Source organism: Brachyistius frenatus, unplaced genomic scaffold, assembly GCF_029030835.1.
Source record: "Brachyistius frenatus isolate BFR_SWC_R1_liver_20210118 unplaced genomic scaffold, ASM2903083v1 Contig_124, whole genome shotgun sequence".
NCBI classification, from domain to species: domain Eukaryota; kingdom Metazoa; phylum Chordata; class Actinopteri; family Embiotocidae; genus Brachyistius; species Brachyistius frenatus.
In genome coordinates this window covers 128,745-237,943 of record NW_027210723.1, presented here as the reverse complement: position 1 = coordinate 237,943, position 109,199 = coordinate 128,745, and the positions used below count along the sequence as shown (strand labels likewise).

The following is a 109,199-nucleotide window of genomic DNA, read 5'->3' as shown; positions in this document are numbered from 1 at the left end:
CTGCTGTTGCTGACTTTATTTAGAGTCATGACTTCTACTTTGGTGCATTCAATGTTACAAGTTGCAACATCCTGCTCTATCCCAGCATCCTGCTGCTTGAGTATGTATTGAATACTTTACCTGATTAGGTTCGTTGAAGCTGCAGTTTAGAAAAAAAAATGTATTGTCATTGATGGCAGTTTGGTTTCAGTGAGGGCAATGGTGGAACGCTGCAGCGAGACAACCCAGACAAAACTGTGCAAACCAGAATCAAGGTCAAAATGGATTAAATCACACATTTGAAAGGAGCGTGATGTTTTTCAGCCACACTTTAAGGTATATTTTGTTGTGCTGATGTAGACACAGTGGTACTGCAGCAATGGTTGTTGTACCTCTACAGCTCCATCATATGAGCTCATCATATTCTCAATGTGTTCTTTAACTGAAACAAGATTATATTCCACATTTTTAATTGGAAATTAGGAGTAGAAATGGTAGCAGTAATGTAGTGGAAATTCAGTGTTGAGTCTGTGATCAGGCTTTTTTTAATTGTTTTTATTTCACTTTATTAATCCCCGAGGGGAAATTTCTTTGCTACAGTGTGGGAGACAGAAGTCAGTTAAGCAGCATGACTTGTTTGTTTATTTAGATTGAACATTTATTTAAAAAGATTACTATTTTTGTTCCAGTCATCATTGTTGACCATTAGACCACCCACACACACACATATGAAGATCATCAGTATCTTTATTAATGACACTCCATTAGTCTTTTCTTTTTGTCAAAGATAATTTAGATTTCACTCATACAAGAAAGATCTCTCAGATGTTCTCTTCATCCATCCATTCCTCAGCAATACTCTCTTATCCTCGACACTTCTTTGCTTTTTTGCCAGGAAGTATATAAAGCTTGGAGCTTCTTTCATGACTGTGCACTTAAGATAAAGTTACATATTGAAAAATATTCAAGTAGAATTTGTTCAATAATGAGTTTTAAAGGTGCTGGTAGGAATGTTCCCTGTCTTAATGCTAAGCTAAGCTAACTGTCTGCTACCATAGGAAAATATGAGGGTGGTATCAGTCGTCTTAATTCTATCTCAATAAGAATGTATTAATATATGATTGTGATCCTGCTGATACCTGTTCCTCGAATCCAATTCATACTCACAACAAAGACGCAGCACTCATTATTTTAGGAAACACCCCTCCGGCAAAACGAAATTTGCAGACACATTATTAAAGTTCCTTCCAGAGAACTCGCACAAATACTGGAGGCAAAACGACCACAAATTGTTTTGCAATTAAATATTAGAAGATTATCTGAAAGCATGATTGACGTCCGAAACTTTGAAATCGTGATTCTATTTAATTATTATTGTATCATGTAAAATGACTGAGGTGCTGACAAGGTGTTTGGACAAACCAGTCTTTTTTTTTTTTTTTCTGGCTGAGAAGACCAGTTCTAATACTTTGTTGATATCGATCTTTTCATCTTGGTTTTCATCTTCATTTGGACACCTGACAAGATTGAGCTGTTTTCCAAAATGTTACCATCAACACTGTTTATTTTGGGTCATTCCTTTTCTGTCTATCACGAAACAAATTCTTCATTCTTTGTGGTTGTTCATCATTCGTTATATATTTGTGTCAAACTTGCCAAATGATGATGATAGAGAGCTCAGAAAAGCACTAATTGTTGCTTTTCTCACATAAGCTCCCCATGTTTCTTTTCTTTTTTTACACTTGTAACATGCCACAATTTTCAGTAGAAACAATAATATAATGAAATACTTTGGAACAAACTACCAATTTTCCCAGTTTATCTGCTGCAGAATATCTTTAATCTTCTTAAAATCCAGCTAATTAATTTCCTGCTTGGCTTTCTGGGGATTTTCTGGGGCTCAACAGATAATGAATATCTGTGATTGAAGCTCGGTCACAAAACTCATAAAACCCCAAATCTATACTTATTTAACATTCTCTATGTGTTCACTATTGATTCCCAGCTCTGCCAAAGTATGTCATGACATTGACGAGAACAAACAAATGATTCAGCTTTGAGTTTAAAGTCTAGTGGTCTGCCTTTGGGACTCTTTCTCTGATAGTCAAACGAAGTCCAGCATTAAAATAGAATCGCAAATAAGTAACAATTTATTCTAATCTTTAGTTAATGATGCCTTCAGGCTTTAAATACAACCTCAATAGGTTTTAGTAAAACTCACAATGAACAGTACAGTAATCCACCAAAGCCTCTTTAATTGAAACTGAAGTCATTGATTTTACACTTGGGATGCTTTTTGTTTTTTTTTTACATTTAATTAATCTAGTATGGAAAAAAAAACATCAAAAACATTTTAACCAAAAAAAATATCTGGGGGAAATGACAGGAAATGGCTTTTGTAGCTTCTTCAACAGTATAAGAAAAAACAATAATCAGACACTCATGCTGCAGGTATTGTCAGTGAAACCTCAACAGCATTCCCCACAGTGTTTGCTTTCTTTTGTTTCGCACAGTTTGCATATATTTGCTTTTTATACGTGAATGTAAATATTATATTCATTCATTCAAATGTTTTCTGCCATATACACTTCACTTTAGAAATGAAACTAATCTGTCCTGTACAACTCTAAGCTCTTTTGAATATTACTTTGGTTTTAGCATGATCTGTGACGCAGCTCATTGTAGTGCAAATTGTATGTATCTTCCTGATCTTTGACCGAGCTTAAAGAAATGCCTGCAGGCCTTAAATTCCCTTTTCTTAGTGTTTGAGTTACTGATTTCCATTTCACATTAGCTGGCTTGCTCTTATTATTAAAAACAGCATGTTACATAATCGGTGCTGATACACTAACTTTGTGTAATGTTGCAGTTTAAACTAAGATACACAGACCACATTCTCATTCAGAATAAACATACTGTAACACAATCATCAAGGGAAATTAACATTTTCAGTTTCAACGTTTTTGGCAGCTCATTTTTACAGACACAGATAGCTTTAATGCCCAGTTCAAAAGTATTGAACAAAGGTACATCCAGCCCAGAAAGTAATTGTTCAGTCACATGCACATACACATTGGTCAGGAGTCACTGTGGAAACTCCGTTATCTGATGCGTTTGGCTGTCTTACAGCAATCTAATACATGTACAGCGCTTCCCGCTGTAATCCAAAATGCAATATGTGTTGTTGATAAGATTTGATATTTCTCATACTGCATGTTTATGTTTATTCACTTTTTTTTCAAATTTACTGTCATGTTTAGGTGTCTCTGAACAGCCTTGATTCAGGCAGTTGTAATAGTGTGTTGAAGGTGTTAGCGAGTGAACTAGTTAGCACCAGTAGGTGGAGCTGTGGAGCCCAGTGGGTTGACACTGTTTGAACTTCAACTCTCACTCTAAAAATAAAAAAATAAATAAAAAAAATTAAAAAAATATATATATATATATATATATGGCTATTTTTCCAGCTTCTTTTCTGTGTGGCTATAAACATTTTGTGAAAACCTGCAAATGTTTTGCCTCCAAAAAATGATGCATGCAAAATGTCAAAGACTGGATCCACTTTGTGTGAGAAAGTAAGACTGTGTAGTTTCAGGAGCATATCAGAAACTGATTAAATTGCTGCAAGATATGTATGTTAATTGGGGAAATCTGAAGAATACGCTAAATGATTTCAAGGTATCTTTATTTGACTTCACTTCACTTAAGACTTAAAACATGTCTTTCTCTCATGGTGATTCTGCCTCTCATCTTATCTTTAAATGGTTCCATCGGTCACTATTCATTTTCGTACGCTTATCTGCAGTCATGAAAAAAGGCACTTTCTATTTTTTGTCCTAAATACTTATCTCCCCTGCAGACGTAGTCCCCTGCTAATCTTATATAGTAACATCCTTCCTTCTCTTTTCATATGCAGGGGCAACAGTAATGGAAATCAGGTCATATCTCTTCATCCTTGTGGCAAATTCTCCAAATTAAAGCGAACTGCATTTCAATGAGGCTCACTGGCTTACCAGCAGCATAGGGCTGAGGTGGGTGGTTTGCTTTTAAGGTATTCAAAAGGTCTGCTCAAGATTGCGATCAGAGAGAATATCTGTAGTAAACAGGGTGGAGGAGGAGGTGAAGGATGTTGTATGATTGAACTGCATATCATATTGTTGGAGAATGTATTGCTTCCACATGTCTTCTTGTACTAAGCTGTAGAGAGAACGGGGTACAATAGAGGGATATTTTTAAACAAGATCACATTGTACAATGTAATATTGCTTGAGCTACATTTACTCGAGAGCAGCAAGCTTCTGCATCTGAAAATTAATTGCTGTAGCAATTCACTGTATGTAATATTGTCCTATTTATTGTGACTTGCCAGCAGCAAATATGTCACTCATTCATTTGCTGCTGTAAACTGATGTTGATAGAAACGTAACCCATCCCATAGTGCTGATGTTAGTGGTGAAGGGCTTAGTTAGATTTTGGTTAATCTTCCCAATCTTACTTCTGTGCTTTCTGCGAGAAGTTAGTTTGCAAGGCAGAAGTACTTTAATATCTCTGAGATAATATCTCTGAGATAATAAGCGACTTCTGCCTTGCAAACCAGCTTCTTGCAAAAACCACAGAAATAATATCTAAGTATAATACACGAACTATAACTATATATTAGTATGTATAGCTTTCAATCATTTTGCATTTTAATAGTTCTAATGATAGTTTTACATACTTTTCAGAAAATAATTTTAAAACATTCTAATGGACGTACTAATCCTGTAGTGGGTACAACGTAAATTTGCGTAAAGTCTCGCGAGAACGCGACAGAGTTCAGGGTTCGTTAATCGGCGGTGAATTTAGTTAATGTGGCGAGCCGGCTCAACGTGTCTGGTAAACAACAGCTAGCTCCAGCGGAGACTGCCAACACGTAAGGGGAAAAACACAGTCACAAGGATGACGAGCTTGTTTGCCCTAATGACGACTGGGAGATTTTGGATATTTGGATGAATATCTCAACTACTGAACTACTGCATGGGGGGGGAATCTAGGTACTGCTCACGTCATTGGTATGCAGTAACATCGCTCATGGATTCAACTTTCTTTGAGTGTTTTAGCTGATATGTTTTAAATCAAAGTTGCATTGCGTCATAAGTAAAGCTTAAGAAGGCTGAATAACTGTGATGGCAGATGCGGTTATATTACAGCTGGACCGATTTTAATGCTAAGCAGTATGGCCATTTAATTTGGGAAATAAGAAAAACAAGTTTAGAAATGTAAGGTATATTGAAATATTTTCGAGGTTTTTCAGTCTCAATAGCCGTTAAAGTGTCTTATGAGTAAAATCACATTGAGAGACAAAGCAGCAAAGGTGGAGAAGAAGCACATAGGATGTTGCTTTCAGTGTTGGCTGAGCTATGTGGGACTCAACGAAGGAGAAAAGTAATTTGGTTTCTTTGTATTATTCTCGTTGGGTCCTTGATTGTCAGTCATGCATCCTTATTTTGTGCTCAGTTTCACATCCACAGCAGGTCGATGTTGGTTTCTTTGTTTCATTGCTTGTGTAATTGAAGTTGATTGTTTTCCTTGAATGGATGCTGAACAATTGTCACTTGTCAGCAATCAACATACGTACCTGTGATTACACAAAAAAAAAAAAAAAATTTATACGGAAAGTGTCAACACTGTAATCATTGTAATTTTCCATCTATTTTTGTAATGTAATTTTTCTAGCTATTTAAGAGAGGTTCATTCTTCCTATGACCAAATACAGCTGCAGAGCGGGCAGGTTTAGAACGTTTAATACTTTTTTAAAGACTCCACTTTATGTAAGTTATGGAAAGTAAGCAAAGAACTATCATACTGATTGTGAAATACATTTTAATTGTTAAATTAATCATACCAAAATGTTTAACCCGTTTTAGCCTTCAGCCATATTTTTCATCTTATATCAATTAAACAAGCAATTTACTTAATACTGATTTCTTTTTTTTTTAGTTAACTTATTTTCTTACTTTAGTTTTGTTTTGAGAACACTGGTTAACAAATATTTCTCCATTTTTATAATTTTTCAATGTGTCATTTGTCAAAGCTTTCAGACTAAACTGTAGAACATTTGCATGTTATTTCTGTGGAGCAACTGTAAATGGCAGACAGGAGGAAACATGAATCATCATCTACAGTTTTCATCACTATTTCATCATAATCATCAAGAGCAGAAAACTAAAATGGGAAATATTTGCTTGAAAAATATCCATTATATTCCCATGAATCTGACAGGCAAAATAAGAGGAACCAGTGTGGGACTGGATGGCTAGCAACACTAAAATGTAAGTTCAATATTAACACCATATGAGTTAGAGGTGAATTCTGAATGTATGTGATTTACACTGGAGGTCATTTTACTCTCTACTCTCCCACAAATCTTTTTTCTTGCCATTACATTGACTTATGTTTATATAAAACTATTTTACAACAAAAAAAATAGGTTTTTAATGAAACTTGGTGTTGACCAATTTATGTCTTCTATTAATATTGGCATGTTATTTTCTGTTATTAAATGTTTTTATTTGATGTACACTCAGTTTCCAGTATATTAGGGAGACGTAGCTAAAACTAATGTAGTCTAATGCAACATGAGGCTGTTTTAAATAGGTGTGGATTCAACTGAGATCTTTTGGGAAGATGATTGTGAACTGTATCATGTTATTCTGACAGATGTTTCCATTGTTTTGTCGAACCAATTCATTTCAATAAGATAATGAAACAAAACTCAGTATATTGCAATCCAACCCTAACCCATTCAAAGAGATCATACAATTGACTCTAAAGCGGAAAAACTGAACGTAGAACCTTCGAAGACCAGATTTATTGCAGGGCTGTTGGATTCCACTGCATTTGATTCAGGAATTTAAACGGGCAACTAAGTGCAATTGCACGTTGAAGAAATGTTGATGCTGGACGAATCGGCATCATTTTGCAGTTCAGTATCCTCTTGTAGAGACCACAGCATTGTTTGACCTTTTTGTGGCTATTTTCTGTCACAGTCAGCACTATGTTGAGCTGACAGGGAAACATTGGGGTCGGCTTCACACGCATTCAAGCTTGTGTTACGCTCACCATCAACACCCCCCCACCTCCCCCGACATCTCCAGTGAGGCGCATTCATTCAAAAGAAAATTGCCTATGAACATCACACGGCCACCTATTGTGTTTATCGTACAACATAATTGGGAGCATAATTTGCTCGCTTCATAAACGTAGGTTCCTACAAACAAGTTTGTGCCTTGAGTGAAGTATTGATCCCCTGTTTTGGTGAAATCCTTGAATTTGTCCCCGAGTGGCTGCTGAGGGCACGTCGTGTATATTCACGCTCACGGTACATGTTGAATCTTCGCTGACTATAAAACAAACAGGCGTGTTCTCTGTTTCTCCTGAGATTTGGTGCAAACATTTATTCAAAAAGCAGAACATATAATTTGCAGTGCTGTTGCAACCCCCATAGAATTAATACAACCTCACGCATAAATGAACATATTTTTCATCATGCATATCAATTAGCCCGCATGACAAAAACCTTAGCGATGTCTTAACCTTGATTTGCCGAAAACACTCATGAATAATCTGCCGAGTGTAGTATCAGCACTTCGGCGTGCGTTCACACCTCCAGTTGTAGCAATAGTTTGTGTACATCTGTGACATCTGCGAACACATTTTGACAAGGTTTGAATTCAAAATGTGTGGACAGACGCAACGACGGCTTTACAGTGCTATAATTATATGAAGGTCTGCAACATGTATTCATAGAAGATATACTCTCTTTTCATTGGCATTCAACTGTGCATATGAGCAGAAAACAAATGTAAACTATGTTTGCAAGAAACATTTTTCAAAGTAAACACAAAATAGTCCAAAGCGACACATAAAAACATTCCCGGTCAAATGTGCATCTGTATTAAGTGACCTGTGTAGAGGACGCGTTCTGCTGGAGCGTTTGTTGTTACTTGCTCTTGTGTATGAGGTTTCCTACTCTTTGAAAGAATTTCTCCACCTTATTTTCATGGTGTCCTCGTGCCGCTCGGGTGAAGTTGGGTTCAGTTGCTGCCTCACCTCTGGGAGGGATTTTTGTTTTCTCCTGAGAGTTTCCAAAGTTGTGTGTCGCGCCGAGAGAGTGTTTCTTTTCAGTGGAGTAGAGGGGCTCAAATCGGCTGTACAGGCGACTGTCGGCTCCTCGATCTTTGCTCCGGCTGCTGGCATCGAGGCCGAGCCTCCCGCTTTTGTCGAAGACGGTGGCTTTCTTCTGTGCGGTGGTTTTGGGGAAAGAGTTCTGTGGTGGATGCCGGACTTCCTCAGTTATGAATCGCGGTTTTGAATATTTTAGATGGTCATCTTCGAGACTGATCTCCTGGCGCTCCGAGGAGGACCGAGCAGAATTGGTTGTGCTTCGGTGAAGTTTTTCTGCCCGGTATGATGTCTTCTCCTCATCCTCAGCGGTTAAGGTGTCTGTGCTTTCGCACGACTTGAGACTTTGTGTTTCCATGGTTTTAATTGAACCCTCTTTTTTCTGTGGTATGTTCAATAAAGATCTTAATTTATTTGAACTCTTCTTTAGGAATTGCTGAGAGCCTGTGCAGTTAGATTTATCTGTCAAATCCTTGTTACTCGCATCCAGAGCTGCTGCAGACACAGTCCTGGATGGTGCCTCCTGCCAAATGTGACTATTGGAGTCCTTTGTGCTCTTCACATCATAATGGGAGACAGATCTCTGATCTCCACTCAGACTCGACCCATATCCTCCATTCTGTGCATTGAGCCCTGCTGTGCTTCTGTTCACTTGCATCCTTGCAAAAGCTCCATACATGTGGCCAGAGGATTCATGCGTGTTCGATCTTGGATCTGCCACACTATGTCTTTTGTGCCAGCTGTCTGAGAGGATGTCGGGGTTGGTGATCATCTGTCCACCTTTATTTCTCCCTAAACTGGCATATGTGGAGTGGTACGAGTTTCTACCTGGACTGTAGCCTGGATTGTTGTGAACGTCATCCAACATCTGTAGACTTTGTCTCGTTAACATGAGCTCTTCATTGTTGCTTCTGTTCTCACCTGTCGCTGGATTCCACTGCATTGATGAGAAGTGCGAAGGGGTGTTAGGTGTCGCTAAGGGGCCGACACCAACGGAAGTATTGTTTATGTGTCTGCTTGGCTCAATTTGTTCTGGGATGGTGGGCCTGAAAACAAGGGAGGACCTCATCCTTCCTTGCATGGAGGAGCTAGCTTTGTCCATCGGTTCAAACTGGTCTAAATAGTCACACGAGTCTCTGATTGCGGCATCGGGGTTTTTGAGGTAAGATTCAATTCTCCACGTGCGCATGAAGGACTTGGACGTATTCTCCAATGTTGGCATGTTCTGCTGCATGGACACAAAATTTTTGTCATTGCCATTGTAAGACTGACGCATGTTTTGACCCCTGTGTATCTGTGGCACTTGTAAATAATTATCCATGGAGTAGTTATTCATGCCGTTTCCTGTATCTGTGGAGATATTCCAGTTGCTTGCTCTGGGTCGGATGTTCTGTGGGATCTGTTCATCTGGTCTCTCCCCAGCGTAGCTGTGCCTTTTCAAGAAGTTCATCGCTTCTGCAGATTGAAATTGGGTCATTTTATTCTGAAAACTCATGCCATTCTCAAGCAAAGGCCTAAATGTGTTATTTTCCTCTTCAATGAGCCTTCCTTCAATATTTCTCGTGCCAAGTTTCCTCTCGCAGGTCTTCCGATAGACTGTGTCCAGAGTATGCCTCAACTGATCCCTCCGCTCAATTTTCGGAACAGTTTTTGGCAAAATCTGGTGTCCCTGTGGCCCGTTGCGTTGAAACATTCCCTCTGGGAAACACATTTCGGCTGGCACAGTAGAGCGGGCGTAGAGTGTACGGAACTCTTCATCATAGGACTTAACCAGATGCCCTGTGATGACTTGAACCATGCTCAGATTGAGCTTCTCGAAGGACCAAGTAAAGCTGGAAGCAAACATGAAAATGAGTTTAGTCACTTTGTCTGTTTGTCATATTAAAATCTACTGGCCTGATTTTAATGGAACTTGGTGGAAAGGTGTTTTATGGGCCAATGCCAAGAACCCATAGCATTTTGGAGCGGAGCGGAGTCATGCAGCGGATCCAATAGAGCAAGATGGCATTGGCCTTCTTAATGTTGCACATTATAAAATCTAGCAGATGGTAGTAAAGTTCAAAACCGACAAATCATCGTAAATTCTAGCGATACGATGATTCCATATCACAGTCCATATTCACTGGTACTAGTAATCCTCTGAGATACACATGTACTTGGTCAAACTTAATACCACAAGTAGTTTTAGGATAAAGAACTAAAAGACAAAATGCAAAACACTAGTCATGATTTTAAAACAATTTATCGAGTCTGTGGGAATTTTTGTGAAGAACTGTTAAGTGCTGCCTTGTTTTTTTTTTTTAATTCATAAACAAATTTTAGTCACGATCTGCTTCACAGCACATCAATAAGAAATGAAGAGAGCACATGTTTTTTTTTATAGCATGACGGTAAATATTGTAAAAACATAACATTTAGTGTTACACCTCACTGGTCTCCACCACAGGTCCTCATATTCTGCAGTGTTCTTTACCTGTATGAACCATAAATCGCAGTGTCGCAGTCAACTAAAAAAAATCTCTGCTCCATTGCCCCATGAAATTTGGCTCCTGATCGACAGAGGTAATTCTGACCTTTCACGGTGCGCACCCTCATGTTCTGTGGTCAGAGCAAAGAAAGGAAAATGTCAGAAAAGACTTTTCATTGTTACATTTTACAGCAGGTAATAAGTACGTCAGTCATTCTGATATTTGTCTCGAGTTGTTGTCGTCATTTGATAAACAATTAATGGGCGTTTTAAGGTGTTTGCCCCCTTAACAATCGCATGCCAGTAATTAGTACTCCACCCATTAACAGGAGGAACTAGGTCTTCAAAGAATTAAGGCCCTGAGGCTCCAACATGTAAACAAAAAAAACCTCTAAACACTTTCAACTTTGTATGCACGTTAATTTATCGAGCAATGTGAATGATTAGACTAGGTCGAAGCACATTTTAACAAAACATTTTTTTTTATTCTCGTCACCCTTAAAATATTCCATTTGAATCATCATCAAAATTTAATTTGCATATATGTTGGAATCAAAGAAATACATTCAGAAAATTAGGAACTTACTCTGAGTTGTTGAAGTTTTACATCTTGGTTTTCAGCCATCGTGAGGAAACTTTTTAAATGAAAATCATCCAGCAGCACGTAGACGGGGACTCCACGTATTGATGCGTCGACAATTTCTCTGAAAATGTCGACATCGGTGAACTTGTCCATCACGATGGCAATGACCTGTGAAGACAAAGTGAATTAATCATGATTCCTCGACTTTCGGCACGTCAAAGATTTTACTTGTGACATCAACATGAATATAAATAGTAAATGTAAGTCTTGACAGCCAGATGCTGACAAATGAAAAAGATGTTGTGATAAATGGCGGGCAGACTAAAGCGTTTCGTGGAAGTAGCCAAAATTATTTTACTGAGATCGATGTAGACAAATGAAGAAGAAACGAGGGATAAACAAATTCTGTCAGTGCTGGAACATTTGAATGAGTATTGGAGGATAAAGTTAGTCTTTCCTCCCTGTTTCTGTGTAGGTTCTGTTAGGCTGCAACAAAAGTTAATAATAAAGTAGAATGAGAAACTCCAGTATGAAGCAGCAACGTCATACTACTAATGTACCATGTAATTAAGTCGTGTGTGACTATATTGGATGTTGCTCAAACTGATTTCTAGTCATCTTTTAATTTCCTGTGTAGGAGGTATGCGTCTGTTCCTCAGATGACAAGTGTTAGTCCTTCTCAATCATGAATGCTACATCCAGCATACACTCAAATTAATATGATTTAATCCTTCCAAACTGCTGTCTTGACAAATGAGACATTTGCAGCTGTTGTTTTTGTTGACATATTTATCTGCATCCAGAATGCTTTATATTTTACACTGCACACACCCGGAGAGCAGAGAGGACGGTTTCATGAGCTCTCGGTGAGGTGTGGAAAGAACTGGTCTGATCATTACTTTTGTCCAGACATTCCTGTCAATCAGCTGTTGCGTAAACTGGTTTAATTACAAACTGGTGTAGCAAAACCTGAGTCGAATAATGCAATGTTTTTGAATAACTACAATTCAGAGAAGAAAAACTAGTCTATGATTCACCTCGACGCAGTTTAATAACCAACTGGGGTGTGAACATATGGCTCTGTAATGATGGGCTTTCCTGTAAAAATGTTTTTTTACACACTCTTTCTTCACACGATGGAGAGTTGCAGAACCAGATTTTGTCCTCAGCCACCTCCGCAGACACTCCTTGACTTTGAAAACTGAGATCAACAAATGCTGGGAACTGCCTTGAGGGAAAAGGTGGTTGTGACGGATAGTAGAGGAGCTCTGAGACAAAGCTTTATCGATGTGAACACATCGGAGCCTTTTTCTTTCTGTCTGTCTCCGTCTTAGCAAATTGTTGCAGGTTGTTTTGATTACCTGTCTTGCTCCCTGAATATGTTTCCGGATCACTTCTTTGATGGTTGGGCTGTTTTGTCTCGGTGGATGAAAGAGCAGATCTATGTTTGTCTGCAGTTTATTGTGCATGACCTCCGGCCATCCTAAGTCCAAATCCGGCGTGTCCACATCCGAGCGGTTGGGCCAGTATGTCCCAGAGGACGAGTGGGTGTCTGAGGGACCATTGAGTTCCTCCGTGGGGTTTTGAGGCGGCAGCTGTTCTGCATGCGCGGTGATGAAGAGGAGCTCGTCCTCTGAGAGGAAGCTCCCGATACGTTCTCCCTTGAGAAACTCCTGGTAACCGTCTCTGCCGTCTCTAACCAGCTGATCAATTGCCAGGCGATATGACTCCCTATAGTGAGGCTGAATGTAATCCTCTGATTTAAAGTCCCCCCTCAAGGATGACAGCAGGGAAAACTCTGGAGACCCCATCGCTCCAGACTGCTGCAGTAGGACCTGTCGTAGATGATGGAAATCAATGTGAACAAGCATTGGAACAGGTGGAAAATGTTGGCTCGTAGTATGATTAATGAGACAAAGTAAACTGTAATGTGGTACATGGAGAGTTCAAATGGTTAACTTTGCAGAAAATGTATTTCTATTAAACCACAGTACACTACATGGACAGGTCATACTGTGAAGCTGCAAGACAGTTCAGGTAAAAATACAAAACATGGAATTGTCAAACACACTGTACATATCAAGAAACTGTTTAAACACACTTGTGGTTTTTCATGGTTTATAGAAAATAAGCCGGCTTGTTTATTCTCAGATTGCCTCAACAACGACTTAGCCCAGATTTTTTACTGCACCATTTGGATTTGAAAGGATTTTGAAAGCAAGTGTCACAAAAAATAAATATTTTTACTGTACAAGTTAAGTCTAAACAAATCAGACCTGCTATCACTTTTAATTGGACTGAATGGTGTTTGAAGACACGTAATACCACCTGTTAATAATTAAATATGTGTTTTTGATGGCTTCTGATGTTTTTAAAGGTGTAGCAGGTTTCACTCACTTTTGAGAAAGTAATTAGGAACTATGAACTATATTTTATAAAGTACAAGTCCTACACATTGCTTTCACTCATTTCAACAGTATTATCAGGACCTTACTGTAGCTTTCTTTTCAACAAGCCTCATCATGTAAACTGACTCACCTTTTACGGACACTGAACCTGTTACCAGACTGGAGTTAAAGAGATGTTAGTAGAGCTGTAAACTGTTGTTTTATTTTTTACCAAGGAATATTAAATATACTTTTGCCTTATTGTAATGCAAAGTCTAAAGGAGGTTGCCCAAAGCCCTTAAAAATAGTTTGGAAGATGTATTTCATTGCAAGCTTTCCAAGTGTTTACACCTCTAACAAAGGAACAGCTTAAACATTAAAGCTTTTCACTTCAGTAGAGATTATATGTTCTCTGACATGTTGAGAGAGCAAAGAAGTCAGTTTACTATAGAATTTATTTCACTGCGCGGCTGTGAACTTGAATGAGATAGTGAACATTTTACTGTCGCTGCCAGGGGTTATGCAGAAAATGTTGCTTTCCCGACCAAACAGTCACACTGAGGACAGGTGATCTTTCTGTTTGTTTTGATTTTAGAGAATCTACTTTTATGCTTATGGATTCAAATATTGACATTTTGAACAAAGCTTAGGTGTCAGAGACCCTTCGCACACGCTGCTGTGCTGTACTGAACAGGTATGTCAAACATTAAAAGCCTGAGCAGCAGATATCTGCATAGTTAATCATAAACTACACGCCACACTATAGCCTTGTACAAACAGCCTATTTATTCACACATTTTATCACAAATGTCCCTCTGTTCAGACAATTCTTTTGAAAGAGAGGATTTTGAGTTTCCTACAGAGCTGCTGCTTGTTTCTGAGTGCACCTCCTGAAGCTTTAAAAGCACAGTCAGCTAGTCACAACCCCGCTATCTCCGACTCAACAACAGTGACTTACATTTAGATTGTGAACTTTGTGAAAATCCTCTTCACTGCTCCCAGAATATCCCTCTCTCATTTAATATACTTTCTGCTCATGTTCAGTATTCGAAGAAGCTGCTCTCTGCCAGCTAAAAAAAGACAAAGATGAGGAAGTGTCTCGACATGATAAGCGGTCTCTGCAGATGGAGGGTGTGGACTCTCGTTTTGACATGCAAATAGTCGGGCTCCAAACTGACTCACAGGCAGCCGTAAACCTGTTCGAGACATTTCGCCACTCCCATCATCCCTTCAAGGACAAAGTTCACTCCGGTAATAATAAGATCAAAAAAAGATAATGACGACTATAAAAAGGTTTTCGATGAATACTTCAGTACTCCTTCAAGTATTCTGTTTTGTTTTGGGAAACTGCACACAAGCTGAGAAAATAAGACTATTCAATATTTCCCAGTTTTGTATTACAGAGTGGTGAAATAAATGTACAAAACCATTTAAAAAAAAAAAAATTTGTCATGCTTGCAGGGATTTCTTAAATGTGGCTAAAATATCAAGGTTGAGGTATCCAAAACTTGTTTTGGTAAATCTCATGTGTAAGTGAATGAAACACATTTGCATTCATAAATTTACATCTGGTCTATAATTGTGAGAACTGGCTCATTATGTAGAACATCTACATATGTACAGGGAAAAGCTGCTGAAACTATTTCACTGAGCAAGTATTCACCTCAAACAGGGTCAACGTAACATTAGATTAATTAAAACACAAAATTAATTATGTCTTTATCATGGCAAAAATAATCTGCACGGCAGCTTTCTCATTAAGGCAAAAATTACTTTTTAAAAGCAGATGTGTGTCGCAATGAGTCACTTGCATGCTCTGTTTCATGTCTATTTACAGAACAAACTATGTTCATGGCTTTGCAAACATACGTGTAGGGTTTCATAAATGTAGTTGTTTTGTAGAAGTCAACTCAATTTTATTCAGCATTTTTCAGATCAATATATTTTTAGTATCTTGTAGGTGTAATTTTTTTTTCAAATTTTTCATGTACGATGTTGGATAGAAAACAGAACATTTTGAGGTGACACATGAAAGCATGTGAGTGTAGGATGAGCTTTTATTGAGGCTAACCAGCAGAAACCCTACTTGGTTCTTTGGGGTTTTTTAAGATAAAAAAAAAAAAACCAAAAAAACAAAGAACCAAGTAGGGTGTCATTAGAGTGTTGGACCAATAAGCAGTATCATTACCATCTTTAACAATAGCCAACCCTGTTCCTCACTTACTGTGTATACAGGAGAAAAAAAAGTAATAATAAAAGAAATCATTGAATCTCGTCTGATCTTTATGTATTTATTTTATGGTTTGTAACAACAATAAGAGTATCAATAACTATCGGTATAAGTGTTGGTTTTGATGTCACCCCACCCCTACCCACCCAAATTTTGATGTCTTTATTTTTGCATGCAAGTTTAACATTGTTCCTATAGAAACCACTAATGAATATAAAGAAGAATGTTTGAATGCAGACTTCTGTTGCAGGAACTAGAATCATCACGCCAAGTGTTATTTTTATGCTATTTATGGTTAAATTAAGCATTTCTGAAGAATATTTCAAAATATCACGATATATATTGTGTCGATGTCATCAGCCCTAAAGCATTTTTCACATCAGTCCAGGTTTGCATATCAACTACCCAGATCGTACACGCACAATTAAACAGGCACTCTTCGAATCTGCAGTTTTAGGATGAGAAACCAGTCAGTTTAATCATTTAAAGATTAGTTTGACAAGTCATGAAAAATGCTTCTCAGTTTTCTTGCTGAGAGTCAATGATTGATATTGCGTCCATATCCATACACGAACCTGAAGCTACAGCCAGCAGCCAGGGAAATTGAAAATGTGCAAGTGGTCACAAAGAAAAGTGTGTAACTCACATTACTGTAAAGTAACAAGTAACTTTAGAGTGGTATCTTCTCATTTTACTCTAGTAATAAAAAATTTAAAAAATGCTATTTATTCATCATATTTTTCTTGTAGTGTTTTAGTTTGAAATTATTCTAATTATTTACTTGTACTTTCAATTTAGCTTCTTATTTTGCTAAATCAGAAGAAACATTAGACTCTAAGATGAAAGAAATATGTTGGTTAAATTACGATTATCAGATTACTTGACTATTTTTCTCCCTTTAAACAAAAATTAAAACTGTCCTTAGTGAGTTACCTGAATAATGTGAGCAATATATGAAAGTGAATTATTTCATTTCCTGTCCTTTCCATTGTATCATATATGTATCAATGAGATAAATTTAGGAAATGAATTTACCATTGTCATAATATAATGGATATTATCCCCACCACTGCGCGCGCGCGCGCACACACACACACACACACACACACACACACACACACACACACACACACACACACACACACACACACACACACACACACACACACCTTCCAAATTAAACATTTATTGACAAAGCTTCACAGGAAACTCTGCTGAAGCAATCATGATATTCTATCATACAATACGTGATATGTAACATTAAGATGTCGACCGTCTTCTTTATCAAGATTCCTTCTGGACCCTCTGGTGGTTCCACAGCGCTGTACTTGAAAAGAGGCATGAACAAGATCTCTGCACGATTGTTCAGTTGCGTCTTTGTGTGTGTGTGTGTGTGTGTGTGTGTGTGTGTGTGTGTGTGTGTGTGTGTGTGTGTGTGTGTGTGTGTGTGTGTGTGTGTGTGTGTGTGTGCGCACGCGCAGATTAAGTAACGTATGTGCTAAATCGCAGGGAGTTTCTTCTCCCGAAGCAGAATGTCGCGTCACCTTTCGTGACACGTAATCTATCATCATGATGAGCTCCTCAGGCTGTTCCCAGCTCCTGCTGACAAGTCTCAGCAAGTGGAGTGTTGTTGGGAAGCACCTCTACGCCGCTCATCACAGCCCCGACAGATTAACATGTGCATGGAACTGATCAAAATGTAAAAGGGGATGAATTAGTCTCAAAGGCATTTTTTATTATCTTTTATGATGCCAAGCTTTGTGTTCGACTGTAGAAGCTAGTATTTTGATAGTTTTCCACGTTGAAGAGTGTCCTGCGGAGACAAGTGTTTATAATGCGCATTTTATAATTCATGCTCATTCACTTGACATCACTTGTAATCACCGCTTTCAATGACGATAATAATGTTCACATTGTAAGCGACTTAACAGCCTGTTCGCATAACGCGTGAAATCAAAGGCGTCAGCTGATCTAAATTACTGGTTTACCTGTAGATGCTGGATCTGAATCTCTACAGTGGCACACATTAGAACAAAGGAGTTGTTGAACCAGTTTATGACAGATGTTTGACACACCCTTTTGTCTGGTTTGTATGTGGAGGTTTGTGGAACATTGTGGAAATGAAGGATGACCACCGCAATTCAGATATTACTGCAAAGGAAACCACAGAACACATTTGCACAAGAAACGCATGCCGGCAGAAAGAGGTCAGATTATTATCGCATGGCTTTGTAAATACTTGGCTGAATCCTGACAACATCCTGCATGTTACATTTTGTATTACATTATTACATTTCACTTAGCTGACGCTTTTATCCAAGGCGACTTACAATAAGTGCATTTCAACCATGAGGGTACAAAACCCAGAACAACAAGAATCAAGAAAATACAATTTTCTTCAAGAAAGCCAAACTACAAAGTGCTATCAGTAAGTGTCATTTTAAGCACTACTAAAGTTCTACTGTTCAAGGTAAAGTCTGAAGAGGTGTGATTTTAGTTTACGGCGGAAGATGTACAGAGTTTCCGCTGTCCTGACGTCGGTGGGGAGCTCATTCCAGCATTTAGGAGCCAGGACACCAAACAGTCGTGATTTTGTAGAGTGTCTAGCTCGCAGCGAGGGAGCAACCAGCCGATTGGCCGATGCAAAGCGGAGGGAGCGGGCTGGGATGTAAGGTTGGACCATGTCCTGGATGTACACTGGACCCGATCTGTTCACAGCACGGTACGCAAGTACCAATGTTGAACCTGACATGGTTCAACATGCAGTCAGCCAAAGATTTGGAACTAATTTCTAAGCAACGACAGCTAACTTAACTTTAGCTACTGTGACTACACGCAGGCGCACTGGTTCACACACCCACTACATCTGAACAAAGCCAAGTGATTCCCTGAGCGAGCCAGCTCAACACACAACACCTTAAACTCTGGAGTAAGAGCGGGTTACATTTCTTCTGCCCCTTTAGAAGCTACAGTAGCTGACACTCCTCTGCACCCCTGCGAGCCCTGGATGAGAATGTGGAGAGACCAAAACTGATAATACCTCTACATAATCATAAAGTTTCGGGGATTATGTAATATCATTATTTCATTTTATATTGTAATCCCTTTAACTGTGTTCACACAGGATGGAAAGGGAACTTCAGACATCATGCACCTGCATACCAAGTAGATGTAACGGCTCTGGGGTGCTGCAAACTGCAGGGAAGCTGCATCCACAGGACTTGGGATTTTTCACTCTTTTTCATGAGATAAAAGGAAAAGTATACAACCTTTTGGGAAATAATGAGTAGAACTAAAGTCAGTGGTGTGTTTTTAATTTATTCAGACAAAGAAAAGAGATAAACTCAAACATTTCTGAATAAATATTCCAAGTTGATGGATCTTGATCAACACCAGCACATGGGTTGCACACGTTTTGTGAGCACTGGGCCAGGGCATCTGTAATTCTTTTTCATGTTTTTGTTTTTGTATGCACCTGAAACTTCAGCAAAGAGCGCACAAGTTTGTGACAAATTATTGGGAAACAGAAGGAAGTAGCAAGGGGCCAAATCCGTTGAGTATAGTTGGTGGGGAGCAGCAGTTGTGTTGTTTGTGGGTGGGTCATTTGTGAACTTTCAAAGCGCTGTGAGCTGGCGTCTTGTCATGCTGGAGAACCAAGGTGCCGGTGCACCACAGTTCAGGTCGTTTTCACGGTGCACAACTTCCTGAATAGCATAGAAAAATCACCTGGTTGCAATTCTCTCTGCTTCTTTTAATGGCCAAAGAACAACATATTCAAAGATGAACTTCCTTCGTTAAAATGGAAGAATTAGTTTTATTTTTAAGAGCACATCTATCAAATAACAGAAGCAATGGCATATGAAAACTTGAGAGACAACCGCCCTGACTTTTGCAATATACAATGAATGAACACAAATTACATTGATACAACTTTACAAAATGAAAACGAACCTCGGCAGCAGTAGATTAATGGACTCGAGGATGAGACTGCTGTACCTATTTTAGGTTTTGCCCATGAGAATATTGATTTCAAGTAGCTTTTCCAACTCATCCAGTCTGACTTCACTGTGCTTTAGCTGAGAACACTTGTTTGATAGCAGAACATCAAAGCGTCACACCGACACTCGGCTGATAAAGAGCAAGTCCATTTTTATGAGGCTGTGCTAACACCAATGGTTTTTTTAATACGTCATTTTTTTTCCTGCTTTACTCACATCTCATGCACACTCCATCTGCTCTGCAGTTCTTCTTACTTTGAATGAGTTTAGTATCCTTGAAAAAAACTATATCACTTCTTTATAAAAGCTAAACTACCTATATACTTTTACCAGCATCACTTCAATGTAGGGGTGTAAAGCTTTCAACTATTTCTTTGTGATCTCTTTCCAAGACCACCATTTCTTCTCCTTGTGGTTTTGAAACAAATATAAACAGAAACATGTCTGTGTTCAAACCTGTATTAGCAACGCCAGAAATAAACATATTCTGCCTTTTAGTTGCAACGTGGTCGTTCCATTAACGCAGCGGGGGTGTCAATGAGTAGGGCTCGGCAAAAAGAAACACCCAGTCGCTTGCGTTGCAATCTGAATGTAGCTGAAAGAGAGCATAATATTCGCTGAGTTGTAAAATCCCGTCTCACTGAATTCTATCTCATTGTGCAGTGTTTTGGCATCCGATAAGCCTTTAAACTTGTGGATTTGTTACTGACACCTGGAACACACTGGCTGCGTGCCGTGTGGTTTACCTCAGATGCACCAGGTCTGACAAGTGATGAGTTGTAACCAAAAAGCAGGCAGGTGGTTTATATTATACACATGTACATACAGTACCAGTCAAAAGTTTGGACGCACCTTCTCATTCAATGGTTTTTCTTTATTTTTCTTTTTTTCTACATTGTAGATTAATATTGAAGACATCCAAACTATGAAGGAATGCATATGGAATTATGTGGTAAACAAAAAAAAATGCTCAACAAACCAGAATATGTTTTATATTTTAGATTCTTCAAAGTAGCCACCTTTTGCTTTGATGACAGCTTTGCACACTCTTGGCATTCTTTCAATCAGCTTCGTGAGACTTAAAGTGACATGCCACTTTAATGTTGGTCTTTATGTGTGTAGCCATGAACTGCGTTCAAGAACCATTTTACAGATTTCACTTATTGTTTTATTCAAACGGAGAAAAGACAGAGACGGTGTTTTCAGCCAACTCATGGAGTTTACAGTCGCTTCATTTGCCAAAAAAGAGAATCTCTGCAAGCCAACAGTTTAATTCAACTGGCAAAACTTACAGCCTGCTGTTTTTTTTGCTTACTTTTTTCAAGAGCCTTTGTTCAGAAGTGAATATAAATTTGCATTGTAAACTGTATTTGTTCCATGCAAGAATGGGAATAATAACAAATGCAGTTTATATTGTATTTACTAGGTGGACATGTTGACCTGTCATAGCAAGAACAGTTTTTCCTTCAATGACATGCCAATGTGTCTGGTGTGACAAAGATCACTGCAAGTATTTACTAATAATACTTTTTTTTAATAAATAACAAATACTTATTTATTTTTTTCAAATTTGCCACCGATTTTCATTTGGACTCATGCATAAAGTGATCAGATATTGTTTGGTTAAGGATTACCTTAAAACACATTTGTGGCCACAACTCTAGAATTCATGGGCTAATTATGACACAATTTGGCACAAATGTTCAAGCCTGAAACCAAAAAAGTTGGAAAGTTCTGTAAAATCTGAATAAAAACAGAATGCAATGATTTGCAAATCACATTAACCAATATTTTATTGCAGATAGACTAAAGACATCATAATAAAATGTTAAAACTGATAAATTGTATTGTTTTATAAAACAATTATGATTATTTTGAATTTGATGGCAACGACATGTCACAAAAGTTGGGGTAGGGTCATGTTTACCATTGTTTTCCATCACTTCTTTTTATAACACTTTGTAAACGTTCGGGAACTGAGGAGACCAGTTTCTGGAGTTTTGGAAGTGAAAAGTTGAACTGCATAACAACAGGAGGTAAAATGTTCTTAAAAGCGGTGTTGAGTGGTTGCAGATCAAACATCCAGTATATTTACAGTTAACATTACCTTTATTATAGCTACCTTGTGGGATTTATTTGAGTCTACTAACCTTTATCTGCAGTTCAATTGTGAAGAATAGTGTTTCAATTCAACCTGCAATACCAATGCTCTACAATATTGTTCATATGTCAGAGTAGTTGCATAAACTCGTTTTTAAACCACTTCATATAAATACATAGATCAAGCCTGTGTGTTTGCTTTTCTTTGAGAAGTGAACACACATTAGAAATCACGTAGAGATACAAACACAGTTTTTTTTTTAAAAAAACTACACTTTTCATAAATTGTGTCAGCAATTACCTGAGATTAGACGGAAAGCAAATGAAAGTTCAAGTGCTACTCTCTCGGAAATGGGAAGATTCCACTTAACGTAGCCAATAGATTTTGTTTATTTAAAAGGGATGCAATGGAAAAGCGTCCTTTTGAAAAGACGGAAATTCATGTCTTGCTTCATCGTCATAAATATAACAAAACGGGATGGGAGGATAAGTGTTTTAGTCGCCGTGGAAAAGTAATTTCTTCTGTACAGATAGAAGTTACGTGACAAAAATATTTAATATATTAATATTTTGCATGCTTCGCAGTTGAATGCAAATATTGCACATTTCAACTTCATGTGCTGTGACTGCAGAGCAGACTGAGTCACGATGAGCTGAACCTTTTTTCAAGTTTGCTCAGTATTTAATACTTCATATTTTAAATTGACATTTTTTTATGAGTTAAGAAGTGCAGAAGTTAAGATATTTTACATTTTGATGAATTGCTGGAATATAACAAAGGAAGGAAACATTTGACATGCATGCATGTTTTATTGATGTTTTTCGGAAAGTTGTGTTCCTCCTTTGACTGCATCTCGGAACATAAATTTTAACAGCTGTCAGATATCAAGACTCTTAAAATGTATTTATGAAACCTCCTTTACCATTACTATTCACTTTCTTCAGAACCAGTTCACCTGCACCTGCCTGCACGCCTCAGGGCTACACACCTGCATTACTGCTTCACCAAATAACAAATAAGATGGTGGATTAACCTTCAGGCACCCAAAGGAAGGTGCCAAGTTAAAAAAAAAAAAAAAAAAATACTCATTAATAATATATGGGTTTGGCAATCATGAACATGCTGTCAATTTTTGTTTACTTACTTAGGTTAAATGAATGTATATGTTTGCATGTGTCGACCTTTTTTTTTTTTTTATGGTCAGCACTGTTCAGTCATGTTGTAATGTGACATGGGAATGTGAAAAAAGTTCTGTTAGCCTTTACCTTTTCTGTCCTTGCTGTTATCTGTTTTGGCATTAATTTATTTGCTTTCCACCCACCAACAGTGAAACATGCAGAACACAGACACTAGCACAGGTGTATAAATCCCTGTCTGTGGGTATGTTTCTCTCTGCTTTAGCGCAAAGTCGGAAAGCTTATCACAAATCGAATTATAAAGCACTTAACATGTTCTTTATTATTTGATTTTGGCTCATTATTACAATAAATTGTATGAGAATATAAAAGTGCCAGGGAAATGTCAATTAATCACAAAATGTAATGACTTATCAGAGAAGTAGTTACAGACCCGTTCTACAATATACTGGATCTTTTTTTTTTTTTTACATCCACGGGTATAACACTAAATTTTTACATCCAAATAAGATTGACCATGATTAATTCATATTTAGTCTATATATATTTTACATGGTATATGCTTGAAAAATAATGCAATAGGTGTGTTTTTAATTCTCATGGAGTTATCTAATCATACTAATCTTGATCATCTGATGCTGCCATGTTAGAGCAAGCTTTGCTCTCAACTACATCGGAATGCAATTATACCATGCAAATGATAAATTGAACTCCTCTTTGTCTCAGCATGAAATGAAGCACAGAGCCAAACACTTTAACAGAGAGCAAGAGAACCACATGGTGACCTGCTCTCTTGGGTTTTCTGCTTGCCAAACATGCTCATGCACTCTCGGAACAACCTGTACTCCCACTCATTAAACTCTCCACTGAGAAGAGCTGCTTTTTCCACAATTCATGAATATCTAAGTGTTATTGAAGGACTCGGCAGTTCTGAACTGAAGGAGAGCTGAGACGACTTCAGCAACCTGAAGCAAAACGATTTGCCTTCGAATAACGCGAGAGGCTTGATTCCACCAAACAGGACTCAACGTTTCTGGTCAGCCTGGCAGGAAGCCGGTTACAGGAACGTCATAGAGGATCCAAACACAGCGAACTGTATTGACTTTGTCAGCATTTTACAGAACAACAAAATAGAAAATAACAATAAACACAAAACTGTAAAAAAAAAAAAAAAAAAGATCCCATTTAACAAAGTTTATCTGCTAGAAGCACAAAAGCCAAGTAAAAAGTACCAAATTAGAAAGTCAACAAATTCGGGCAGACAAAAATCCATCGCTTCTTAGATGCTCCTGGTTGAGTATGAAAGTGTGCAGAGGACAACAAAAAAAACCACACACAATCTTCACAGACAATCCTTGAACATTTGTTTTAGCAATTTCACTTTAAAATCTGGATTAATTCAACATGATGATAAAATTTATTCTAATGTGACAAACTACAATAAGTAGGGAGAAAGTATTTAATACAGTTTAGGAGTATCTTAAGCAGACAAGTAAATGGCCCCATGAAATGAAGTGCTGCAGGATGTGGGAAATAATCAGTTGGTTGGACTGGTTGACTGGTAATGAATTCTGTCCACAGATGCATTTAGATATCTCTCTTATTGAACTGTAGCTATTATACTTTTCACGCTGTTTCACAGTGTTAATTTATTGTATTCACAGTGGACATAATACAGCACATTTCCGGGGGCTGGTAGTGAAAGGACATGTATTGTCGTTGACAATATCTGCTTCTGTTCAACAATTCTATTCAGGGCCAGATGCTATTCATTTTGAAATGACATGCAAGATAGCAACTCATAAATAAAAAAATACGCCATTCAAGGAGACCGCTCTCTGACATAATGTTGGCCCAATAAAATGTAATGAGTTTCTGTGCTTCATACTCATTCATTGCCATACTTTCTGTTAGCGCATTCCTTCGCTGTTCTTACGAATAAAGCCTGATGTCAATAATAAGACACCCCTTAACCTGAATAAAGGCATCATGAATCCCTTTTAGCCTCGGAGCTAATGTCTGCCAGCCAGCAGGGACAGAAGATAACACTACAACTTCATAACGAACCTGCACATCAGTGGTTGATCCATTGCAGCGTGCCAATGACTTCTGTTTTCAGCCTTTTATTGCTATTTTACATTTCACATCACTCTGTGTGTACCTGTCTATTTATAAAAATGTAGCTACACACGTGATCACACTTGCCTTTTTAGTCTGCTACCACTAACTTTAATATTTAAATTTTTAACCTACTTGTGTGTGTCTCAACAACTATTGCATGTATCTCTCTGTATAATGCAAGTAATCGCTGTACTTGTGTTTTGTCATTTGCATTGCTCAACAACCTTTATTCATCTTAAAGATAAAACAGTTTTACTTTTACTGTAACCCTAAAAAGAAGAATTGGTCACCCCAGTAAAATATTTTCTCTAATAAATGTCAAACCATCTTTTAGGGACAATAACACTTAAAAAATAAATAAATAAATAAAAAAAAAAAGAGAGAGAGAGAGAGTTTCCTCAAAATGTTTTTTCTTCAAGGCCATGTGAGGATCGCAGTTTCTTTTTTTTTCCGGCTTACTCCCCTGGAGGAGCGAAAGCTCCGGCCAATCCTTCATGACTGAGAGGGCTGCTGACTCAGGCAGCTGGACTATCTCTGGTGTGGGAGAAAGCTAGACATGCTGGGATTTAGTACTTAAATCTCATACATCATGAGTGTCGAATCTGAAAGAGGTCGTTTCTTCACTTTTGTTGTTGTCAGTGACTTTTTTTTATTTTTTTTATGCTTTTCCACATGTGGCACTCATTCCTTGTTTCTCTCTCAGGATGAAAATGCTGCAAGAACAGAACAAGTTATCTGCCAACTCCAATTACAAAAACTTCTCCAACTCTTTCCCGTGGTAATTGTGCTCCTCAGCTCATCACTGAGGATTTGTTCAGGTTGCCTCAGCCTGAGTCAATTTAGTTATGGTACCATGCTCAGGAGTTTGTTTACTTTTCCCAGTTTGACTCTCCGTCTCATCCTCCTCTTCAAAATCCTTCTGCTGACAGATCAAACCTTTTTACTGACATGAAGTACATTGGTGATTGTTATTTCAGACTAGATAGATAGATAGATAGATAGATAGATAGATAGATAGATAGATAGATAGATAGATAGATAGATAGATAGATAGATAGATAGATAGATAGATAGATAGATAGATAGATAGATAGACAGACAGACAGACAGACAGACAGACAGACAGACAGACAGACAGACAGACAGACAGACAGACAGATCATTTATTAATCCCACAGGGGGAATTTTTTTTTCACTACAGCAGCATTATAGATACAGGTAAGGCAATACAAATAACAGTAAAAAATGTGAAATATGAAAATGCACAATACATGCAATAAAATCGAATAATATTATATTAAACTCACTCAACAATAGTGCATAGATTTAAACAGCAAAAAAATAACCAACGATATTATTATTAGGTGATGGATTTGACCACAGGTGAGTTATTGTACAGTCTTATTGCAGCGGGCAGGAACGATCTCCTGTATCTGTCCTTGTGACAGCGGAGCTGGAGGAGTCTTTTGGAGAAAGTGCTCCGCTGTCCCTGCAGCAGGTGGTTGAGAGGCTGGTCAGGATTATCCAATATGGACAATAGTTTCCTCAGCGTCCTCCTCTCCACCACCTTTTCCAGACTGTCCAGTTTGTAGCCGATGATGGAGCCGGCCTTCTTAACCAGTTTGTTAAGTCTGTTGGTGTCGCCGGCTCCAATGCTGCCCCCCCCCCCTCCCCGCCCCTCTCTACCTCTCTCCCCCAGCAGACCACAGAGAAGTACAGTTCACTGGTCACAACAGACTGGTAGAACATCTCCAACATCTTGTTGCACACATTGAAGGATCGAAGTTTCCTCAAGAAAAAGAGTCGACTCATCACCTTCTTGTCGACAGCGTTGATGTTGCTCTTCCAGTTCAGTCTGTTGTCATGGAGACACTGAGGTACTTGTACTCCTCCACCATGTCCACCTCCTCTCCCAGAACTCTCAGCGGTTGTGGAGCCGTCGTCTTCCTCCTGAAGTCGACCACCATCTCTCTGGTCTTGGCCACGTTCAGAAGCAGCTGATTTCTGCCCGTCCGCTCTACAAAGTCCTCCTGGATGCTCCCAGTCCACTGTGCGTGGCTCTCCGTTACAAAGACGGAAAAAAGTAATGATCCATTGCCTGACTGTCACTTAACAAAACGTGAAAGAAAAACAACTCAGAAGAGAGGAGAAAAAAGACTTAAAACTAAAACACACACAGGGAGCTGCTGCATGTCTTATTTGTCTTATTCCATGTTAAATACAATTAATATAACGTTCCTTGTCCTAATTATTAACAAGTTCAACTTTTTGTTTTGCTTGCTCGGGGGCCTTGGTATCATAGGAAGGAAACACTGACTGATCCAGGTCTGACATAAAAGTACATCAACATTGAATTTGTCAACAAAAGGTTGTTATTATGCTCAAAAGATATTTTGAGCATCAACATTGAGCTGATTGACACATGTCTCTTTTCTTCTTCCTTTCATGTGAAGGTGTCATAACAGTTTTCTAGGGCAACAAGAAGGGTGTGTGATCTGCGTAGGTGCTTGTGAGTGCTACATGTCACACTGATTTAATTTGTGGAGTGTGACTTAACATTATGAATTTAACTGTGGAATCATAAATAACATGATAGCATTGTCCGCAGAGTAGTCTGGGTTATGGCGACAACCAAACTAGAACAGAAAGATAAATAAAAGTAAAAGCTGTTAAACAAGAAGATTACAGTGTAACAACTCTTGAGAGCGTTAAGAGACATAGCCTAATGAACAAGAAGCTTCGAAACAAAATCAAACTATTCGGGCGAGACGTGAATTGCTTTATGCTGCTTTATATCAATTGGTGGACGTAATAAGCCAATTTGTAGATCAACGCACCAACAAAGGCAGTAAAGACAAGACGGTTACCAAGTAAACATGAACAATACAGCATTAAAAGATTCTGAAAACTTGACTTTGCAAATGTTTTCTGAGAAAGGGCATGCATCGTTTCTTTTGACCTCAGGGATACACAAAATGCATTTGGGTGTAATAAGGAATAACACTGGAATTATTTTAGATACTATCCATTGTAATGGAAATATTCCGCATGCAATACATCTGTATAAAACATAGAGGAAGAGAGAGAAACTGAGCCCCAGTTTTAATTAGTCTACCTTCCATGTTGCCTGAACCTGGAGACACACCATCAGGAAAGGACTCTAAAAAAAAAAAAAAAACCTCAACTGTCTCAACGCTGATTGTGACAAGTTCTAATTATTATTATTATTATTATTATTATTATTATTATTCTTTATTACAATACCCTTTATGACAGAATGTTAAAAGGAGGGACCACTGTTACTTGTATCTGATTTTAATTTAGCTATTTCATTACTGAAATTTTTTTAACGTATTTAGCAATATCCTCTGGTTGACTGATAAACCCTCCATCAGTTGTAATAGAGGTGTCCAGAGAGTTCCCCCCCCCCTTATTGTTTCAACTGCTCCACATCTTCTTGCTGCTGTTATTTGTCTTATTAAGCTTTTGTTGGTAATATAATTTATTGTTACCCCTGTTCAGTCTGGATTTCTTAGCTTGCAGTATGGTACCTGGCTCAATCAAGTCAGATCAGATAATATGATCATTTATCCAGGGTGTATAATTTTGATGGGCCAACGTAAAAGCTAGAATGTTAATTTACACTATAAAAAAACAGCAAAGTTGTTCAAAATCAAATCAAATCTCAGCTGTTGTTCAAATGTACAGTTCCCAGGGCCACTCCTGCAGTGTAGTTATGTATGTATGTATGTAGTTATGACATAAAAGCCTTTGCATAGTGTTTACAGCATGTGTCCTTGTTACAGGTTAGTTGAACATTACGTTAACACAATGAAGCTGAGGCTATTTGTGATTTCAGCCATTCATGCTGCATCTTTTCAGAACAGTCAGTCTATACAGATCTTGTGTCATTTGATTTGAAAATAATTGCATGATTTTCATATCACTCTTCATACCAGTGGGGCAAAAATTATGTAATTGTGTTTTCACATGTATCCCACCATAAAATGCTGTCAGGAGAGATATCTGTTCAAGATTTATTTTGGAGAAAGTCTGACAATATCAGAATCATGATGGTGAGACACGCTATGAATTAGTAATTTGCGAAAATGTGCTTAGTGCCTAACAGCCTTTTGAGCACAGCTTTTAAATCATTGCTATCAAAAGCATACACATTATTTGATCTTTATAGAAATTATTTTTATGGGTGTTTTATGCGTTTATTTGACAGTAACAGTGGAAATTTGCAGGAAATGACGGGGGAAAAGGCCCAGAAATGACATGGAGGGACTGACCTGACCGCACAGACTGCTGGAGTTTCAAAATCGGATAGTGGACAATACTTCTTGTCAAACACTGTGTGTCATCTGAAAGGAAAAGTTATTCTGTTCTGCGGTACGTTGTGACGCAATCGGGACTTTGGGATTTATTCAGCCGGCGACGCAGGAGTTTGAAAATCTGTGAAATTTGTTTTCAAGATATTACTCTGCAAACGTTTGCTCTGTCTTTATAACACATTTTCCGGTGTGCAAATATATGAGTGTAACGCAAATCTGTTACCGCCGTGGGTTTTCCTCAGCATACGACCTGGTACCGTTTTCAAGTGCTTTATTATCACCATTCATGCCACAGTCTGTGCGCTCTGCTGCCGCGCCTCCGAGCGCACTCGCAGCGTCCGTCTGTCTCTCTCTGGGTGAGCGTCCGTCCGTCAGCCTTTCTGCTGCTCTCCCACTCCGCCAGTCTGTGTCTCCCCTGCGGCTCCTCTGGTGTTGTTATATGGGGAGAGCGCCACCATTGTTGATAGGATTCAACTGGGGCTAATTAAGGCTCTTGCAGGCACCGTTCCCTGAACCACTTCCCCACTCTGTCCCTCCTGCAGCTCAGCCAAACCAGCCTCACTGCCGGTCCCAGTTCTGCTCTATCTTGTGATATGTGTTTCATATTCATACAGTGACGATGTAAGTCATTAGTGGGTGTTGAGATGGATGAGGAGCTTTGTGCAGATTGTAGCTTTAAGTTTGGTGTAACGTTGTTGTACAGACGAGACTGGAAAGGTCAAGTCAATCCGTTCCATTTTATGTTATTTTCCTGTACCTCGCTGTGATGAGCACTTTACTGCATAATTCAAACGACAGAAGGGGTTTGAATTTGGACACAATTTGCGTCTTTCAGACTCCCCAGTTTTGTCGAGGGCCGCCTCTTAATTTGCTATGTAGGAAAAACCCTGCTTGATGAAGACCTGTGATCCATAAACCCCTCAGGAACAGTAAAGTTAGTCAGGCTCAATTTCTACTCTAGTCAGACAGTGTTTGTGATCCATCCATCTTCCATCAGTTCTTCACTAGGTGACCAAGAACCCGATGGTCACTCTGACAGAGCTCCAACATTGCTCTGTGAAGAGAGGAGAACCTTCCAGAAGGACAACCATCTCTGCAGCACTCCACCAAGCAGGCCTGTGTGGTAGAGTGGCCAGACGGAAGCCACTCCTCAGTAAAAGGCTCATGACAGCCCACCTGGAGTTTACCAAAAGGCACCTGAAGGACTCTCAGACCATGAGAAACTAAATTCTCTAGTCTGATGAAACAAAGATTGAACTCTTTGGCCTGAATGCCAAGCGTCATGTCTGGAGGAAACCAGGCACCGCTCATCACCTGGCCAATACCATCTCTACGGTGAAGCATGGTGGTGGCAGCATCATGCTGTGGGGTTGTTTTTCAGCAGCAAGAACTGGGAGACTAGTCAGGATGGAGGGAAAGATGAATGCAGCAATGTACAGAGACGTCCTTGATGAAAACCTTCTCCAGAGCGCTCTGGACCTCAGACTGGGAAGAAGGTTCATCTTCCAACAGGACAACGACCCGAAGCACACAGCCAAGATAACAAAGGAGTGGCTTCAGGACAACTCTGTGAATGTCCTTGAGTGGCCCAGCCAGAGCCCAGACTTGAACCCAATTGAACATCTCTGGAGAGATCTGAAAATGTCTGTACACTGACGCTCCCCATCCAACCTGATGGAGCTTGAGAGGTCCTGCAAAGAAGAATGGGAGAAACTGCCCCAAAACAGGTGCCAAGCTTGTAGCATCATACTCAAAAAGACTAGAGGCTGTAATTGCTGCCAAAGGTGCTTCAACAAAGTATTGAGCAAAGGCTGTGAATACTTATGTACGTGTTATATTTTCGTTCTTTATTTTTAATAGATTAAACAAATCTTTTTCACTTTGTCATTGTGGGGTATTGTGTGTAGAATTTTGAGAGAAAAAAATGAATTTAATCCATTTTGGAATAAGGCTGTAACACAACAAAATGTGGAAAAAGTGAAGCGCTGTGAATACTTTCCAGATGCACTGTATACTGTAAAAGAAATGTCTCATCTTGTAAAATGACAGGATGATACTGAAATCAAAGTCATGCCACGAGCTACTGTTCTTGACTTGATTGTGGCGGCAGCTGCTTCTATATTGTGGGGTCCACAGCAGGTAGGAGACACTGAGTGCAGCAATCACTGGTACCATTTTGACTGCTGGTTTTCCAACTTTGACGTTAAGTCTGATTTTCTTTAAGGATTTCTAATCAGGCATAGAACATCTGAGAGAGACTCGCTTATGCTCTGGAAATTAAAACACGTACTATATTCTCTTTGAAAGGTCCTCCTTTTTTCTTTTCTTTTTTTAAGTTTTTTTGAAGTATTATTTCAAGCAGGTTTTAATGTAATTTTCTATATGGACATGTAAACTCACAAATTCCTGATGGATATAAAAATCTGAACAAGGAAGAAGGCGGGGAACGCTTTTATTACATGTTACAGTATTTTCTCAAATGATTTAATAATAGTAGAATAGCATTTCCTTCACAGTGAGTTACATAATTAGCATGAATTTAATGTTGTATTACAATAACCATTTTGAATATTTGTAAGACACATAAGAGGCCATGTAATTTTAACATTTCTCTTTCTCGTTCAAAATTCTTTTTTACAAGAGACCATGTACCAATCCAGGAACGGCATGACTTCAAAGATTTAGGACTGCATTATGTACCATAATACAGTCCTAAATCTTTTAATTAAACTTACTCATCACATATGTTGCCATCAAATGCATATTAAGTAACTCTTTTAAGGTGACTGGATTTCAACACAAGTCAGAAGAAAACATTAAAAGACAAGGCTACCATTAGCGTAATTAGCTAGAGCAGAAAATATGAGAAGGCCAGAACACCAGAATATTGCTCACACCTTAAATGTTCTTTGCTAGGATTATAGTCTGGAAGCCCTGTTCACATTATTGCTTACTCAGCCACTCTGAAGGGTGGACCAATCAACAGCCAGTGGGGGTGACTAGGTGCAATCATAATGAAGTTAACTGTGTTTTTTTCTAAATGTAGTAGCAGTGGTGGACCTTTGGTGCATATGGTGGTCAAAGCTGATTGGGTAAAGGCTCTTCTAATAGTTTCAAAATTGTCCTGAGGACCATCAGGATGCAACAAGTTGAATTTATTCCCTCTGTAACATGGTCAGACCTTTTATATTCATCAACATCTGGGAACAGTTGGCTAGTTTTTTCTAACCTCGGCCTGAAGTTAAGGATCTACCGTTTCAAAAGTTACAAAGACTTTTGAGTGGTTAATCTGCCAACAATTTTAACTGCAAGCTGCACCAACGGAAAGATGGACAGACTAGAGGTCGGGAATTACATTACATGCAGTTTTAAACTCCTTGTTGTCAACTACCTTAAACAACCATATGGAGATGCACTCATTTACTATTTCAGTTAAGGTGCATTCAACTTGTCATTTCTCTTTCAGCTGTAATAAGTTTGAATACTGAAAAAAACTACATTTGATGCTTTAAATATGAGTTTCAAAAGCTTCCATGCGCCTCTCAGTGGGACTGAACGATGTTGTCGCATCTTTCCCGAGGTGTCTGATCTGCTCTTCAGGCTCTGTAATCTGCAGGTCACAAAGTGAGAATGGACTTCTTCTTTCAGACTTGTTGTCGTCTCTTAACGTGTTACCTTTTGAACCTGGGTTCAAATCTATCTTTGCCTTTTCATGACTCATGTCTTCCACCTGAAACAGACAAAAAGCACAATGGTTTCCAAGTGAGTGCTTTTACAGTAAAAAAAAAAAAAAATGACAAAATGAGAAATATATACGGCAACAGTTGAGGACTGCGTCATTTCGGGGACTTTTTAGACTTTGCAATTTCAGCCGACCGTGAAATTGCTTGAAATTTCACTCGGACTTTGTGCTGAAATGAATATTCATTGTGTGTTTAATTGTAATTGATTATAATCTCTCTTGACTGCAATCCAGCTGCTCTGTGTTTGCCACATTTGTCCTGAGAAAAAAAAAGTTACATGACACTGAGATGAGCTGCTGAGCCATTTTACATGTATGAACACTTTGAACACTTATGAAACATTTGGAAGTGTTTGGACATTGCATTATGACATACTGGAGTGTTGATAGGAATTTATTATTTAAATTTTCTCTTATGTAAAATGTTCAACTATTTTTCTGACAAAAATAGGTATAAGTCATTGTTTAAACAAAAGTCTCTATGGGATGCATTTGGAGCTTTTTTAAGCTAGTGTGACATTTGCTGAGAATTGTCATATTGAACAGTATTGTGCAAAATATTGCTGTTGAGATGTTTCTGCCGACAGAGCTCTTTACTATTGATTCCCTGCTTTAAATGCAACATGTTTTGGAAATACTCTTTTATAGTTAGAAGCTGGTCTGGATGCAAATCAATAAGAATTTCATTCAGTACAGAGCCTGGTTCAAGATACGCACAGCAGTAGTATCAAAGTTGCCTTACAACGCCAAAGTTTTTAAATATGCATGTTGTGTCTTGTATATTTTACACGTGAAAAAATGAAATGTATAATAAGCTGTTATTTTGTATATTGGAACTAGGAGGGATCAAACGTTAGGCCCAGTGAATACTCTACTACTTATGTAGTCACAGTGAAGTGCCTGCTTTAGCTTAAGTCTGTTTATAGTTGAGCAAATCTGGAGCTGTTTGAAGATGTACTTCCTCTCCATAGTACAGCTACCACCTGCTGCTTTCACTAAGTGGGAACAAATACTTCCGAGAATATTTCATTTTTCTGTTGAAGGACCAGATGTGAAATCAATGTTTGTTTTCTTATCTCCTGGTGAGGCATCAAAAATTAAATTTTCCTGAAAGATTCACTCCTGAATATTTTTTGCACTATCGCGAGAGTATTAACGTAAATCATCTAAACCTAAAAAAAAGATATCTAACTTTGTCATTTATTTCATCTGTTATACTGTCGGAACTGTCACAGTTGAGAACTTGCGTGTTTCAAAGATACCATTCATGTCATGTTAACACTCATGAGACTCAAAGACTTGCTGACTTAGACTTATTCAGTGAAAAACTGACCATGAATTCTGTCCCTGATTTCACTCGCTGTGCATCTTGTCTGGAGGGAGAGTATCTTGCAGTACAATAAAACACATTTTCTGCCATTCGTGATGAGGTTAATGTGAGCTTTGACTAGGGTATAAAAATTTGATTGTAATTCAGACTTGTGTTGTAATGTGTTCTAGAAGTTGAGTATTTGATGCAATACAGAGTCATTGTTTTGTATTTTGCCCTTAAGTGGTGCCCCAATAAATGAAAGCATGTCTTGCATGCATAACCACGACAAATTTAAGGATGTAAATGTTAATACTCTTCTTGAAATCTTGTCATTTTTGTGGACTCCAAAAATAATCTTTGTATGCATGAATGCCAGATGGATTTTCAAGGTATGAAAGTCAAAGAAATTGCTGCCAAAGAAGGTTTTTTTTTTAATATGTACTGCATAATTTATTTCTAAATTTCAGACATGAAAAAAGTCCTCCATGAACAACTATATTCTGAACTAGTCTGATGGTTGAATGCCTTGAAGCAAATAGAGAAATTAATTTCACGTCAGGCTGAGTTCAATTTTGAAAAACAAACTTTAAGTTTTGATCAAAACCTTCAGCTTTGTTCAAACCCCTGAAGTTGGTAAGGAAAGCAGGAGCAGCCATTTACAAATGGAAGATCAGATGTGTAAACAACCATTTATTTCCATCCTGTTCCTTATTTAAGAATTTGTGGTCACAAGCACCATATTATTCCATACTAAAGTATTCTGTGTTATTTTCATCCTGGGCAAAATATAAATTTGACCCAAAACTAGAAGACACCCAGCTGTGAAGCAAAAGTTCAATATAATTTCATTTTATTGCTGAGAAAGTACCAAAAAAAAAAACATTTCAACTGCTTTGATGAAATACATTTGGAGACTTAAAAGTGAATATTACTTCATGATCATTGCCAGAATGACAACATTTGTTAGTCACTATTTAGACTGAACTATATAGTTCACTATATTTACCGTTCAACATTTTATTTGAGTGTCTTAATTCTGAGTGTGTAAATGTAAATACTATTTAGTGCCTTTAAAAATTCCTCAATGAAATAAGAACGTGGTGTCCAGGATCAACTCAATTTAATAGATCACTATGTCTACAGTATATTGATTCTGGATACAGTAGACGGATTAACTTGTGTTCGAGAGCTGAAAAGGTGGCTACGAAAATGCCTGCAATTAATGTATGGTGTCAAATTGGGATTCACAAACTTCAAAAAGACTTGATCAAAAACTAGTATATGGCTGCACCATGCATGACATGCTTGGGGGATCTTATTTGAAACCTGGGCTTTTGCTTTAAAATGCATGCAGAAAGTTGCAGCATGTGACTGATCGGTGGTTTCATTTGCTCTTGCAAAAACAAAAAAACATCCCCAGGTGGTGGCTGGCCAGTTTAGGAAAAGACAGATATTTCTGTGCTTGCCGTTTCCCTGTTTCCAGTCTATATAGATAAGATAAGATAACCATCTTGTGGCTATAGCTTCACAATCGCTGTAAATACATGTCAGTACTATCAGTCAAAATGAGGAGCAATTCCTTTTTTATGATTATGATATCAAAACCTACAAACCTTAAACATGCGTGTCTGTAAGAGGATTATTAAGTTCCCTTTAGTCTCACTCTTCTGCGTGTGGCTGTTTGTAAGAATAAGAAGCAGCAGCAGCATGCACATAAATCAAATTAACATGAGCTCATGCTAATTAGGGATTACCAACTGCTTAATGCAATTAATCAAAGATTTGGATAACCAATGCACAGCCTGCTGAGCCGTAAGTGAGATGCACATTGCATCATGCTATGAATATAAATGTTACACCTCACCATGGTTCATTATGTTCCACATTGAAACAAAGAACAAAAACATCGACCTCTTAAAGCTGGTTCATTTCTGTGTAGAATCGACACTGTACGTTGATTGGCACCTTCCCAGAAATGTCCACATTGTGACGATGCAGAGTGCTGTGATTGGTCGATTTAGCAGCATTTGCATTTCCTTATGTATGTTTCTCAGTAGCCGGAGAAGAACTGGAATTTCACTCTTTCATCCTCAGTCAGTTTAACGGTCCTGCTAAACGCATGTTTTCACAGGCACTGTTAAGTGTTTGCATCTCATCAGCTGTTTCTGTAAATGCCTTTTCTTGCCTGGCAATCATCGTGTTACCTCAACATTTAATGAGACCATAATGAACAAGGTTCAAACTATTTTTTTTTTTTTACATTCAGTTTCATTCTCTCAACGGTGGTTGGGTCACGTTGGCAGCAGGCTGAGCAAGTTAGCCCAGCCGTCATTCTCCCCAGCAATGTTTTACAGCTCCTCCCGAGCAATACCAATTCATTCCCCGGCCAGATGCGGTATATCATTTCTCCATTGTGTTCTTGGTCTACCCCGGTGTCCATTTGGCTTAAACAGCTCTGTCTGGCCACCTTGCATTGTTTTCACTGTAACTGCTTAATTTCTTTGTTGACTTCTAGTGGTGGTTTCCTGGAGTCAATTTTACATTTCAGGTTGTTGTTTTTTACAGATGACTAACTACTAACAAGATATTTGCTGAACTTGAGAGGTGGTGATTGGAAATAAAAAAAAAAAAAATTTTAAAAGGCAGATAATTCCAGGCTAGGTGTTTGCCTCTGTTTCAAGTGTCTATGCTAAGCTTAAGGTAGCAGTCTTCTGGCTGTAGCTTCACAATGACTGTACGGGCAGGACAGCGGTATTAACAAAAAGAGAAACATTTCCTTTAAACGATCACTATATCAAATCCCATAAAATATTTTAAAAAAAAGCTTGTCTGCAACAAAACAGACGGAAACAAAGACCCTTCACGCCTAAGGGCAATTTGTAGAATCACCAATTAACCTGACATGTATGTTTATTTGGATGTTCGGAGGAAGCCAGAATACCCCGAGAGAGCCCAAGCAGGCACAGGGAACAGAGAACATGCAAACTCCACAGTAATTAATGGTAACCCACTGCTTAATTAAATGAATCAAAGATCTGTATAAGCCTCACACCTCAGACTGAGCTATGGAGAGGAGCAGATTGCATCGCGCGCTGAATATAAATGTTCCAGCTCCCTTTGTTTCCAGACAGTCTGCATTATTATGTTCGACTTTACAACGTCAATATGCCACCAATACAGCCAGGAAATGAGCTCCCAGTGTGTTCTGCATCAGAAATGTTGCTCTCTCCTGTCGTTCTCGACGCAAATGGCACGGAAAACATGTATTTTTTTAGAACCAACATGTCAAGAAGATTGACTTCCTAAAAGCCCCTCTGCTACAGAGGACTGCTGAAAGCATGCATTTACTGCCATTGTTAAGCGCGTGCATCTCATCAGTTCCCTGGAAATGTTCGTCATCATGTTGACCTCGTTATTTAATGAGTCGTGTATGGATTACGTTCTGAATATTTTTGCTGTTTTACACAAGAAGTTTGACCTTGTGGATCATTTTTACTTCAATAGCGTTCAGTGAAAATATGTGTTGTTCTCTAGTTGGCACAGATGTGGTTACTGGCATTTGATTTATATTGATCAGAGATTAATGTTCCTAAAATGATCAAAATTGATGAATATTCATGAGACATCACATTAGTATCAGGGACCCATAACCAAACTGCAATTTTGGTCTCAAAAGGCATGTTCCCCTTTAAATACCGTTATCCGAGAGGCATTTACACTTTTAGAGGTGAACAGTGAAAGTGTGAATTCAAGCACTGATTAAAAAACAGAATTTATTGATAACTGCAAAAATGTATTAATGATCAATAATATTCTTAATGGATTTGATAATAGTTAATGTCATGTTCCTGTGCTTATTTATCCGTATGTTTTTGTGATGTAGCCTACGTGTTCATTTGCATATAGAGCAGGGAAGTTACGAAATGTCCCAAACTCGAGGCGCCAGATGTGAACAGACGGCTTCAAGATGGCCACTCGTGATCTGATCATGCCAGGCAGGATCAGGATGGATCAATTAATGCCAGGTTGAAACAGGGCCTTAGTGAGTCAGTAACACTTGCAATACCAATGGCTTCTGTCAACATGTATGAAAAGAAGCTGCATGGCATGATAAATAGGTCAAATTCATTGTGTGACACCTGGTTTTAGAGAGTTGCTGTCAGCGTCGCCATTCACAGCCAGTCTGACTAATCGATGACAGATATGGATATGATCGGTATAAAACGGCATGGGCTGCAAAAAACGATCGGTTAGTTTTCTTCAGTGCATACATACACTGTCATTTCAGAAAATCCGAAGATAGATGATAGTGAGAAAACACCCCGACATCTTTTCCAATAATATCAACACCGGGAGAAAACGTCTCATGCTCCAATAATAGCAATCGTTTACTCACTCAATCTATTTATACATAGTATGGTATCTGTGTTAGTTATTATTATTTTTGGTGACTCTAAATAGGTCATGTATTAGTCAGACTGACTGTGATGGCTAGTCAGTCTGACTCACAACTCGTTTATACTTTGAACTGAAGATTTTAGGCCGATCTTAAGGCCTCCATCAGTGAATGGAACTGGAAGTGTACGGTGACATGAAAACAAATGCCTCGTGATGTTGTTATGTTTTTACTTAACTCTTTTTTTTTCCCTCAAACTTTTGGAAACTCTTTCTTTTTTGTAATTATGTTATTTTAAAATTTGACAGTATAATACATCTAAAAGTGCATATGCTGTGTTGTAAATATGAAAATAATATTTTGCCTTATTTGCCTTATTTTATTACGATAATAAATTGGAAAGTAGATTATAATTTTTTATGTTTCTTTTGCCATTTGGGATTTTTTTTTTCTGTGATGTGAGTTCCTTGTAACTGTCATAAAATTCATGAGACACTTCTCTTTTAACAGCCACAGTTTAACCCCCTGAGAGGGGAGTGTGAGTGACAGACAGACTTTTATATTTTGGTATCGCTTAAAATAGAACGAAAACTAGGAACAGATGCCCCCATCCTACCTTTTGGTTGTCAGTTAGGGTCGGCTTGATGACAAACTGTGTGAAAGGGTTGGGATGAAATTTCTCTTCATCCGCCACTGTCAGTCTTGGAATGGCCGTCATCGGGCGAATGACGCCGGGTTTCGTCTGGACGGGAAGAGTCGGGGTTTGACAGCAGAGAGTACATTTTCACAAGTCGCTCTCCAAGACATTTTTACGTTATCAGTGCATAACACAGTTGCTGCAGGAGAGTAAGCTCGATCAATAAGTGAATCTGTACCTCTTTAGAATTCATGAGTTTTCTGTCCACACCAGCAGCTGGGTGCAAGCTGGATAAAGATGCCTGAATAAACAAGGTGGAAGCAAAAAGCATCAACATCACTATTAGTGCGTCTCACAAATCTGAAATGCTGATGGAAAAAAACAAAACAAAAACGTTTCAAGTATGGCGGGGGTTTATGTCACGGCAAGAAAGAGGTTGAAAAGACTGAGATTCTTCTGCAAAATATTTTCAATACTTTCTATGATATTTATCATAAAGGAAGCTGGCATGAGTGGAAATAGTAATTAGCTATTGAGTGTTTTATGATGCCAGATGTGCATAAACATCTGCCATCTGTTCTGATGTCCCAAAATTCAATGAACTTATCCACCCTGGTCACAACAAAAAACTAATGCAGCAAGACTAATTGTGACTGTTATAACCTTCTCGTGACAAAAAGTGAAAGTCACAATAATAGCCAAGCCATCTGTTTTCCCCGTTTCCATTCCTTATGATAAGACTATTGCTCACAGCCCGAGTCTTCGCTGTGTTTATCGTCTGGACGCCCTGGTTGCGTTGAGGTTTCCTCAGCCACTGAAGGGGTTAAACCCAGTTAGTGACCAGTGAGGGTGGCTAAGTGCAATGACGTTGAAGAAGTTGCAACAGTGATGACGGTGGGTTTCAGCGCGCAACATGGTAGTCAATGCTGATTGGTTAAAGGCTGCTCCGACAGTTTAAAAGTTAACCCGAGGTCCAACGCCCAGTAAGATGCAATCGTCATTGGCGCGTGGTTAGAACTGTTTATCACGCAGGGAATAGCTGCGCCGCGTTACATCAGGCTAAAGCACGGCTACCCACGTTAGAGTTGATGTTCTCATCTCACTCGCATAAAAAAAACAACCACTAATATCAAAGTTACAATTTTGAAGATTTTCATTTAACTAAATGTATTGTTAAGTCGCTTTCTATTGTTAAATCAGAGAAGACAATGGTGATTGAGCCCGCGGCCCACAAATGAAAGCGCTTTGATCTGCAGTATTACGTACAGAACGGGTTCGTGATGTGTTTTCCTTCCCTGAACGGTGCTTGTTGGGTCAGAGAAGGAAGGCGGATCTGAAGCAAAAAAAAACTCGCTCTTCAACTGCCAACTGACTGATGTCACACTGTTTGAATCTCTGGGAAGTTAAGTCTAAAATCATCAGCTGTAATTACTGCATGTCACCACAGGTGCTGCCAAAGACAACAAAACTGAGATCCTCGCGTCTGCAATATTTGGCATGAATCCCGAAATGTTGAACTATTCCTTTAATATTTTTACATTTGGTGTTTTCAGCAGCCTTTATTTATATTCATGTAGTCATAAAGTTTTGAAATTCCGAATGAAAAGTATTTTTTCAGATGCCAAAATGTTAACTTGTCAAAGAATCTCAGACCTGTGAATCAGAGACTAAAATTGTGTGAATTTAATATGAAGTTAATATGATCAAATCCTGACAGCAGTCGGTTGTCACTTTTTTTGTCTGGGGATAAAATCATGAGGTAAAAACACCTGTCTTTAATTCAGCAGGCAAAACTACCCGACTCTGACTCACATATTTGGTTTCCCGTCCCAAAGATTTTGAAAGTGCCGAGTTGTTCTGCTGAAAGTGAAAAAGAGAGAAAAACATAAATGAAACAAAACAACACACAAATATCATCTGGTGGGGAAATGGAGAAACTGAAATAGAATCAAAAATGTGACGGCCACTTTCACAAAAATGACTGAAAAGAGGTCCTTTGACTTTGCTCATGCTGAATGCATCTGAACCTTGGAGATAGTGAGTTGTGAACCTAAAGTAAAATTGAGCCAATTTCTAGATGGGTAACCAGTGCTTTATGTCAATAAGCAAAATAATGAACAGCGTCCTTCTGTTTTTTTCCTGGAGTTTTTTTTTTTCCTTGTACAGAAAATTTACCAATTTTTTTTCCTTTCCAGTGGTTTAAAAATGACACATTTTTATTACTTTACTCTTCAACTTGTACAAGCATCAACATTTACTGCACACTGATTGTTTTCATTGGAAACTACTCCACGCTTTCTCCTTTGATAAATAATGAACAGATGTCTTTTCATTTTTCATGCTGATGATGAAACGGTCAGAATTCATTTTTATCCTTCTTCTAGTTTGTGTTTCTGTAAAACAGAAGAGGACTTGTTTCTGTGGGCCGAAAGCTACGGAAAGTTTTTCATGTACTGTTTTCTCTTTTATCTCACTTTAATGATTCACAATGTCACATATTTACAAATTATTTTTTATTTTAGCTGAAGGTGACATCCTTAATTGTCTGCATGCTTTTAGTGAGAGCTGTTCGGACTATAATAAAGATGACAGAGCTTCCAGATTCATGCTTGTTTCAACTTGTTGCTGCGATAAACAATAATCCAGCTCCAAAACTGTCCTTGGACAAACAGTTAACATCTTTGTTCATTTCATTATTTTACTGAAGCAACTCAATTCTACTCTGAAGTAGCACGAGAGGAGGAAACTTTCTCTTTACTTCGGTTAGAGTGCAACATTTCTAGTGTGAACAGACTTTTTGATTTTCCCCCTTTTTTACATTTTTGTGAAAATGTTATAAAGACGTGATCACCAGGAGACTCTCTTCGCAGTGCCGTTGATACATTTAGGTTTATTGCTACGTACCCACAGACAACTGCTGATCTAAATTTAAGTTTAAAAAAATCACAAGTTAGATGAGAAGATTGAAACCACTCTTAGATCTAGTTAACAGCCAGTTAGCTTTGCTTTTGAGCTTACGAGTTCATATTTCATATCTTTAGATCCCGAACTGTTTGTCGGCGAAATCGCTGATGCGCCCGAACCAGTTGTCAAAAATACGTGTAACTCAGGTGCTGATGTTGATAAAACAACAAAACATTGAATACTTGCTCACAAAGGTTTTCGCTTCGCCCGGCTCTGTGCACGCAAGTGTCAAAAAGACGAGCTGCGGTTTTGTGAGGTAATACACTGAACTTTTTCTTGGCTGTCTGTACATGTTATAATTTCATCGTTTACATTCAATGTAAAGAAGGAGACCAGCGAATAAACCCCAACCACACATTGTTGTTTTGTTGGCTAAGCAAATTGCTTCCCGCTCCAGTTTCATATTTACTGCACACACAAGGGAGCGGTGTCTCACCTAACTCTCTAGAAATAGGTGTATTTCTTCAAGCTATTTTACAGAAAAATTCAAATGCCCACGAGTTTGCCGCGCGAGCTCAATGCTGTTCAAGAAACCCACGTTACCTTCAGACCAACATTGGTGACCGATGACCTGGAGGGCTGCGATGATGAGGGTGTATCGCAATTGAAGGATAAAAAAAAAAAAAACATTCAATCAGTCCAATATTATAAATCGGTATTTGTACATGTTTGATTTTATATATAAACTTATATAAACATCAAAACTCACTTCTGGACTGGAGTTTGCCAATATCTCATCAATAACGGCGTAAAGTTCCTCCGACTGTTGCCGGAACTGAGCAGGTGAGCACATCTGTAAAAGGATTAAAGAAGTAATGCTGGCATGCAGATAAAAAAAAGCAGCAGTGAAGTGAGTCGTTGTACCTCAACATGGGTGTCCAATGTCAGCCCTCTGTCCAGCGCGTCACTCTGCTCCCGCTCTACCTGCTCATCTATCGCCTGTGAGTGCAAAGAGAGGAAATCTATCTCGATGCGGCAGCTTTCGTTGAGTGATAACACACACCATTCGTCTCTGCCAGATAATTCCCATTCACCCACTCGGTATTCTTCCCAGACAGGACTCGCTCATCAGCAGCTCTACGTGCATCACGCTGCCGTGTGAAAAACACAGCAGTATGCCACGCTTTCATATCAATTTCACCCTCATTTGACTTTCAATAAGGTTTTGAAAACTCTTTCAGCTGCCTGTAAATCCTCATGAAATACATCTTATGTCATTTTTTTTTTTTTGCCAAACTCGTATTTGTAATTTCAAATACGATCTATAGAAAGCCCGATTAGGGAAGAGATTAGGAAAATCTTTGCCTTTGTCATTGCATACTGCAGAGCTGGATATTTAACAGGATAAGATGTGTTATTGGACTTAGAGTGAACTCACTTGTTGATCCAACAGAAGGGTGTTTGTGGGGATTGCTGCCAGCGACTTATAGCTTAACTTAATCTTGTGTGTCTGTGGTTTTTGGAGGAGAGAGAAGAGCAGACACATGGTTATAAATGAATTTGCAATTACAATTTCTGCATCTTACCAAACTTTGTAGACCGTCTCCTGGAAATGCATCTCTTTTGCTGTGCTTTCTCGCAGTCTACTGCGCGCCGCTAATCATGCAAAACAAGTCAGCCACCCTCGAGCCGCCCGGCAGTAAGAACACTGGACATCACTTTGCTGCACAGATGGCTCGTTTGTAAATGTCACTTTCACTCTGACAGGCAAGAAAAGTGGATTAATTGTGACCAACATCCACATCGAGCAGGTTCCCCGGCTTGCCCTAAATAAATTCAACCCTGATGGTTAATGCTCCGAATTTTGTGCAGTGTTATTCAAGTTCAGCTTTTTAATAGATTTCGAAAAGGCAGACATACATTTTTAGATGATGGATTCCCTTTCGCTTTTGACATTTCAGACGTGTCAATCATCAGATGCACATTGGAAATCTCTGTGTGGCATCAATCTGGAACAGCGTCCGCGAGTGGTGCGATTAAAAACAAACAGGACTCTAAAAACAGTTCGTCGCTTGATATCCTCGTATCAAGTTGAGGGGGAATCTGCTTTTAACCACGCAGCAGGGGAGAACATCATAAATAATATCCTCAGTTTAAAGAGGTCATGCACATGTCAGGCGCGGCAGCTACCTTTCTTTTTTTACCTTCCCTGTCACTGCAGTCTGATATTCCACTCCCCGGCCGCGGGGAGGGCGTGGAGCGCCAGGACAGACAAGGGGACGGCGTGAGGTCTCTGATATGCAGAGCAGGCGAGAGAGTAGGCGTCGGGGAGCTCGTGGGCGACGGCCATCCGGAAAGAACAACGGGGGTGTGGCGGGAAGGAGACAGGCAGCGTGCTTCGTGAAACGCCTGCGACGGTGTGACACTCCCGGAATCAGGGTAGCTCATGTGTGACTCACACCTGTCGCTGGCGCTCTGCGAAGGAGGACGAGGTGATGCGGTGTCGGGGCGAGCGGGGGAAATTGTGACGCGTGAGGGAGAGTGCCGAAGATGTGGAGGGCAGGCGGGCCGAGATCTCAGCCGCTGAGAGAGCGCGTGAAGCTTCGAGAGAGACGAATCTGGAGGCCGGCTCCATTTCTGGGACGCAGAGGTCTCTCGCTCATTAATAAGCGTGGGAGACGGAGAGATGGGTTTTTTAAGGGTATTATCTGCGTGGCCCTTGAGGAGCATGTCGGCGTGGCTTGGCTTCAGCTCAGGGGACTTTGTGGAGATGTGTGTGCGTGGCAGTTGTTTGGGAGTTTCTTCGTGCTTCGGCGGAGAAACAGATTGAAAGTTTGAGGAAAACAGAGGCAGTGGCACTCGGGGTTGCGTGTTGCTCTTCACCGGCGGAGGTGAAATGAACTGCTCCCATCGAGGTGCACTGCCTGAGCACTTGTTCACCTGAGTTTGAAGGTATGTTCTATTGAGCTCACTCGGCTGCACTGTTGGAGGAGCAGTGATGCACCTACTGGGTTCCCTGTGAACGTGGCTTTGGCTATCTATGGACACTGATGAGGAGAAGCGTGAGGAAAACTCCAGGGGAATGGAGGCCACGCTGGAGGCTGCCGAGCATGCGTTGCAGAAGGACAGGGTCACAGGCGTAACGGGCCAGCAGGGGGTGTAAGGCCTCTGCAGTGCAGGGGACAGGACAGGGAGACGGCCTTTCCTCAGGATGGCAGTGAGGAGGGACAGTCGGGTGAGAGGGGGCCGGTGCCGGGGAGGGGGCGTCGGGGGGCAGACAGAGGAGGACAGGCTCTCGCAGGACGAGGAACAGGTTGGAGGGATGTTAACCAGACTAGAACCAGGAGCAAGAAAGTGCCTCTTGATCTGCACGACAGCGGGGGAGAAGACGCCAGAGCGGACAGACGAGCAGGGGGAGACGGAGCGGCTGAAAGAGGAAGGAGAGGCTACAGAGGAAAGCTGCACGGCGGACCAACTCCTGTCTCTGTCCGAGCCCTCGGAGAGGATGGACTCTCGGGACGAAGCCGGGGTGGGAAACAGGTCCGCGGAGTCCATGTGGCTCGTCCTGTCCTCTGACACAATCGCTCTATTTGTAAAGTAACCCAAGCTAACCTCAGCATGTCCAGCCGTTTCGTGACACCGCTGCTGGGAAATGCCCCTGTGTTTATCAACAGCAGTTTCCATGGCGGCCGTCCCGGCGGCGACGTGGTCGAGTGTATTTTCAGGCCGAGCGCTGACCGAAGTAAAAGCTCTGGTTTGAGAGCGGCTCGATTGATCTGATGAAGGCTTCTTCTGAAAAAGAAAAAAAAGTTTTTCATTTCTTTTTTCTTTTTCTTTTTTTTTTTTTACTGGGACTTTAAAACTAAAAATTCAAACCTCAGGCAGCAATTACTGAAAATTTACTCTCACTTCAAATTCTTTAACCTTTTAAGCCCCGGAGGCCAGTTGGGGGCCAGGGAGAAGACTTAGCAAAACTATCATTAAAATATGGACATATATACTGACATTTACACATCTGAACAAATCTCACAAGTGTTTCCTTTATTATTACACCAACGTTATTCAAATATACCTTGAGATATACTCTTTTTATTATGGGTATGCAATTTTTGAGCAGAGGCCTAAAAAAAAAATATGTGTGTTTTTAAAAAGTTAAAGCCAGAGTGAGCAAATCCAGTTTGTAACAAATCCTGTTAGTTGCGTCAGAATTGGGAAAGAAATTTGATGAAGCCACCATTTGGGAAAATCATTATAAAGGGGACCCCATGAAATGTGTTAAACTATGTACACTTTTACTCATTATTAGATTCCAATTACACTGTCAGATTTGAAAGGCCATAAATTTACACTTTGGACAGTCATGTTATTTTTACATTAATCCCATGACAGTGATTTTTTTCCAAATGTCAAGTTTATGTTATAAAGTAAACCTTCTGCATACATGCTTATCTATCCAACGTTCCACACACACACACACACACACACACTTTTCGTAATATGTCAATTTAAGCTTTCTGTTCTTTCTTGCCGTGACATTGAGAGCTCAAGCCGTACTTACTTGAGGATCTGTCTCCAGTTGGATTATGTCTCGCGCTCCTCCCTCCACAGAGTCCTTGATAAAGACTATCTCTGCTTTTAAAATCTTCCCCTCTGACGTGGTCTCCCTGCTTGTCTCCTCGTGGGCCACAGCTTCGTTCTGACGGGAGAAAATGAAGCAAATGTTTAGCAGGAACTGAGCGAGTGAAACCCGAGAAAACCCGGAGGGGAACTGCCGCGAGCCTCTCTGAGCTCAGGGGTGTGCTTGGTTTCAACTGCACCACATGCTACCCATATAATTCACACGCACACGTCCTGCTGACATTGGAGTGGTGCAGTTCTCATGTGCAGAAGTCAACAACTGACGCCGGGTCTGTGTACACACAACTTTTAATCCTCAAGTATTTGAAATGACAGTCATGGTGTTTTTTTTTTTAAATAGTAAGTCTTTAGCTTCATATTTACCTTATGAATGTAATGACATTAGCAGTACGTGGAGTGATGTGGATTTTGTAAGATGAATATAATTTAGCTTTAATTTGCTTTCACTCACTTTGTTTATCGTTGGATGCGAGCAGTGTGAAAGTGGTTTGGTTACAAACAATCAGATGTACAACAAATCACAGTGCTGTCGTAGTTTTTACTGAATATTTGAAGGCAAACTGTTGCATTAATGCTGACATATAAAACTGTAACAGTGTTTCTTGCCATTTTTCTGTATTTTGTTATATCTTCAAGAATATTGTTGTCACGGAAATACCCTGAAATATTGCGATATTACTTTAGGGCCCTATCGATTGATATAGGTTATTGTAACTCCATGAACTCAGTTTAAAGGAATACAAATTCGTGACAAAGGTGTGGAGCTAAAACGAGCAGCTGCTCATGACATACATCATTACTGATATGATCATGGTAATTGTGATTCTAAAAATGCCTCTGACACCATCATATAATGAAAAGCTTCAATTTTCTGAATCAATTAAATCATTTTCTCTGACCTAAGTAGTTATTTTTAGAACTTGAAAGAAAGGCACAGCAAGTCACTGCGTGCATTCTTATATAGACGTGTCCTGAGTTTTTAGTTTTATGATAAACATAATGACTTGGTCGTAAAAAAAAATGCGCTCCCAAATTAAACATTTAGTATTCTTCTGCCCCAAGGCAATTTCCTGTCAAATTGATATGAATGCATAGTTGTTTTATTCTGGTTGCTTTTACATTATGATTAACTGAGTGAGACTTCTGGCAGATGCACAACAGGCCAAGTAGGAAGAGAAAAGTAACAGAGCAGGCAGGGAATGTAATTATTACGTTGTAGAACCAAATATTCAAATCAATGTCGGTCACTCAGAATGCAAATATATAAAAACCACCTGAGGCTTCACTAACCAATTTAATATACTGCTCAGGGACAAATCTTTCTTCTGAAAAGAGAGTATTGTACCGTGCTCTAAATCAATTTGATGGATTATTGAGCTGTTGAATGTCTCATGGGTAATCTTTTATTTTCTGCCATTTGAATGTAGAAGCTGTCTCGCTCCAAGGACCATTACTAGTCTGTCACTCGGTTTAAGAGAAAAAAACCGCTGTTGACTGTATTTTGGTTTACTGTCAAACCCATGTTTTGCTCTCTTTCCAAACATTTTACAGGATCCTACCTGACAACATGGGAGTGTGGGCAGATTAAGAAGCTGCATGAGAAACTAGAAAAAAAATGAACCTCAACTCTGCTCTGCGTGAGTTTATCGGAGGAGGTTATGGCGTTGTCCCCAACAACCTGAGGAAAGACTCACAATCACAGACCCCGTGCAGTGTCGGGGTGTTTGTGATGCTGACAGGTACCTTTTAATGGGTGAGCAGCTGGTTGGACTCTGAATGCCGTTAGGTGAACATCAACCCACACAAACCAATAGAGAGTTCTCACATCTCATGACACTGAATACATTTTCATACATAGAAAAGGATTTCGGGAGTTGCGTAAGGCTTAGATTGAAGATTTAAAAAAAAAAAAAAAGATGTTTGAGTATTTTATCTATACACATAGATGAGAGTTAGGGGCTTTTACACCTACTTTGTTTCGTCCACATTGCGATTTTTCAGTTTGGTCTGAACCAAAAAAGGAGGTGTTAAAGAACCAAAATTTGGTCAAACCAAATGAGGTGGTTTCGGTCCAGATCAGACTGAATAATGGTTTATTTGGTTTACAGTGCAAAAACCCTTTTTGGATGGTTCAGACTTTCAAACCAGATACAAGAAGTTGAACCAGCTGATTGTTATTAAACAATAGAAGAAGAAGAATAAAAACCCAGAAAGAAGTAAGTAAGAAAAAAGAAGTAAGAATGAGTCACAGTAGCACTCGGGGAGTCGAAGTGACAAAGTAGGAATGCCACAATAATAATACAGTGCCATCGGGAAAAGGTTTTGCAACTCAAATGGAAAAGGCCACCGCTCAAATCGACAACATGCCGATGTCAGACGCAGCTCATCTACAAACCAATCATTGTCAAGTATAGGAAGTCTGCATGCATGAAGGAGTCATGCACTTGTGTCTCATTATTCTAAAGAAGCACGGGGATTGGGACCAACAATGACGACGGATATAGAACCACATTATTCACAAGGGTGCCTTGTAAATGTCACTGAGGTACAAATGTACCAGTCAGTTAAGCACCACCACAGCTGCTAGCACAGATTGTGCCAACAAGTCTCTGGCCTGCCTCCTTCATTATTTATACCACATACATTTCAAAGGCAAAGTTTTCTTCTCTGCATCCATTACGCCTCAGCGATTGATTGCGTTAACCTCAGGAACACCTCGAAGGAAATTCTATAGATTTGGCATAAACGTTGACTCGAACTCAAAGATGTACTGGTTAGATGTCGGGGGGTGAAAGGTCACCGTGTCCTCACATCTGTCCTATTTTTGTGAAAACTATATCTCAGAATTGCCTCGAAGGAACTCCTTTAAATTTGCCACAAACATTCACATGTGCAGTGTCTATATTGCTGTGAATCAAATAGTGTACTTACGAACTAACACTTTTGAGCGCACAAGTGCGTTCACACTGTTAAGTTTGGACACATGCGGTGCGCTATGAGCACCTGGATGGTGCACTCACACCGCTCGACACTTTAACCCTCTAAGGTCTCAATCATGACCACATAAGGGAAAAGGGAGGCACCGCCGACCGACACGAGTTCCACACTGTGGTGACCTGAGAAGGCTGAAGCTGTGTGAAGTACGCAATTTGAGGAAACATCTTCACATTTGGCACAAACATGCACTTGGACTCAAAGATGAAATGATTAGACCTAGAGGTCAAAGGTCACTATAACTTCACAAAACACATTTGTAAACATAGCTCAATAATTCATTCGCTAATTTGGACAAAATTGCATGTAAATTTATAATAGGATAAAGTGATCAGGTGAGGACATTTTTGTCAGTTCTGCAAAGCACATTTCTGGTCAGTATTCAGTGTCATAACTCAGGAACAGAAGGAGAGATTATTACCATAATTTACATTTGGTTGGATACTAAATTGGAGATACTAATTTTGGGGGTCCACTTTAAAACAGTTGTGACTGCAGAGACATTTTGTGTCGGGTTATAGATGAGTGTGAAGCATCCACGTTTTTTTAGAATTAGGAGCTTCTTTGAAAAAAAAAAAAATCCATATTTGAAGGATTGTCTACTGTCCTAAATTCTGTACTTACAATTCAATGGTGCCAATAAATCTTACCAGGACAGACGGACCAAAAAAAAAACAAAAAAAATTTCACAAAAGCAATATAATAGACAAAACCAACAACAAAAAAATGAATGGCGTAGAAATGGAGTCCAGAGGAATCCGTGGCCACACACAGTGAGACAGGCAAATACTCAATTCAATATTGTGCATGTATGAAAAGATAACATGCTGCTGCACAGCGCTGGAGCTCTCTAATAACATGATGGGCTGCCGCTCATTTAGGTAATAGCAGCGCGGGGAAGTTGAGAAAGTAATGGTGCCATCCACCCCCGAGAGAGAAGTCTCTTTGAAGTGCTTATGTCAGCAGCCAGTAATCTGACTGTAGGGCTGTGGTGCTGCTGTGATGTTGGTACTGGATGAACATCCAATAGCACATTAACCCCTTCAGCAATGTACGCCACAGTGGGTCGACATCAGCACCCAGGTTTGGTTGGTCGGAGTAAACAGAGTAAAAAATGAAAAAGCATCTGTGAAAAAAACAAATATTGTGAATCAATATTCTCTCTCTTTCAATATTTGCTGAGGCTTTAGAATCTGATTTACAGCAGAATCATTTATTCTGGTGTGGCTGACTGACAGTAATTGTACCTGCAGGTTGTTCTTTACAGTTAGACCAGTCAGAATGATGTATTTATGTGTGTTGTGTGAGTCTGGCTCCCGGAATAGATCAAATAATTGGATGTCAGCAAACCATATATGATATTCCTTGAAATGGCACCAAAAAAAACAAAGTGTGGAAATGTGAGAGGAAATTCCCATCTGGTTTAACTTTCATCAGAATGATGAAAAGGCAGTTATCATCCCAAATATATGTGATGAGGGGCTTACTACACCTACTGGCAGGTTTCATATGACCTATGGACAGAGCCAGTGTACCGCACCATTAACACAGTAACAATAATAAACATGACACAGTCAGTTTGTTTAGATGTAGGCATGACAACATCTTGGCTAAGCCAAGGCAAACATCATGATGGGTAACAGTGATATGTTACGTCACTTCACACAAGTTACTTGACAGATGTTACTTAAAATAAGTGAACACTGCCTCGTGTTTTCAAACACGGCACAAACAGTCGTCTCCCGGGTGAAAGTCCTGCTTGTATAGTTCATTGTTGTTCCTTGTCCTTGTTGCTCCTGCAATAATTACTACAGCCAATAACGTATCGTAAGTCAAGGGTAATAAGTTTGATAAAACCATAAATGTCATTTTGACACGAACACAGAAAGACAACTGTGTCACATCAAATATCTGAGGGGAATGTTTATGTGCTGTCATCATTCTTAAACAGGGACAATCTTGGTGTATTTAAGCTCTTAAGATTTTGTAACTCCAACCTGCAGGTTCAAAAACAAAATGATTTAGAATTTTTTTGGGGGGATAAACTGATGGAAGTTTTGATTAATGACAAGTCAGAAAGGATGAGTGGGCTCAGCTTCAGTGCTGTTGATCCTTACTAATTTATGTAAAGCATGAAAAAGTTAGTTTACCCAGTGCAAGCAAAGACTGAAAAACACATGTATTTAATTTGCTACTGGGAAATTGAAATGTATTAACACATTCTTTCTATTATATGTCTTGTAATGAAAGCAACAATCGGCAATAGATCATGACGGCCAGATGCTGAAAATATCACCTTGCCATCTTGCGGGTGTGTGCTGTTGCTGTACCTTATCTGGTTTTCCTGCCAGAGCTCCAGATCCGTTCCTCTCAGTAATAACGCTTTTAATTGGTAATTTCTGCACCACTGGTACAAACGTGAAACTGGAAGACTCAGATGGCTCGACTACTGGAACCTATAAAACAGAAAGGAGAGGAACAAATTGTTCATAAGTTAAAAGCTTTTGATTATACTTTATTTTACCGCTAGGCACAGACACTTAAAAGTTTACAGAAATGCTGAGTCAAGCAAATGGGACTTCTATATTAAAAAGGTTCAAGAAATTGTATAGCGCCTCCTCAAGTTTCAATCAATCTCAAAACAATTTCTCAGTTGAATACAGCTGAATTGCTCCCATATTTCTTTCTGCCTCACAGGGTTGCATAAATCCACTAATGATCCATCATCACACACAGATTAGGCAATTAAGCACTCTGCAACTCAAAGCCTCGACACACCCAGACTCAATGAGGAGTGATGAGTTGCAATTACATCAGGTCATGGTCTGATCTGCACACGCCCCTCACAGTTTTTATTTGTGCTGTACTATTTATTAGTTTTGGTGATACATGCTTATGTTAGTGAAACTTGCCAAAGAGCCCTCCGTTAACAGGGCTGGATTTAAGCAGTTTAGTTTAAAACATTCAAAAATAAAGTTACAAACAGAATTTGAACATAAGATTTTTTTTTTATTATTTTTTTTTTACATTCTGTCAAAAAACATCTTATGTTGCAAAGATATCTATTGTTGTTAGCATGCTCGCCCGTCCCATCTGTTAATACCACCCAATAGTGAGTCACTGTAGTGTCTTGTCTGCCCTCAGTCCAACATGGGAGGAAGATGGTGTAGAATATTCAAACATCTTGTTAGATGCTGCCTTAAAAAACAAAAAACAAAAAAACAATCAGCTCATGGTTACGACAAGTCGAGTGCCCGGTATGTTTGGCATTTAAGTAGTTAAGTAAGTCCAGGATAACCCTCCCAACCGTCCTATCAGAGCCGGGCTAGTTGTTTTCCTGTGTTCATGCTAAGCTAAGATACATGTCTTCATATGAAATGAACAAAGGCTGCATGTACTGATGTTCTTTCTTCGGAGAAAGAAAGCGAATCCACCGATTTAATGTATAATTGTAAATGGACTGTTATTTTCTCTATCTCACTGTTTGTGAATGGTTACTGCAATGAATACAGGATCACAACTTACGCCTCAATAGAACAGCATCTTGTTCTGTGGCTGCTTATGGTTGTTTTACCTGCCGCAGTTTCTGAATGTACTTTACATGAAAAACTTTTCTGGCGTGTGACGTAGACAGGAAACATTGAAGGAAACATAATGTTTTAAATTCATTCTTCGGAGGTCAGGCTGTTAGCACCTCGGACGTCTTTTTACCTCGATTACTAAAACAGTCCTTTTTTTCAGCTTCTTTGAAACATTTCATTCAAGATTAGTACTTTCAATGCCAGGCAGGTGTCTGCTGCCCCTGTAAAACTGAAAAAGGGCTTACGTCTAACTTTGTCTTGCAATCATGAAATGGCCGATGGAACGAGCATGGACAGGGACAGGGACAGGGACAACCTCTGTATTGTCTGCAGAGGTCACGCAGTTCATCAGGCTCTCGCCTTTTTCCTGACTCCGTCTAGCTACGTGCACATCACAACATTGGCCACGTGTGTTAATGGGTCGAATCACACCTGTGCTGAAAATGTAAAAGTGGTTGAGCTGCGAATTGTGGTGTTAAAAAGCTTTGTCCTTGTATATGATAGACAAAAACTCCTCTCTGAGATTTTATCTCGAAGGATCAAATGTGAAGATTCAAATTCAGGTGCAGCAGCTTGTATGGTTCCACCAACAAACCTTATATTAAATTGGAAATAGATTGCAGTTTAATATTCTCTGGAGAAGTGTGTTGAGTCGCTCTATATGTGGTCCATAAATATGTGCAATACAAGAGCTTCAGTTTGTTAAGGTGGCGACACAGTTTCCTTTGAAATTCAGATCCAGTTGTAATCCATAGTCTGGTTATGAGAAAATGTTATTTCTATTTATTCCTCCTGCAGAAATCAAAACACCCACTCATCAAAAGTACTTCCGCTGCTTACTAATCACGCTTCTTCTCTACAGTGTGGTCGGTCGGGTCTTCTGCAAAATGCTAACTGGAGAGTAAGGGCACTAAAATTTCTTCCACTGACCAGTGGAGGTTTCTTTTGCAAATACTTGATGCTCTATTAAAAATGGACCACACCTCTACTCGTCGACATCGACGCTGTGATTTAGTTGATGTATTAGGTTCTGTTTCACCGTCCACCTCACGGTTTCTCTACAGACAAGTTGAATAAGCCCCATTTCTTATAATAACATGGAGCAAGTTAAATATGAAAAGCAGATTGAAAAGCAGCTTTAAAACAAAATCATTACCAAGATGTTTACGTAACAAGATTGAACGTCAGAGGTGTGAACTACGGATCAAGTTCAACATACGCAGGCGTTCTTTGCCTAAGATGACTCAACAAAGCGGGAACTCGTCATCAGAGATAATCGGTACTACAGCCGTGGTTACCAGCTTTCTTTGTTAACTCGGGCTTCCTGCTTTCGGCTCTGAGCGCGTTCACACAAAGGAGGAGGTGTTTGCTGCATCTGGCCAATCACAAACATGGACGAGTGCACTGACGGCGCAACGACATACTTTAAAAACGAGGAGCAAGCTATAATCTTAAAAAAAAAACTTTAATGAAGTTAAACACATAATACACACTGAAAGCAGCACATCTGCAGCTGCTAAATGATAGAAGAATGGGCACACAAAAAAACGCCGATTGTGTGAATGTAGCCGAAGTTGAAAGTCTTATAATATATCACCTTTTCATAAAGTGCACAGGAAGATCGGACTAATTACATGTGCATATGTAATTAAATTTATATATTCTTTGATGTATTCTCATGATGTGTATAAACGTTTCAATTGTATTCTTTCACCTGCAGGTGTCAAGCGGTCCGAGGAGCAAATAAGAAATACATTTAAAACCATAATTCAAAGCGGTAGGTAGCTTTACTGTCGTATCTTGTAAGTATAAGTGTAATGATTTAGTGCATCAATCAGTACCTGTTGTAGGATGATATCAGTAAGAAACACAAGGATATTAATCTATATCTCATAAAAATCAACAGGTGAAAGACAAATGTTTGTCGGTCTTTGAACACTGTCTCACTCCTCAGACTGTCTCACTCCTTAGAGGACTCTCTGTCTCACCCCGCCTACCGAGCTCCACGGGATCTTCTCCGATTGATGATGACATTTTTCAGAGAGAACTGATTGGTCAGTAGGCGGTACTTTCTTACGTTTTGATCCGACATCGCCAACATAACCTGCTGCGGACCAGGTTAAGTTTGCAGCATCAGTTACCATGGTGATCTCGCCATCTTCAAAGAGAGCGACCTTCGTGACACTGACAACCCTGGCTTTAGTCTCAACATACCTCGCTAACCCACTAATCTCGCTTCGTAGTTCACCCCTCAGAACTCTGTTGTTGAATGCGGAACTGCCTTTTCACTCAACAAAAACAAAACACAACACTTTTGTTTTTGCTCTCATTTCTCGTGAGTTTTAGTAAATGATGCGAGACTTCTTCTATGCACACAAAAAGATTTATCTCTGTCAATATTCACATATTTGTTACAATCAATATTAGTGAGCACTTCACCTTTGCTAAGATAATGTATCCACCTGACAGATGTGGAACATCAAGATGCTGATTCAACAGCATGGTTATAGCACAGGTATGCCTTCAACTGGTTGCTGTAAACTCTAAAATGTGAAGTTTTCTTTTAACACACAACACGATGCCAAAGATGTCACAAGTTTTGAGAGAGTGTACAGTTTGCATTCAGACTGCTTTTTTTTTTTTTTTTTATTTAACTTTATTAATCCCGAGGGGAAATTTCTTCATATATATATATATATATATATATATATCTGGGGGAGCTGCTGCAACAGGCTGCCACTAGCGCGGCGCCAGGTAACCTGACCTGAGGTGCATGTTTTTGGATGATGGGAGGAAGCCGGAGAACCCGGAGAGAACCCACGCAAGCACAGGGAGAACATGCAAACTCCGCACAGAAAGGCCCAGGACCGGATTCGAACCCGGAACCTTTTTGCTGTGAGGCGACAATGCTAACCACTGCACCACCATGCCGCCATGCTTGAATGTCCACCAGAGCTGTTGCTCGTGATTTGAATGTGTATTGACTACAATAAGCCGTCTCCTACACCGTTTCTGAGAATTTGTCAGTCCATCCCACAGGCCTCACGATTGCGGACCTCGAGGGCAAAGAGCCGAGAGACAGCCACCCAGACGGCTGATGCAATGGTTGCCTTGCAACCGAAGAATTTCCTCTCAAACTTTCTGAAACTGTCTCAGCGAAGCTCATGCAGATATAAACGTTGTGATCAAAGTGTCCCATTATGGTGGTGGGGTTATAGGCATAAGCTATGGACAACCAACACATAGGTACATTTTATTCATGACAGTTTGAATGCACAGAGATATAATGACAAGATCCCGAGGATCAATATCTTCTCATTGATCCTCCGCCATCGCCAAAAATGGGAGCAAAACCAAAAGTGTTGTGTTTTGTTTTTGTTGAGTGTAGTATGCAACCCCATGTGTCATTTTGTGGTCATTCCAGATGTGTGCTGAACTTTACTTCCATACTTTCCATATTAGTAATTTGTTTAAACATTATGTAAATGATTGAAGATTCAACAATGATAACAGTGCCAGGCTCCCATGATGATGACTGAGTGTCAGAGCTGTAGAGTCCAACTGTTTGTTGGCACTTAGCTGGCCGCTGTTACACGCTGCCTAAAGGATAACACAAGAGCTTACTTATAAGCCAGAGTGACATTACTTTTACTTTTTTGCCCAAATACAATCGTTCATTAGAGGAAAAAAAAATCGATCAAATAGTTTTACCTGTAGTGGTCCATGTGGCCTCATGTAATAATTTTTTTTTTTTTTTTTTTTTTTTTCTCGAATGAGTAAGCTTTTGAAAGTAATTTCCGCCAGTGTCCATTTCTACAAAGCTGTTGGGTCTGATTATATGCCTATTATTATCTTTCTTTGAAATGATGAATTCATTATTTTAAATACCGTAGGAGTGGGCCAATTCTGAGCGCTATTTTAGACTATTAAATGTTTAAAGAGAATCATGTCTGCTGGAAGCTTAAAAACAGCTACTTTGTTAGACGTTTGGTCTTGCTCGGCTAATGAAAACACCTCACTCATAAAGAATTCATGAATAGTTTAAAACCAGGGTTTCATCCATTAAATATTCAGCAGTGCACAATTACTGTCTGCATTTTCAAGATATCTAAGCTACCTGTTGAGATTTAATGCATGCAGCAGCTATGGGACTAAAACAAGAGAAAGTAACACTTATGTAACTGATGCATTTAAATTCTATGAATCCAGATTTAAATACTTCTCATCTTGTGTAGTTTAATAGCCAGGATTCCTGTAACTGACATATATACGATAGCGTATGACGGGCCTTTCAAATGAATTCAGTGGGCACTCAACACTCGTGGCAAAGAAAAGCCTTTAACATCAACAACACTTTATATACATTATATATTCCAGATAGAGTCAGATGTGCAATAGACCCAATGAGCTAGATGTAATGTGCTCCTTAAACACTGCTGGAGTGTTACTTATATATTCATATATTTCTGAGTCTATTATTGTAATTTTTCCTCCACTGTAAAGTTATTTATTCATCATTCATGATGAGTTAATATATTATGAGAGATCAGCAGAGATTTAAATACTCAGCAGTATGTAGAATAGTTCACATTTGTGCCACATTTACCAGCTGGATGTTTGTTTAGATGTTTATTCATCATCAAGAAGGTCTGGTAAAATTGTATGCTTTAACACTGACACGGGACATTCAAGCCTGTATGAGTACTTTTGACTACATTTCACATATACTTTTTGAGGGCTTCTTCAACCACTTTCCTTCAATCATTGTCAAGTCATGTTTTTTTGTGACTCGAGACCTACTTCCTGGTCTGTGAGACTTTTAGGGGCCAAGATATTCATCTCGAAGATACCAGTTGTATCTGTAATCAGATGTAAAAATAATCGCCTGCCATCTTATGAACTTGTTTATGTGTTTATGATATTACGCAAACCTGCTTGTTTGCTCGTCCTCTGTACTCATAGCGGAGTAGATTTTCACTGCGATAGGTTAAAGCGTGCGTTTCCTTCCCGCCCACTGGAGCCCTCTTGAATGTTTAATTGCGTCAAGTGTTATAGAGGTCATGCCGTCCTAATAGATCACATTTCCACCCACCACTGGCTCACTGTGCTACATGTCGCCTCAGTGTTGTGCGTGCCATCACTCAGTTATTCCTTTTGGCATGTCGGACCTGTCCCAAAGACCTAATACAAGCAGCACTAAATCATTTGCTGAAGGAGACCACCATGTGTGGGGGTCTTTAACGAGACTCTCATAAACAGTGACCTACCAGAAAGTGACAAATGGAAACTTAAAGCTATTATACAACGTACTACTTAGATGAATGTAAAGGATAAAAGTTGTGATATCCCCATTATTCTCCAACTTTAGATTCTTTTCTCTATAATTTCCGCACATTTAACATGACATAACAGCGTTATCTGAGCCCGTTATTCCCAGTGCTCAGTTCATTATCACAATTACTGCTGTAAGCCTGAGACCACTGTGTTCCACAGATGTTAAAATCTATATCAGAGCAGTTCATGTCGTGCCACAATTCAAGCATAAACAGTTGGGCATGTCACTAAGTAAAGAGTTTAATTACAGACAAACACAGCCCCTCCCGCTAGAGGAGATAGGGCGTGCAAATATAGCCCACTGCCAGCTGCCATAGAGCACACCAGGGTCTCTCTCAAGATTAGAAACAAATATTATGATTACAAGTTTCATACACGAGGATAAAAATAACAAGAGAAGCCCAGAAGTCAATCCATTCCTGTAATTTTCCATCGCAGCATATTCAAAGACAAAACCACATAAAGAATAAATGTAGTGATAAGTCAAAAAAGAAAGTTGTTTAGGTGAAGTATATATGTGATTTTCATAAAATATTACCACTAAATTGATGCAGTGACTTTCATCGTCATAATGTAAGAGTTTTATAATAATGATTTTTAGCATTCAAATCTATCTGAAAGCCATTTTGGCAACTGTTATTCAGGCTAGTGTGACGGGAAATAGCAGGTTAGTATCAAGTATCCGCGTCCGAGTACAAACTGTCTGTGTTTATGTGTGTAAGCCTGGAAGGTGACAGCGGCTGGAGGGCACAACAGGGGGGCTGGGTAGATAGACAAGTGTTGATGCGTCAAAACTAATTATTTTCTTTTTTTTTGGCAGGATTTAGCTTTGTAGTAAAATATTAATCGAAAATATTCAGCATCCAACATTAAGCTCCATGGCAGTTATAGAGGTCAGCAGAGAGCAGGTCAGTGAAATTACTTCAAACTTGCGGCACATAAGCGAGAAGTGGGTGGACGTCTTTTTAACAGAAAAGTATTTATTTCCAAGACCCTCTTACCTTTCCCACACTCTTATTCGAATTGTCCATTTCTGTTGTGGATTCTTCTCCATCCAGAAGTGTCACTTGTGTCCGGGCTTCATAAACAAGACTCGAAATGTTGATCAAAGCAGAAAGGGAAAGCAAGATGCCCGCTTTTCAGCCCCTCTCGTGAAGTTCAAAGTGTATTACTGTTGGTGTGTATATCGCCCTGCGGATTTCCTTTTATAGACACATAATAGCCGCAAATAGCTTGCAGACAGAAGCCTGCCTGCTGGCCACCGGGAACAATGTCCACACAGGGAGATACAAGCAACACACACTGCGGGGAAACCGACTTAATTGTGCCATTTTACAACTTTAGGTTGTTTGTCAAATACACACACACTTTTTGACTTTTCCAGAGTTGTTTATTCCTGACCAGCATGAGTCCTATTATCTGCGGCCGCTCTATAACACACAGCATGTAGAAAATAGGAAGAATTTCTTGACTGTCTGAAACCAGATCACAAAAACAGACGTGATTGCATTGATACTGTTTGAACGGTGGAACATGGAAAATTATACATTTATTGTCAAGGATTTGCCTAATTTTCCTGTCCCCTTTTTCCTGTTTATTATTATTATATGATATAATTATTATACTGTATTAAACATTAATGAAAGCTCTTTTTTCCACATTGTGCAGTGAAGTGTTTATAGTAGAAAACTGAATAAAGGCACTGTTGTCTGAACTTGACACGTGACCGCTGAATGTTGCAAAGTGCACTGAACTGAGGACAATATTGTATAATTCAGACTTTAACAATTTAAGATTTGATCAAACAGAGATAATGTATTTTAAAAGAAAAAAAACAAGATCAAACAAATCTGTATGAATAATATCAGATTTACATTTAGCCTCCGGCTAATCGACCCCCGCCAACAGCAGACGTCTCGGCACCATGCCAATAATAATAATAATAATAATAATAATGAGTTATCCAGCTGCTTGAAACAAAGTAATTTTTTTGCTTGTGTGCCGCTACATCCACTTCCCTGTTTCCCTTATCAGTGAGTGAAAGCAGACCTCTGTAGTGGCTTCTCATCCTCTACATTCACTACATTCTTCATTCCTGTCACAGCTGTTCTTGTCTGTTTCCTCCGTGCTGTCTCTCCTCCTGTCTGTCAGAGAAAATTACAAAAAGACAAAGCCACTCTAACACCGCCGCCTGTATTTTACTGCTGGTGTTCGATGCCATCGGGAGGACGATTTTGTATTCATCCAAGGCGGTTTAAGATAATAAAAAAAATCATCTGACAAGTGACTGAAATGTAAATAAGAAAATGCTTTCAAGCATTGAATTTTAAATAGGTTTGACAGGAGCAAGTCTTAAATTATAGCCTTAAGCTATGACTTTTCATGTGATTCTGTTTCTCCTGATTAACATTCAGATTATGTGAGAAAGACAGAATGTCACATGCAGACATGTGACATTTACTTTGTGCTTTTATCTTTGAGGCAATTCTCTGATACTGAGTCACTGAATTTAGTCTGTTGGCAGCCCATTAGTGAACACCAGCAGAAAAGTGTCTCTAATTGCAGCAATTCTGTTCCAGTGAACGTTGCCTTGATTTTGTTTGGTTTTAACTGCTAGAATTATCATCACATATTGAAGTATTTGTCAAATGTTAAAAGACCAAAACTATGAGTTGTTAAACTGTATTTTGTGTGCCATGTGTCACATAAACATGCTGAGATGAACATGTACATCTACTATGACCTCAGATTTAGATACATTTTTATCTTTTATCTTTTATCTAGTGTTTGCATTCTTCACTAGATGAAGAAAATAAATAGATTTAAAGTTTATGAAAGAATAAATGCAACCAAAAAAAGTGAAGGGATCAAAAAAAACATGGCCAAAGTCTTTTGGGCTCTATTCTCATAACGTGGCACTATGGCAGGGGACAGTTTTGTACAGTGGCCCTTAAAGGTCAAACCACATGCAAATAAACCAAAAACAACCAAACTAGGAATAGACTTTCATCAATTTGACAACACTGGTGCAGCATTTACAAAAGAAATGCTGCAAATCCAGAAAACCCGACCATACACAGAAAAAAAAAACTGCAAATAGTGTTCAATGAAAATGTGTCCACTAAAAAGTGATGGACACAGCAGGGACATGCATATTGTTGCAATAGTTTGAGAAGTTACTGAAGTCGACCATTCATCAATTATGATGGAAATTAGCTAACGTGCAAGTTTTTGATTTCAGTATTCACTTCTTGAGTTACGAATTGTTGCAACATCGAGCTTAACGAGTGTTAAAAAGAAAGTGAAATTGGATTACAAGATGGTGCCTCATTCATTTGCATGAAGCTACTAAGTGGTGCACCTGCTGAAAAAGTTGCCAAAGCTTCCTACATTAGGGGCCGAGCTGTTTGCGCAAAGAGGGCCTAAGATCATGCTCTTTAGCGTCCCTATTTATTGAGCCCGTAGAGACGTTCTCGCTGACTTTCTATAGGGTCACTGCGCACATAAAAAGTCTTTAGGTATAAAGGAATCATACAGCTCTGCTCATTAGTCATTTTGCAGATTTATAATCTTCAAAAAAATGTATTCACTGTTTTAGAGCCGCTTGTTTTCCAAAGATTGTGTGTTGGAAAAATGTCTGTTGGGCCAGTGTGCATCATGGGATGATCGCAAATGTTGCAGTGTAAAAAATGTTTGCGACTATGCTACAATTGCAGTGCAACTCAAGGAGGTCCATGTAGGTGCACACAACTACATAACACACCCACTTCCCAGACACTTAGGGATAGTTATCCCAGGAGTGTGTGTTGTGGGGTAAAGTGGCTGTGTTATGCGGTAAAGTGAGCGTGTTTAGTGGTAAAGAGGGTGTGTTTTGTACTAGGGTAGGTGTTTTATGTGGTAAAGTACAAATTATGTGGTAAATTGGGTGTGCTTTGTAGTAAAGCGGATGTTCTATATAATAAAGTAAGTGTGTTTCGTGGTCATGTGGGTGTGTTTAGTGGTAAAGTAAGTGTTATGTGATTAAGTGGGTGTGTTATGCGGTAAAGTGGGTGTGTTATGTGGTAAATGTGGTAAAGAGGGTGTGTTATGTTGTAAAGTGGGTGTGTTATGTGGTAAAGTGGGTGTGTTATGTGGTAAATGTGGTAAAGAGGGTGTGTTATGTTGTAAAGTGGGTGTGTTATGTGGTAAATGTGGTAAAGGGTGTGTGTTATGTTGTAAAGTGGGTGTATTTTGTGATAAAGTGGGTGTGTTATGTAGTTTGCAAGACTGAGTGCTGTCCCTCGGGGCTTGCACACATATCCCAGCCGTGTCGATCACTTTTGAGTGATAATGAGCCATCTAATTTTTTTTGTCAGCAACAATCCATTTTGCCGAGATGATTTTCATATGTTTCGCAAACATGCTGTTATCTGGCGTAACAGCAGCTGGGTCAGATGCAGCGTAACACAAACTGAACTTCACTCGCCTTAGCCTGCACCCTAATAGCTTCGTGTATCTGCTTCCACAGTGGGGCCCTCCGTGGATGACTAGCAAAGATTTTTCCTTCTTATGTAAGTCAGTCAGTTTGTCATTTCAGTTGCTGTTTCAGTTTCTGCTCCTAGTTATTTCTGCATTCCTCTGAATTCCCATTTGTGTGTTTTTTGGATCTTGCCTTTTGGATTCAGCCCCAGCTGAGTATTTTTCTTTTCCTGTTTATGTAACGATGGTCCTGATTTTGTGAGAAAAGCTTTCGTTTGCTCTAACATTCTGCTGTGTTATGTGTTATGTGGTTGGGTCCTTTCATTCCTTGTAAACATTCATTACGTAGACTGTTATTTGTTCTTTTAAAATTATATAGTGTCACTTAAATTATCAAATTACTCAGACTTTTACTTTCATACAATATTTAAAAAAACACAATCACCACAAATAGTTAGCAAAATCCCTGCACACGATTGTCTGACATTACAGAAACACTTTCAAACAATGAGTTGCTTTAGTAGCCTTAATATTCTCGATAAATGTGGAATAAATAGTGGCACATAAATAAACCTGCAGTCCAGTTGCAAAAAACTGTGTTTCCAGAGTCCCAGTTTTATTAACAAGTCATACAAGGGTCCTCCCACTGACGTATGTGAACACCTCTTGAGAGAAAGCCAAAGTTTCACAATATGAGGCTGACCTGCCAGTAATTGAGTCTGGATTGAATTTCACACACTGGATGTGGTTTCCAACAAGTTGTCTCCTTCGAGGATCGTCGCTTGTCGTCATTGTTGCACAGTATCATAAAGCAAGCGGTCATTAGGGGTCAAGAGCAAACATACAAGAGGTGGACTCAGGAACACAAACATTTGTGCACTATTATACAAACCAATACAACACTAACACATCCATCCATTATCTCCCATCATAAATCACAAGCACAAATGATGAAAGTTCTTTGCAAGTCTCTTTTACAGAATTAAAGGTTGCCTTTCATCTACGGTACGTTGTACAGACATTCAATTCAATTTTTATTTCTATAGCGCCAAATCACAACACAGGTTATTTCATGGCACTTAACACATTAAAGTCCTTACAGCAAGACTTTACACTATTATACAGAGAAATCCAATAATTCCCACATAAACTAGGACGGAAAAAAACTCCTCTTTAAGGGAGAAAAATCTCCAACAGAGGGAAGGAAAAACTCCCTCTTAACAGGAAGAAACCTCCGACAGAACCAGGCTCAAGGGTGGGCGGCCATCTGCCTCGACCGGTTGGGGTGAGAGGAGAGCAGAGAGAGAAAAGGACAGCATAGAGATCCAAGAGAAGAACTGTTGGTGGAGACGACAAGCGCAGGGCAGAGACATGCAGCTCCATGGCGGGACATCTGCAAAAGAAAGAAGAGAAACTACGCGAGCGAGGGAACTGAATGGAGACAACAGACAATAAGCAAAAACTATGGGAGAGAAAAAGATGGTGAGGTATGAGTCAGTTAAAGAGTAGGAGGAAAGAAAAGAAGCTCAGCGTGTAACGAGGTCCCCTAGCAGCCTCGGCCGATAACAGCATAACTAAGGGTTGGTTCAGGTCTACCCGAGCCAGCCCTAACTATAGGCTTTATCAAAAAGGAACGTTTTGAGTCTAATCTTGAAGCTAGAGAGGCTTTCTGCCCCTCGAACACAAACTGGGAGCTGGTTGGTTCCACAGGGGAGGAGCCTGAAAACTGAAGCTCCGCCTTCCATTCTACTTCTGGAAACTCTGGGAACCACAAGCAGACCAGCGTACTGAGAGCAAAGTGCTCTGCTAGGATTATATGGTTCTATAAGATCTCTAAGATATGATGGAGCCTGGTCATGTAGAGCTTTGTAAGTCATCAAGAGAATTTTAAATTCTATTCTTGATTTCACAGGAAGCCAGTGAAGAGAAGCTAAAACTGGAGACATATGATCTCTCTCGCTAAATCCCGTCAGTACTCTTGCTGCAGCATTTTGGATCAGCTGCAGGGTTTTTAATGAGTAATCTGGACGTCCTAACAGCAAGGAATTACAATAATCTAGCCCAGAAGTAACAAACGCATGAATGAGTTTTTCAGTAAGGATTTGTGTTTCCTGCCACTCAAAGAACAGAAAAGCCTCTCTGATCAATATATGTGACTTTTATTGAGAAAGTGAACACAAAGTGTTGGTACTGTGATGACGTAAAAGCGCCCGCGTAATACAAACCAGGTATACATCTACAGTTTTCTTGTTCTCGGTGTTGAAAGCAAAATTACAGATTCCGTCTGCTCTCTCTCTCTTCTCGGAAACATTTTCGCAGAATCTATAATAATCTCCCGAGTCTGCATTTAGCTCATACAGCAGGTGTGGCAAGACGTGAGGCAGAGTTCTGTCTGTCTCAGGACTCTGCAGGACGCTGACTCCCTGTTGCGCACTCGGTTTAGCCACATGTGGCATTTATATATCTTTATAACGTTTAAGGGGCTTTGCACCGAGACGGCTGGAGACGATACAAGCCAGCACGTTGGTAGAACGTACACACACAGGTGTGAAGTAGAGGTAGCCGGCATTATTCATTGTTTAATAGACTGCATTTAACATGTTGTACTTTACAGTGCTCTGATCAGTGACGTTTCACAGGGAAGGTTTTGTGGTTTCAGTGACAAAAAAAAAAAAAAAAAAGTCTTAAATTTGTTCCTGCTTGCAAATGACTTTAATTTTAAGTAAATACTATTAGCAGCAATTAAATCTGACAGACAAAAAAAAAAAAAAAAAAGCTTTGCAGTGACAGTAAAAAAAAAAAAAAAAAAACACACATTCCAACCGTTAGTTTTACACTAAACCTCGACAGTAACATCACCGAAGAGGGCTTCGGTGGCAGAAAACAATCAGCTGGATTGTAACAATTTGTGTCCTCCATCTCTGCAGCGGCAGGCTGCGGTCACAGCGGGTAGAAAGCGCTGTCAGAGTGCACGCATTTGTCAATATCGTCAATATCATGGAGCGTCTCTCTGCTGGGGCTCTGTGCCAAGGGCTCCACGTCTTCATCTGAGGTAGAGGGATGAGTGAGGATGATCCGGGGGATCTGTCAGATGATTGCCAGGGGAAGGGAATGGGATTGAGGAGGAAAATAAGCCAGCTGTCATGAGATGCGATGTGTAGATGCTGTCGTCTAGAGAAACCGTGACATATTTTTCCCAAAATGTTGTTTCTTTTACTCTCGTTTCGACTTCACGGAAGACCTTCGTGTACAGTAATAGAGTAGGCCATATATTCAAGTCAGGGATAAGAAATCTGCTTACTGGCATTGTGTGTTTCCCTCCTTGAAGTGAAACGTTTTTTGCTGACGCCTCTGCCTCCAGTTCAGACAGCCTAATCAGGTCTCTCTCCAAATCAGACTGAAATACACACAGAGAAGACAAAACAAAAAGAAGGGCATGAGAATGACTGGAAGTTTTTTTTAATTAGTTTTTTTTTTATTATTGTTGTGTTTGTGCTTCTATTCGAGTAAACCACCTACAATGCCGTTGCCGTTGCAAACAACCGCCTCAATCTTCTTGGGCAAACAGTCCCTCGCGCTCTCCATCTTGGATTGTTTGCTCCTCAGCCCTCTGCCGTCCCAGCTGCACAGCTGTCGCCCCGTCACATCCCGAGGCCCCGGGGGCGCCTCCGGGTCACACACCTCTCGGGGGAGCAGCCTCTCTCTGAGCACTTTCATCTTGATGCAGCTCCCAGCATTCCTGAGGGCGCTGACCGCCTCGTGGTGGGTCGCCCCCTGCATGTCTAGGCCGTTGACCTGGATGGAGCGTAGTCACATTACACTTTTAGGGCCAGTGAAAGTAGGAGCGGTAGTCAGGGGTGGGAGATTGACTCTAACTAACAAACACACACACACACACACACACACACACACACACACACACACACACACACACACACACACACACACACACACAGTAGGTTGCAGACTGACTGTCAGCGGTCTTATCACTGATAGAAAGTCCCAGCTCAGTCTCCTCTCGTGGTGTAATGATGCCCCCCACTGGTCACAAGAAGAACACCAATACTGGAGTTTTATATTAAATTGCTAATTAAGTACACGCATGTCGTTTCCGTTCAGTCGTCACATTTCACCTGCTGGCTATGTTTTGTCAATTAATTAGAACATTGGCTACGAATATGAGAAAACTGATTTCCCTCACTACCTCCAGCAATCTGTCTCCAACGTGGATTCCGGCTTTTTCTGACGGCCCCTCTTTCGCTACTCGGGAAATAAAAATGCCCTGAAACGAAAACAAACATTAGCCTGGAGAAGAAGTTGTAATAAACTAAAAAAAAAAAAAAATAAAAAACTTTTTCCAAAGCTGAATGTGGACACTGGAGTTTCAGAAAAAAAAAAAAAACCGTCAGACGCTCGAGGCTGCTGCTTTCTCATCATGTGCAATCAGGCAGCCAAACGATGAATGAGCAACGCTGCACCAGCACTCACCTCATCCTGGTCTTTGTAAGGCAGAGAGCCCTTTCCACCAGCGATGCTGATTCCCAAACTACCCCTCTGGTCACACACTTTGATCTGCAACTAAGAGATAAAAATAAATAAATAAATAAATAAATAAGAAGCTACGATTGTGTGTATTTGAGGCCTGCTTGGAGCAACACGCTGCAGCATCAACAAATGGGATGGAAAAAGGGATTAGCAGTAGTTTTACACAATCGATATTCTTCCCCTGCAGTGGCGAGAGCGACCCTGCAGTTAGTTTTACATTTAGGAAAGATACTGAAGTTACTCTTAATGGCACTTTGGAGACGACTGGCTCCTGAGGAAGAGTCTCGTCTGCCACCTCAGAGGATTTCAGATGCCCTGTGATGGATGGGATCTTTGCGTGGTGGGCTGGGTCTGCATGGAGACCGGAAGCCACATCAGCAGCTCTGTGGTGTTGAAATGTCCGGCCCGCTCGGCTTTCACCTCTCCGATGGGGAAATCGAGGCGGCGAGGCATCAGTCTCTGACAGCTGGTCCGCACCATCCTGACGATAAGAAATCATTGAATGCTTTTTATCGTCCGTCTGCGAGACACTTCAGCGAAGCATTTTTATTTTACTCTCAAGGCTTCAGCAAAACAACAGATTGTCAAACGATTAAAAACACCCTGTTGATCAAACTTCTTGCCCGCCTCATTCTGCCTGCAGGCTGGTCAACATATGCATCTCTATCAAGACAAATCAAAGGGCGCAACATTATCTGGCTAAGATACCTAAATTGGGAAAACAGACCTCCTCAGGTTGTTTAGTTTCCTCCGTGTCCTTCTCTGCGCTGGAGCAGCTGCCACTCAGGAACGACTGAGGTCTCCCCTGCAGACACTTTGCAGACACACACTTTGCCTGCCAGCTGAGGCCCGGGACGACCCAGTTTTGGCAACTGGTCCTGAGGGGCGCGTTAGTATGAGGATCTCTACTCTCCTGGAGACCGCCGGAGGACACCACCTGTTGCTGAAAGTTTGATTTCAATGTAGTATCTTGGGGAAAAAAATAACTAGTCACGTTGGAGATGTAGTAGAAAATAAGTCCCTCATCTTGAATGCAAGTGTAGCCCGGTCAGCTGTGAATGCAGGATGTAAAGTAGGAGCAGAAGGGCTCCTCTAAAACTGATCCTCGGTCAGAACTAATGCTCGCCAGGAGGCCGCTCCACTTTTAATAATGCATGCTTATCCTATGCACCAGGGGGCATTAAAAACAATCATTACTTCAGAGTGTAATTGGAGTACTCTCTCACTTACATACATTGTTTTGAAGACCTAACAAGCAGCCTAGAAGCTACGTCTCCAAAACTTCATTTGTTTGCCTCTTTTTCTGCCTTTTGCCAAAATGTGTTCTTCTTATGAATGAATTGAAGGCAAAGAAAGAGCAAAGAACGATGTCATGCTTAAAGTGCACTGTAGTCTCACTGACATCTGTGCTACAAACTGATAATGTTCCTTGTTTGTACAGCTCTAGTTTCACTGTTTGAGATGTGATGAGCACAAAAGTCAAATATATATGCATTGCAGTAAAAACGTCAGCATCGGTAGAGCAATGCAGCACATGCAGGGAAGACGAGTGACATGCTGGCAGAGCATTACAGAAACATCACAGCATGCTGGACACAACAACAAAAATGACAGGGTCAGGAAACGGGAGTCTGTTTTTATTACCTCAACACAAGGCGGTTCAGGTCTGAGCTTACTTTGACAATATATTATTTTTGGATATGGATGATAAGACCCAACCAAATGTACCTCACGTTTGGTTTTTTTTTTTTTAAATCTGACCATTACATGAAGTTCAACTCAGCTGCGATGACACCAGGCCAGAACGTAGTTGATATTCTGTCTAAACTAAACAGGCTGCCTAGAAGAATTAAAGGAATAACAAACATGTTGTTTAGTGTTGCACTCGTTTTATTGATCAGTGGTTAAAAAGTCATCCAGATCTCGAGGCCCAGGTGCCGTTTTTTTTTTTTTAGATCCGTTTTGTGCAGTTTGATCAGAAAAGAATTCAGAAATAAAACCAACACGTGAACCAGTTTCCTGGTCCACTTTTTTTTTTTTGCAATCAATTTAAAAACAAAATACAATTTATCATGTACCATATAAAAGAATCAGATTTGAGCAACGCTGAGAAGTGCATTAAAGTGGAACTTTACCGACTGCATTTTTAAAGGATGCCGTCCTTGTGGTGTGAACCTCCGATGATTAACTTTTTACAGTACTCTTTGTTAAAGGGAAGGAAAACTTTTTACAGCTGTTTTTGGCATCTATCTGAAGAACATTGCAAAGCAGTGAAGCACAGCACATACATAAATAAGACAGCAATGTTACTTCTGCATAATTATATTGCAGATGAGTAATTAAAGTCTGATGTGCAGTACTTAAATCTAAACTTAATTAATCTATTTATTATCCAAGAACAGGTCTAGATGTTTTACACATGAACAATAAGAGGATCCAAGGCCATCCGCTCACCTAGTGACAACTATATGGATTGAATAAGACTTTAGTGACCGTTTTGTTCATTGCTTTGTTTTTTTTTGAAAGAAAAGAAGAAATGTAGCAAGTTTGAAAAAAGGAAAAATAAAGTTTAAAAACCTGCAATGGATTAAGAAATTTGCTATACATTTTTATTTACATCTGAGCTGCCAAAAAGTATAAAAGTATCAATATTCACAAGAGACTATACAATTATCCTTAATCAGTATGTCCAAAAACTCCTGCTTTTGTTTGCCCAAAATGTAAAAAGAAGTATTCACCCAGTGTTTTAAAAAAGATATAGAACAAATATATAATACATGTAAGAAGGTTTGACCACATTAAAAAGACTTCAAATAGTGCAACTACCTAATGTATATCCTTAAAAGCCATTTAAAAAAAAAAAAAAAAAAAAATTTAAAATATATTTTAAAAGGGAGCATCTCTGTGCAGATAATTGCTGTGGACATTTCATAAAAAGAGGAAGGCACTGCAGCCCTGGTAGACTGAGCAGGTTTCACACAGGGCTGGAGGTGGAGTCGGGTTACGGGCGTCCCAGGGTTCAATCAGCAGAGGGGTAGGCCACACCGGGGTTTGTAGGTAAAAGAAAAAAACAAAAAAAGAATAGGGGCTGCGGGGGTTGTGGGACAACACGGCGAGACACAGGAGGTAAAAAAAAAAAAAAAAACATTTCTGAGGTAAAAGGTCAGACAGACGTGGTCACTCTGTCTGCAGCTTTATTGACCTCGTTTTTGTTGGAGTCCAGGCCTTTGGCGGCGTTCAGGTCGTTGCGCAGGTTCTCGACTGCTTTCTTCATGGTTTTTAGCTCGCCGGGGTGAGGCGTGGCCCGCCGCAGCAGTGTTCCCTGCGTGAAGGAAACCCATTCAAATTAATGGTGCATGTCTGTTTTTAGCGGCCAGTTTAGAAGAGATCAATTAGAGGAGAAGAGAAATAAATCGCAGATCATTCACGAGTAACAACATATAACGGAGAAACCTTATGTAAAATGTGCTTGTTGGCAACGAGTTACAGTTTAATAGTGGAGGGGGGGGGGGTTCATTACAGAATATCGTGAGCCTTTATCTTTTCACGGTGGCTTTTCATATTCCCTCTGCCGTTTGTCATGTGGCGCCGTCAAGCTTTGCCGTTCTCACCTTGTCGTCATCCTCGTCCTCATCATCATCTAGGAAGTGAATGGCACTGATTCTGTTCACGGCTTTGTTGTCCCACGTGTCATCGACCATGTCATTCACCAGGCTCTCCAGGGCTCCACAGCGGGCCAGATTATCGGAGCCTGGGGGTGGAAATATTTCGGCAGATTAAAATCTATACGGTTGTTATGGTTGCTTCTCCTCAATCTGCCGACTCAAGAAATGAAAGCTGTCACATAACCCAGCGCTAATAAGAGAGAGCCAGAAACTGCCAGATCACAGTTTCAAATCCCAGCTTAGTCACAGGCTTACAGCAACCCAATCTTCCCTGCCCCCAAACTCAGCCTCACTCGCCTGACCTCCAGCAGCTTCATATCTGCATCTCTCCCATAAGATAAAGACAGCACGTCACAAAACAAACCAATGAACGTTTCTTTTCTTTTTTCATGGAGAAACAAACAGCTTTTCAAAATGCAAAATGTAGTGGCAAGCAGGTAACAAGCATTTTGGAGTAAAAAAAAAAAAAAAATACTCCGCAGGTCTGTGAATGACATGGGGGGGGAGAACGACAATTAACAGTTGTATCGGGCAGAGATGGAGCCGTGCCTCAGACGCATCTCTATACCCAGTGGGTGAGCCTTTAATGGCAGCAGGCCAGCCACCGCTAAGCCTCTTTAGCTGTCCAATCCAGCGCGCATCTGAAAAACATAACCAAGGAGGGCCTCAAGGGACGCGAGAGGGCCTGATCTGGTGTAGGCGCCGTGATCCCGCACAGGACCTCATAATCGACAGCCACTGCAGTAGAGGATCAGAGGGAGCAGGACACACTGTGCTTCCCCGAGCAGATCATGTGATAATGTCATCAAAACCGCAGGGCAACGAGTCGTCGGGAGACGACGCAGGAGGCGACGAGGGGCGTTTCCTCAAATGTCGAGCGTTGGCACCCTTTCACTGCAGGAGAAGCCCCGTCACACGAGGAGACGGAGACACCGATCTACTCGCGTGCGCATACAAATAGTCATTTCAACCAACCGGGCTGGCGTGAGAGTGATGTCTAGATACAGCTACTGCCCCCCTGAGGACACAAAGGACTTATCTCAGATGATTATCTCAGGCTCCCACTTGGAAAAAAAAAAAACCAACAACAACAACTTACCTTTATTGTCCGATTCATACGGCTGTTGAGGCAGCAGCACGCAGGTGAGCACCTTCTCGCTTGAGTCGGGATCCTCGTCGGTCTGAAAGGTGAGGAGTGGCTGCGACTGGTTCTCTGACAACCACAAGGCCTTCAGTCGCAGCGTGGTCAGCGACATCGGTAGGTGCTTGAGCCTGAACACGAACAGGAATATAAATCACTGCGCACCGGATACCTGCTGCTGCTTCTCATTTTCCAAAGCATGCAACACGGTGCTGTGTGTACAGTCTGGATTAGTAAACGTGTCACGTTCAGACGAGGCGCTTGGCCCGTTGTTTTGTCTGTGCGGAGGAGTTGTTTTTTTTTGGAACGCTACGCCGTAGGTTGATATTCTGGAAATGTTGTACATCATTAGTCATACTTCTAAAGACCAATGCACATCAAATGTCAGTCAGTCTTTCTGCGTTTTAGCCGCATCATTGCTCAGATCCTGCAGGCGCTGTCTTAAATCCATGCTAAAAAGAAATCTGCCATTAAGAAAACCACTTAGGAGGGCAGTAGGCTATCCGCCAACGTAGACATTCTTGTGCATGTTAGTTGAATAAAGTACTGACGTAATAAGGTTGAATAAAATACTGCTCCGATAAAGTTATAATGAAGTTTAAATAAGTGCTTTTGTAAAGACCCGTGTTTGCACTACATTGTACTTGTATATATTGCAGCGAAGCAATTTGTCTGTTCAATTTTTTTATTTTTTATTGTTACATATTTATACTTTTTGGGTTTTATCTTTTATTTTGCGCACAGTGGGAGAAACAATATTTCAATCTCTCTGTGCGTCTTGTACATATGGTGGGTTGACATTAAAGTTGACTTTGAAATGATTAAAAACAGAACCACCGGTGCTTTTCTTTTGAAGCACTCGGCTTGTCTCAGGCTGGAAGTGTTGATGTAGTTGTTGCAGTTAACGAAGGGTTAAACTGTTACCGCTGATCAAAAGTAAAAGGACGTATTCACTGAGCGGGAAACAGGAAATGCCCGGCCACAAACTAATGGGCTTTTTAGTTCACAGGCCGATGCCATCAACCTAACCGGCAAGCTCTTGGGCTAATGGTTAGCTAAAAGCTTTTATTTATCTAGAAGATTTATTATTGTTAATTATTATTTATTCAATTCAAAAACTTAAATATCAATTCAGGAATCAGCACATCGATTTTAAGAGATAAACAAACTCCAACACTTGTGTGAATTGATTTTTTTTTTTTTTTTTTTTTTCACCGAGGGATCAACATTGTCATAATATCAGGATGATCTTGAGGCCTCAGAAAGTCAAAAACAAGTACCTTATCAAGTGTCTTTAAACCACAATAAAAACCCATTTTCATCTCGTTTCAGAATCCGGTTCACATTTTGTTGCCAATTGCCGTGTTGTGGAACATTTCCCTGATAAGCTGGCGTTTTTCTACGCCGGCTGCTTGAACGTACCGGTTCCCGGAGACATCGAGCACGTGCAGTTCTGTGGCTTGCGACAGCTCCGACGGTATCCTCGTCAGTCGGTTCTCTCGTACGCAGAAAACATTCAGGCCGCTGCAGCCCCCGATCTGAGTAACAGGAGACAACGTGGTTCACACGAGTCGCAGTGCACGAGTGCGGTGAGGCGTAAAGACACGTAGGTCACACACAAACACTTGTGTATTTTTGCTTCGTGCTCCGTTTCTTACTTCTCTTGATACCATCGTAGATGCTGTCTCGATGCGTGTGCGTGTGTGTGTGTGTGTGTGTGTGTGTGTGTGTGTGTGTGTGTGTGTGTGTGTGTGTGTGTGTGTGTGTGTGTGTGTGTGTGTGTGTGTGTGTGTGTGTGTGTATGCGTGCGTGCGCGTGTGCGTCGAAATAAAAAAAAATAGAAAACGGAGTTGATCTGTTGTCGGCATTTAGGCACTTTGTCCCAGAATTGGTGATGTTGATGGCAGACCAAAGACATGTCAATGGGATGTGGCAGAGGGACAATTAGCAACAATTAGGTCTAGTAGCCAGACAAAACAAAGACACGATGGGCCGGCTGAACACACCGATGTGCAACGGGAGTATTGTTGGATTCGTCACGCATAGGGGTGCAGGATAAACTCATCGGTCACACAAGTAAATGTGTTTATAGTAAACAAAACGGTTCAAATTCATGACCGTGCCTTTTTCCATGCGAGTACAGAGAGAATTCAATCAGGAAAAAATGTGTTACGGTTAACTTATCAACAATCAATACGATCTATAAAACTGTGCCAATGGTCAAGTAACTCAGCAACGCCAGAATCAATACTTGGGCCGTGGTTACACTGTGACTGCTAGAGATGTCATGCAATGATGAGTGATAGCATGGATTCATGATGCAGGCCAAGTGTGTTGAACTGTTATTTTTCTCCGAACACTGAAGGCTTTGCATCATTAAGACACAGGACCATTGTAGAGGGTTTAAAGAAGCCTTTCAGATGAAGCTTTAAACCAGGCGCGCTTTCACTTCAACAGACGAGAGGCTAGAAAAGAACGTCACACACAAACACAATGGACACACTCGGACGGCGCTGAGCAAACCAGAAGACTGAGCAGTGCAAATGAAGTGACAGCACGGCGAGCAAGAGGACCGTCGAGCCACACGTGAATGAACTTTATGTTTTAACTCAACTCTTATCACGTTAAAACGTTCAATTACAATAATGGCCGTCTGATTTAAGAGCATTACAGCGACGCACTGAGAACAGGTTCAATTTAACAGCAGAAAAATTCACATTTAAAAATGATTTTCAATTCAATTCAATGGCGTTTAAGACCTGAAGATGTAAAACATGTCTGTGCGCCACCTACGAGCAAAGACAGTAAAAGCTTCTGCAATTTTGACACTTGCGCCACTTGAAGGCAGAAAGTGTTCCAGGTGGTGAAAGCGTCACTGTTTGGTTTATTGTATCTTTTCATTTGAGGGTTGTGGTTGTTGTTGTTGTTTTTTTTCTTTAATCAGAAACTTCACTTTCTCTGCACACTTTAAACTTTTAGTGGAGCGATGTAGATTATGAAAAGCTTACCTCCTTCGGTAACGACATTAACTGGTTTCTGTCACAGTTGAAGTTGGACAGTCGCTTCAACTTCCCAACACTCCGAGGCAACCTCTGCAACAGTAAAAGATAAAAAAAATATATAAAAAATGAGCGAGAACATCAGCATGAGCATGCTTTGACTATGAAAGTATCAAAGTTTATTACCCAATAAATACAGTTGAAAAAAAAACCCAAACAGACCTGCAGCTGGTTTTCTGTGAGGACAAGTTCAGTGAGACTTTCACAGTTTCCGATGCTCTCTGGAAGATACGTTAGCTGGTTCTGATCGGCTTTCAATATAGAAAGTTTCCGTAGTTTTCCTGCAGAGAAAGAAAATATATGATTCAACACCATATATACATATATATATATATATATATATATATATATATATATATATATATATATATATATATATATATATATATATATATATATATATATAAATATTACAAATATTGAGGCACTTACAGTGACAATGTGCAAAATCTACATATTTATCCGTGTTTTCACTGTGATCGCAATATACGCAGAGAGAACTAAGCGACTAGATAAGACTGTCAAAATATATATATATAGTAAGTAAGTGAGTGAGTAATCACGCTAATAAAGAGCGGGAAGAATTCCCAAGCGTACCGATGCTTTCTGGTAGACCATCGATGGAGTTCTGAGACACCAGCAGGTCAGTGAGCGCCGCCAGGCTTCCTAACTCCTCTGGAAGTCGCTCCAGTTTGTTTTCTGATACATCCAGACACAGCAGGCTTTTCATACTTCCCATTTCCTGAGGTTTAGAGCAAAGAGTCGTGGTAAACAAACTGAGGTTTACAACACCACAGCAGCAAACACAGGAAAGAGAAAGAAAGGACAGAAAAGTCTCGTAGCCATTTACCATTTTTAATCTGGGACTTCGGCTACTCCGATAGTATTAACATGACTTAACACAATAATATTTAAAGGGATCACTGCACTAAATTTATAGTCACCTGACACATTTGTAACTTTTTTTTTTTTTTTTTAATGTTTTGACTGTTTAATATGATATCAAGACAAAACTGCACTTTCCAAGATTAGTATTAGTAAACAGTGATACTATTAATGGAGATGATAGCAGAATCTCAAACAAAGACATAAATTGAATGATCATCTTACAGCAGGTATTTCAGCCAAGTGGTTTCCATCCAGCCATAAGTCCTTTAAACTGACGAGACAGCCTATTGACTCGGGCTGTGTGGGAGTTGTAAGAGAGAGAGCCGGGAAAATATAGAAGAAAGAGACGAAGCAGAAGAAATATCAGTCAATTGCTTCTGATAATGAATTAAATTCAAATTCATGGTGACTTCCTCTACAAGTTTTAGACAATGCTTGCTTTCTCCCGTGAGGTATTGCACCTGTAGTGCTGCTTTTTGGCATCGCACTAATTTGTTAAATGTAAATGAATAGATTTAAAATAGAATTTTATTATGGTATCAAATGCATAACCTTCTGAGCGTTGATGCATCTGTTCAACATTACTCTGCCAGATTTATGAAATAAATATAATATATAACTGTGCCAACATTTTGATATCAAATATGATATCAAAACTCTTGACAACATCAAACAGACTAAATTAAGTACATTAAATATACACACAAAGTAGGAATAAATAATAAATGAAATAATACTTGATTGACTCATTCCCTGGCAGCCCGAATTTGCTTGATCTGTCTGTAAATCATTCCCCTTCAGAGTTAAACCACCCTCACGCAAGATTACAACTTAAAACCAAAGCTCAAAACAGATGGCCATCCTCCCATCTGCGTGATAAGAGGTGAAAGCTGTTCTCGAGGGATCCTAATCTACTTGGACACGACAAGAAAAAGGAAATGAGAAAAAGTTTTCTCCTACTCATTTTGGACACCACGCGGCATTCTTAAATAATAATAAATATAATAAATAAGCAACAGTAAAGAAAATAATAACTCACCAAACTGTAAAGTTCATTATTGCCTAGGTCAAGTTCCTCAAGTCTGTGGAGCAGAGATAGTGACCTGTGGAAGGCAGATGTAAGACTCATTAAAATACAGTCAAAATGCTGTATGTTCGATTACTTACAACCTTAATTGGACTGTTGGCTGCTGCTTAAAATTTCCAATAAAAAAAAAAAAAATTAAATAAAATTTTTAAAAAAAAGTAAGTAATACACACATATCCACAAAAACAGCTCAACTGGTTGAGTACTTACTCTGGTAGGAATGTCAGCACATTTTCTCTGAGTTCTAGCGATACCAAATTGGACAGGCTGCAACGGCATGAAAAAAAGAAAAGATGATTATACATTTATCTGATTGTTTCTAAAACAAAGATGTTTTTTTTGTTGTTGTTTTTTTCAGAAAGCTGAATATGGCCGCAGAAGGTCCACTTGCGATCAGATATCTGAGAACAGGAAGTACTTTGGAGGTGTGTCTGTCTTATCGTGGCTGTAAAATTGCGGCAACATAAACAATCGCCGCATATTTCACATGAAGAGCCAAATGTCTATATGGCCGTCGGAGACCAAAGTACGGAGTTATCTTCTCGCAGCGATGCTTTGGTACGCCTTGTACGTGTACCCAAATTAATACAGAATCTTACGACAACAGCCAGCTAGTACAGTACAAAGTCTTATCTAGTTGAACAGAACCCAGACTATTTAGTTCAGACTACGAGAGACGGCCTGAGGGGTCAACATCTTTTAAAACATGCCTCCGATCTAAATACCAAGCCAACATACATTATAAGTCAATTAGCTAAACTCCTTAATGGGGAAAAATTTGACAAAGAATTATATTTTTTGTTGTGTGTGTGAAGTTTCTGGATGATTAAAAAAACTTCAGAGCGGCACTGCAGTCTCCATTCATAATGTGAGCAAACGAACGTTGCCCGTGCAGACTAAGCCAAGGAGCTTAACAGAATCAATCTAGGTATGTTTGAGCTGCCTCTTAATTTCGTCTATATGAAATCTCTCTTGAATGACAGGCTGAAACACGACTGCTACTTTCCATTCATCTTGCTCTCTGCCCGTGTTTTGCTTTCATCACAGCAGGTCACTGAGCCAGAGATTAAAAAGGCAGACCAGATCTTCCCAATTCCAGTATCTGCTTGTCTGACATGCGGCTTCAGTGATCGGCGAAATGATGCAACGCGATGCATCGAGCGTCTGGAGGTTTCTTGTCGGACAACCCTTCCATCTCGGAAGATAAACCGCTGACGTCGCTTAACCTCAGACAGTTATCTTATCTACTTCTAAAAACCCATGGCGTTTCGCCCCGACTGTGTTATGGTTTTTATTACCACCTTTCCCTTGACAGAGAGCAGGCCTCAAGTCGTCGTGCTACACAGGATAAATATGGGACATGTGTGGTGGGACGTGCCGTAACCATGAGGCAACGAGAGGGAAGAGAGGGAAGCCTGAGAGACTGGGTGCACTTTCAAAATCATGGAAATCGGTTATATGCACAGGTCACCGCAGTCTGTGATCAGTTTGGTCAACAACGTGAGGAAAAGCCAACTGGAACAGGATTTTTCTAAAACAAGTCTTCTTAGGAAGACACTCAAATGAACTCTGTGTATGAAAATCACAGTGTTGCTAACAAGCACAATGTTTGCAAGCAGGCACAACACAAAGCAGAAATCTTATTAAAGTCATTTCTGATGCAACATTCAATTCAAAGCAACCAAGTTAAATTAAATCTTCTCTGACTGGTTTCATGGATTTTAGGATTGGCTTAAATGTTGAACTGAAGTCTTTGAGAAGAAAATTTAACGTGATGCTGAATCATTTAAAACAAATGAAATAACTATATTACAGTTTTAGCACATGACATTAAGGATCCTTGTTAACGCGAGTTTATTTGTAGAGCGTTTCAACTACAAGGCAATTTAAAGTGCTGCATATAAAACATAAAATGCTTCAAAACAAAATGTAAAAGCAGCAGATACAGATTCAAAAGCCTTAAATAGACAATAAAACATCTACGTGATGCCTTGTGTCTTATTGTGTCTATCATTAGAGCAAATGCTTTACGTTGTATCACCACATTAACATCAAGACAAAACAGTCCATCTAAAAGTGGCTCAGTATGATTTTAAAGTTTACAGTTCTGGCTTTTGACCTTTGAAATTTGACACGGTAAGACTCTCACCCACCATCCATGCACGTGTTATGTATGTAAAAATGAAAAAAATGAAAAAGCCTGACCAAGAAGTAAAATGCAACCATGGCACAAAAAAATAACTCCTGAGAAAACGAGTCAAAAATGTAAACGCTCTGAATTTTTCACACATCCAAAATCATTGTATCCCTTTAAATCCCCCCCTGTGAGGGTTTAAAGTCACTTTACCCGTTGAATTCCAACCCTCTACTAAAAAAACAACATCTCCTGTGGACACTTTGACCTTAAAGCACATAGTTGTGTTATTAAATTCAATTACAACTGAAGTCAACAATAAAAAAAAAAAAGAGACCTCCATAGGAATAAGAATGTTGGCAGACATGCCTCTCACTACTCTGGATTATGTGCCATCTCGCAACAAGCCTTTTGCCTTTCATGAACGAGGCAATGCAGCCGAGCAGAGGACGGTGACCGATATGTCTGTGAACAGTAATCCGTTTGGTATGTCGTGCCTGATGCAACGAGATGGAGGAGATTTTGTTAAGAAACCAGGGAAAAGGACACAATGCAAGCGAGAAATGCGAGCACGGACGGCGCTTACTGCTCAGCGTTCGTTCAGCGGAAGCAACACTAATTATCTGGATTGTGAAATTGTTGTTGGCAGGGGCGCTGCCATAATGCATGTTAATTGGCTGTGTAGGAGGACTTATGTTCACTGGCTTAAAAAAAAGCAAAAAAAAAAAAAAACACCATCAATTGTCAACCCGGCCACTTTGCCAGCAGACAGAGTCACTCGCGCAGAGAAGTGCCACTCTAAAGGAATGTTTTGAGCTCAGTGCATTTCATAGGGAAACTGTGGCTGCTCATGCTCTAGTGCTTTGGTCGAGCAAAGTAAAAGATAGATGTCACATCATGGAGGCTGGTATTAAACTCGCAGAAATGTGTGCTTTTTGTTATGTTAATTATCGCACGGTTTTCCGACTTGGAAAAGATTTAGGGGCGTCCTAAACACAAGGTTTTGTGTTTACTGTTACCATGGTAACAGTCATTTCAGGGTGAATACTACAATATATATTTATTTTTTTTGCCTCCGCTATGAAAGGGCGAGGAGACGTTCTACTGGCAGAAAACTGTGTTTACTTACTTTCCGATGTTATCTGGAAGAACTTGCAATGAAATATCGTTGATGGAGAGGCATGTTAGACTCTGCAGGTCTGGAAAGCTTTCAGGTAATCTGCAGGAATAAGACAGAGGCCACGATGTCAGATGCAAAAAGTGTTTACAGAGAATAATTGAATGCAAATGTTTGAAATCTTTCAACCAGTATTTTTGACATCAACGCTGCAGATGAATTTTGAACCAGCATTTTATAACAGGAGAGAAAAGAGGACTTTGATCAGATGCCCGTGTTGCTACAAAGTTGATAAATTGATATATTTTGTCTCCGTGTCTGTTGCCATTCGTCCTTTCCCTCTGCCGCGCCTGTATAAAAAACTAACTATTGGATATTAGGCTGGGATTATATTTTTAAAGGCTCCTGGACAGTTTGCATTTTTTTTTTTCTGAGATGAAAACAATCTCCTCCAAAAATGCACCTGCTTCATAAACAGTCCATGATATTAGCAGCATCTAAAATAAGCTATTTGTAAATGGATCCATCATCCTTTTAGTCAGACAATTTATCTACTTGTTTTTGCTTTTAAAAACAAAGGTCCTCTTCAACATTTCAGGTTGGCCAGATGGGACTATTTATATTCTACTTTATGGTCACACCGTTCCACAGCGGCAACAACAGCACGATACTTCCTGCATCACTTGAGCTTATATCCATTTCTGGGGGGCAGCCGTTGCACTTGTAATTGCCTCTGAGCACCCTACTGCTTCTCTGTATTTCTATCCGAGACATTATTCAGAATCAATGTAAGCCAGAGATCTTATTGAATTCCTAATTTACAAATACTTAAAATCAGAAAGGCTTCATGTATTTAAGAAGCAGGCTCTCTCAGCAAATCATAATAACTGACTGGCCATCACCTGCACCCTTGTGCTGTATGTGCACCCAGGCACACTCCCCTGGCTTCATTATGGAGCTGCATGTCAACTAAAACCCGCTAATAAATACAGATTCCACCTCTGAAATTCAATCTGGAACCTGCCATCAAGTCCAAGCTCATTTAATAAAATTATACATAACTAAATCATTGTTAATGTTTTCTAATATAGTCATGGTAGTTTTTTAAACACAAATTGGCTTCAATTATAGGTTAGGTTAGGTTAGGTTAGGTAGTTACTTTATTAATCTCCGAGGGGAATTTTTTTTATAAAATGCTTATTTGCCATCCAAATTTCATATGCGAATATACCGGCAACTTACATGGCTAAAGAATACTAACTGGGCCCAATGCATTCATGACAACAAAATGACATTACATTTCTGTGAACCCCGAGCTGTAACTCGACCTTTACTATTAAACTGTTAAAGCAGGACTGACGTAAGAGTGGAAAATTGGGTTACTACTGTGGAAAAAGTGTGTTGTGTGTGCCAGTGTGTGTCTGTGTAAGCTTGTGTGCACTTTAAATGTATCGAGCACCAATGCTTTTGTAATACTAGTCAGTGTTGCCTTTAAACTGCAAAGCAATGTGGTTTTGCGCCTGCTGAGGTGCAAATGAGACTTGATCTCACCCACACAATGAAAAGCATGCGATGCACAATCTGCAATCTGTCAAGTGTAGAAATGTTCCTCGTGGCGAGCGTAACAGCAGAGGAGCTTAAAACACACAATGTACATGAAATATAAATTCCTTTTCACAAGAAAGACCAACTTAATCTCATACTTTTTACATTACGTTACATGGGAAGATCAATAACTACAAAATGCATGGCTTTAGCTAAACCTTTAGAAGAGACATATTAAAAGTAATAAATACGGTGGCAGGTTCTAAACCAACACTCTGTCAGCTGATTACCTTGTTAATGGATTTCCACTGAAATCTGCCACTTGGAGGGCTTTGCAGTGCGAAATGGTCTCTGGGATTTCCATAATATCTACAGAAGAAAAACAATGTTAAGACACTTCTTAATGACTCAACATTTGTCTTAAAGCATGTGCTAACTTCCAAAAAAAATTAATAGTATACAATACAGCAGCGATGAAATAATGAAATAAATAACATGTTAAAGACGGTAGCTCTGAGTGTACATGATAAACAACAACAGGGCACGACAATAAAGGCAAATCTAGTGTAGGATAAACCTGGTTTACTATTCAATACATTATCCAGACCTCATTCTTACAATGCATTTCAGTTTGGACCAAAACAAGATGTACTGCTGTGGGGGAGAGGGGGGGGGGTTATTGGTTCACATTCAGACATCGGTTTCACATTCACCGCTGTGAACAGCTCTGGGAGATTGAGGCTAATTCAAAGCACGCTTTGGTTTAATGCTTGTTAGTGGCAACAGCTTCACTAATGAGGAGTAAATCTGTCAAAGCGAATCATTTGCTGACTTTGGCGCTGCTGCTCAACTGTACATATATGTTCGAACAGTTATAAATAAAACACGTAGAAGCACAGTTGTGGTAATGTTGTAGTTCACTTTTGTGCTATACTGCTGTTTTCCCCTCTTACCATTTCGAGAGACATCAAGCTCTACCAGCTGCATAAAGTTGGCTATTTCTGGTGGCAGTCTCTGGATCTCATTGTCACTCAGGCCAAGTTTTCTAAGTTTCACCAGCTGGAAAAATGGCTGAAAAGTAAAGAAAAATGTACATTCAGTAAACAGCTTCAAAGAGTATCAAATTTGAACAGTGGCTCTTTGACAACACTTGGTACATCCTGGACTGAATGCAGAGTTACGTCGACTTGATCAACAAAAGTGGACCATGCCAGAAAAATATTGTTTACCGGATGCACCAACATATTCTCAGATTTTTTTTTATCAGCTAATCAGTTTAAATTAAAGTAGCTTTCAGATGGCTGGAGGATTTGACTGAGAGCAAAAGAAGGAAAAAGGCTTTTAGTCCACACGGCTTTTTAGCATTACAATACGAGTACGATGAGAAAGGCCAGTCAGCGAGCTCAACATGCCGGATTTTATTACTGTTCCATCTTGTCTTAAAAGATAATAATAAGACGGCCGTCAACATGAGTCTTTCGGTTCGCTTTGGCCGAATAAGATTCTTAATTTCAAAACTCATTCAGTAGTCATAAATATGTTATATTCAAGAATCACTGTCTGGCAAAATCCCCATAAGAAAATTTTTGATAAATAGAAGGGTTTTTTTCCTCTAAAGTCTCAGTCTAAGTCGTCCTTGTAACCTCTCCACTCTGTTGTTCTGACTGTGTGACTGGATGCCAGGTCAAAAAAGAAAAGATGCAGATCGTACTCTTATTGAAAATGCAAAAGCAATTCTCACAAGCAGATACTTGACTTCCGTAACAAAAGCAGGCAGGTCCTTGTCCGTGTGGCGGTAACGCAGCAAGCAGTACTGCTTCAGGTTCTCTTCATGGTTTGGCATGAACAGGAAAAACTTATGAACGTCCCCTCTGGGCTTTGGATTTTCTAAGCTTTGCTAGTGACAAAGGTAGGTAGGTGTGTGTGTGTGTGTGTGTGTGTGTGTGTGTGTGTGTGTGTGTGTGTGTGTGTGTGTGTGTGTGTGTGTGTGTGTGTGTGTGTGTGTGTGTGTGTGTGTGTGTGTGTGTGTGTGTGTGTGTGTGTGCGTGGGGGGGGGGGGCGTCGTCCATGAATGCAGTGGCAAAAAACACAATGTGTCCCTTTTATTATTAAATCAATCAGTCAGCTAGATGTTAAATATCTTCTGTACTCCTCTGAGCTGGACATACACTTTGTTCCAAACACATATCTTTACCAAAATACCAAAACAAACAAACTATTGCTGTGCACACACCTGTCGCACTTGTTCCTGTTGCAACTTTTTTTTACTACCTCATGTCGGATACTTCGCACATTTTGGGAGGCTTTCAAAATTTGTAGGTGAACACTTCAATCATCCAGAATGTGAGATAGTGTTGTAAACTGAAAGAAGATTGCATTTTGGAAACTAGAGAGTTTTCCAGGTCCCTGTGGTTTCCAATTTCTTAATATATAACACTACTAACTTCAAACTACAGAACCTGTTGTATGTGTTCTGGGTGTTTAATGCGAGTAAGCAAGATAAAAGGTTATAAAAGCGGCAATCATAGGCAGCACAAAATGCCCCGACACTGAGCTGACAAATCACCAGCAGATCTGATCTTTGTTAGTGTCATTATCAGTAGACCATATACAGATCTTATTTTAATAATGCGTGCACAATGAATAAGGCCCCAGGGGTCTAAAAGTCAAACTCCACCCTGTTACAAAACACCGCACAAGTCTTAAAGACAATTCAAACAGCCTCTAATCCATCATCTCATGGAGCAAACAAACCTGTATGGTAATGTTTGACTGAGCTTTTGCATCCTAACCACCTTAATTACACTTTCACATTTCAAAAGGAAAAACATTAGAGGGTGCAGCCTCTGTGCACCGAGCCATTCACCGTCATTAGTGAGCAGACGTCTGTCTCTGTGGTATTATTGGCTACACTTGTTTACGTCCAGAAAACTAACATTAAGTGAGCAAATACATTTTTACGGCCGATTATGGCGGTGTGTTCATAACCCTCAGACTTCCTACTTGAACTACGCCACTCCTTTATGCCACAGCGATCACAGTCGGAAGCACGAACAGGTTCAGCGTCGAGGATTCAAAACGATCGGCTCAAGAGAAAACAAAGGCAGTTTCATTCATATGCTTCCGTCTGCTGATGACAATCAAAACAATTAGAGGAGAATCAATGAGCAATACATAACTCTATTATGACCCGTTTGGTTGCAAAAGCGCGGCAGGTTTTGTGAGCCCTGCATCGACATACTGACAGCAAACCTGTTCTTCCCGTTCGAGTCAGTCGGCACCGCGCCCCAAACAATCAGTCGAGTAAAACCAAAACAGGCCGAGTCGAGAACACATTAACCAGATTTGGAGTCTCAGGTGAATGTTTGGATCCTCAGTTTCACCTTCTGCACTGTTTTCTAGATCAAAAGCAGCTGCCTGGAGGTGTTTCGTGGGAAGTGAGCAGACAGAACACATTCATGTGATTAGCTTGTAAATAGTTTGTTTACTTTGTTTAGTTTAGTTTAACCTTTGTGTTTTGTTTTGTTTTTTTCTAATAAATAAAAACTACCAGTCAGCAAAACCTCATGTTGATTGCCCGACCGCAACCTTAAAAGGTATAGGGCATGTACAAGACATCAGTGTACAATGTTTATGGAGTCTAATTCAAGATTCACTCTAAGGTTACATATATAGTGATATATATAAGATGAAGTTAAAAAGGTCTCAGCCCCGGGTCAGAGACTCTTTATGGCAGTGCTTCTAGTAGATCACATGAGTTAGTCAGTCAGTTTGACCCTCAGCTTCCTGCTCTCTTTACCACTTCACACAGGTCGCTAACCCTGCAGCTTCCTGTCGCTAACCGGATGCTGTTTCTTCTCTTCCTCACCACCATCAGTGTGTGTAATCTCTGGAAGGTCTGAATAAACCCTCCAAAAAGTTACTGAGGCCTGATCTGCAGCTGTAAGTAATTGAGCGTAGTGTTTAGTTCTGGCAGGCCACGAAGTCAAGCTCGGCTCTCTTGATAGCTCAACAACTGTTCCAGAGACCGGCCCACGTCAGCTGACGCTCAGCTGATTCCCCCGCGATGCTTTTCATTGGCAAACCTCAAACAGGGCGCCTTATTTAAAGCTGCTCAGCCTTGCCTACTCTTCCTGCTTCCTCTGCCAGCCGCTCTGTCACCCACCACCGCCCCGGCTCCTCCGTACACCGTGTCCGATTTTAATCAATGTCATTTCTGTTGTCATTGATGCCCGCTCTGTTCTGCTGGGTTCCTGCTGCTGCCCTCCCTGCTCTAATCCTCCATGTAGGCACGTGGAAGAACGGGGAGTTGTGCTCTCCCCGTCTCAGGCTTTCCACGTCAGCATGTGGAACGGCAGCGAGCTCCCAGAACGGAGCCATACCGCCAAATGTAAAATTACCGCTTATGGAGTAAAAGCTCTCTTTGACAAAAGTGGTCCTGACTGAAGTTTTTTTTTTTTTTTTTAATTATTATTATTATTATTACTGATGAATATGCAGATTATTTTCATATATCATTCATTTGTTTTATATAGATGGCATATTTGATGAGCTGAAACCAATCAATATGTTCTTGAAATGATCTAAATTAGCTGATTATCAAAATTAAAAAGCAATTTTCAGTCAGCTGAAAAATTGGTTCACAAAAGGATCGTTTCAACTCCAGACTGAAAACCATTTTTGTTTTGCCAAAGATTGGTTCGAAAAAAGAAGAAAATATAGTCGTTTTACGGCTGCAGCTAACAAATACCTTCATTATTGATTAACCTGCTCGGTTAACAAACATGTTCAAATATTCACTCAAGGTGATGTTTGACATTTTGCTGGAGAAATGAAACAATCCATTGATTTAAAAATTGCTGCTGATTAATATTCTTCTCTACTAACTAATCAATTAATTATGGTAATTCTAAATAATTATAACCTACATTAATAAAGACTTTGCCGATTTAAGACTTCTGACTAACATACACACATACACACACACACAATCAAAGACTAATGTACCTGCACTAATATCATTTTTTAAATAACAGTCACACAGCACATGCTGCTGCTGCCACTATCGTTCTCTCCAAAGTTTCTGGCATACTTTAGCATTTATTTCATTGTATTGCGTTTATCTAGTTGTCTTGCTTTTATTTGTCTTCCTTTCATTCATTGTGTTATTGAACTTCGGAGAGAAGCCGAACAGAGTTTCATTGTACCTGCGTATAATGACACTGATGGTAATTATGATTGTGATTTTAAGACAGCTGGACCCGGATGAAGAAACAATCATTCAAAGCTGTTTGACAGTCAGTCTTACAGTTTCTACTGGAGCTGGGAACAGTAGAAACTGCATTCATTTTTTAAACTGGTTGAACTGGCAAGAGTATTTGGAGTCAGCCAACTAGTCATGCATTCCTATTGTTCTTTTAAGGTTCGTTTCTTCGAGTGCTGTTTAGAAACAAGAGACCGGGCCTGGCTGTTGGACGCACTCATACCGACCAGTGCGTCACATCTCGACTTGGTCAGCAGATTTTTCTTTGGCAAACTATTGAAACTATCTGCTCAAATTCAACGTGTCTCATCTTGTTGCAGTAAAAACACACCTTTGCCATTTCATCTTGCCATTAAAACTGCCTTGTGCATGTTTTTATCTGTCTGCTGCTGCAAATGATTGACTTGAAATATGTTACTGTGTCCAGGCTTTGTTACGTCACCTGTCAATACAATAATAAAGCCAGCGGTATATTCAGCTAGCCACCTCTGAAGTAAATGTGATGTGGCCGCGTAGTGAGCACTGAAGTGGACTGATATAAAAGTTGATCCAGTTGGACGTTTCTTGGGTTCACTCAGCAAGCATTGATGACATTAGTGACATGCCAAAGAGCACAATAAACGGTTCCTCTCGTCGGCATGCAAACAATCCACCCCTCTATCGTCTAAACATGCTCAGGATCATTTGTGAAGTGAATACAGAGATGCTTATGCTGTCACGTGGTTGTGTGTTTTGTCACACTGAGAGTACACCTGCTAATCACATCCATGGAGGGTGCAGACGACAGAAAGAGGCCTTCGTTTAATGCTCTGTGTATTAGTTTATGCTTTTATTGGTCTGTACTTCCACAATTCGGGTCATTGATTTCTCATGACTTCCTTAAAAATACATAGGCAGAAGGTACAAATGCTCGAGCGAGACACACAACAAAACACATAATGCTGGCTTTGTTTTCAGTCAGAATACCTGTTCCAGTGCTTTTCTTCAGTGGACAAAGTAAAGCAGTGTGACAGCCACGGAAGGTTCCATCACATTTCTATGGGCCTGACGAGCCCAAAATTATCCTTTCAGCTGTCTTTTTCTTGCCTCAGTGCTCTTCTGTAAACTGTAGACCAAATCACTGTATGTTCTGGTTAGATAACACACACAAAATCAAAGACTAGTTGGGAGGATTGAACGTGTTCAGCTTTTCTTAAACTTAGACACATGCAAATGCAAGAAAGAAACGTTGCAAAGACTCAGAATAGTCCTTAAATCCAATCAGCTTTATCATCTGACCCACCATGACTTCAGTTCTATGAGGTCAGGATGGTCTCTCAAGTAGATTAAGCCTCATTCCTAAATCTGTCCACTTGTCAGCAACAGCTGTAAACCCAATAAATTACTAAATGGACTCCTTGCTTTTGAAGGTTTCAGGGAGAATACCAAACACAATTTTTCAGGCTTAAAATACACTCGTCAGAGCTGAGCTGAGAGCACCGGCCTACTGCAACCAAACCAGTTTTGCTGGAAAACTCCAAAGAGAATATCCCACAAAAACCACAAAGCCAGTAGTCATTGTGGCAGCTCCAGGCGATACAAATGTCGGAAGGACACCACAGGTCTTTAGTTTCAGACACGGACACAGAGGAATCCTAAATGAACCGTTCGCACTCATGGGAAATAACATGCAAATCCTTTGAGTAGTATCCCACTTAATCCAGAGCGCCAGGGTCACATGTAAGAAGACTGGGATTGTGTATCCCCACTTCACCAGGCCTGCCAGTAATTCACACGGAGCAGCCTGCAGTCCTCCTACATGGTTTCTATTAAACCAAAATAGAACCTCTGCGATGGAGTACTTCAATTTGAGTGTTTCAGAATGTGTGTGAAGAGTTATAGTCACTGGGATTGTGGGATACCTCATGGTCATAAAAACACGGTTTGCTTTGTAGTCTTGAAGTTTCGAAACAATTCGGTTGTGACTGACTTGAAGAAAAATAAATTGTGTGTACATGAATACAAGCCTAAAGTGGATAGATGGTGCTGAGTAATTATGTCATTAAATATGCAGGCACTTTGTAAAGTACAAAACATTTGAGCCATTAATTAAGCACACATCTCGACTGGTTACAGCTTCTCAAATGTGCACCTTTTGCTCCCATTTCTTAGAAACAATTAAATGTCGTTGGGTTTTGAACCGTTGACAAGTTGTTGAAGGCGTCACATTGGGCTCTGGAGAATTGTGATTTCACCCTTCTGACATTTATGTACTGAATGCCTTCAGGATGCTGGATCGGGATCGGGGGCAGATGGGGCATCTGCCATAATATGACCGATCCACAATAAATTGTATTTTTTTGGGTGCTAATTTCATTGTAAAATTCACTGTTTCTTTTAGACATGGCAGCCAGTCAACTCAGTTTGTATACGAGGCCTTATTTTACCTTGCATTAAAAAAATATTCTGATAAATTCGATGTAGATTCTAATCTCGGAAACAAAAGCAATCACATTACATCACTCTGTGGCTCAGCATCGGCAGGTATGCCGAGTTGAGGTATCCGACTTGGACATCTCTAAAATGAAAAACGATCGGGACACATTAATTGAAAATGCAACCTCTATTGACAACAGAGTCAGAGGAGACTTTAGGTCATATTACGTCAGATATTTACGATGATGATCCATTTTTTTTATGTTGGCATTTTTACGTTTAATTACAAACCACACTATTAAAACCGACTTGTTTGAATTTTTGGCCACACTACGGATGCTATTTCTCTTTTTCACATCAGTCATCTACACTGTGAAATAATCGCTTCTTAAGAGCAAGAAATCGGTACAGCATGGATTATGGTGTTTTGTGTGGCAATCCTGTTTCAATGCAGCGATACCAACTGTTGACATTTTATTGTATTAATAAATTTGTCAGGTGCATGCAACCTTTGTGGTAGTATTTTATGACCGTGTTGATCAATAGGTCTGCTTCACTGTCCCATTTTGTTGCAATAAAAATAACACAAGTAAGATTAACTGACTTTATTACTTTATTTTATCAGACAAAGCAGATGCAGATAAAGTTTTATTTTGGCACATCATTTGCAGTTAAAAAAAAAAAAAAAAAAGGTAGTAAACCGCAATATGCTGTAAATTATTGCAAATAAGTAAGTTGCAAATTGTTTTAAATCACAATATTATCACACTGTTATTTAAATACTGTGATAACACAGTATCTGCTGTCTCTGGTGGGTCCCCACCTCTCGTCTTTATTCGGTAAATTGTCACACACGTGACTTGCGAGTTTGCCTAGGGTTTCATAAACACAAAGGGTTTGGGGGTATTTCTGACCCGGGCACCTGTCCAAACGGGTTTGACACGAGGCAGGGCTTTGCAGCATAGGTCATGAAATGTTTGTGTCACCCGACACTCACGTTCATGATGGAAATCTCGACTCCGGCCGCCGAACACTTTTCAGTGAACCTGTGGTGCGAGGTGTCGTTGAGGGGAAATGTCCACCCTCCGGATTGCCTGCCTGAACTGCCTCGCTGATCTTGCGTAATTACGGTCGCCGGGTCCCGCCGGACTCTCACGGGATCAGCTCAGCTCTGTCAGAAACACTTTAACTGCGTGCGTGCGTGCGTGCGTGTGTGTGTGTGTGTGTGTGACCCTGCCGGGTTAAAAAAAAAAAGAAGGAGTTGAGCGGAAGCTGTCGGCTGCTTACCTTGGGCAGGTCTCGGAGTTGGTTGGCATCCAGCAGCAGCTCCTCCAAACTCCGTCCGTAGCGATAAATCTCATCGGGCACATAGAGCAGGGAGCAGTGGCGTTTATCGATCATCTCAACATGACGGTTGCACCGCCACAGGGGTATACAGTGAAACATCACGGGGGAGGTAGAGACAAAATCTCGTACCCGTGTGCGATAAACAAACAGCGGCCAGGAGCAGCAGCGGCAGCAGGAGGAGGAGGTGGTGGAGGAGGAGGAGGAGGTGGAGGAGGAGTGCAACAGATTGCTTACGGCAGGACAGTCCTGGGCGAAATTCACCGTCTAACACAAACAAGGCGGAAACTCGCGGTCAAGTAAACAACCGAGACTCCCGTTGTAAACAAGTCGCGGTGGGTAACGTTACCGAGCTGGCGTCTGTCGGGTCGCGACGAACATGGGAATCACTCTCCGTCCGTCGTTGTCTCAGTTTGTAGTTTGTAGGCACCTGTTTGTTTTTTCTGTCTCTCTCTCTCTCTCTGGTTCCTCGTTTCCCGTCGACCCCCGTCGCTTTTAAAAGCCCTCTTCTGAGCGTTTCAAACACAGGCTACATCTCCGTGTAGAAGAGGGTGGCATGCTCGGGAGCTTTTCTTTCCCGTCTCGTCCTGGAGTTAATTTCCTCTCCCGTTCAGTTTCTGACCCGGAACATTCACTCCCTCATTCCGATCCTACGTCATCGTTCCCGGCTGCTCCTCCCTCCCCGCGATCCCTCCTCTGGATGGTCCCGTCCCGCAAGGGCCGCCATGATGGGGCACAGAGGACTGGCGGAAGCCCAGGGGGGACAGTGTGTGTGTGTGTGTGTGTGTGTGTGTGTGTGTGTGTGTGTGTGTGTGTGTGGTGGTGGGGGGGGGGACGTAACAAAATTATACCCAATGTTTGAACAATTTATCTACAAATTAGAAGTATTTGGACTGTACTTGTAGTGAATATACTAGTAGTCCCACTTGTGCTTATTTATTTCACCCTTAATTTCACAGAAAAATAATGCATGATTTTTTTTTTTTTTTTTTGGTACAGCTTTAATTAATTGCTACTGCATACGCTAAAGATTTTATATCAAAGATATCATCAGAATTCATAATATAATGCCTTATCCTACTGTATGTTATATATAGTTGATATTAGCGCCATCTCAAGTCATCATCAAAAGGATGCTTACACAGTATTGTACCAGGGGTGGGGGGGGGGGGGAATCAATATAGCATCAAATCACAATATCTTGTGTGGCAATATTGTGTTGATACACAGACATCAAGTACTGATATTTTATTATATAAATAAATTTGTGCATGTAACATTAATGGCAGGTTTTTATCACAGTGATAATCTTGTCTGCTTCACAATCTCAATTGGCTGCAATAAAAAGGACTGAAGTGAGATGAACAGACTGAAAACATAAAACAAATGTTGACAAAGGTTTCCTTTGGGGACATCATTTTCAGTTGACAAAAGGTAATAAATTGCAGCATATCACAATAGACATTATACTAAACATATTGAAATATTTAAAATCACAATGATATTGCATATTGACTCAATTATTAGTAATAAAATGGCATGTTTCCCACCCCCAATACAAATATTTATATGGAAATACTATTTTTATATAAATAGTGTAAAATAAAAAGTAAAACCAGTGTCTAAAATCTTGAAGCATAAAACAAAATAATTTCACTCTACTGTTAACAGTGTTGAAGGGCAGCGTACGTACAACACCTTGGTCTCAATAGCACACCGGCGACCAAAGTGTTTTGTTTATTGTTCAGTACAATCAGTTGGTTAATGCACTACTAAACAGTGTTATCTATTACATAAGGCCCCTGAGCCCTTTTTTGAATTTGCTCCTCTTGATTTGCATTTACTCTCCTACCATCATTGAATGTTACAGGGCCCCATTAGAGCTTTACTGTGCGGAAACATGTTGAAATTACTCCTGGGAATATGCCCCATGTAAACACAATCTGAGCACAGATAATGAAGGTCTTGCAGGTGGATTTTGACACAGGAACCTTCCTCAGGATGAAGTCAGGCCTGACCCATATTTTGTCCTTGTGTCAGTTAATATTGAACTCGAGTAATGTTGCATAAACGTACACAATGCACCGCAGACCAACGGTGAACCTGAGGTTTGTGGGGCATCTCGGTAGTAGTTGGCCATCACCTCAGCTTTTTATCCACAAACAGGAATGTGTCCAAACCCTGATCAATTTGTGCAGATGTCAGTATGAACCGTCGTATTACATCCTGCATCATTGATCATTTAAGATCTTTAGATACAAAACATGCAATATGTTGCCTTGATTTCCTTCTTTTTTTTTTTTAAATGAAAAACAATCACGTCATGCCATGTAATCCCTCTAATGATCCTTCATGGTTTTTTTTTACTTTGATTATATCCATGTTAAAGGTCAGGTTCAGCATCCAGCAGGCTGAGGTCCTCTGGTGGAAAGACTGCCTCATTAACCATCAGGTCATGTTACCACTCCCTCCAAGGTTAGTAGGGCTGCAGCTCTGACTGAAGCCCATAGCTGTCTGCCTTTATTGGAGTATTAGCTAGTGTGAAAATGTGAATGTGCACTTTTTAATACCCAATCTGTGTTTTATCAGGTAAAAAAGTGTGGCCACATGTTAACAAGTTGGTCTCTCACAACCTATAAATTCTACTCTCATTTTATGAAACATCACAAGTAAAGAAAAAAAAAAAAGGACAAAATCCAACACATTTTTAATTTTAAAATCTACCAATTGTGCATCTCCAGACAAGCACATTTGACAAAATGGCAGCTCATCTCAAATTAATAAATGAAGCATAAAACCAGATTCATGATTTAGTCTTAGCAGGCTGCTGCATGAGGTGCTGAAGTCTGTACCTCAAACAGTTGTTAAAACCTATCCCCCCAAAAAAGGACAAAAATAGACAGGACGGGATGTTGAGAAGTGGCTGACAGCAGATGCCTTTGTTCAAAACAACATTATTATAGGGATTACAGTAAATTGACTAAAAAGAAAAATCTGTCATCTTTTCATTGTGAAACAATTTAGTGACATAATTTCAAAATAGTTTGTCTTGAACAAACAGCTTGAACTAAAAGAACCGCTCATGATCCTTTTGAAGTCTTTTGCAATGAAAAACATTATAAACTCACTACACTATATCAGGAGCAATAAAGCTGTATTTCAGTTTAAGTTTGATTTAGAAGATCTAATGGGAATGTTAACAAAAATACATTCATGTCAAAACACTGGCATTAATTGTGACGATCTGCATTTTCATGCCTAGCAGAAACCATCCTCTTCATCTCCTCTAGAGGGAGCCACATCCCATTAAATAACTTACTGGCTGGCCTTGCTCAGCTCAAACAGGCTGAGACAAAATATGAAGGCAAGCGAATTTGCTGACTTCATTGTCCATTTAATAGTGAAGACAGGAAGAAAAAAAAAAAAAAAAAAAAAAAAAACAATTGCCGTGTCGTCAGAATATTTAGACAAACAACAAAGAATTAATCACAAGTGAACTAAGGCCTACTACTGTCCAAACTTAATGAACGATAGAGTACATTTTCTGCTCTTCCACACGCTGGAAATCATATAAGAGCATTTATCTGCGTCCCAGCTGTTTCTTAAACGTCTTTAAGGACTTTGCCATCATGGGTGCGACTCCTGTGAGGACAATAACAACAAATATTAAACATCTGAATGAACAAATCATCAGGTTTACTGTACTTAAGTTAAATCTATTTGTCCTGCCTCCAGCCCCATCACTGAAGGAAATGACTGCATTTAAAGAAACACCTGACTGAATATTTGGCTGGTTTAGAAAGACATTAAAACTAATAGCACTTCGCTCACTTGTTTTTTTGCGAGGGTCTTGTGTGTTGCTTCCCCCTGAACCGCCGCTGCTGGACCTGCTGGGCTCATTACAACTCGGCCTCGATTGCCTGTCCTGAACCTTGACGCTGGAAACAGAGGAAACAGTCAACAGCACCGTGCAGAACTCGATTAATAGAATTGGTACTTCAAAAACAATGCACACCAAAAAAATGACATAATGAGCGCCCCTCTAACTCTAAATGCTAGCACTACACTACAGCTGGTGAGCACAGCATCCCATGTGGCAACAGCTGACAACAAAAGGACCCAAGGCCATCTCCAACCAGAATAAAACCAGTTTATACAGCACATTGCTCCAATTCCTGTGTTTGGCTAAGCTCGCCCAAAATGCATTTCGTCCACTGTTATCACACGAGTCTGTGACAGGTTACGACCCTGCTAAGCTGCTGTTGTTGTTCAGCGATCACGTTGTTTTCAGGCTTTTATGCGGGAGAGGAGCAGAGCAGGTGTTCATGTTTGGCCAAAGATAAACATCAGTGCCCCAGTTAGGCTCGTATAGTCTTCGGTTTGTTTGTGAACGTAATCGTCGATGAAAACAACATAAATGACATGAATACATAAATGAGGGAATAAAATAAAACTACTCATGAGCTGCTGAAAAAAAAAAACAAGCTTGAAATGTGTCTGTATTTGGGGGGCTGAAACCCACCTGCACTTGGGCTGCTGAGGCTGCTGAACAGCAGTGCCATGAATTTCCTGCTGAATTCGCACATCTCTCGGTGGCTTGGCAACAGTGTGAATAAATGCCATCTTCACCTGCCGACCTAAAAAAGAAAAAAGAAAAAAGAAAAGTGTCAGTGTAGTCATAAGGACTAAATAAAAAATGTTCCAACAGTATATAGTACCTCTAAAATATAATAATCTGCCCTTTGACTTTGATGTTTTACTATTTTTCTACTTTACATAACGACAGATGAAACTAAACATTTTTGGACAGCGACGTACAAGACAAAGACTGTTCTACCCAAAAAGGTGGTTTAAAACCAGGACAGTAGGTTTCATCTGCCGGGCAGGTTTTGTTCGTATGATTATGGCTTTGTTTTCTATGTACTTACACTACTATTGATCCATTTTCATTTGTAAAGGAATAGTTTCAGATTTGTGTAAACATTAACTCGTGCTATCAGCTACAGCTTCTTTTTTATTGCACAAACACAAAGGTTGTAACAATCTTCTTATCTAAATATCGGCAAGAAAAACAAGTGTATTTCTCAAAATGTCAAGGTGTTCCTTTTAGAAGTGGTACAGTCGTTAACAGTGTACAGCACCCACCTTTGGGTTTCTTAGAGTGTGCCGAGACGATAGTTTTTGCCAGCCTTTGAAATTTCCTCTCCCTCTCCTCAGACAGCCTGATGTACATCTCTTTCCACGACTCATACTCTTGAAGTTTGGATTCTTTGAAGTCCTTCTGACAGTGTTTTCCCCACAGGTGGTCGGTCACTCCGATGTAGATCTGTGGGGAAAAACTCAACGCTTCAGAACTTTTACAATGTTTCTAATCTCAACCCAGTGTACAAAAGTTAGCTTTACTAAATCTACAAAATATTTCATAATAAAGTGACGCGCACACCGTTAACAACAAGCCTCTCCACATGTGGCGCATTGTAGCATGTAATGCAAGACAACAGACACAGGAGGTTCAGTTATTCAGCTAAACTTTGTTCTACACTACGCAATCAATAAGTGGCCGTAAACGGCTCAATTCAAATATCTAGTCGTGTGTACATTGTTTGGATGACAGTAACACCATGACGTATTGTTCTCCTGACAGACAAAAGTTGGGGGGGGGGGGTTGAAACCCAGTACTAGGCTGGTGTACCTAATAAAGTGGCCACAAAGTGCGTGTCTGCAGTGAATCTATTCATAAGTCTCCTTCTTACTGGGTTGCATTCTTCAATGCGGAGCAGCTGCTCCGGTGTGCACCGCTCCAGCACCGGCTCGAGGAGCTCAAATGGGACTCCACCGGTTTCATAGAGCACTGAGAAGAGATCCCCCTGCACATTAATATAGATCCAGCACAGACACACCTCAGAGCCTTGAATCAACACTCTCTGCACTGTACTCACAGTTGATATTGTTCTGCAGCGTGCGGATGCAGTGTTGGTACAAACTTATCATGGCTGGCAGGAAGGCGGACTTGGCACCGGAGTACACTTGCATCTTCTTGTTGAGTCGTTGACCAGTGAAAACCGGGGACTCCTCAGAGACGTCACAGAAGTCAGGCTCCTTCTCAACTTCAAAACCAAAGAATAGTCGAGAATGAAACAACCAGTGTGGAAAAACTAAAGCGATGTTTGTTAAACACACAGTACCTTTCCTTTCAATGTAGTCAACACTGGAGGGATTGTCGCACTCCGGCAGAGCAGCAGGTAAAGGAAGATCAATCAGGTGCATCACTGACTCCTGAAACTGACAACATATGAAGTCTTATTAATCCATTTCAATCAATCATGGCCTGCACTCTTTAAGGTCTTTGTTGACTATACCTTTAGTGGAGAGGCAGCAGGTGACTTGAAAGATTGCATGCCAGGATCTTTTGTCAGTTTCTCTTTAATCCCCTTCTTGATTTTTTTTGCAGGTTTTTTCACTCCGGATGCTTCTTTCCTCTTGAAGACATTCACGTCGTAGTTCAAGTACGATTCAAAAGACATGGAGGGCTCGTCGTGGTTGCTGGTGCTTTGCTTCTTCTCGTGCTTTGTTGCAGCCTGTTTGTGTTTTGAATGGCTCTTATTTTTAGACTCTGGTTTGTATTTTAAAGTGTAGAGCTTCTCCTGATCGTTTTTTTTCCTATTTCTCTTTTGGGCCTCCGAGCTCCTCGATGTTCCTGAACATGTGCCATCTTTGGCCACTTTTAATATTTTTGAGCATTTGCCACTGGACTCGAAGGAAAAATATGCTTTGCTTTCCTTTGAAGATTCTTTGTCTGGCTTTAATTTGGTCTCTCTCTCTGAAACAGATCTTCCACTCTCAAATCTGAATTCTTCATTAGTGTCCTCGGTGGTTTTGTTTCCAAGCAAAGTTTCATTTTCTGCTGGCTTTCTGTCACTCTGACATTTCTTCTTCGTCGAGTTGTCCATTTCCTGCTGGATTTCAATTTTCTTTGTCAAAATGTCGCTCTGAGAGATGTTCTGGTCTTCTTGACTTTTTTCATGATTGTTGTTCTGTTCTGTTTTTCTTTGCCGCTCTTCACATTGTTCTTTCTCTGAATCTGCTTTCATATTCTTAGTTTTTTTGAAGGGGGCTTCATCTGAAGAGTCCTGCTCCTTCTTTTGAGATGTTAAGCAATTGCTGTTTACATTTTCCACTGATACACTTCCATCATCTGGACAGCTTTGGTCATCTAGTTTATCTTTAACAGGAACACTCTCAGACTCATCTCCTTCGTGGCTGCATGAAGGAACAATTCAAGATTACGACGTCAAACATATACTCATAGAAATTACTTTTATCAGTCATATAATACAATGGACAGTTAAATAAAGCAACTTCACCTTGTGGATTCCTTAGGGATCAATTTTTTCCAACCTCTAACGAGTGACTTGGCAAATTCTCCGGCCTGATCATGTCTGCGCAAGGAATTAACTGTTTTGCCAATTCCAGTTTCCTAATTTATATTTAAACACGTGTTAATGCAGTCAATGAAAAAATTCATAGACATAGCAACAGAAAATACACTCTTTGCAACAGAGACTCACAGCGAGAATGTCAAATGTGATATCCAGATCCTTGAGCTTCTGCAAGATTTTTACTACCTGGGAAAAGAGCAATAAACATATTAGTCAGCCCGGTCATATTGCATTTAATGCCCTGCATTAAAGACTTTTAGATGATTTTCACGCATGTTTGGGTAAGAAAACTTTACATGCCAAATATGGCAGTCCTGGTTTTGGATCACCAGTTGCTGATTGTGCATTCAGAGCAGAAGCTATGTATGGGAACCGCACACACCCACTTAGCCTGCTCATTTTACTGAACTATAAATGGATAACACCATTGCTGCCTGTTATACTGAATATTAACTGTCTTTACAAGAGCTTAAGTTGTTTTTCAACTTTTGCATTTAAAATTGCTTTATTTTAAATCGATCCGAAGACATCAACATTGATTTAAAAAAAAAAAAATAAAAAAAAGGAATATATCTACAGGCAAAACTGAGCGAGCAGAGCGCCCCCACCTTCACTGATGATGGACAGCAGCCATAAATTGAACAACTGGAGGAGTTGCCAATTTTAGCACCAAAGCACCTCCCATTTAACACAAGCTGACCCCCACAGCGGCGTTTAAAGTGCTGCGTGAAAGAGGCGCATGTCGATGACTGAACCAGCGTCGATCCACATGACCCGGGATCCGAGAACAGACACAATCTCAGTCCTCAGAGTCTGAGGAGACTGACAGGTTTTCATGGCGTCTGATGTGACAGCAGGTCGTTGTCAGCTGATGTCGAGACCAAACGGCTAATAAATGAAAGGATCTGCTGTCCATCGGAGTTGACAGTCGGTGTTTGATTTGTTTCTAAACACCGCGACAAATTTGACGGGATTAAACCATGAATATAAAAAATTAAAAAAAATTCAATCAAAAACTCTTCCTTCAGATCTGCTTATTAAATAATGAAATGAATCCACACAGTATCTACCGTAGCAGGCTCTGCTGAGTCTGAGAGCTGAAGTTTGAACCGCGTGACTTTCTTCACCACATCAGAGCTGCTGGCCATCACGGTGATTCACGTGCAGCCGCCTCACACACCGGGCAGCGCGCGCCCATTGATGACACTAATTATAATGGGCGGAATCGATGACAGAGATGATGTAGTCTAATGGTAAACGATTTAGAAATTACAACCCATATTAATTATAACAAATAATTCTAAACGTGCATGTAAATATGACCAAATTAGTCGTTGTTGCTTATGAACATAGCATACTGTTGCTACAAAATCACAGTATTACGTGCAATGTTTCTGGCCTTGAACGGAGATGTGGCGAACAAAAGAGTGATATATCACCCCTTGAAATAAGAAATAAAAATCGGACGTGCTAATACTAAAACAATTCAGTGGTGAAAGAAGTATTCAGGTCCTCTGCATAAGTGAAAGTACAACTATACAGTGTAAAAAGATTCCAGCCAAAGCCCTGCATAAAAAAACAGTAGTATTAGCAAGAAAATATGTAAATGATCATATATGACATCATTAGATTATTAATACTAAAAATCAGTGTGTCAGCAGTTGCTGTTGTAGCATCTGCAGGTGGAGCTAGTTTGAACTTTATATACAGGGACAGCAGATAAATGTGAGGGGTCTTCAGATGAATCCCGGGAGAGGAAAAAAGAAGTCCTGAGACACAAATCTGTTTCCAGTTATTTGACTTGTTCTATCTTTGATTATTGGTGAAATATTGGATCATTTTAACAGTTCATGAAATGAAAGAGAAGTTTAGAGGGAGAATTAATTTGTTGGAGCTGTTAACAACTCATGCACATGAGAGATGTGACCCCAAATACACACTGCTTTTTGTAAGTCATCAGAAGGCAAATTGGTTAGAAACCACTGGTTAAATATTTAACAATGTTTTGTATTTTAAAAGTTTTTTTTATCATCCATTGTGTCAAATTAATATCTTTGAAGTAACTAGAGCTTTCAGATAAATGTAGTGGGATAGAAAGTACAATATTTCCTTCTGAAATGTAGTGCAGTGAAAGTATAAAGTAGCATACAATAGAAATATTCAAGTGCAAATACCCACACATTTTACTTCAGGTTCTTACTTTCTTTCCACCAATTATGGATAAAATCATTTTTTTTCTCATAAATGGGTATCCCTAAAATGCTTGCTATCTGTTTCATGACCCTTAGCACTAAATATTTTGATTTCACAAGTTTCATCAGCCAACACAAACCAAAAAACGAATAATATACTACATCACTGTCATCCTTCCTCAAACTGCACATTTTTGTCCTCTGCATTCCAGGAAACATGAAATGTGCTGCTAATGAAATGGCAGTTAAGTTTTGTAGGTGCCCTAAATTATATCAAGAACAAGAAATCAAACTAAAATGTACTTTTATTTGAGGAGTTTTACGAACGTATTGTAAAAGTATACATTATTCTGTTGTTTGCACCTCTGTGAACAATTTTTTTTTTTTTTTTTTTTTTGTAAACAATGGACAGCCATGTGAAACTCATTAGATGACGTCCCCCGCAGTATGTTGACATCGTCTGATTGGAGGTTATTGGATATTATATGTCAGCGGATGTATGGTTTTTGCTGCTGCCACATGCAATGCACAATACACTTGATTGGCACTGACCCCTCTGGAGGAGGAGTTAACTGCAGGTCTCATTCAGCAGGGGTGACAGCTGGTCTCTCTCTGTCCTGCTCCAGTAACTGGAGGCACAAGTTCCTTCTTCACCAGCCTCAACTTCATTTCTCAGGTAAATGGAGCTTTCTAATGCTTGATTGTTTGCCATTTTAACAATGAAGAGGCAGCTTAGGTCAGGTAATGTTTCAGCATTTGTTAGTTATTTTAGAATAAAAAATGGGCTCTTTTCTCACTAACTGGGGCTTCAAGGGGTAAATAACTCGTGTGACGCTGTTGGTAAACGGAGTTTTTAGACATAACCATTGATATAGGAAGCTTAAAATCTGCGAGGGGCTGTGGTCAAAGCAATGAGTGACTCTTTACGAAACCTTTTTGTCTCTGCACATAGTGTGGATTAAAGATTAATGTCAGACAAACCTGAAAACAATTGATTCAAGAAAAGAGACCAAAAAAACAAAGATTTTGCACTGATTTGAACTTAAACAGTCAGAGGACATGAGGCCTGGCGCTCATGTCTCAAAGTCTATAAAAGGAACGTCATGGGTGAGCCGACCAGTGTTGCTATTCCTGGACATACTGCTGATAAACTGTGACAGATGCAGAGAGAGTCATGTTGATGTACTCACACTCTAGCATCACCTGGTACCGCAAACGTTTTCAAAGTTGTCAGCATCTCATTGTGTCTAAATAAAATTAACTCTGAAATAAAAGAAAACTTTTTGTCCTCAGAGGCAACAAGATAAATGTACTGAGACTTTTACATTATTGATTTGTTTGGGGTAAAGAAAACAGCCCATACACATGAAACAATGACAAATATACTAGTCCAGTTCTTTGCCAGCATAGATTTCTTTGTGTTATGTGGTTGACATCTTGCATCATCTTTAAGTTGTCTTGGACTTTTCTGACAAAAGTTAACGTGTATGTGTGTGTGTGTGTGTGTGTGTGTGTGTGTGTGTGTGTGTGTGTGTGTGTGTGTGTGTGTGTGTGTGTGTGTGTGTGTGTGTGTGTGTGTGTGTGTGTGTGTGTGTGTGTGTGTGTGTGTGTGCTTTCAGAAGGTCTGGGCTGTGTTCTGCTGCTACAGCCATGGCACCCAAAAAGAACAAGGCGACCAAAAAGAGTAAAGGAGACATAAATGATGTGACTATAATGGTCGAGAACAGCCCCATCAACAAGATTAACGGGTTAAACACTTTGTTAGAAGGTGGAAACGGCTTCAACTGCATCTCCACTGAAGTCACTGATTCTGTGTATGCCCCTAACCTCCTGGAGGGTTTGAGCAGCATGAGAAACGACTCCTTCCTCTGCGACCTGACCGTCGCCACCAAATCAAAGTCATTTGATGTCCACAAGGTTGTCATGGCCTCCTGCAGTGAACACATTCGAAATATCTTGAAGAAGGACTCAACCCTCCAGAAGATCGACCTGAATGACCTCTCACCAGTCGGCCTCGCCACTGCGATCACGTACGCCTACTCAGGAAAGCTCACCCTGTCGCTCTACAGCATCGGCAGCACTATTGCTGCAGCCATGCTGCTGCAGATCGGCACCTTGGTGAAGATGTGCAGTGATTTCCTCATGCAGGAGCTGAGCGTGGAGAATTGCATGTATGTAGCCAACATTGCAGATGCCTACGATCTCAAAGAAACCAAGCAGGCAGCTCAGAAGTTCATGCGCGAGAACTTCATCGAGTTTTCTGAGATGGAGCAGTTCCTGAAGCTCACCTACGAGCAGATCTGCGAATTCCTCTCAGATGACTCCCTGCAGCTGCCCTCTGAGGTCACAGCCTTCCAGATCGCCATGAAATGGTTGGACTTTGACGAGAAGAGGTTGAAGTACGCCGCAGATCTCCTGACTTTCATCCGCTTCGGCACCATCTCCGCCCAAGATCTGGTGAATCACGTCCAGGGGGTGCCGAGAATGATGCAAGACCATGAGTGCCACCGTCTCCTTGTCGATGCCATGAATTACCATCTGCTGCCATATCAACAGAACATCCTCCAGTCACGCAGAACGAAGGTACGCGGCGGCCTCAAAGTGATTCTAACAGTTGGTGGACGCCCTGCCTTGACAGAGAAATCTCTCAGCAAAGAAGTCCTCTACAGAGATTCAGACAACGTGTGGAATAAGTTGACAGAAATGCCAGCGAAGAGCTTCAATCAGTGCGTGGCAGTCCTGGATGGATTCCTGTATGTGGCAGGTGGTGAGGACCAGAATGATGCAAGGAACCAGGCCAAACATGCTGTCAGCAACTTCTGCAGGTACGAACCCACTGATTTAAATTCAGCATTTGTCATATTGTTTGGTATAAAAGTTGTAAATAACTGTGAATGCCTCTCATATTCTTCAGGTATGACCCCCGCTTCAACGCTTGGATTCACTTGAACAACATGATCCAAAGGCGCACCCACTTCAGCCTCAACACCTTCAACGGCCTCTTGTTTGCAGTCGGAGGGCGAAACAGCGACGGTGTCCAGGCCTCCATGGAGTGCTATGTGCCCTCTTCTAACCAGTGGCAGATGAAAGCACCCATGGACGTGCCCCGTTGCTGCCATGCCAGCTCCCTCATCGATGGCAAGATCCTTGTGTCTGGAGGGTACATCAACAACGCCTACTCCAGAGCTGTGTGCTCCTACGACCCGTCCACTGACACCTGGCAGGATAAGAGCAGTCTGAGCACACCTCGAGGCTGGCACTGCGCCGCCACCATCGGAGACCGGGCCTACGTCATCGGTGGCAGCCAGCTCGGAGGTCGCGGGGAGAGGGTGGATGTCCTCGTCGTTGAATCTTACAACCCTCACAACGGGCAGTGGAGCTACTGCGCGCCTCTTCACACGGGGGTGAGCACGGCTGGTATTTCGATTTCAAACAGCAAGGTGTATCTCCTCGGAGGCTGGAACGAGGGTGAGAAGAAGTACAAGAAATGCATTCAGGTTTACAACCCCGACCTCAACGAATGGACTGAGGATGATGAACTGCCAGAAGCTACAGTCGGCATCTCATGCTGCGTCGTCACCATACCTACACGGAAAACACGAGAGTCCAGAGCCAGTTCAGCTTCATCTGCACCAGTCAGTATATAAAGAACCACAGTGTAGTTTACATGTATAAAGGTCTCCAGCTCGTCTGTTGCACAATCTCGGTTCTAGACATCAGCTTTTTGTAGGTGAGCAATATTTTATAAAATTCAAGGACTACAAATTAGGGAACATGTTCTCGTAAAATATTTTTAAAACTTCATTCATTTGAAGCAAATTGAAACCGAGGAGAATTCAGAAATATAGTTTTTGCACTTCTGATTTAATAATTAGTATATTTGGCATCATTTATACCGGATCATGTTCATGGCAGAGACAAACTAGACAAGGTAAATATTTAATTTCAAATGTTTAGGCAAATTATCTTCTGGGGCCAATTCAGCAGGGATAATGTCACCAGCAAATATAATGCTATTTAAAACTCAAATGTAAAAAAAAAAAAAAAATGGAAAGTTAGTGTTGAGATTCGTCTGCAGCGTCACTGTCTTTTTTTTTTTTTTTTTTTTTTTTGCCCAGTACCACGGAAATATTAATGCTGGATTTTGTGACAGTCGTCATCGTGGTGACTGTAGCTACTGTGATTGTCAGATACTTGAACAGAATAAGGAGGCTGGAGCTGGAATAAGCGTTGGCGTCACCGAACAGGAGTAGGTGCTTGCATTTAGTGTTTAAACACACCACACAGCAAGACCGCAGAGTCTCTGCATGCACCTCATGTAAGCCGTTCACTAGTCTTGTGTTGTATGTTGTGCCACCACCACAAACACTATCGCTGTGAAAAGAAGGGATTCTGTTGGAATGAAGCGGCTCGAACGGGGTTACATGTGACAGTAAATAAACTATTTTGTAAAAAAGAAAAAGATACCTGGTGAATGACGATCAGAGCCTGAGCTTTCCTGGAAGTCAGTACTCATGAATTCCCTGGCTGCTCACGTCTTTCCATTTTTTGTTGGTTTTTAAATTAAAGAGATGAAGTGTAATCTATTCGGAGCAGTCGTCATTTATTCAAAACCATTTTTATGCAAAGTTTAGCGGGTTTTTTTTTTTTTCTTTTAATTTAAAAAAAAAAAGTAAATTGAGTGTATTTATGTGATACAGTTGAACACAAAAAAAGTTCTGGTTTGTTTTTGAAAACCATAAATCAACAAATCATCATGTACACTGGAATCTTTAGCTCTTTTCAATGAATTAAAATCTCTATTTGTTTTGTTTAGTGACTTTTAAAAAAAAAAATTATGTTCAAGGTCCAAAACGATGACATAGCCTACTGATTTATTTTCAGCCGATTTTCATGGTGTTAACTGCAGTGTTTGTCGACGAGCTGGAAGAAGTAGCGAAGTCCATTTGAATCACAAGATAAACACCTCTGACTTCCTGTCTTTACCCTAAAACCACGGCATGAGAGGGTATAAATGCTTTTTAACATCTTTTTATGTACTCACCGAAGGAGATGGTAGGTTGGTGTTGGTGTACTAGCACCATACTCTGAAACAGTAAATACCCAGAAGCTCACTTTCAATAAGTCTTCCTCTAATTTGTTTTTGAACTGGAAAACCACGAGGATTTCAGCTCTGTGAAGAAGCCCATTCATACTGATTTTTGCACTGGGAGAGCATGAGAAAGGGGCTGTGACATCTAGCATCAGACAAATGAATACACAAAAGGGTATCAAGTCAGGCCTAATGCACACTCTTTCTGTGTGTACTCTAGTCTTTGATGTGCAAGTCCCAAAGAGATCAAAGCATCTCATCTTTACCTCGGGTTTCTTTTGCCATCATACATAACTCCAGAGCTAAGTATTTTATGTTTATTTAGCCATTAGGCTCATATTACAGAAAAATAAAGACGCATCTTGTGATGACAGCATGTGGAATCTATGCTACTGATAGATGAACATCCCCCCTGACCTTGTTCACCGCTGCATCTAAAAAAAAAAATCATATCTAACCAGCGAAGGGAAGTGAAAGGGGGTACGAGCCAAATGTTTGTGCAGGATGTTGTTTACCAAACGTGTTTGTGAAATTTAAAGTTCCTCCGGCCCCTGAAAACGGGTTTTGGTCCATGTTTGAGCTCCACTGTGCCGAATGATAAAAGTTCAGAGTTTGACACTAAAAGACTGTTTCCAAATTCATCGTCTGAAAGTTGATCTGAGTTTAAGGTGTGTACCTGCAAGCAGGATTTGCGACGTAGTTTGCAGGCCAATCTTGATCCAACAGGTAATTTACTCCGGTGTGATGTGGAGAATTACAGACTGCATTGCACAAACACTGACAATTTTTTTCAGCAATCGAGGAGACATCTTCTATCTAGTAGTTAAATTATTGAAATGAAAACTATGCATGTTAACACATCAGGATATATCATGTGGGAGGAGGCAGATATTAATTTTAAGATTTTCTAATCAAATAATTGAACTTTTTAAGGAAAACTTATTATTTAAAGCAGAGTAAGTGCCAACAAGCCTGGAGGGAATCTTTAAAAGTTTAGTGTGCAGGATTTAGGGGGAACATTTTGTCTGAAATTGAATATGATATTCATAATTTTGTTGTCATAAGTGTATAATTAAATGAATAGAATGAAATGGAGCTGGTCCTCTTCCAGGTAGCACACCATGTTTCTACAGTAGCCCAGAAGGGTCACACCAAACACGGGATCTACAGAGGGCTTTACACGTTTTGCGTTTTTTACAGCCACCGTAGATTCTCCGACACGTTTGCAAGTGTAATGGTGAGTCGACAGATATTCAGTTGTTTGCAATTAGCAAAGTCACCAGCAGATGCCACTAAATCCTACACACTGCTCCTTTAAGATCTTTTGTTAAAGCAGAAGTGGCATTACAGACTTTGTAACCTTGTAATTATTGCAGGCCCTGAAAAGGAATTTGTTGATGAGTTACTGACCATGAGGGATGGTCTCTTATCTGAACACAACATTTTATGGTCAAGTTTGAATAGTTTCAGTAATTTTCCACGAGAGATTTGTGTGTTTGTCTCTTGCTTTATTCACCGGTCTGAAATGGACTGAGATCAGGTGGTAAAAGGTGATGACGCATTCGTGCACCAAAGACAGCTGAGAAATATTTGAATCAAAGTATGCGTTCAGATGAGAGTTTGCTTATGTTTCCATGTCAAATTTTGTGTTGAAAATACTTACATGTGATTACCAATTTGTCAGGGTCTTCAATATGACTTGGGCTTCCTTCTCAGCTGCAGTACTTCAGTTTATGGTGGTGACTCATGTATTCACACATCAACAAACTGCTAATCAGTGTGATTTGCAACAACAGTACATTTGTTGATTAGAAAAATGTACACCCTGCACTAATTTTAGACAAGCAGCATGACTTGTTATTTAAGCACATCTACTGAACTGATTCTCTTCTCATAAACTACAATTAAACCACTTTCATACTTCAAACAAAATCATTTCAAGAGCTTCCTCAATATGATTTCCTGCTGTGGTTCCTGATGTAGACATGACTCTGCAGATTTTTAAATCTAAAGGGAAGTGAATTGTGAGTCAAATCACGTTCTCATTTTGGGTGGATGTGAGTGCAGTACATTGACCCCTATTCAATTTGATCAACACATGCTTGTAAGATAGCCACACCCGCTCACTCAAGTCAAATGCTGTGTCATTATTACAATCATATTTTTCTCTGTTGATGTAGCATTCAACAGTTCATTGTATACTACCTACACTCATGTTATAAACATGCCTAATTCATCTTAATCCTGTGGATATTATAACAGAAGCCAACCAGTAAATCAGTGACTTTGTGGTGCTAACTGCCATTAAAACCAGCACATGGCTGCTTTACTGAAACTTTTTGTGTTGTCTTATTCTTGTTAGAAATAAATTCATTTGATCTATATATAAAAGGGCTAGTTAATGACAAAAAAACAACTCGCCAAAAGAATACAAAATATATAAAGAAACAAATGGGAATAGGTTACGTATTGTATTTTGAATTCATTAAATTGTCCGTAGCCAAATTAACAACTATAATTTAGCTTTGTTTAGTGTGCTGAGTCTCCAAGAAGAGGGAACTTCACCCAGGGGCAGATTTGCTCTAATAAAGAGGATAGTCTGTCCTCAATACTGAAATAGCCTACTTACATTTTTTTCTTAAAGTGATACGTTTAATCTTTCTAATTTAAACTAACATTATGTTGGCATTACAAATACCACGAATTGCCAAGTTGAAAAAGGAAAGTGAAGCACAGGCGCTTAATTTAAATGAAATGGAAAATCTTAACTAAAATGTG

At 40.0% G+C, this 109,199-nt stretch overlaps 6 protein-coding genes across 10 annotated transcripts; 1 reads left to right on the top strand and 5 right to left on the bottom strand.

Moving 5' to 3' along the window:
- Nucleotides 1-7,385: 7,385 nt before the first annotated feature.
- Nucleotides 7,386-14,606, bottom strand: fam83b (family with sequence similarity 83 member B). The gene is made up of 5 exons (XM_069714030.1): nt 14,535-14,606; nt 12,551-13,024; nt 11,193-11,357; nt 10,613-10,737; nt 7,386-9,971 (listed from the first exon to the last, which is right to left on the bottom strand). Exons 1-5 carry the CDS (start codon nt 14,592-14,594, stop codon nt 7,958-7,960), a joined length of 2,838 nt encoding a protein of 945 aa, XP_069570131.1. The 5' UTR covers nt 14,595-14,606; the 3' UTR covers nt 7,386-7,957.
- Nucleotides 14,607-31,934: 17,328 nt separating this feature from the next.
- On the bottom strand, nt 31,935-60,205 carry mlip (muscular LMNA-interacting protein). Of its 3 annotated transcripts, none has more exons than XM_069713939.1 (12): nt 60,039-60,205; nt 52,453-52,578; nt 47,049-47,186; nt 44,681-46,282; nt 43,929-44,000; nt 43,415-43,489; nt 43,260-43,343; nt 43,094-43,129; nt 41,399-41,446; nt 39,825-39,887; nt 39,566-39,691; nt 31,935-33,229 (listed from the first exon to the last, which is right to left on the bottom strand). In XM_069713939.1, the coding sequence occupies exons 1-12, from the start codon at nt 60,066-60,068 to the stop codon at nt 33,008-33,010; spliced, it is 2,622 nt and encodes an 873-aa protein (XP_069570040.1). In that variant the 5' UTR covers nt 60,069-60,205; the 3' UTR covers nt 31,935-33,007. The 3 variants fall into 3 exon arrangements, with proteins under 3 accessions (XP_069570040.1, XP_069570042.1, XP_069570041.1); XM_069713941.1 differs by having other exon boundaries at nt 41,399-41,443; XM_069713940.1 differs by having other exon boundaries at nt 44,681-46,279.
- A 6,087-nt stretch (nt 60,206-66,292) lies between these two features.
- LOC138629966 (uncharacterized) lies at nt 66,293-68,321 on the bottom strand. The gene is made up of 6 exons (XM_069714011.1): nt 68,282-68,321; nt 67,984-68,073; nt 67,700-67,777; nt 67,015-67,290; nt 66,797-66,892; nt 66,293-66,579 (listed from the first exon to the last, which is right to left on the bottom strand). Exons 4-6 carry the CDS (start codon nt 67,273-67,275, stop codon nt 66,436-66,438), a joined length of 501 nt encoding a protein of 166 aa, XP_069570112.1. The 5' UTR covers nt 67,276-67,290; nt 67,700-67,777; nt 67,984-68,073; nt 68,282-68,321; the 3' UTR covers nt 66,293-66,435.
- A 1,453-nt stretch (nt 68,322-69,774) lies between these two features.
- On the bottom strand, nt 69,775-92,372 carry lrrc1 (leucine rich repeat containing 1). 2 transcript variants are annotated; one of them, XM_069714003.1, is made up of 15 exons: nt 92,048-92,372; nt 91,642-91,965; nt 83,630-83,747; nt 82,967-83,045; nt 81,144-81,233; nt 78,091-78,147; nt 77,833-77,896; nt 77,016-77,090; nt 76,503-76,647; nt 76,068-76,186; nt 75,855-75,938; nt 74,269-74,384; nt 72,805-72,977; nt 71,652-71,791; nt 69,775-71,362 (listed from the first exon to the last, which is right to left on the bottom strand). In XM_069714003.1, the coding sequence occupies exons 2-15, from the start codon at nt 91,798-91,800 to the stop codon at nt 71,204-71,206; spliced, it is 1,578 nt and encodes a 525-aa protein (XP_069570104.1). In that variant the 5' UTR covers nt 91,801-91,965; nt 92,048-92,372; the 3' UTR covers nt 69,775-71,203. The 2 variants fall into 2 exon arrangements, with proteins under 2 accessions (XP_069570104.1, XP_069570105.1); XM_069714004.1 differs by lacking the exons at nt 91,642-91,965; nt 92,048-92,372 and adding an exon at nt 88,906-89,092.
- A 2,788-nt stretch (nt 92,373-95,160) lies between these two features.
- On the bottom strand, nt 95,161-100,285 carry eloal (elongin A, like). Its single transcript, XM_069713995.1, has 11 exons — nt 100,208-100,285; nt 99,267-99,323; nt 99,063-99,175; nt 98,058-98,958; nt 97,884-97,980; nt 97,638-97,805; nt 97,452-97,549; nt 96,844-97,024; nt 96,221-96,335; nt 95,530-95,636; nt 95,161-95,340 (listed from the first exon to the last, which is right to left on the bottom strand). Exons 1-11 carry the CDS (start codon nt 100,283-100,285, stop codon nt 95,279-95,281), a joined length of 1,977 nt encoding a protein of 658 aa, XP_069570096.1. The 3' UTR covers nt 95,161-95,278.
- Nucleotides 100,286-101,921: 1,636 nt separating this feature from the next.
- Nucleotides 101,922-106,141, top strand: klhl31 (kelch-like family member 31). Of its 2 annotated transcripts, none has more exons than XM_069713993.1 (3): nt 101,922-102,005; nt 102,949-104,154; nt 104,244-106,141. In XM_069713993.1, the coding sequence occupies exons 2-3, from the start codon at nt 102,980-102,982 to the stop codon at nt 104,974-104,976; spliced, it is 1,908 nt and encodes a 635-aa protein (XP_069570094.1). In that variant the 5' UTR covers nt 101,922-102,005; nt 102,949-102,979; the 3' UTR covers nt 104,977-106,141. The 2 variants fall into 2 exon arrangements, with proteins under 2 accessions (XP_069570094.1, XP_069570095.1); XM_069713994.1 differs by having other exon boundaries at nt 101,954-102,005; nt 102,952-104,154.
- The last annotated feature ends 3,058 nt before the right edge of the window (nt 106,142-109,199 follow it).

What these genes read in the sequence shown, in the direction of transcription:
- mlip (XM_069713939.1), bottom strand. Translation starts at nt 60,068, where the DNA reads ATGGACAATTCGAATAAGAGTGTGGGAAAG. An exon ending in CATTGGACACCCATGTTGAG is followed by an intron (nt 43,344 to 43,414) that starts GTACAACGACTC and finishes ATCCTTTTACAG; the next exon opens with ATGTGCTCACCTGCTCAGTT. An exon ending in CCCTAACTGACAACCAAAAG is followed by an intron (nt 33,230 to 39,565) that starts GTAGGATGGGGG and finishes TGTCTGTTTCAG; the next exon opens with GTGGAAGACATGAGTCATGA.
- LOC138629966 (XM_069714011.1), bottom strand. Translation starts at nt 67,275, where the DNA reads ATGCAGGGGGCGACCCACCACGAGGCGGTCAGCGCCCTCAGGAATGCT. An exon ending in TTTGCAACGGCAACGGCATT is followed by an intron (nt 66,893 to 67,014) that starts GTAGGTGGTTTA and finishes TGTGTATTTCAG; the next exon opens with TCTGATTTGGAGAGAGACCT. An exon ending in GAGGGAAACACACAATGCCA is followed by an intron (nt 66,580 to 66,796) that starts GTAAGCAGATTT and finishes ATCATCTGACAG; the next exon opens with ATCCCCCGGATCATCCTCAC.
- fam83b (XM_069714030.1), bottom strand. Translation starts at nt 14,594, where the DNA reads ATGAGAGAGGGATATTCTGGGAGCAGTGAAGAGGATTTTCACAAAGTT. An exon ending in ATATTCAGGGAGCAAGACAG is followed by an intron (nt 11,358 to 12,550) that starts GTAATCAAAACA and finishes TTGTCTTCACAG; the next exon opens with GTCATTGCCATCGTGATGGA. An exon ending in TAAAACTTCAACAACTCAGA is followed by an intron (nt 10,738 to 11,192) that starts GTAAGTTCCTAA and finishes CTCTGACCACAG; the next exon opens with AACATGAGGGTGCGCACCGT.
- eloal (XM_069713995.1), bottom strand. Translation starts at nt 100,285, where the DNA reads ATGGCCAGCAGCTCTGATGTGGTGAAGAAAGTCACGCGGTTCAAACTT. An exon ending in CTGCTGCCTCTCCACTAAAG is followed by an intron (nt 97,981 to 98,057) that starts GTATAGTCAACA and finishes ATATGTTGTCAG; the next exon opens with TTTCAGGAGTCAGTGATGCA. An exon ending in ACACTCTAAGAAACCCAAAG is followed by an intron (nt 96,336 to 96,843) that starts GTGGGTGCTGTA and finishes TTTCTTTTTTAG; the next exon opens with GTCGGCAGGTGAAGATGGCA.
- lrrc1 (XM_069714003.1), bottom strand. Translation starts at nt 91,800, where the DNA reads ATGTTTCACTGTATACCCCTGTGGCGGTGCAACCGTCATGTTGAGATG. An exon ending in AGTGGAAATCCATTAACAAG is followed by an intron (nt 81,234 to 82,966) that starts GTAATCAGCTGA and finishes TTATTCCTGCAG; the next exon opens with ATTACCTGAAAGCTTTCCAG. An exon ending in CTCGATGTCTCCGGGAACCG is followed by an intron (nt 72,978 to 74,268) that starts GTACGTTCAAGC and finishes GTTCGTGTTCAG; the next exon opens with GCTCAAGCACCTACCGATGT.
- klhl31 (XM_069713993.1), top strand. Translation starts at nt 102,980, where the DNA reads ATGGCACCCAAAAAGAACAAGGCGACCAAAAAGAGTAAAGGAGACATA. An exon ending in GCTGTCAGCAACTTCTGCAG is followed by an intron (nt 104,155 to 104,243) that starts GTACGAACCCAC and finishes CATATTCTTCAG; the next exon opens with GTATGACCCCCGCTTCAACG.